The sequence below is a fragment of the Heterodontus francisci genome, chromosome 28 (assembly GCF_036365525.1).
Source record: "Heterodontus francisci isolate sHetFra1 chromosome 28, sHetFra1.hap1, whole genome shotgun sequence".
Classification (NCBI taxonomy): domain Eukaryota; kingdom Metazoa; phylum Chordata; class Chondrichthyes; order Heterodontiformes; family Heterodontidae; genus Heterodontus; species Heterodontus francisci.
Window position 1 is genome coordinate 19,539,841 of NC_090398.1, and position 144,179 is coordinate 19,684,019.

Sequence of the window (144,179 nt, forward strand, 5' to 3'; positions counted from 1 at the left end):
AGATTGGGAGGCAGATTTTGGAAAGGTGCAGAAGTAACAGGGTTGTTGTCATGGGTGACTTCAACTTCCCTAATATTGATTGGAACCTCCTTAGTGCAAATAGTTTGGATGGAGCAGTTTTTGTCAGGTGTGTCCAGGAAGGTTTCCTGACTCAATATGTAGATAGGCCGACTAGAGGGGAGACTATGTTGGACTTGGTGCTTAGCAACAAACCAGGCCAGGTGGCAGATCTCTCGGTGGGAGAGCATTTCGGTGATAGTGATCACAACTCCCTGACCTTTACTATAGTCATGGAGAGGGACAGGAGCAGACGGGATGGGAAAATATTTAATTGGGGGAGGGGGAATTACAATGTTATTAGGCAGGAACTGGGGAGCATAAATTGGGAACAGATGTTCTCAGGGAAATGCACGACAGAAATGTGGAGGTTGTTTAGGGAGCACTTGCTGCGACTGCTGGATAGGTTTGTCCCGATGAGGCAGGGAAGGGATGGTAAGGTGAAGGAACCTTGGATGACAAGAGATGTGGAACAGCCAGTCAAGAGGAAGAAGGAAGCTTACTTAAGGTTGAGGAAGCAAGGATCATACAGGGCTCTAGAGGGTTACAAGGTAGCCAGGAAGGAACTGAAGAATGGACTTAGGAGAGCTAGAAGGGGAAATGAAAAAGTCTTGGCGGGTAGGATTAAGGAAAATCCCAAGACGTTCTACACTTATGTGAGGAACAAGAGGATGGCCAGAGTGAGGGTAGGGCCGATCAGGGATAGTGGAGGGAACTTGTGCCTGGAGTCAGAGGAGGTAGGGGAGATCCTAAATGAATACTTTGCTTCAGTATTCACTAGTGAGAGGGACCTGGTCGTTTGTGAGGACAGCGTGGAACAGGCTGATATGCTCGAACAGGTTGAGGTTAAGAGGGAGGATGTGCTGGAAATTTTGAATGATATGAGGACAGATACGTCCCCGGGGCCAGACGGGATATACCCAAGGATATTACGGGAAGCGAGGGAAGAGATTGCTGTGCCTTTGGCGATGATCTTTGCATCTTCACTGTCCACTGGAGTAGTACCGGATGATTGGAGGGTGGCAAATGTTGTTCCCTTGTTCAAGAAAGGGAATAGGGATAACCCTGAGAATTATAGACCAGTTAGTCTTCCGTCAGTAGTGGGCAAATTATTGCAGAGGATTCTGAGAGACAGGATTTATGATTATTTGGAAAAGCATGGTTTGATTAGAGACAGTCAGCATGGCTTTGTGAGGGGCAGGTCATGCCTCACAAGCCTTATTTAATTCTTTGAAGATGCGACAAAACACATTGATGAAGGAAGAGCAGTGACTGTGGTGTATGTGGATTTTAGCAAGGCGTTTGATAAGGTTCCCCATGGTAGGCTCATTCAGAAAGTAAGGAGGCATGGGATTCAGGGAAAGTTGGCTGTCTGGACACAAAATTGGCTGGCCCATAGAAGTCAGAGGGTGGTAGTAGATGGAAAGTGTTCAGCATGGAGCTCGGTGACCAGTGGTGTTCCACAAGGATCTTTTCTGGGACCTCTGCTGTTTGTGATTTTTATAAATGACTTGGATGAGGAAGTGGAAGACTGGGTTAGCAAGTTTGCTGATGACACGAAGGTTGCTGGAGTTGTGGATAGTGTGGAAGGCTGTTGTAGGTTGCAACGGGACATTGACAGGATGCAGAGCTGGGCTGAGAAGTGGCAGATGGAGTTCATCCTGGAAAAGTGTGAAGTGATTGATTTTGGAGGGTCGAATTTGAATGTGCAATACAGGCTTAAAGACAGGATTCTTGGTAGTGTGGAGGAACAGAGGGATCTTGGGGTCCACGTCCATAGATTCCTCAAAGTTGCCACCCAAGTTGATAGGGTTGTTAAGAAGGCGTATGGTGTGCTGGTTTTCATTAACAGGAGGATTGAGTTTAAGAGCCGCGAGGTTTTGCTGCAGCTCTATAAGGCCCTGGTTCAACCACACTTGGAATATTGTGTTCAGTTCTGGTCGCCTCATCATAGGAAGGATGTGGAAGCTTTAGAGAGGGTGCAGAGGAGATTTACCAGGATGCTGCCTGGACTGGAGGGCATGTCCTACGAAGAAAGATTGAGGGAGCGAGGGCTTTTCACATTGGAGCGAAGAAGGATGTGAGGTGACTTGATAGAGGGGTACAAGATGATGAGAGGCATAGATAGAGTGGATAGCCAGAGACTTTTTCCCAGGGTGGAAAGGGCTATCACCAGGGGGCATAATTTTAAGGTGATTGGAGGAAGGTTTCGGGGAGATGTCAGAGGTCGGTTCTTTACACAGAGAGTGGTGGGTGCATGGAATGCGCTGCCAACGGTGGTAGTAGAAGCAGATACATTACGGACATTTAAGCGACTCTTCGATAGGTACATGGATGATAGTAGAATGAAGGGTAGGTAGTTAGTTTGATCTTAGAGTAGGTTAAAGGTTCGGCACAACATCGTGGGCCGAAGGGCCTGTACTGTGCTATGTTCTATGTTCTAAAATCGGAACTCAGTGATGCCATTGATTCTCTAGCCAGTGGAAAAGCCCCTGAGAAGGACAGCATTACCCCTGAAATTATCAAGGGTGCGAAGCCTGCTATACTTTCAGCACTCCATGAACTGCTTTGCCTGTGCTGGGACGAGGGAGCAGTACCACAGGACATGCGCGATGCCAATATCATCACCCTTTATAAGAACAAGGGTGACCGCGGTGACTACAACAACTACCGTGGAATCTCCCTGCTCAGCATAGTGGGGAAAGTCTTTGCTCGAGTCGCTTTAAACAGACTCCAGAAGCTGGCTGAGTGTGTCTACCCTGAGGCACAGTGTGGCTTCAAGCAGAGGGATCCACCATTGTCATGCTGTTCTCCCTTCGACAGCTACAGGAGAAATGCCGTGAGCAACAGATGCCCCTCTACATTGCTTTCATTGATCTCACCAAAACCTTTGACCTTGTCAGCAGACATGGTCTCTTCAGACTACTGGAAAAGTTTGGATGCCCACCAAAGCTACTAGGTATCATCACCTCATTCCAGGACAATATGAAAGGCACAATTCAGCATAGCGGCGCCTCATCAGACCCCTTTCCAATCCTGAGTGGTGAAACAGGGCTGTGTTCTCGCACCTACACTCTTTGGGATTTTCTTCTGCCTGCTGCTCTCTCATGCGTTCAAATCTTCAGAAGAAGGAATTTTCCTCCACACAAGATCAGGTGGCAGGTTGTTCAACCTTGCCCGTCTAAGAGCGAAGACCAAAGTACGGAAGGTCCTCATCAGGGAACTCCTCTTTGCTGACGATGCTGCTTTAACATCTCACACTGAAGAGTGTCTGCAGAGTCTCATCGACAGGTTTGCGGCTGCCTGCACCGAATTTGGCCTAACCATCAGCCTCAAGAAAATGAACATTATGGGACAGGATGTCAGAAATGCTCCATCCATCAATATTGGCGACCACACTCTGGAAGTGGTTCAAGAGTTCACCTACCTAGGCTCAACTATCACCAGTAACCTGTCTCTCGATGCAGAAATCAACAAGCGCATGGGAAAGGCTTCCACTGCTATGTCCAGACTGGCCAAGAGAGTGTGGGAAAATGGTGCACTGACACAGAACACAAAGGTCCGAGTGTATCAAGCCTGTGTCCTCATTTCCTTGCTCTATGGCAGCGAGGCCTGGACAACGTATATCAGCCAAGAGCGACGTCTCAATTCATTCCATCTTCGCTGCCTCCGGAGAATCCTTGGCATCAGGTGGCAGGACCGTATCTCCAATGCAGAGGTCCTCGAGGTGGCCAACATCCCCAGCATATACACCCTACTAGGCTCGCGGCGCCTGAGCTGGCTTGGCCATGTGAGCTGCATGGAAGATGGCAGGATCCCCAAGGACACATTGTACAGCGAGCTCGTCACTGGTACCAGACCGACCGGCCGTCCATGTCTCCACTTTAAAGACGTCTGCAAACGCGACATGAAGTCCTGTGACATTGATCACAAGTCGTGGGAGTCAGTTGCCAGCGATCGCCAGAGCTGGCGGGCAGCTGTAAAGGAGGGGCTAAAGTGTGGCGAGTCGAGGAGACTCAGCAGTTGGCAGGAAAAAAGACAGAAGCGCAAGGAGAGAGCCAACTGTGTAACACTCCCAACAACCAATTTTATCTGCAGCACCTGTGGAAGAGTCTGCCACTCTAGAATTGGCCTTTGTAGCCATTCCAGGCGCTGCTTCACAAACCACTGACCACCTCCAGGTGCTTACCCATTGTCTCTCGAGACAAGGAGGACAAAGAAGAAGAAGAGGAAGAAGATCAGTAAGTTCGCAGATGACACGAAAATTGGTGGTGTTGTAAATAGTGAGGAGGAAAGCATTAGATTACAGGACGATATAAGTGAGCTGGTAAGATGGGTGGAGCAGTGGCAAATGGAATTTAATCCTGAGAAGTGTGTGGTGATGCATTTTGGGGGGACTAACAAGGCAAGGGAATATACAATGGATGGTCGGACCCTTGGAAGTACAGAAGGTCAGAGGGATCTTGGCGTACTTGTCCATAGATCACTGAAGGCAGCAGCACTGATAGATAAGGTGGTTAGGAAGGCATAAGGGATACTTGCCTTTATTAGCTGTGGCATAGAATATAAGAGCAGGGAGGTTATGATGGAGCTGTATAAAACGCTAGTTCGGCCACAGCTGGAGTACTGTGTACAGTTCTGGTCACCACACTATAGGAAGGATGTGATTGCACTGGAGAGGGTGCAGAGGAGATTCACCAGGATGTTGCCTGGGCTGGAGCTTTTCAGCTATGAAGAGAGACTGAAAAGGCTAGGGTTATTTTCCTTAGAGCAGAGAAGGCTGAGGGGGGACATGATTGAGGTGCACAAAATTATGAGGAGCATTGATATGTTAGATAGGAAGAAACTTTTTCCCTTAGCATCGGATATGGGGCATAGAATTAGGGTAAGAGGCAGGAGGTTTAGAGGGGATTTGAGGAAAAACATTTTCACCCAGAGGGTGGTTGGAATCTGGAATGCACTGCCTGAAGAGCTGGTAGAGGTAGAAACCCTCACAACATTTAAGAAGTATTTAGATGAGCATTTGATATGCCGTCGCATAGAAGGCTATGAGCCAAGTGCTGGAAAATGGGATTAGAATAGTTCGGTGCTTGATGGCTGGTTCAGACACGATGGGCCGAAGGGCCTGTTTCTGTGCTGTATAACTCTTTGACTCTATGACAATGTTTCTGAATTTCTGTCTCTGCGTCTTCAGCTCCATATTACTGTGTGTCTTACTTTCTTTTTGACTGGCTCTGTGTCTCTGACTCTGAGACGCTGTGTGTATGACTCCATATCCCCACTTGTCTCTTTATATTCTTATATATCTGACCCTGCGTCCAATTTTTTCTCTCTCTCTGTACCCTTGTGTGAGCCTGACCCTGTTTCTCTATGCGTTATGACTCTGTATCCGAGCGTCTGATTCTGTGTTCCAGTGCATCTGCCTTTGCCCCTTCATGTCTGACTTTTTATATTTGTCTGTCTAACACTCCATACCTTTCTATGTGACTCTGTGTCCCAGTATAGCTGACTAAGAATAGTCGTGTGTCTGAATGTGTATCCATGAGTCAATGAAACTGTATCTCGGTGTGTCTGACTTATTTAGCGCTGTGTGTCTGAGTTTGTCACCTTATGGGTCTGGATGTGTACCTCTGTGTTTGACACTGTATCCCTGTTGATGAATCTTTATAATCTGTGTACGAATCGTTCTCTCTGTGTTTTTGACCTTATACCCTCAGTGTCTCATTGTATTCTTGTATTTCTATCTATTTTGACCTGAGCACCTGACTTTCTGAACTGTGCCTGACTGTATCTGTGTGCCTGACTCTCTCGACCTGTCAGTATGACTCTGTTTATCTGTATGTATGTTTCTGTATTCCTGTGTATGGCTCTGTATCTCTGTGCATCTGTATCTATACCTTGTGTATGTCTGTATTCTTGTGTGTCTATATTTATAACCTTGAGTGTCTGACTCCATACGCTGTGTGCCTGACTGTATCTCTGTGTGCCTGTCTCTGTAGACCTGTGGATGTGACTCTGTATTACATATTGACTGACTCAGTGACTTTGTGCATCTAACGGTGTGAAAATATGTCTGAAATATCTGCGTGTTTCTGACACGGTATGACATTGTAGCCCTGTGCATCTGACTGTATTGCAGTGTGTTTGTTATGTATCAGTGCCAGTCTCTGTATCTCTGCCCCTCTGATAATGTAAGTCTGCGTGTCTGACACTGCATGTCTCTTTACTGCGTGTCTCCTGACAACGCAGCCAAGCACCACATCATCACTGCGGTCCAAACTGTGCACATGCACGGAACACATTCATCCTTACCCACATGCAAAATGCACCTGAACTTTTCCAGCTTGCTGGTACAAATGTGCACATGCGTGCAAAACGCCATCACACAAAGGGACGCAGCCTCCAGTGTGAGTTTTGTAAAGTGGACTCAATTGGCGCTTATCTTCTCCGCTCCCTCCCACAATCGGCACCTCAATCACTGCTTCTCTTCCACAAGAAATAGGAGCAGAAGTAGACCATATGGCCCATCGAGGCTGCTCCACCTGCGAGACCAAAAATCTATCTATCCCAGCCTTAAATGTATTCAATGATGTCAGTCATATCAGACATCCACAACCCACTGGGGTAGAGAATTCCAAAGATTCACAACTCTTTGAGTGAAGTAATTTCTCCTCATGTCAGTCCTGAATGATTGACCCCTTATCCTGAGACTGTGTTCCCGTGTTCTAGATTCACTGATCAATGGGAACTATTTCTCAGTTTCTACCCTATCAAGCCCTTTTAGAATCTTGTATGTCTCACTAAATCACTTCTCATTCTTCTAAACTCCAGAGAATATCGGCCCAATTTACTCAGCTTCTCACCATAGGACAACATGCTCATCCCAGGGACAAATCTAGTAAATCTTCACTGCACTGTCTCCAGTGCAAGTATATCCTTTCTTAAATGTGGAGACCACAACTGCACACAGTATTCCAGGTGCAGCCTCACCAAAGCCCTGTACAATTTTAGTAAGACTTATTTATTCCTTTCCTCCAATCCCCTTGCAATAAAGGCCAACATGCCATTTGCTTTCCTGGTAGCTCACTGCACCTGCATGTTAACTTTGTGTGTTCCTTGTACAAGTACCCCCAAGTCTCTATGAACAACAACACTTAGCAGTGTCACACCTTTTAAAAGAATATTCTGTTTTTCTATTTTTACGACCAAAGTGAACAACTTCACGCTTCCTTACATTATACTCCATTTCCTATCTTGTTGTCCACTCACTTAACTTGTTTATATCTCTTTGCAGCCTCTCTACATCCTCTTCGCAGTTTACCTTTCCACCAAGCTTTCTATCATCAGCAAACTTAGATACATTACTCTCTGTCTCTTTATCCAAATCATTAATATAGAGTGTAAATAGCTGAGGTCCCAGCATTGATCCTTGCAGCATTCCACTGTTCACTGTCTGCCAACTTGAAAATGCCCCATCTATGCTCACTCACTGCTTCCTGTCAGTTAACCAATCCTCTATCATTGCTAATATATTATCCGCAACACCACGAGCCCTTATCTTGCCTATTAAACTTTTATGTGGCACCTTATTGAATGCCCTTTGAAAATCCAGGTATATTACATCTACTGGTTTTCCTTTATCTACCCTCCTAGTTAGATCCTCCAAAACTCTAATAAATTTGTCAAACTGGATTTCCCATGCTGACTTGTTCTAATTATACTATGATTTGCCAAGTGCAATGTTAAGACGTCCCGAATAATAGTTTTCAGCATCTTCCTTATGGCTGATGTAAGGCTAACTGGCCTGTAGTACCCTGTTATCTCTTTACCTGCTTTCATGAAAAGCGGCGTGACATTTGCCAATTTCCAATCTGATGGGACTATTCTTGAAACTAAGGAATTCTGGAAAATCATAGCCAGTGCATCTTCTATCTCTGCAGCTATCTCTTTTAGAACCTTCGGATGTAGGCCATCTGATCCAGGGGACATGTCAGATTTTAGTACCTCAAGTTTCTCCAATACGTTTTATTGGCTGATATAGATTTCCTTAATTTCCTCACTTGTTTTAGCCCCGAGGTTACTGTTTATTTCTGGTATGGAACCTGTGCCTTCCACTGTGAAGACAGACACAAAATATTTGTTCAGTGCCTCTTCCATTTCCTCATTCCCCATGATGATTTCTCCTGTTTCTGCCTCTAAGGGGCCAATGTCTACTTTAGCTATTCTCTTCCTTTTTATGTACTTATAAAAGCTCTTATAATCTGTTTTTATATTGCTGGCTAGTTTACTCTCATATTCTATTTTTTCCCTTTTTATCAACTTTTTGGTGGCCCTTTGCTGGTTTCTATAACACTCCCAATCCTCAGACTTGCTACTGTTTTTTGCAACATTGTAAGCCATTTCTTTTAGTTTAATACTCTCCTTCACTTCCTGAGTGAGCCACGGATGGGTCTTTCTGGACGAGTTTCTGTTTTTGGACGGAATGTACTTTTGTTGAACCCTTTGAAGTCTTCTTTAAAATGTTTCTCACTGCTCATTTACCACAAAACCTGCCAGTCTATTTACCCAATTAGCCTTTGCCAATTCTTCCTTCATACCTTCGTAATTGGCTTTATTTAAGTTTAAGATTCTTGTTTGTGATTGACATATGTCACTTTCAAACTTAACGTGCAATTCAATGGTATTATGATCACTATTTCCCAGTGGATCTTTTACTATGGCATTGCTTATTAACCCTGCTACATTACACAATACGAGATCTAAAATAGCTTTATCCCTGGTCAGTTCTACAATGTATTGCTCCAAGAAACTGTCACGAAAGCATTCCACAAATTCATCTTCTAGACCACTGTTGCCAAGCTGATTGTTCCAGTCTAAATGCAGATTAAAGTCCCCCACAATTAATACATTACTTTTTTACATGCTCCAATAATTTCCCATTTAATGTTCTGTCCAGTAGTATGACTACTGTTAGGGGGCCTGTAAATTACTCCCACAAATGTTTTCTGACTCCTGCTATTCCTAATTTCCACCCAAACTGATTCTGCTTCCTGATCTTCTGAGGCCACATTCCTTCTTACTAATGTTTTTATGCCAACCTTTACTATCAGGGCACCCCTCCTCCTTTGCCATTCTGTCTGTCTGTCCAAAATATTGTGTACCCTGGAATATTTATTTCCCAACCTTGATCTCCTTGTAACCATGGCAATTAGATCTGGATCACTTGCCTCTGTTCGTGCCACTAGTTCATCTATCTTATTACAGATGCTTCATGCTTTCAGATAAAAGCACTTTAATTTCACTTTATTTTCCTCTATTCCCTGCAATGACCTTATTTGCCAATGTACAATTTTTGTTAAACTCTCTGTTCCTGCCTGTCCCATTCTGTTGTGAGTTACCCACATCACTATCCTGCTCCGATACCCTGACCTCTCGCTTTGGATTTCTAAATTCCCCTTTACCCAAACCCTCACCCCTGTTAGTTTAAAGCCCTTTAGTTATTGTTTAGTTTAGTTTAGAGATACAGCACTGAAACAGGCCCTTCGACCCACCAAGTCTGTGCCGACCATCAACCACCCATTTATACTAATCCTACACTAATCCCATATTCCTATCACATCCCCACCTGTCCCTATATATTTCCCTACCACCTACCTATACTAGGGGCAATTTATAATGGCCAATTAACCTATCAACCTGCAAGTCTTTTGGCATGTGGGAGGAAACCGGAGCACCCGGAGGAAACCCACGCAGACACAGGGAGAACTTGCAAACTCCACACAGGCAGTACCCAGAATCGAACCCGGGTCCCTGGAGCTGTGAGGCTGCGGTGCAAACCACTGCGCCACTGTGCCGCCTGATTGGCCAGGACACTGGTTCCAGCCTGGTTCAAGTGAAGCCCATCCCAATGGAATAGCTCCCTCTTCCCTGAGTACTGATGCAAGTGCCCCAAGAATCAAAACCCCTTCTTCACACCATTCTTTGAGCCACGCACTTAGTTCTCTGATCTCTGATCTGATTGACCCTGTGCCAATTTGTGCGTGGCTCAGGTAGCAATCCGGAGATGATTACCTTTGATGATCTCCGTTGTAGTTTGGACCCGAACTCCTCACATTCTCTGAGCAGAACATAATTTCCCGTTCTACCTTTGTCATTGGTTCCCACATGGATCACGTCAACTGGATCCTCCCCCTCCCACTCCAGGTACCTCTCCAGCCATGAAACCGGGCAGGCAACACAGCCGTTGGAGCTCCCAGTTGCGACTACAGAGAACAGTATCTATCCCCCGGACTATACTGTCTCTGATCACTACCACATTTCTCTTCTCTCTCCCCAATGGAATGGCATCTTTCACCATGTTGCCATGGTCAGTCTGTCCATCCAGCTTACAGTCCTTCTCTTCATCCACACAGGTATCAAGGACCTCATACCTGCTGGACAACAGGTGTACAAAATTATGAGGGTGCCATATGGAGCAAACAGGAAGGACCTGTTGCCCCTAGTGGAGAGATCAATTACCAGGGGGCACAGATTTAAAGTGATTCGAAGGATTAGAGGGGCACTGAATGAAAACCCAGAGGGTTGAGGGTGTTGGAATTCACTGCCTGGATCAATGGTGGAGGCAAAAACTCTCAACTCATTTGCAAGGTACTTGGACATGCATCTGAAGTGCAGTAACCTGCAAGGCTATAGACCAGATGCTGGAAAGTGAGATTGGATTTGGAGGCTATTTTTTTTCAGCCAGTGCAGACACGATGGGCTGAATGGCCGCTTTCTGTGCCTTAATCTTTCTATGGTTGTATGGTTTTATGGGAGTATTCAGACTGTAGGAGGTGAGAAAGGAAGGAAAACATTAGAAGTTAGGACCATAATAGGTAGACAACCCTGGAAGAAGTAACACTGAGACAGAGGGAAGGGAATTAGACATGGGGGAGTCAGGAGAAATATAATTTTAAATAAGAAATAATTTTTCAAAATCCTTGAAACTCTGAATAGATTTATCTGTCAGATTTTAAAAAAAATTTAATTAAATTTATAAACTTACAGTCACACCAATAATAGGGAATTAGTCAATGTTACAGTTGTTTCACTTATTTATGATGCACATTTGCTGATTCAGTTCCAGTAAGTGAGACTTGGAGTATAATACACATGGGTGTGAACATCCTGATCAAGGCTGATCAATAAACTGAAGAAGGTCTGATGAATTTAATCATCATTGCTCCATTGCTAATAAATTACAACGATCGGTTAGCTGTGCATTTTATTCTGGTGTTTGATTCTAAGAATCACGATTTTTGTCCCTTGCTGTCTGTGCCCTGTGTCTGATAATAAGCAGGTTCTGTACTGAACCATGAAATTGAATTGAGGATACCGAACTACAGGCAGCTACAGGAAACCCTCTTTCCCTGGGGCTTTCTGAACCACAGATTACAAAATCGTTACAGCAGAAGGAGGTCATTCGGCCCTTCATGTCTACACCATCTCTCCGAATGTGCAATTCACCTAATACCATTCCTGTGCCTTCTCCCTGTAACCCTGTACATTCTTCCTGTTCAGATAACAGTCTAATTCCCTTGTGAATACCTTGATTGAATCATCTTCCACCACACTCTCGAATGGAAGAGTAGAGGTGGAATTTAGTAATTGTTACCATACACAGAATCCATGACATTGGGTAAAAGCTCAGTAATTCAGTTCGAATTTGACTGAGACCGTGTGGGATTCAGATTCTCCTTGTTTCAAAGAACAGGGCATGTATTGCAATGAAAAGTCTGAAGGTCATCTGTATGACTGGAATGTGGAATTAATCTTTAACTAGGGTGTGTGCAGAACACACAACTCTAACCCACCAGACACACTGGAACCGGAATCAGGAGACACAGCACAAGGTAAGGACCGTGAATTTACTGAACACAATTATAGTCTTTTTATGTACTCGAATGGACTCGTCACCTTTTCTCTGCATAGTTGTTCAATATTATTGGTTAGTTGTAATGTCCATAATGGATCGAGTTAGAAAGAATTGTTTTATTAGGAAATTAACTTACTGGAAGCAGCACCATGTAACAAAATAAAACTTCCAAATATAGTCTCGCTCGCTAACATTGTACCGTTGTAAATAATGTTTAAATATATTTCTACTGTATGAAATGGTAATGACGACAAAGTTAGAGTCCGGGACTCTTCAACATAACCCCTAACTATCACCGAAATCCAAAGTTTCCAGCCCTGAGTTTGGGGGAGAGGGTATGGGGTAATGGGAGTGGAGAGGTGGGTGGTTCGGGATTGCGGGTGGGGGCACTCTTTAATCGTATTGAGTTCAGGATGTTTGGGTTCTTCGGTACCAAAGTGAGTGAAATACTGCCTTGTTAAGGGGGAATCGCAATCACCATTTCTCTGGAATTTAACTCTTGCATTTGTGAGTAAGTCTGAAGATTTCAGGTACAATATGAACTGAACACCCATAAACAGGGTTATTGTTGGGTCAATGCTGACATTTAAAGGCACTATTGATGAGTTCATCTATCACTTTGCTGATCATTGTGAGGTGGCTGATAGGGTGATAAGTTTAGACTTTGTGGATAAGATACAGCTGGTCAATGTTTTATATTGTCCAATATGTCAGTGTCTGATGCTTTGGAGTTGCTTGGCTCAGACAGCTTGTTATGATGTTCAGCTCTTCAGCTGCTATTGGTGGAATGTAGTCACAACCCAGAGTATTCACTGTGTTCCACTATTTCAGCGTCATGTTAACACCAAGTACAGTGAACTGAATTGGCGGGACAGTGACTCTGTGAGGGTGACAATCTCTCAAGGAGTCCAAAGAAAATTACTCACTTGGCAGTTTGCACTTCTCTTTTAAACTCGTGCTAAATAATCCTCAGTGTGCTAAGAATTACACTGACAACCAATTTAAGATTGTAAGATTTAGGCTTGCAGTGTGGCGCATTTGTGCATACTGGAAGCTACATATATTAATACACAGGGCTCTGTTCTTTGCAGAAAGAAAGAACATGTACACACATTGTGCCTGTTTCAGCTAAACAAAATAAGCGACAGCCATTTGCTGGTTCATCCGTCGGAGCAACGCCTTGACCAATCAGAGTGAAGCTGCCTGGTTTAAATTTCAAACAAAGCTTGTCCGTTAACTGTCAGTCACCCTAAACATGTGCTTTCTCCATGGCAATGCCACTAAGAATCAGAGTTCACTTGCCAACCAATCAGCACTTTCTTCTCATACAATATAAAGTTGTTGCTTCCCCTTACATTGGTATTCTCTCAGATTGTCCTGATGAGTACAAGACGAAAAGCTTCTGCAATATGTCTCTATTTACAGCAATAAATATAAATTATAATTCTGAAATTCATTAACATTTCAGTTTTTCAGTCTCATAATTAATTGAATCTGCTGCCAAATCTTTATTTAAATGAAATGAAAGGTAAATTTGCAATACCACCAATAAAAGTTAGCCAGCCAATGGTACAAAGGATTTGTTCATTTACCACTCATATTTGCAGATTAATTTCCAGTAAATGAAACCTGGAACCTGATAATGGTGGGTGTGAACATCCTGATCAGGGCCGAGACTATTACTTATTAACTGGAGATTGTCTCTCTGATTTTATGATCATTGCTCTCTTGCTAATAACTGACCAGCTTTATAAACTAACTGTAATGATGGAGAAGGGGATTGAAGTACTCCATGGCAATCCAGATCAGGGGAACATTGTAAAAAGCCTGATACTGAGATTAATACAGCTGGGATTTGAAAGACTTGCATTTATGGTGAATTAGAATCGGCTCCAAGAAACAGCTCAAGATCTAAAGAGAAGATAATTCCGAATAAATAACGTGTTCAATCAGATGGTTCACTTTACCCTTCTCTATGAAGTGTTATCCCAATAAACTAACCACAATCTTTGTCCATTGCTATCTCTGCCCGTTTATAGTTTGATAATGGAGGATTTATGGTGAACAATGAAACCGAATTCAGGATAAAGATTTGATTCCAGCTACCAAACATGGTTTCAATGTGGGATCTTCCGAACAGTTTGGGGGCAGTTTAGTCATTGTTGCCACAATTACTTTTAATGACTTTGGTTAAAGGATCAGGACAATCCAATCTGAATGAGACAGTGTCCGATTCAGATTCAGCCCTGTGCCAGGAAATAAGATGGGGAAGGATTGAACTGATCAGGATGAAAGTTTTGTTTATGACTTCATTGTGCAACTGATCTTTACCCAGGGTGTGTTCATTACCTGCAGAACCCATAACACTGACTTACCCGGCGACTCTTGGGCTAGAATCAGGATCGTGACCAGACCAGCAATATGTTGAGAACAATCATTGTCCTTTACTGTAGAGAAATGAACACATCACGTTTTATGTAGTTTCCCCCAATATTTTCCATCTGGGATTCAGATCAGGCTACAAGCCTGCAGCTACTTCTGTAATTATTTAAATACTTCGCCCATTATTTTTAAATAACCACCCCGTTCCCTTCCTAGTCCCCATGTTAGTTGACATTGTTAATATCAAGGGTTCCGAAGAAGGGTCACTGACCCGAAACGTTAACTCTGCTTCTCTTTCCACAGATGCTGCCAGACCTGCTGAGTGAATCCAGCATTTCTTGTTTTTGTTAATGTCTTCCTCTCTTCAGGAACTGTCCTCCTCTGTTTCTGTTGTCATTACCCTCTCATCAACAGAAACACCCTTGAACCCTCTGTCGTTACAAACTACCATCCTATCTCCAAACTCTCTTTCCTGTCAATCTCATGAACGTGTTGTCACATCCACAATGCCTGCCCATCTTTCCAGGAATGCCATGTTTGAGTGACTGCCAATCAGGTTTCTGCCCAAACCACAGCACTGATGCAGGCACTTATCAAAGTTACAAATGATATCCTTTGTGACTGTGTTTGTTTGAAGTTCCTTCACGACCAGTCTGCAGATTTTGACATGGTTGATGACACCATCCTCCTACAACGCCTCTCCTCTGTTGTCTAACTGGGTGGGATGATCCTCTCCTGGTTCCAATGCTCTCGGAACAATAGTAGCCAGAGAATCATCTTCACTCATCGTCAAAGGTTTCTCTTCTCACTCCAGTCACAGATTTTTCACATGGCTTGTCCGACATCCAGTATTTAATGAGCATAAATTTACTTGAATGAAATAAATATTGGGGAGACCTAAACCATTGTCTTCAGCCACTGATGTAAATTCTGTTCTCTAACTACTGGCAACATCCCTCTCCCTGGGAGCTATCTGAGGCCGAGTCGAACTGTTTCCAACCTCGGGGTCCATTTTGACCCTGAATTGAGTTTCAGACCACACATACTCTGCATCACCATGACAGCTTATTTTCACCTCCTTAACATCGGCGACCTCTGCTCCTGCTTTAGCTCATCTGCTGCTGAGACATTCATCCTTATCATTGTTACCTCTCGACTCAAGTATTTCAGTGGTCTCCTGGTCAGAATCCCAGCTTCACAGTCCATAATCTTCAGCTCATCCAAAACTCTGCTCTCTGTATTTTAATGCACAGCTTGTCCCGTTCACCAATCAACCCTGCGCTCACTGACTGACAGTGGCTCCCTGTCCAGCAAAGCTGTGATTTAAAAATTATCATCTATTTCATTCAAATCCCTCAGTGGTCTCACCTCTCTCTATCACTGTAATCTCCTCCAGCTGAGATGCCTGCACTCCTCAAATTATGTTGCATGGCAGATTTTCACCATTGGGGCAGTGTCTTCAGTTGCCGAAGTCCTAAACTCTGGAATTACCTCTCTAAATCTTTCCTCCTCTCTACCCCTCTTCTCCCTGTGGACACTCCTTAACACCTACAACTTTTACCAAGTCTTTGCGGGATTTAGTTTATTGGATTCTGATGAAAGATCATTGACCTGAAACACTAACACTGCTGTTCTCTCCACAGATGTTGTCTGACCTGCTGAGAATTTTCAACATTTTCTGTTTTTGTTTATGTCACTGGAAATGCCTGGATTACCAGCAGGGAGGAGCAGTGTGTGTGCAGGAAATCCCGGGTGTTCGAGGAAACCAGACTGTGTTTGAGCCTGGCCACTCTGCTAGTGATTATTTAAACAAAATAATAATCAGAAAATGTTGGAAAGAATCAGCAGGTCCTACAGCATCTATAGAGAGTGAAACAGAGTTAACAGCTCAGTATTGTGACCCTCGAGTTGAACTATGGGCATAATGGTTGAACCTGTGCAGGTGTTCTGTCAGCAGCAGAAAGAGCTGGACATCATTCAGGCTTGGGCTGGTAAGTGGAAAGTAAAGGCCTGCTCGGGTATGCAAATGAAAGCTGATCCGGGCTCGACAGAACCACATCCGACCCAGGCCCGAGTCCTTTCATTCTTTCCCGTGCCCGACCCCACCTGACCTAACCACCAGAATGTTCAGTTAACCTAGCTTCCGTTTTTTCACTTTTTAAGCTTGTGCTAATAAGCAACAAAAACTATAACTGGACTTGAAAGGTTGTTTTAAAAAGTACATTAAGATTGGAGCCACATACCGGAGGTAGTGAGTCAAAGATTGTTACCAGAGAAGTTAGTGATTGTTTGGTCACTAGTTAAACAGAAACCCATGGAGTTGTGTCCAGACAGGTTGTCCCACATGGTGCCAGTATCTGTATGGCTGAAAATAAACACAGCATTGCCCGAAGGCTCAGAAAATATTATACATTACCTAGACTCCTGCTTTACAGGTTGAAATACTTGCTGCAAGTTTATCCAGTGAGCAGCTGAGATACAGAGACCAGGAAGGTCCTGAATGATTAATTATTATAAAATATACATTCCTATATTAAAGATGCTGTGCTCTACCTTCGATGGAATCACTCACTGCAGACTAGTGCAGAGTGTTTCCCACGTTGACGTCCTGGCTGTCACTGGATCATGAGTCCAGGCCTCTGGATTACTAGTCCAGTAATCTTTGAAATATCTCTCCTTGATTTAATATTGTCATCCTGTAGGTTAGATTTTGCAAACAAAAATATTAACTGATTTACGGCTGCTTCGTATTTCGTGGTGTCACATGAATTAAGTAATTACAATATATTCAAAATTAGATATCAATTGTTAAGTACCAATGCCCAGCTTTGTATATGAAAAATGCCTCTTAATTTCATTAATTATCCATAAACACTGAGGCCACATTAAACTAAAAGCAGCGATTTATCAGGTCTCACAATTAATTAAATATATTTCAAATTCAGAGCACAATTCTTTGTATTTCCCCAACAATCTCTTAATTTACCTCACAAGACTCCTTTACTTTTTTTATTCAATACAATATGTTTTGAGACAGGCACGAGAAGTCTTACCAACCCCTAACGAGATGCAGTCAATTCATTTGAAAACTGTGCAATTAAAGAAAAGGGCCAAGTTCCTATTAATGCAGATTGAAGCTGGTAAACTGCTTTTGTCACCAAGAATACAAAGTGCGTAGGAAAACCAAGAGATCAACCAAAACACAAAAAGGTTACATTTGTGTCAATGAAAATAGAACTCATTAAAAACATCTTATTACATAACAGTGCAGCAACTGATTACATTGTAAATATTTCATTCAGATTAAAATGGCAAAGACTTTCAACACCCCTAGAATCAGGAAAGGGTAAGAAAGGGCTAACCGGATAATTATGAGCCTGGGGCTGAGTTCTACTACAGTGTAGGTAAGAACCGTTTATTGATTAGTACACAGTAAGTTGAAATACCAAGCAGAGTAGGAAGCACACTTCAAAAGATCTGCGGTTTCTAGTGTTTCACAAACATTTGTTACGTAAGGCTGTGACAGTGTTAGAGTGTGTCCAACCCGGTGTGACCCGACCCAAGCCCAAATGCCAGACCTGGAAGAGCAACCCGACCCGACCCCGGCACGTCATCGGGTCCTGTCTGGTTTGGGTCGGGTAGCCATGCTCTAGTGGCAAGTAACATTCACGCCACATAAGTGCCGGGCAAAGAGCATCTCCAGGAAGAGAGAAACTAACCATCTCCCCTTGGCATTACCATTGCTGCATCCCCCACTGAGATAAACGTACAAACATATGAAATAAGAAGAGGAGTAGGTCACTCAGCCCCTCGAACCTGCTCTGCCATTCAACAAGATCATGGCTGATCTGATTGTAACCTCAACTCCACATTCCCATCTACCACCGATAACCTTTCACTCCTTCGCTTATCAAGAATCTATCTACCTCTGTCTTAAACATATTCAAAGACACAGCTTCCACTGCCTTTTGAGGAAGAGAGTTCCAAAGATTCGCAACCCTCTCCTTATCTCTGTCTTAAATGGGTGACCTCTTATTTCTAACAGTGACCCTTAGTTCTAGATTCTTCCAGAAGAGGAAACATCCTTCCTACATCCACCCTGTCAAGACCCCTCAAAATCTTATATGTTTCAATTAAGACATCTTTAATCTTTTAAACTCCAGCCTAGCCTGTTCACTCTTTTCTCAAAAGACAAGCCGCCCATTCCAGGTATTAGTCTCGTAAACTTTCTGTGAAATGCTTCCAATGCATTTCCATCCTTCCTTAAATAAGGAGATCAATGCTCGACACAGTACTCCAGATGTGGTCTCAACAATGCCCTATATAACTGAAGTGCAACCTCCCTACTTTTGTATTCAATTCCCTCTAAATAAATGATAACATTCTATTAGCTTTCCTAATTATGTGCTGTACCTGCATACTAACCTTTTGCGATTCATGCACTAGGACACCCAGAGCCCAATGCACCTCAGAGTTCTGCAATCTCTCACCATCGAGATAATATGCTTTTTTATTCTTCCTGCCAAAATGGACAATTTCACATTTTCCTGCATTATACTCCATTTGTCAGATCTTTGCCCACTCATGTAATCTATCTATATCCCTTCGTAGCCTCTTTATGTTCTCTTCACAACTTATTTTCCTACCTATCTTTGTCATCAGCAAATTTGATAACCATACCTTCAGTCCCTTCATCCAAGTCATTTATATAAATTGTAAAAAGTTGAGGCCCCAGCACTGATCCCTGTGGCACACTGCTCATCACATCTTGACAACCAGAAAATGACCCATTTCTGCCTACTCCCTGTTTCCTGTTAGCAAACCAATCTTCTATCAATGCCAAAACGTTACCCCCTGCACCATGACTTTTTATTTTCTGCAATAATCTTTGATGTAGCATCTTATCAAATGCCTTCTGGAAATCTAAGTACAGTACATCCACCAGTTCCCCTTTATCCACAACACATGTTACTTCTCCAAAGAACTCCAGTAAACTGGTTAAACATGATTTCCCTTTCACAAAATCATGTTGACTCTGCCTGATCACCTTGAATGTTTCTAAATGCTCTGCTATAACATTTTTAATAATAGCTTCTAACATTTTCCCTATGGCAGATGTTATTCTCAGCTGAGTGCAGCTCCAACAACACCCAATAAGCTCAACACTATACAGGACAAAGCAGTCTGATTCATCAGCACCCCATCCATCACCTGAAGCATTCACTCCCTCCACCACCGGCACGCAGTAGAAGCAGTGTATACCATCTACAAGATGCAGTGCAGCAACTTGCGAAGGCTCCTTTGACAGTACCTTCCTGACCCATTACCTCTGCCACCTACAAGGCCAAGGGCAGCAGATGCATGAGAACACCACCATCTGCAAGTGTCCCTCCAAGTCACACATCATTATGACTTGGACTTCGATCTCCATTCCTTCACTGTCTCTGGGTCAACATCCTGGAACTCCCTGCTTCACAGCACTGTGGGTGTACCTACATCACATGGTCTGCAGGGGTTTATGAAGGCGGCTCACCACCACCCTCTCAATGGCAAATAGGGATGTGAAATAAATGCTGGCCATGACCACGATGATCACATCCCATGAAAGAATAAAATTAGCTACATAACGCGGTGTTGGTCAAAAGTGTGAGCGGGGCTTTGGGCTTCATGTTTGTGGATTTATGGGGAGGAGCTGTCAATCTCCTGATCGTAGGCAATAGGAGGAGCGGACTAACTGAGGATCATTAATTGATGCAGAGTTCTGGCTCAGTAGTGGCAGTGAGCATGCTCCACCTCAGTCACCAATTGTATACAGCTCTTTATGTAAATGAAATGTCCAAGAATTTGATATCCAATAATTCATCATGGATCAGTAAAGAAGGTTTCTGTAGATAAAATCGGTCAGTAACTTATTGATCTATACTGAACCATTTATATAAACATCCAAAAATTGAAGAGATTCTATCCTTCTTAAATAATTTATTACACTATTGAATCATCAATCTCCAATTCCCCAATCACATCTATTGTATCTCGAGAGTGATCCCGATAAATCCTCAAACTCCAATTCCTCAATCACATCTATTGTATCCCGAGAGTGATCCTGATAAATCCTCAAACTCCAATTCCCCAATCACATCTATTGTATCTCGAGAGTGATCCCGATAAATCCACAAACTCCAATTCCCCAAATAATGTTCATATTTCTAGAGATAGTGGTTTGATTTCTCTTCAAACAAAGAGTAGGCTGTATTTAATTACACACTCGACTGGAAATCATTCAGTTACTGATTCTAATTTTCACTCAGATATTTTATTATAATCATGTAAATGTATATTGTCCACTTGTGCATGTAAATTATGATTCATAGTAAAAGAAAAGCAAGTTCATTGCTTGTGGCATCTAATTTTACTCATTCACTGCATGCAGTATCTCTAATTGGGAACTGAAGACAGAGACATGTGGAATGAACTGTATCTAACCAGGGACTGAAGATCAAGTCATGGGAAACGAACTGTTACTAACTGGGGACTGAACCTTGAGTCATGGGGAATGAACTGCTACCAACTGGGGAGTGAACCTTGAGTCATGGAGAATGAACTGTTACTAACTGGGGACTGAACCTCGAGAGATAGGAAGTGAACTGTTACTAACTGGGGACTGAACCTTGAGTCATGGGGAATGAACTGCTACCAACTGGGGAGTGAACCTTGAGTCATGGAGAATGAACTGTTACTAACTGGGGACTGAACCTCGAGAGATAGGAAGTGAACTGTTACTAACTGGGGACAGAACCTTGAGTCATGGGGAATGAACTGTTACTAACTGGGGACAGAACCTTGAGTCATGGGGAATGAACTGTTACTAACTGGGGACAGAACCTTGAGTCATGGGGAATGAACTGTTACTAACTGGGGACAGAACCTTGAGTCATGGGGAATGAACTGTTACTAACTGGGGACTGAACCTTGAGTCATGGGGAATGAACTGCTACCAACTGGGGAGTGAACCTTGAGTCATGGAGAATGAACTGTTACTAACTGGGGACTGAACCTCGAGAGATAGGAAGTGAACTGTTACTAACTGGGGACAGAACCTTGAGTCATGGGGAATGAACTGTTACTAACTGGGGACAGAACCTTGAGTCATGGGAATGAACTGTTACTAACTGGGGACAGGACCTTGAGTCATGGGAATGAACTGTTACTATCTGGGGACTGAACCTCGAGACATAGGAAATGAACTGTTACTAACTGGGGACAGAACCTTGAGTCATGAGGAATGAACTGTTACTAACTGGGGACTGAACCTTGAGTCATGAGGAATGAACTGTTACTAACTGGGGACTGAACCTTGAGTCATGAGGAATGAACTGTTACTAACTGGGGACTGAACCTTGAGTCATGAGGAATGAACTGTTACTAACTGGGATTGAACCTTGAGTCAAGGGAAATGAACTGTTACTAACTGGGGACTGAACCTTGAGTCATGAGGAATGAACTGTTAATAACTGGGATTGAACCTTGAGTCAAGGGAAATGAACTGTTCCTAACTGGGGACTGAAACTTGAGACATGGTGAATGAACTGTTAGTAACTGGGGACTGAACCTGGAGTCAAGAGGAATGAACTGTTACTATCTGGGGACTAAAGATTGAGACATGTGGAATGTACGATCTTCTCGAACCAGAGACTGAAGAATTAATTTCTCACATGTTGTGGCTGTGGCATTAAAGAGACATGGAATGTCGGAGCACAGCTAGATTTTTTTTTTAGATTTAGATTTAGAGATACAGCACTGAAACAGGCCCTTCGGCCCACCAAGTCTGTGCCAACCATTAACCACCCATTTATACTAATCCGACACTAATTCCATATTCCTACCACATCCCCACCTGTCCCTATATATTTCCCTACCACCTACCTATACTAGTGGCAATTTATAATGGCCAATTAACCTATCAACCTGCAAGTCTTTTGGCTGTGGGAGGAAACCGGAGCACCCGGAGGAAACCCACGCAGACACAGGGAGAACTTGCAAACTCCACACAGGCAGTACCCAGAATTGAACCCGGGTCGCTGGAGCTGTGAGGCTGCGGTGCTAACCACTGCGCCACTGTGCCGCCCACCACTGCGCCACTGTGCCTTGAGGCTGTTTATTCAATTCAATATTTATTGTAGTTAAGTTTGTTCCCGTTATTATTAAACGTTAGAGAACAAATGAACGTTACATTTATCTTGAGACTATCAGTAATATTCTCATTTTCTGCCCTGCCATAATTAGATCTCCTGGTGAATGACGGAGTGATGAGAAAGGTCCACAGCTGGAAGTAAACAGGGATTGTAGACTGAAGAACAACAGCAGGTGAACCAGCACAGGATTGTGAGAGCACCAACCAGAGAGAATAGTTTCTACAGATTGGAAAGTAGCTAATATAACCGCACTATCTAAAAAGGGACGTAGAGAGAAAACAGGGAATTGTCGATCAGTCAGCCCGACGTCGGTAGTGGGAAAAATTCTGGAGTCCATTATCAAACATTTTATAGCAGAACACTTAGAGAACAGTGGTAGAATCGGATAGAATCAGCATGGATTTACGAAAGGAAAATCATGCTTGACAAATCTACTGGAATTCTTTGTGGATATAACTAGTAGAGTTGATGTGGGGGAGCCAGTGGATGTGGTTTATTTGGACTTTCAGAAGGCTTTCGACAAAGTCCCACATAAGAGATTAGCATGTAAAATTAAAGCGCATGGGATTGGGGATAATGTATTGCGATGGATAGAAAATTGGTTGGCAGACAGGAAACAAAGAGTCGGAATAAACAGGTCTTTATCCGAATGGCAGGCAGTGACTAGTGGGGTACCACAGGGATCAGTGCTGGGACCCCAGCTATTCACAATATATATTAATGATTTAGATGAGGGAACTAAATGTAATATCTCCAAATTTGCAGATGACACAAAAGTGGGTGGGAGGGTGAGTTGTGAGGAGGATACAGAGAGTTTTCAGGGTGATTTGGACAAGTTGAGTGAGTGGGCTAATGCATGGCAGATGTAGTATAATGTGGATAAATGTGAGGTTATCCACTTTGGTAGCAAAAATAGGAAGGCAGATTATCTGAATGGCTATAAACTGAGAGAGGGCAATATGCAGCGAGACCTATGTATTCTCGTACACCAGTCGCTGAACGTAAGCATGCAGGTGCATCAGGTGGTATAAAAGTCAAATGGTATGTTCGCCTTCATAGCGAGAGAACTCGAGTCCATGTCTTTCTGCAATTATACAGGGTCTTGGTGAGGCCACACCTGGAATATTGTGTGCAGTTTTGGTCTCCTTATCTGAGGAAGGATGTTCTTGCTATAGAGGGAGTGCAGCGAAGGTTTACCAGACTGATTCCTGGGATGGTGGGACTGACGTATGGGGAGAGATTGAGTTGGTTAGGATTATATTTGCTGGAGTTCAGAAGAGTGAGTGGGGATCTCATAGAAACTTATAAAATTCTAATAGGACTTGACAGGGTAGATGCAGGAAGGATGTTCCCGATGGTGGGGGAGTCCAGAACCAGGGTCATAATCTAAGGGTACGGGGTAAACCTTTCAGAACTGAGATGAGGAGAAATTTCTTCACCCAGAGGGTGGTGAGCCTGTGGAATTCACTACCACAAAAAGCAGTTGAGGCCAAAAAATTGTATGTCTTGAAGAAGGAGTTAGATATCGCTATTGGAGTGAAAGGGATCAAAGGATATGGGGGGAAAGCGAGAACAGGTTACTGAGTTGGATGATCAGCCATGATCATAATGAATGGCAGAGCAGGCTTGAAGGGCTGAATGGCCTACTCCTGCTCCTATTTGCTATGTTTCTATATTTCCGATTCAAAGAGCTTTCATAGATCAACTGGGGAGAAAGGTGAAAGAAAGTCCCATTTACTTGGAAAAACACTGGTCCTGTAGACAGTACACAAAGGTTACAGGGTGAGGCAGGAAATGGTGGGAGAATGAGACTGACTGAGTCTGACCAAGGGGAACAATTCTCCAGCATGAGGCTGAGCAATGGATTGTGAGATCAATTTTTGTCTCAAAACACACAGGATTGAGTGAATTTTGTGTGTATTTTAGAGTTAAGATGTTTCCCATCTTATGGTATCTAGAACTAGGCGGCACAGTTTAAAAATAAGGGGTTTCCCATTTAAGACGGAGATGAGGAGCAATTTCTTCTCTCTGAGGGTTGTTCATCTTTAGCATTCTCTACCCCAGAGAGCAGTGGAAGCTGGGTCATTGAATATATTCATGGCTGAGTTAGTCTGATTTTTGATCTACAAGTGAGTCGAGAGTTATGGATGACCAGCAGGAAAGTGAAGTTAATGTCACAATCAGATCAGCTCTGATCTTACTGATTGGTGAAACAAGCACCAGGGGTCAAATGACCTACTCCTACTCCTACTCCTGTTTCTTATGTTCTTATGTTCAGGGATTGTTTAATTCAGCAGTTAAATGGTTAATGTGCTCATGTACAGAAACAGCCTTTCCCTCAGCTCACAGACAAGACACTGATTCCTGGCTCAATCTGCAATCCTTAGGAATTCAATAGGGATTTTAACAAACAATCTCCCAGATGGAAATGTAACAATTTATTTCTCATTACTTGTCTGGAAGAAGAGATAAAATAAATTATAACTGACGTTGTTCACAGCTGAATTGGCCACAAGTTGTCAAACTGGTTGGATTCGGTTTCACTAGGAAGGCCTTTCCCTGTTCTGAACCAAATGAGGAATAGTTGAGTTGAAATCCATCCTGAGGGCAGGAAGCATCTTTCACACAGAGGCTGGAGCTTGGAATCTCACAGAATAAGGATCAGATCAAATTCACAGTTTGTAATTTGTTAAAATCAAACAAGGAATTTCTGCCTGATTGGTTATTTCAGTATAACTAGGACAGAGCTTTCAACATCCACATGTAAATAAAGAGATATAAACTTCCTGCTTCATCAAGGTGAGGTTCATGTTGCAGCAAAGCCTCATTTGTGTGTTTACTCTTTCATTTCTCTCGTTTCTTCCTCTCTGAAGCCTGTTGCATTGCCCGGCTGCCGGGGGTGCAGTTACTCTGCAGCTGTGGGTCACACTGTGACTGAAGCAGTACATTTTAAACCAGGGATATCAGGGTTAAACCCTCCTGGGTTCCAGCAGTCTCCCCACAGGCACATTTGAAGAGAGGTTGTGAATCAGAAAGCAGGAAAAAGAACTCTGGGGATTTACCCCATTCTGGTCCAGAGGCGCCTCCTTCCGACTGTTGGTATTCACAGTTCAGACAGACAGCATTGGGAACCTTGTCCTTCCAACTTGGTACATTTTCTTTTATCTTTTTGACTCACTGAACTGTTCCTTACCCGGTACATTTTAATTTAACTGATCAAAGGCGGGATCAGAAGTTCAGACCAAACACAAAGTTCAGCTCAGTAAACTATTAACACATTTGCACTGACAAATTAGCCCTCTCTGCCAAGCACCTGGAAAATCAGCCTATAGTTACTTGAGGCCGGAATGAACACAATCCAGTCACAGAATAGGAGTAACTTCCGAGAGAGAACTTATTCCCGATTCATTATTACAATGAATCATTGTTTAACACAGCAATGTCAGTTTGTCAGTTTCAGACAGTTAGGAATGGATGTGAATGAGCTGAGAATGGAGCAGGGACTTGTGTTTTTACTGAAATAAGTTAATGTTAATGAGATCATTTGTCAAACTGGCTGAATAAAACCAGACGCCAGAAAGAAACAAACTTCGGGAATGTTTTAGATGCCAAGTGGTTCAGGGCTGAAAACCACTTTTCACACAGATAGGAGGATCCTGATGATTAAGCTTAAAATAATTAACTGCTCAAATTACTAACAGGTAGGAGGTCTCATCACTAATCATTATATACAAAAACAGAAATTTCTGGAAATACTCAGCAGGTCAGGCAGCATCTGTGGAGACAAAAACAAAGGTGTCACAGAGCTGAAAAGTTAACTCTGATTTTCTCTTCAGAAATGCTGCCTGACCTGCTGAGCATTTCCAGCATTTTATGCTTTTATTTCAGATTTCCAGCATCTGCACTATTTTGCTTTGATGCCAATTGTTACAGAACAAGTTTTCATCCTTCTGATTAGCTCCATTCATGGTCTCCTTCCTCCTCCAGCCCAACAAGATACCATATGCCTTTCTAACCACCTTATCTACCTGCCTTCAGTCATCTATGGACAAGTACACCAATGTCCCTCTGACCTTCTGTACTTCCCAGGGTCCTACCATCTATTGTATATTCCCTTGCCTATTTCGTCCTCCCAAAATGCATCACCTCACACTTCTCAGGATTAAATTCCATTTTCCACTGCTCCGCCCATCTTACCAGCCCATCAATGTCATCCTGTAATCTAAGGCTTTCCTCCTCACTATTTACGACACCACCAATTTTCATGTCATCTGCGAACTTACTGATCATACCTCCTATTTTCATATCTAAATCATTAATGAACACGACAAACAGCAAGGGTCCCAGCACCGATCCCTGTGGTACACCACTGATCACAGGCTTCCAATCGCAAAAACAACCCTTGACCACCACCCTCTGCCTCCTTCCACTAAGCCAATTTTGGATCCAATTTGCCCAAATTGCCCAAATCCCATGGGCTCTTACCTTCTTGACCAATCTCCCATGTGGGACCTTATCAAAAGCCTGTGTGGGATATCTTGTTTTCTACCCTGTTTTTTATTGTTGCAGGGTTTTTAGACAAGCGTCCTCATGGTGAAGTAATTGCTTTTATTACATCGAATCGACACCACCATCTAAATATCAACCCAATCCTGTGGCTAGAAAGAAAGACAGAATTGTGTCCATCCCTTTCATTTAAATAAAATAAGTGGATTATCAGCATCACTTGTGCTGCTCATTGGAAGGTCGCAGAATGATAGAAATTATCTTCACCATTGCTGATGCTAAATAATAAATAACCAGGACCTCTAAACCTGGAGGAGCATTTTGACTGTGAGCAACTGTAAGTGAAGTTTGTGGACTATGGCAGACACAGTGGACATCTCAAGGGTCGCCCAATGTCCGCAGGGTGCTTTCGAGGTTTTGCAGGAGAATTGCTGCAGGAATAGGAACATCATCGATCCACCAGACCGCAGGAGGATATCCAGGCAAACTGTGAATGGGTAGAGGTGGTGGAAATACAGCCCACTGCTGCAGTGTAGGAAGAAGTTCAGTGTCCTCATATGGACACCTAAGATAAGGATACTAACTCACTTATACCATTACTCTTTCCATAGCCTTATGTTACCATGTTTCCTTCTTTCACGAGATGTGGGCAGAGTTGGCTGAGATAAGGGTTTTTGTGAGGGTGCAGAGGAGATTTACTAGAATGGTTCCAGGGATGAGGGATTTTAGTTACAAGGTTATGTTGGAAAAGCTGGGTTTGTTCTTCCTAGAACTAAGGAGATTGATGGGAGATTTACTAGAAGTGTCCAAGGTTATGATAGGCTTAGATAAGTTAGACAAGGAATATTTGTTCCCATTAACTGATGGTACAAGGACTAGGGAACACAGATTGAAGATTTTGGGCAAGAGAAGTGGGGGAATATGAAGAAGAATGTTTTTACACAGTGGATGGTAATGACCTGGAACTCGTTGCCCACAAGGGAGGTGGAAGTGGAGACAATCAATGATTTCAAGAGGAAGTTGAATGGCCACTTGTGGGAAATAGACTTTGAGAGCTATGGGGATCGAGTGGGGGAGTGACTGGATAGTTCCATGGAGAGCTGGCATGAACTTGATGGGCTGAATGACCGCCTTCTGTGCCATAAATAATTCAGTGATTCACTGGGCAGCTGTCTGTGTCATACCTGATGTGGAGAGTGGACCAGAAAGCTTGTGAAATGCTTGATCCCAGAGCTAACAGCTATTGTACTAATGGGGGAGGAGGGACTGATATCATGTTTAACAAGGCAACTTTCCATCTCTCATTTTCATATTTCTGTGCAACCTTCCTATTAATATTGTATTTATTACAGAATATCAGAATCTGGGAACGCCTGTCACCACCATGGCTGAAGGTTCAAACAGGGGAGAAGATCCAACACCTTCAACAAGAATGAGAATGGACACAGGTAGGTTCATAAAATACTTCAAATATAATTTCTGTCCTGATAAAGGTGTCCAGGTCTTGAGCAGGAATCTGCAGCTCACACAGGAAGAGGGAACAGGACAGGGACTGAGTGAGTGATCATCAAGAGGGGCATCATATTGACAGGTGGACGGAGCCCCTGAGCACTGGAACTGTCCAGGAGATACCTGGTATTGGGACTGTAAGGGGGAGAGAGAAATAGGCAGGATTTTCCATCGGGGGAAGGAAACAGAGGTTGGGATTGTTTCCGTGTCCTGAACTTTTTAAAACTTTAATTAAAAACAAATGGATCTTGCAGCCAAACCACCACTGTTAGTGGGGGAACCCCTCTACTGGGTAGAGTGTGGCTGCTCCTTCACCCAGGCAGGATGGGCCTCTAGACTTTCCTGGAGTACTGGCTCTCCCGGTCTGCTGCTGGGAGGCTGCCTCCAGGCAGTTAAACTGGCTCCCGCTGCCTGCAATGATCTGAAGGCCGAATGGAAAATCCCAATTTATCTCCTTTAATTGGCTGCAATAGGCTCTTCGTGAACTTGTTGGTTAACCGTCACATGTGGTGGGGTTGCCCTGCTGCCCCCTCCCTCCCCCCATCCCGTCTCCACGCAAATGGCCTGAAGCCAGGATGGAACTGAGGAATCAGTGTGCCAGACGGAGGGGCTATTTTTAACACCCACCCATCCACCTCCAATCCCAGCCCCGAAAGGGGGCTAAATCAAGGAGGGTCTTCCTGAACAACAGTGTGGGACCAGGAGGCCACCCCGAGTGGGGCCGTGTGAGAGGTAGTTGGGACACAGGAATAGGGGAGTGATAGTGATGGGAGATTCTACAGTCAGGGCAATAGACAGACACTTCTACAACCCTGAGCAGGTCCAGAATGGTAAGTTACCTCCCTGGTGACAGAGGGAAGAACATCCTGTGATGGGTGGGACCTTCTCTGGGAAGCCAGGGAAAGCAGATAATGGTCATGGTTGGAACCAATATCAAGAACAGAAGAAACAGGAGGTGGAATCGGAAATTTGATCCTTTAAGCCTGCTCCACCATTCAATAACATCATGGCTGATCTTCGACTTCAACTCCATCTTCCCACACTAACCCATATTCCTTAATTCCCATGGTACCCTAAATGGATCAACTTCTATCTTGAATATTCTCAGTAACAAAGTGTCTACAGCTCTCTGAGGTAGAGAATTTCAAAGATTCATAACTCTTTAAATGAATAAATTTCTCACCTCAGTCCTAAATGGCTGACCCATTATTCTGAGACTGACCCCATGTTCTCAATTTCCCACTCAGGGGAAACATGTTCTCAGCTTCTAACCTGTCAAACCTGTTATGAATTTTATGAATGCAATCACCTCTCTGTCTTCTAAACTCCAGGGAATATAGGCCTACTCAATCTCCCCTCATCGGACAATCCCTTCATCCCAGGAACAAGTCTAATGACCCTGCGTTGCACTCTCTCCAGGGCAAATATGTTCTTCCTTAGATAAGGAGACCAAAACTGCCCGCAGTAGTCCAGGCATGGCTTCACCAATACCTTGTATAATTAGACTAAGACTCCTTTATTCTTATAGTTTTATGCCTTTGTCACAAAAGCTAACATATCTTTTCACTTCTTTGAGGTGTCTGGTGGCCATGAAAGGCGCTATATAAATGCAAGTTTTTAAAAATTTTCTTTAACATGAAGACAATTTAATTATTCCCCATTATAATTTCACCTGTCTTTGCTTCTAAAAGGTGTATAATTGCTTTCAGTAATATCTTCCTATTTACATCCCTATAGACAATTACAATCTGTTTTATGTCTCTTGCTAATCTACACTTACATTCTCTTTCAATGTCAATATCTTAGTCTTCCTTTGCTTAATTCTGCAATCCTCTGGCTTATTACTCTTTTAGGCAATTAATTTGATTTAATAATAACTTAACTCCTCTTGTTAGCATTGGTTGGACCACTTTTTGTGGGATTTTGTGCCTTAAAGGAATATTTGCTTATGACTCTCCAACAAAATTTGAAAGAGTCATAAAACAGCAAGTCGCAGTAAATGGTTGCATTTTGGACTGGAGGATGGTAGACAGCGGTATTCCCCAAGGGTCAGTACTAGGACAACTGCATTTCTTCGATATAAATAAAATGACCTGGATTTTAGAATCGCACAGAATTTCAAAATTTGCCAATGATAACACACTTGGAAGAGTGACAAACAGTGAGGATGATACAAACTGCCTGTAACAGAACATAGGCGAACAGAACGGGCAGACAAGTGGCTGATGGAATTGAATACTGACAAGTGTGAGGTGATGTATTTTGGCAGAAGGGATAGGGTGAGGCAATATTGACTTAATGGTGCAGTTCTAAAGAGTGTGCTGCAGTAGAGGCACCTGGGGGTGCATGTGCATTGATCTTTAAAGGTGGCACAACAATTGGGGAGAGTGGTTAGCAAAGCATATGGGATCTTGGGCTTCATAAATAGAGGTATTGAGTACAAAAGCAGGGAAGACATACCACATCTTTATAAAGCTCTGGTTAGACCTCCATTAGAGTACAGTGTCCAGTTCTGGTCACCACACTTTAGGAAGGATGTGAGGGTCCTTGTGAGGATGCAGAGGAGATTTAGTTTAGTTTGGAGATACAGCACTGAAACAGGCCCTTCGGCCCACCGAGTCTGTACCGACCATCAACCACCCGTTTATACTAATCCTACACTAATTCCATATTCCTATCACATCCCCACCTGTCCCTATCACCTACCTATACGAGGGGCAATTTATAATGGCCAATTAACCTATCAACTTGCAAGTCTTTGGCATGTGGGAGGAAACCGGAGCACCCGGAGAAAGCCCATGCAGACACAGGGAGAACTTGCAAACTCCACACAGGCAGTACCTAGAATTGAACCTGGGTCGCTGGAGCTGTGAGGCTGCGGTGCTAACCACTGCACCACCAGAATGGTTCCAGTGATGGGGGATTGTAGTTACAAGGAAAAGTTGGAAAATCTGGGTTTGTTTTTCCTGCAGCAAAGGAGATTGAGGGACAATTTGATAGAAGTGTATAAGATTATGACTGGCTTGGATAAGTTAGACAAGGAAAAGGTGTTCCATTAACTGATGGTAATTAGACGAGGGGACACAGATTGAAACTTTTGGGCAAGAGATGCAGGGGGAAGATGCAGAAGATCCTTTAGTACACATTGGGTGATGCTGACCTGGAACTCACTGCCCACGAGGGTGGTGGAAGCAGAGACAATGATTTCAAAAGGAAATTGGATGGCCAGCTGATGGAAATGAACTTGCAGAGCTATGGGGATCGAGCTGGGGGAGTGGGACTGACTGGATAGTTCCATGGTGAGCCAGCATGGACTTGATGGGCTGAATGGCCTCCTTCTGTGCCTCAAATGACTGTTAGTCAGACACAACCTCCCTTCACAAATCCATGCTGACCTTTGATTAATCTGTGTCTTCCCAAGTTAAGACTTATCCTGTTCCTCAGAATTTTTACCAATAATTTTCCCACCACTGAGGTTAGACTGACTGGCCTGTAATTCCTCGGTCTATCCCTTTTTAAACAATGGTACAATGTTAGATATGGTTTTCCAGGATCACAATGTTCTCCACAAATTCCCACATGCTGTTGTTAAAGCCCTACCATGACCATCTAGTCTGACTTATTTGATTAATTTTAGTTGATTATTTTAGACTAATTAATTAATTGATTTTCTAGTTAAAGTTATTAATTTAAGTAATAAAGTTTCCTCACATTAGAGACAAATGAAAAACATTCACCAGCAACTGGAGGTATATAAAAAAATAAAAAACAGCATCTCCTTTCCTCTCTGCTCTGAATTACAACTTGCACCAAATTCTTGACTTTAGCTCTCTGTTAACAAATCACTCTTTCCTGACCACAGTGTGTCGCAGTAAATACTGTTCACTTAGATAGAGTTTATAACTCACACCCAAGTTACAACTGTTAACTCAGCTTCCTGTTCCAGTTTTTAACATCTATTCAGATAATCACTTTCAGCTGATTGACAGTTAACTCTCACTGACAGGCAGTTTCTGTCAACTCGGTATCTTCACTAACTTGCAGGCTCTTTTACAATTTGTAAAAGTCAAAGTCAATTACTAAATGTAAAACTAAATTTCAGCTTGATAAATACTTACCAGAGAATTTCCTCCTGCACCAAACTCCTGACTTTTCTGTTAATAAAACACTCTTTCACCAGCATTCTTCACTGCACACTCACTGTCGTACAAATACTGCTTACTTACATCGAGCTAAATTTTTCCCACCAAGGGAAACATCATCTCAGCTTCGATACTGTCAACCCCCTCATAATCTTGTATGTTTCAATAAGATCACCTCTCATTCTTCCAAACTCCAATGTGTATTGGTCCAAAGTGCCCAACCTTTCTTCACAAGACAAATCCCTCCTTCATTACAGAATCCAAACAAGTGAACTTTCTCTGAATTACCAACAATGCAAGAATATCCCCTATAAAGAAGGAGACCAAAACTGTACACAGTACTCTAGGTGTGGGGGATGCAGTACATTGCCATTCATTTGCTTGGTCAGTGGAAGTCAGGACTGGGTGAGTGGGGTGCGGGCGCGGGGCTTACTGAGTGGGGTGAGGGCGCGGGGCTGGGTGAGTGGGGTGATGGCGCGGGGCTGGGTGAATGGGGTGAGGGCGCGGGGCTGGGTGAGTGGGGTGAGGGCGTGGGGTCAGATTTGGAGGAGTGCAGAGATGTTGAAAGCTGGTTGGGGTGGAGATGTTTCTGTTGATATCAGAAGATTTATTCTAATTCTGCAGCCCACATTAAACATTGTGAAGACTGAGGACATGTTCTTTACCCAGTGCTATGAATTCTGTTCCCCCGCCAGTGATTCTGTCCCCGTCCCAGCCAATGTCTCAGATTGAACCAGACTGTTCACAACCTCAGCGTTCTGTTTGAGGCCGGGCTGAGCTTCCGAGATGATATTCTCTGCATTATAATGACCACTTCCTTCCACCTATGTAACATCGCCCATCTTCCCCTGCTTCAGCCCATCTGCGGCTGATCCCTAATCCATACTTTTATCACCTGTACACTCGATTTCCCGAGGCTCTCTGGAGCAGCTTTGCTCCTTTCACCTTTTGTAAATGTAAATCAATCAAAATCCCTGCTCACTGATCACCCTGTCATTATAAACCTACATTGTATCCTGGTCCCCCAGCACCTGCAAATTAAACTTCTCATTTTATCATCATTCTGGTTTCGTCTGTCCCTGTCTCTGTAACTTCCTCCAGCCCTGCAATCACTCCACCATCTGTAACCTCCTCCAGTCCTGAAATACCTCCACCATCTGTAACCTCCTCCAGCCCTGCAATCCCCCCACCATCTGTAACCTCCTCCAGCCCTGCAATCCCCTCACCATCTGTAACCTCCTCCACTCCTGCAATCCTCCCACCATCTGTAACCTCCTCCAGCCCTGCAATCCCCTCATCATCTGTAACCTCCTCCACTCCTGCAATCCCCCCACTATCTGTAACCTCCTCCAGCCCTGCAATCCTCCCACCATCTGTAACCTCCTCCAGTCCGGAAATCCCTCCACCATCTGTAACCTCCTCCAGCCCTGCAATCCCCCCACCATCTGTAACCTCCTGCAGCCCTGCAATCCCCCACCATCTGTAACCTCCTCCAGCCCTGCAATCCTCCCGCCATCTGTAACCTCCTCCAGTCCTGAAATACCTCCACCATCTGTAACCTCCTACAGCCCTGCAATCCCCCCACTATCTGTAACCTCCTCCAGCCCTGCAATCCCCCCCCCCAACTGTAACCTCCTCCAGTCCTGCAATCCCCCCACTATCTGTAACCTCCTCCAGCCCTGCAATCCCCCCCCCCCCAACTGTAACCTCCTCCAGTCCTGCAATCCTCCCATCTGTAACCTCCTCCAGCCCTGCAACCCTCCCACCATCTGTAACCTCCTCCAACCCTGCAATGCCTCCAGTCCTGCAATCCCCCCACCATCTGTAACCTCCTCCAGTCCTGCAATCCTCCCACCATCTGTAACCTCCTCCAGCCCTGCAATCCTCCCACCATCTGTAACCTCCTCCAGCCCTGCAATCCTCCCACCATCTGTAACCTCCTCCAGTCCTGCAATCCCCCACCATCTGTAACCTCCTCCAATCCTGCAATCCTCCCACCATCTGTAACCTCCTCCAGTCCTGCAATCCCCCACCATCTGTAACCTCCTCCAGTCCTGCAATCCCCCACCATCTGTAACCTCCTCCAGTCCTGCAATCCTCCCACCATCTGTAACCTTCTCCAGCCCTGCAATCCCTCCACCATCTGTAACCTCCTCCAGCCCTGCAATCCCTCCGCCATCTGTAACCTCCTCCAGTCCTGCAATCCTCCCACCATCTGTAACCTTCTCCAGCCCTGCAATCCTCCCACCATCTGTAACCTCCTCCAGCCCTGCAATCACCCCACCATCTGTAACCTCCTCCAGTCCTGCAATCCTCCCACCATCTGTAACCTTCTCCAGCCCTGCAATCCCTCCACCATCTGTAACCTCCTCCAGCCCTGCAATCACTCCACCATCTGTAACCTCCTCCAGTCCTGAAATACCTCCACCATCTGTAACCTCCTCCAGCCCTGCAATCCTCCCACCATCTGTAACCTCCTCCAGCCCTGCAATCACTCCACCATCTGTAACCTCCTCCAGTCCTGAAATACCTCCACCATCTGTAACCTCCTCCAGCCCTGCAATCCTCCCACCATCTGTAACCTCCTCCAGCCCTGCAATCACTCCACCATCTGTAACCTCCTCCAGCCCTGCAATCCTCCCACCATCTGCAAACTCCTCCAGCCCTGCAATCCCTCCAGTCTTGCAATCCTCCCACCATCTGTAACCTCCTCCAGTCCTGCAATCCCCCACCATCTGTAACCTCCTCCAGTCCTGCAATCCTCCCACCATCTGTAACCTCCTCCAGTCCTGCAATCCTCCCACCATCTGTAACCTTCTCCAGCCCTGCAACCCCTCCACCATCTGTAACCTCCTCCAGCCCTGCAATCCCCCCACCATCTGTAACCTCCTCCAGTCCTGCAATCCCCCCACCATCTGTAACCTCCTCCAGCCCTGCAATCCTCCCACCATCTGTAACCTCCTCCAGCCCTGCAATCCCCCCACCATCTGTAACCTCCTCCAGTCCTGCAACCCCCCACCATCTGTATGCTCCTCCAGTCCTGTAATCCTCCCACCATCTGTAACCTCCTCCAGCCCTGCAATCCTCCCACCATCTGTAACCTCCTCCAGCCCTGCAATTCCTCCACCATCTGTAACCTCCTCCAGTCCTGCAATCCCTCCACCATCTGTAACCTCCTCCAGCCCTGCAATCCCCGCACCATCTGTAACCTCCTCCAGTCCTGCAATCCCCCCACCATCTGTAACCTCCTCCTGCCCTGCAATCCCCCCACCATCTGTAACCTCCTCCAGCCCTGCAATCCCTCCACCATCTGTAACCTCCTCCAGCCCTTCACTCCCCCACCATCTGCAAGCTCCTCCAGCACTGCAATCCCCCCGCTATCTGTAACCTCCTCCAGCCCTGCAATCCCTCCACCATCTGTAACCTCCTCCAGCCCTACAATCCCTCCACCATCTGTAACCACCTCCAGCCCTGCAATCTCCCCACCATCTGTAACCTCCTCCATCCTGCAATCCCCCCACGATCTGTTACCTCCTCCATCCTGCAATCCCCCCCACCATCTGTAACCTCCTCCAGTCCTGCAATCCTCCCATCTGTAACCTCCTCCAGCCCTGCAACCCTACCACCATCTGTAACCTCCTCCAACCCTGCAATGCCTCCAGCCCTGCAATCCCCCCGCCATCTATAACCTCCTCCAGCCCTGCAATCCCTCCACCATCTGTAACCTCCTCCAGCCCTTCAATCCCCCCACCATCTGTAATCTTCTCAAGCCCTGCAATCGCCCACCATCTGTAACCTCCTCCAGTCCTGTAATCCTCCCACCATCTGTAACCTCCTCCAGCCCTGCAATCCCCCCACCATCTGTAACCTCCTCCAGCCCTGCAATCCCTCCACCATCTGTAACCTCCTCCAGCCCTGCAATCCCCCCACCATCTGTAACCTCCTCCAGTCCTGCAATCCCTCCACCATCTGTAACCTCCTCCAGCCCTGCAATCCTCCCACCATCTGTAACCTTCTCCAGTCCTGCAATCCCCCACCATCTGTAACCCCCTCCAGTCCTGCAATCCTCCCACCATCTGTAACCTCCTCCAGCCCTGCAATCCCCCATCTGTAACCTCCTCCAGCCCTGCAATCCCCCACCATCTGTAACCTCCTCCATCCTGCAATCCCCCCACCATCTGTAATCTTCTCCAGCCCTGCAATCCCCCACCATCTGTAACCTCCTCCAGTCCTGTAATCCTCCCACCATCTGTAACCTCCTCCAGCCCAGCAATCCCCCACCATCTGTAACCTCCTCCAGCCCTGCAAGCCTCCACCATCTGTAACCTCCTCCAACCCTGCAATCCCCCCACCATCTGTAACCTCCTCCAGTCCTGCAATCTCTCCACCATCTGTAACCTCCTCCAGCCCTGCAATCCCCCACCATCTGCAACCTCCTCCAGCCCTGCAATCCCCCACCATCTGTAACCTCCTCCAGCACTGCAATCCCCCATCTGTAACCTCCTCCAGCCCTGCAATCCCCCACCATCTGTAACCTCCTCCAGCCCTGCAATCCCCCACCATCTGTAACCTCCTCCAGCCCTGCAATCCCTCCACCATCTGTAATCTCCTTCAGCCCTGCAATCCCTCCACCATCTGTAACCTCCTCCAGCCCTGCAATCCCTCCACCATCTGTAATCTCCTTCAGCCTTGCAATCCCTCCACCCCATCTGTAATCTCCTTCAGCCCTGCAGTCCCTCCCAACCACCAAATTCTCGCTCTTCCTCCAACTCTGTCCACCTGTACATTTTGCCCTCTCATCACCCCATCTGTGTCGGCCGTACTTTGAATTGCCCAACTTTCTGCTTTCTGCTTCGCCTTCCTGAAACCTCTCAACCTCCTTCTTCTCAATTTGGACCCTCCTATAATTCAGAGCTTTGACCAATATTTTGTCCGCTGCTGCTGCTTCCTCCTTTATTCAGCGTCTATCTTTTGTCTGGCTCAGCTTCTGTGAAGTGCCTTGGGATGTATTTTGATGTTTAAAATGCTATGGAAATGTCAGTTATTGTTGTGTTTTTATGATACCAGTGTCAGTACGAGTGAAACAGCCGAGAAGTGAATTTCACTTTGTCTCAAACTTGGTTATAAATGAATGCTGGAGAATAACTTGAACTGTACATCAATGATTTAGACGTGAATAAGGAGGTATAATAAGTAATTTGCAGATGACATGAAAATTGGTAGTGTTGTAAATAGTGAGGAGGAAAGCCTTAGATTACAGGACGTTATCGATGGGCTGGTAAGATGGGCAGAGCAGTGGCAAATGGACTAACAAGGCAAGGGAATATACAATGGATGGTCGGACCCTTGGAAGTAGAGAGGGTCAGAGGGACCTTGGTGTTCTGGTCCGGAGATCACTGAAGGCAGCAGCACAGGTAGATAAGGTGGTTAGGAAGGCATATGGATACTTGTCTGCATCAGCCAAGGCATAGAATATAAGAAGAGGGAGGTTATGATGGAGCTGTATAAAACGCTAGTTAGTTCACAGCTGGAGTACTGTGTACAGTTCTGGTCACCACACTATAGGAAGGATGTGACTGCACTGGAGAGGGTGCAGAGGAGATTCACCAGGATGTTGCCTGGGCTGGAGCATTTCAGCTATGAAGAGAGACTGAAAAGGCTAGGGTTGGTTTCCTCAGAGCCGAGAAGGCTGAGGAGGGACATGATTGAGGTGTTCAAGATTATGAGGGGCATTGATAGGTTAGATAGGAAACTTTTTCCCTCAGTGGAGGAGTCAATAACCAGGGGTCATAGATTTAAGGCAAGGGGCAGGAGGTTTAGAGGGGATTTGAGGAAAAAAATGTTCACCGAGGGTAGTTGGAATCTGGAACGCACTGCCTGAAGAGGTGGTAGAGACAGGAACCCTCACAACATTTAAGTAGTATTTAGATGAGCACTTGAAATGCCATAGCATACAAGGCTACGGGCCAAGTGCTGGAAAATGGGATTAGAATAGTTCGGTGTTTGATAGCCAGCACAGACACGATGGGCCGAAGGGCCTGTTTCTCTGCTGTATAACGCTATGACTCTATGTAGTTTGGTGAAATTACTGATCTGAGACTGAATCACTGAGCAAACGCAGCTGAACAAGAGCATTATCAATAAAAAAAAATGACAGAGACACAGAATAAAATATCACAGCACAGGACTTACCTGGGAACAGAGCGGTGCAGCGGCTGGCGGACCTGTGTGGAAGCTGATCCGGAGCGGTGGCTGTAAGTAAAGAGCAGGACTCGAGGCCCTCATTCACTTACCTGGGAACAGAGCGGGGCAGTGACTGGCAGACCTGTGTGGAAGCTGATCCGGAGCAGTGGCTGTAAGTAATGACCAGGACTCGAGGCTCTCATTCACTTACCTGGGAGCAGAGCGGTGCAGTGACTGGCGGACCTGTGTGGAAGCTGATCCGGAGCGGCGGCCGTAAGTAAAGAGCAGGACTCGAGGCCCTCATTCACTTACCTGAGAAAAGAGCGGGGCAGTGACTGGCGGAACTGTGTGGAAGCTGATCCGGAGCGGCGGCTGTAAGTAAAGAGCAGGACTCGAGGCCCTCATTCACTTACCTGGGAACAGAGCGGGGCAGTGACTGGTGGACCTGTGTGGAAGCTGATCCGGAGCGGCGGCTGTAAGTAATGACCAGGACTCGAGGCCCTCATTCACTTACCTGGGAACAGAGCGGGGCAGTGACTGGCGGACCTGTGTGGAAGCTGATCCGGAGCGGTGGCTGTAAGTAAAGAGCAGGACTCGAGGCCCTCATTCACTGACCTGGGAACAGAACGGTGCAGTGACTGGCGGACCTGTGTGGAAGCTGATCCGGAGCGGTGGCTGTAAGTAAAGAGCAGGACTCGAGGCCCTCATTCACTTACCTGGGAACAGAGCGGGGCAGTGACTGGCGGACTTGTGTCTCTCAGCGCGCATTGAAACTCGAAAAGTGGAAAAGAACCTTCGTGACATCATGGGAATTCTGCAAGGTGATTGGTTAGGTAAGTAACAGCTGTTAATGTATTTAAATTGCTGAAAAAAGGGGAAGGTTTTTTAAAAAAACACAAGTGATAAGGTGAGTGGTACTACTTAAATTAGAGTAATTTATTCAGGACTTTCGATTGTAGTGGGTAGTGTTTGGAGCAGAACAAGGCCCCTAGTGTAATTAGTATTTTTTAAAGGGAGTAACTAAATTAATTTAAAGGTAAGTCATGACAGGAGAGCTCAGCCCTGTGGTATATTCCTCCTGCACTATGTGGGAAATCAGGGATGCTTCCAGTGTCCCTGACGACCATGTGTGCAGGAAGTGTATCCATCTGCAGCTACTGACTTCCCGCATTACAGAACTGGAGCTGTGGGTGGATTCACTGTGGAGCATCTGTGATGCTGAGGACGTCGTGGATAGCACGTTTCGAGAGGTGATCACATCGCAGGTAATGGCTGCACAGGCAGAAAAGGGATGGGTGACCACAGGAAGTGTAGTAGGTGCAGGCAGGTAGTGCAGGAGTCCCCTGTGGCCATCCCCCTCTCAAACAGATATACAGCTTTGGGTACTGTTGGGGGGGGGATGACCTCCCAGGGGAAAGCAGCAACAGCCAGGTCCGTGTCACCAAGGATGGCTCTGCTGCACAGCAGGGGAGGAAAAGGCAGGGAAGAGCTATAGTGATAGGGGATTCTATCGTAAGGGGTACAGATAGGCATTTCTGTGGCTGCAAACTTGACTCCAGGATGGTATGTTGCCTCCATGGTGCGAGGGTCAATGATGTCACAGAGCAGCTGCAGGACATTCTGAAGGAGGAGGGTGAGCAGCCAGGGGTCATGGTACACATTGGTACCAATGACATAGGTAGAAAAAGGGATGAGGTCCTGCAACAAGAATTTATGGAACTAGGTAGCAGATTAAAAAGCAGGACCTCTAAGGTTGTAATCTCTGGATTACTCCCGGTGCCACGTGCTAGTGAGTTCAGAAATAGGAGGACAGAGCAGATGAATGCGTGGCTGAAGAGATGGTGCAGGAGGGAGGGCTTTAGTTTCCTGGATTACTGGGTCTGTTTCTGGCAAAGGTGGGACCTGTACAAGTTGGACTGGTTGCACCTGAACCGGAATGGGACAAGCATCCTTGCTGGGAGATTTTCTAGTTCTGTTGGTGAGGGGTGGGGTGGGGCGGGGGGGTGGTGGTTGCTGGTTTAAACTAATTTGGCAGGAGGATGGGATACAGAGTAGAGGTACAGTAGTGGGTAATATAGAACAGAAAGTGAGTCTGTCTGGAAGGCAGAGCAAATATAGACCTGGTAAGGCACAAGGGAAAAATGCAAGGTTGGATTGCATCTATTTCAATGTAATGAGTCTTACTAGTAAGGCAGATGAATTGAGGGCATTGATTAGCACATGGGATTATGATATTATTGCTATCACAGAGGCATGGTTGAGGGAGGGACAGGACTGGCAGCTCAATATTCCAGGGTATAGAATCTTCAGGCGCGACAGGGGAGGGGATAAAAGAGGAGGTGGCTTTGCACTATTGTTCAAGGCATCAATTACTGCAGTAAGGAGGGATGACATCTGGAAGGTTCCTCAAATGAGGCCATTTGGGTAGAACTTAAAAACAAAAAGGGGGCAATCACTTGGCTGGATGTTTACTGCAGGCCTCCAAACAGTCAGGAAGAGATAGGGGAGCAGATATGTAGGCAATTCTCTGAGAGGTGTGACTTTAATGGGGTAATAATAGTAGGAGATTTCAACTTCCCCAATATAAACTGGGATCGTCTTAGTGCAAAAGGCTTAAAAGGGGCTGAATTCTTAAAATGCATACAGGAGGGCTTTTTGAGCCAATATGTAGAAAGTCCTACAAGGGAAGGGGCAGTACTGGACTGAATCCAAGGGAATGAAGCCAGTCAAGTGCGAGAAGTGTCAGTGGGGGAGCATTTCGGGGATAGTGACCATAACTCTGTAAGATTTAAGGTAGTTATGGAAAAGGACAAAGATGGACCAGAAATAAAGGTACTGAATTGGGGGAAAGCCGATTTCAATATGATAAAACAGGATCTGGCCAAAGTGGACTGGGAGCAGCTACTTGTCGGAAAGTCTACGTCATATCAGTGGGAGTCATTCAAAGAGGAAATTTTGAGAGTCCAGAGCCAACATGTACCCGATAAGGTGAAGGGTCGGACCAACAGACCCAGGGAACCCTGGATGTCAAGGGATATAGAGGATTGGATCAGGAAAAAAAAGGAGGCAGATGGCAGATCCCAAGCGCTGAAAACAGCGGAGGCACTAGAGGAGTATAGTAAGTGTAGGGTGGCTCTTAGAAAAGTAATGAGGAGAGCGAAGAGGGATCATGAAAAAACACGGCGGGAAAGATAAAGGAAAATCCCAAGGCATTTTATAAATATATTAAGGGTAAGAGGATAACCAGGGAAAGAGTAGGGCCCATTAGGGACCAACGTGGCAATCTTTGTGTGGCGCCAGAGGACATAGGTGAGGTTCTAAATGATTACTTTCCATCTGTGTTCACTTTGGAGAAGGACGATGTAGGTGTAGAGATCAGGGAGGGGGATTGTGATACACTTGATCAAATTAGCATTGAAAGGGAGGAAATATTAGCTGTTTAAGCGGGCTTAAAAGTGAATAAATCCTCAGGCCCAGATGAGATGTATCCCAGTCTGATATGTGAGGCAAGGGAGGAAATAGTAGGGGCTTTGTCACAAATTTTCAAACCCACTCTGGCCACAGGAGTGGTACCAGAGGACTGGAAGACAGCGAATGTGGTACCATTATTCAAGAAGGGTTTTAGGGATAAACCAAGTAATTACAGGCCGGTGAGTCGAACATTCGTGGTTGGGAAAATATTGGAAAAAGTTCTGAGGGACAGGATTAATCGCCACTTGGAGAGGTAGCGATTAATCAGGGATAGTCAGCATGGCTTTGTCAGGGGGAGATCGTGTCTAACTAACTTGATTGAATTTTTCGAGGAGGTGACTAGATGTGTCAATGAGGGTAAAGCAGTAGATGTAGATTACATGGATTTCAGTAAGGCTTTTGATAAAGAGATCGCCGCATGGGAGATTGGTTAAGAAGGTAAGAGCCCATGGGATCCAGGGCAATTTGGCAAATTGGATCCAATATTGGCTTAGTGGCAGGAGGCAGAGGGCAATGGTTGAGGGCTGTTTTTGCGATTGGAAGCCTGTGACCAGTGGTGTACCACAGGGATCGGTGCTGGGACCCTTGCTGTTTGAAGTGTACATTAATGATTTAGACGTGAATATAGGAGGTATGAACAGTAAGTTTGCAGATGACATGAAAATTGGTGGTGTTGTAAATAGTGAGGAGGAAATCCTTAGATTACAGGGAGATATTGATGGGTTGGTAATATGGGCGGAGCAGTGCCAAATGAAATTTAATTCTGAAAAGTGTGAGGTAATACATTTTGGGAGGACTAACAAGACAAGGGAATACACAATGGATGGTAGGACCCTAGGAAGTACAGAAAGTCAGAGGGACTTTGGTGTACTTGTCCATAGATCACTGAAAGCAGCAGCACAGGTCGATAAGGTTGTTAGGAAGGCACATAGGATACTTGCCTTTATTAGCTGAGGGATAGAATATAGGAGCAGGGATGGAGCTGTATAAAATGCTGGTTAGGCCACAGCTGGAGTAATGTGTACAATTCTGGTCACAACACTATAGGAAGGATGTGATTGCACTGGAGAGGGTACAGAGGAGATTCACCAGGAAGTTGCCTCGGCTGGAGCATTTTAGCTATGAAGAGAGACTGAAAAGGCTAGGGTTGTCTTCCTTGGAGCAGAGAAGGCTGAGGGGGGACATGATTGAGGTGTACAAGATTATGAAGGGCATTGATAGGTTAGATAGGAGGAAACTTTTTCCTTTAGTGGAGGGGTCAAGAACCAGGGGGGCATAGATTTGCGGTCAGGGGCAGGAGGTTTAGAGGAGATTTAAGGAAACATTTTTTCACCCAGAGGGTGATTGGAATCTGGAACGCACTGCCTGAAGAGGTGGTGGAGGCAGGAACCCTCACAACATTTAAGAAGTATTTAGATGAGCATTTGAAACGCCATAGCATACAGGGCTGCGGGCCAAGTGCTGGAATATAGGTTTAGAATAGTTGGGTGCTTTATGGCTGGCACAGACACGATGGGCCGAAGGGCCTGTTTCTGTGCTGTATAACACTATGACTCTAGGACCAAAGTGTGGTCAAAGAGGTTGGTTTTAAGGAGAATCTAAAGGAGGAGAGAGTGCTAGCTCAGTGGAGAAGATTAGGAAGAGAATTCCAGAGTTTAGGGCCTTGGTAGCTGAAGGCACTGCTACCAATGGTGGAACATTTAAAATCAGGCTGCACAATGTGCCTGATTTGGAGGAGTGCAGAGGTATCGAAGGCTTGTAAACTAGAGGAGGTTACAGAGATAGGAAGGGGGAGATGTGGAGGGATTTGAAAAGCAAGGATGTGGATTTTAAAATTGAGGTGTTGTCGGACTGGAAGACAATGTACATCAGCGACCACAGGTGATGGGGAAATGAGACTTGGTGTGAGTTAGGATAGGAGCAACAGAGTTTAGGAATAGTGGTGAGGTAAATTTGGGTGTCATTGACAAGAACATAGGAGCAGGTGGAGGCTATTCAGCCCATCGAGCCTGCCCCACAATTCTGTATGATCATGGCTGCTCATCCACTTCAATGCCCTTTTCTCACACTATCCCCATATTCCATTATGTCATTTGTATTTAGAAATCTGTCAATCTTTGCTTTAAACATACTCAATGACTGAGCTTCCACAACCTTCTGGGGCAGAGAATTCCAAAGATTCACAACTCTCTGTGTAAAGACATTTCTCCTCATCTCTGTCCTAATTGACTTCCCCCTTATTTTGAAATTCTGTCCCCTGGTTCTAGACTTCCCAACCAGGGGAAACATCTTAGCTGCATCTACCCTGTCTATCCCGTTAAGTATTTTGTCGGTTTCAATGAGATCACCTCTCATTCTTCGAAACTCTAGAGACTACAGGCCCAGTTTCCCCAGTCTCTCTTCACAGGACAGTCCCACCATCCCGGCAGCAAGTCTGGTTAATCTTTGTTGCACTCCCTCTATGGCAGGAATATCCTTCCTAAGGTAAGGGGACCAAAACTGCACACAGTACTCCAGGTGCAGTCTAACCAAGGTTCTATACAATTGAAGCGAGACTTCACTACTCCTGTACTCAAATCCTCTTGCGATAAAGGTGAAAAGACCATTAGCCTTCCTAATTGCTTGCTGCACCTGCATGTTAGCTTTCAGTGACTTATTGACAAGGACACCCATGTCTCTTTGTACATTTACACTTTCTAATCTCTTACCATTTAAGAAATACTTTCTACATCCATTCCTCCTACCAAAGTGGATAACCTCACATGTTTCCACATTACATTCCATCTGCCACGTTCTTGCCCACACACTAAGTCTGCCCAAATTCCCTTGAAGCCACTTTGCATCTTCCTCAAAACATACATTTCCACCTAATTTTGTGTCATCCGCGAGCTTGGAAATATTACATTTGGTCCCCACATCCAAATCATTGATATATATTGTGAACAGCTGGGGCCCAAGCACTGATCCCTGCAGTACACCACTAGTCACAGCCTGCCAACACGAGAATGACCCGTTTATTCCTACTCTCTGCTTTCTGCCAGTTAACCAATCCTTAATCCATGCCAGTATATTACCTCTTATTTCATGTTCTTTAATTTTGCTAACGAATCTCTTGTGGAGAACTTTATCAAAAGCCTTCTAAACTCCACGTATACCACATCCACCAACTCCCTTTATCAATTCTGTTAGTAACATCCTCAAAAAACTCCAACAGGTTCGTCAAACATGATTTCCCATTCATCAATCCATGTTGACTATGCCCAATTAGATCTTTATTGTACACGTGTCCATTTTATCGTATCCTTTAGAATAGATACTAGCATTTTCCCAATGACTGATGTAAGGCTAACAGGACGGTTATTCCCTGTTTTCTCTCTCCCTCCCTTCTTAAATAGTGGGGTGACATTTGCGACCTTCCAATCTGCAGGAACTGCTCCAGAATCCATAGAATTTTGCACGATGATCACCAATGCATCCATTATCTCCATAGCTACCTCTTTCAACACTCTTGCATGTAGAATATTAGGTCCTGGGGACTTATCAACCTTCAGTCCCATTAAGTTCTCCAATGAAACCTTCTTATTAATACGAATACTAATTTCCTTCAATTCCTCATTCCCCCTAATCCCTTGGATCTCTAATTCTGGGAGATTTCTTGTATCTTCCTTAATGAAGACAGACACAAAGTAATCATTTAGCTTCTCTGCCATTTCTCTGTTCCCCATGATACATTCTCTAGGCTCTGCCTGTAATGGACCCACATTTCTCTTAGCCAAACATTTACTTTTCAATGTATCTGTGAAGCCTAATCCTATGTTTTTGGTTGACGTCACTGAGAGGCAGCAAGTTGATGAGAAATAGAAGGAGACCAATGATAGATCATTGGGTGACTCCAGAGGTAACAGTATGGGAGCAGGAAGAGAAGCCACTACCAGTGATTCTCTGACTATGATTTGATAAATAAGAATTAAACCAGGAACCACTGACACAGTTCCACCCAGCTGGCCGATGGAGGAGGATGTTGTGGCCAACTGTGTCAAAGGCTGCAGACAGGTTGAGAAGGATTACAGTAAATCATTTACCACTGTCAGAGTCACAGAGGATGTTATTTGTGACTGTGATAAAAGCTGTTTCAGTACTATGGCACTGGTGGAAATTTGATTGGAGGGATTCAGACATGGAGTTCCAGGAAAGATGGGCACGACAACATGTCCAAGGATTTTGGAGAGCAAAGGGAGGCTGGAGATGGATTTTTTTGAGGAGGGAGTGGTTACTGTCGTGCATCTTTTAGATGGTACACACTGCTGCCAGTGTACACTGGTGGTGGAGGGAGTGAATGTTTAAAGTGGTGGATGAGGTGTTGATCAATCTGACTGCTTTGTCTTGGATGGTATCGAGCTTCTTGAGTGTTGTTGGAGCTGCACTCATCCTGGCAAGTGGAGAGTATTCCATCAGATTCCTGATTGTAGACAGTGGACAGGCTTTGGGGCATCAGGAGGTGAGTTACTCGCTGCAGAATTCCCAGCCTCCGACCTGCTCTTGTAGCTACAGTATTTATGTCGCTGCTCCAGTTCAGTTTCTGGTCAGTGGTAACTCCCAGGATGTTGATGGTGGTGGGGTGGGTGTGGGGATGGGGTGCTCAGTGATGGTAATACTGTTAAACATCAATGCGTGGTGGTTAGATTGTCTCTTGTTGGAGATGGCCATTGCCTGGTGCTTGCCTGGTGTGAATGTTATTTGCTATTTGCAGCCGAAGCCTGAATGTTGTCCAGGTCTTGCCTGCGGGCACGGACTGCTTCAGTATCTGAGGAGTTGTGAATGGTACTGAAAACAGTGCAATCATCAGCGAACTTCCCCACTCCTGACCTTATAATGGAGGAAGGGTCATTGATGAGGAGTTGAAAATGGTTGGGCCTGGGACACTTCCCTGAGGAACTCCTGCAGCCTATGGTGCAACCTAACAGTGCGTGAACATTTATATAATAGTGATAATAATATGATTGAGTTGAATTAGTGTTTTGAAAGGGAGAAGTGCGAAGCACCTGCTAAAATTCCGGATTTAGGTAAGGCTGACTTCAATATGATGAGACAAAGACTGTCAACAGTAATCTGGCAAATCTGTTAATGTGTAAAATGATAGCAAATCAGTGGGAGGTGTTAAAAAAAAAAGAATTTGTGATACAGAACCAGTTTATACCCCTAAGGCCACACTCGATCAAATGCTGCCTTGATGTCAAGGTCAGTCACTGTCACCTCACCTCTGGAGTTCAGCTTGTTTGTCCATGTTTGGATCACAGCTGCAGTGAGATCAGGAGCTGAGAAGTTCTGGTGGAAACCAAACTGAACATCAGAACTGTCAATGATATCTTCCATAACTTTGATGATTGAGAGCAGACTGATGGGGCAGTAATTAACTGGATTGTATTTGTCCTTCTTTTGTCACTGGACATATCTGGGCAATTTTCCACATTGTTGGGTAGTTGCCAGTGTTGTAGCCATATTGGGACAGCGTGTCTAAGTGAGCAGCTAGTCCTGGATTACTACTGTCAGGATGTTGTCAGGGCCCATAGCCTTTGCTATTTATTTATTTGAGGAAGGATATACTAGCATTGGAGGCAGTTCAGAAAACGTTCACTGGGCTGATTCCTGGGATGAAGGGGCTGTCTTATCAAGAACGGCTAAATAGGTTAGGCCTTTATACATTGGACTTTAGAAGAATGAGAGGTGATCTTATGGAAACATCTAAGATTCTAAGGGGACTTGACAGGGTAGATATTGAAAATATGTTTCCACTGGTGGGGAAATCTCGAACTAGGGGACATAGTTACAGAATAAGGGGTCACACATTTAAAACTGAGATGCAAAGGAATTTCTTCTGTCAGAGGGTAGTTAATCTCTAGAATTCTCTGCCCCAGTTATGGAGGCTAGGTCACTAAATGTATTTAAGGAGGAGGTAGATAGATTTTTGAAATCTTGGGGAGTCGAGGGTTATGTGGAGCAAGCCCAAAAGAGTTGAGGCCTGGGACAGATCAGCCATGATCTTATTGAATGGCGGGGCAGGCTTGAGGGGCTGAATGGCCTACTCCTGCTCCTATTTCTTATGTTCTTATCCAGTGCCTTCGGACGTTTCTTGATGTCAGTTGGAGTGACTCGAATGGCAGATATCCTAACTATAATCTTCTAAAGTTCTCTCGAGTCGGGAACCATTCCTTTAGATTTGAATATTGTGCTTGTCACTCTGCTATTTAAGAAAGGTGAGAGAGAGAGAAAGCAGGGAATTAGAGACCAGTTAGCCGAACATCTGTTATCAGGAAATTACTGAAGTCTGTAATTAAAGATAGAGTGACTGAACACCTTGGAAAATTTTCAGCTGATCAGATAGAGCCTTCAGAGATCTGTAAAGGGTAAGGTGACATGCTTTCGAGAATTGTGACAATGACAAATTACAGACTGCAGCAGAAGAGTTATAAAAATTGACTTTGCCTTTCATGAAAATGGATAATCCTGCAAATGATGGCCACACATGCATTCGGATATTGGCACATTGTCTATTTAGAACAAAGAATATCTTCAAAGCTAAGAGCTGTCCATTGCGCCCATCCTACACCCATCCTGAAACATTCCTGAATCGAATTGAATAAAAACAAGAAATGCTGGAAATACTCAGCAGGTCTGGCAGCATCTGTGGAGAGAGAAGTAGAGTTAATGTTTCAGGTCAGTGACCCTTCATCAGAAATGGCAACGACTAGAAATGTAACAGATTTTCAGCAAATGAAGCGGGGGTGGGGCAAGAGACAACCAGTCCAAGGGCAATTAGGGATGGGCAACAAATGCTGGCCTAGCCAGTGATGCCCACATCCCACAACCGCATAAAAAAATCTATGACTTTTCTGAACGCGTGACATCATTTGGAAAACTTTCTCAACTTTGCTTCTAATTTCTATCCTTCTCTCACCTTTACATAGTCCATCTCTGACCCTTCCCTCCCCTTCCTCGACTTCTCTGTCTCCATCTCTGGGGATAGCTTGTCTACTAATATTCATTATAAGCCCACTGACTCCAACAGCCACCTCGACTACACTTCATCGCACCCTGCCTCCTGGAAGGACTCCATTCCATTTTCCCAGTTTCTTCATCTCCAAAGCATCTTCTCTGATGATGCTACCTTCCATGACTGTGCTTCTGATATGTCTTCCTTTTTCCTCAACTGAGGATTTGCCACCCCCCCCCCAACCCCGACTGTGGTTGACAGGGCCCTCAACCGTGTCCGGCCCATTTCCCGCACCTCTACCCTCACCCCTTCTCCTCCCTCCTGGAAGTGCGATAGGGTTCCCCTTGTCCTCACTTTCCACCCCACCAGCCTCCACATCCAAAGGATCATCCTCCGCCATTTCCTCCACGTCCAGCGTGATGCCACGACCAAACACATCTTCCCCTCCCTTCCCTGACAGCATTCCAAAGGGATCGTTCCCTCCGTGAAACCCGACTCCACTCCTCCATTACCTGCCCTTTTACCTCCTCTCCCCTCTCTATCCAAGGCCCCAAACACTCCTTTCAGGTGAAGCAGCGATTTACTTGTACTTCTTTCAATGTAGTATACTGTATTCACTGCTCACAATGTGGTCCCCTCTATCTCCGGGAGACCAAACGCAGATGTTTGACTGCTTTGAGGAACACCTCCACTGAGTCCGAAAGCATGACCCCGAGCTTCCAGTTGCTTACCATTTCAACACTCCCCCCTGCTCTCATGCCCACATCTCTGTCCTGGGATTTCTGCAGTGTTCCAGTGAACATCAACGCAGGCTCGAGGAACAGCATCTCATTTACTGATTAGGTACACTACAGCCTGCCAGACTGAACATTGAGGTCAATAATTTCAGAGCATGATGGGTCCCCCCTTTTTATTTTTAGTTATTTTCTTTTTTCTTTCTTTCTTTTATTTTATTTTGTTTCATCATTCATTTTTTTAACCATGTGCCTACCCACTGCTTTTTTTAATGTTTGTGTTTTGGGCCAGGCTGCTCTATTGTTCTATCAATTAACACCCTCTCTGCACTAACGCTTTGTTTTTTACTACACCATTAACATACCGTTTGTCTTTGCCCCATGATCTTCTAATCAGTTATTCTCTGTGACCTTGCCCTATCGACACCTTCTCTTTGGTTATCTCTTGCCCACCGCCACTTTATTTGCTTAAAACCTACTACATTTCTAGCCTTTGCCAGTTCTGATGAAGGGTCACTGATCTGAAACGCTGACTCTGCTTCTCTCTCCACAGATGCTGCCAGACCTGCTGAGTATTTCCAGCATTTCTTGTTTTTATTTCAGGTTTCCAGCATCTGCAGTATTTTCTTTTATTATTATCCTGAATTGAAAGGATTCTTCTGAAACAAAGAAGGTGTGAAGTAGCCACATCCTGGACCAAGATGGGTCAACGTAGGGAGAGAGATCTGTGTCTTCCAACAGAGGCAAGACGTAAGACTATTTTGACCTTAAAAGTAGCTCCCTGAAGGTAGAGAGAGAGAGAAAAACCTAGAAAGAAGCATCACCAGACAACTTGTCTGGCTAAGGGCTGAGAAAATCCAGCAAGCCATAAGGGAGGCACCCTGCTGTAAAATTCGACATTTTTAACTTATGCAGCAGTGAAATTGGAAGTGATCCTCTGTCTTCAAACTGAAATTTCAACCTAGAGAGAAATCTACAAATACCTCAGGCCTGCAACTAATGAGAACTTGATCTCTGAGAGAGTTCAACAGGTTTACCATGAATCCTGGAACCCGACCTCACCTGAAAACTACTGACCCCCTTTTCCGCTCTTTCTGTATCTTGTGTGCGAGTGAATGTGTGAGTGGATGTGGTTGTGACAATTTCAATGTAGGGTGTATTGCTGAATAAATAATTAATCTTCTGTTTTAAACCTAGAAGAAAATCTCTCGCCATCTGTTTATTTGACAAATAAAACTCCAAGGGGTTCAACCCGAATTACATAACCACTTTCTGCGGTCAGATGGGAGTTGAACAGTGGGAACCACCCAAACCCCTCACCATATGGTCGCAACAGGAGATCATGCCAGAAGACCCTGATTTTATTTTTGAAGATGTGCTGAAAATATTAGACAGGCAAATGTCTATTGATATTATTTATCTGAACTTCCAGAAAGCATTTGATCTAGTTCCTCAGAAGAGACTGTTACTAAGGTTGAAGCTCAGAATTGAAGACAGATTATTGACCAGTTTAGGAAATTGGTTGAGTGACAGCAGACAGCGAGTAGGGATAATGGGCAGGTAATCTGATTGATAGGATATGACGAGTGGTGTCCTGCAAGGTTTGTATTGGGACCTCAACTATTCACTGTATTTATTAACAACTTAGATAACAGATTAGAAAGCCACATATCCAGGTTTACTGATGACACAAAGATAGGCGGCATTATGTCGTCATTGCGGACAGGAATAGTGCCGGAAGACTGGAGGATAGCAAATGTTGTCCCCTTGTTCAAGAAGGGGAGTAGTGACAGCCCTGGTAATTATAGACCTGTGAGCCTTACTTCGGTTGTGGGTAAAATGTTGGAAAAGGTTATAAGAGACAGGATTTATAATCATCTTGAAAAGAATAAGTTCATTAGCGATAGTCAGCACGGTTTTGTGAAGGGTAGGTCGTGCCTCACAAACCTTATTGAGTTTTTCGAGAAGGTGACCAAACAGGTGGATGAGGGTAAAGCAGTGGATGTGGTGTATATGGATTTCAGTAAGGCGTTTGAGAAGGTTCCCCATGGTAGGCTATTGCAGAAAATACGGAAGTATGGGGTTGAAGGTGATTTAGTGCTTTGGATCAGAAATTGGCTAGCTGAAAGAAGACAGAGGGTGGTGGTTGATGGCAAATGTTCATCCTGGAGTTTAGTTACTAGTGGTGTACCGCAAGGATCTGTTTTGGGGCCACTGCTGTTTGTCATTTTTATAAATGACCTGGAAGAGGGTGTAGAAGGGTGGGTTAGTAAATTTGCAGATGACACTAAGGTCGGTGGAGTTGTGGATAGTGCCGAAGGATGTTGCAGGGTACAGAGGGACATAGATAGGCTACAGAGCTGGGCTGAGAGATGGCAAATGGAGTTTAATGCGGAAAAGTGTGAGGTGATTCACTTTGGAAGGAGTAACAGGAATGCAGAGTACTGGGCTAATGGGAAGATTCTTGGTAGTATAGATGAACTGTGAGATCTTGGTGTCCAGGTACATAAATCCCTGAAAGTTGCTACCCAGGTTAATAGGGCTGTTAAGAAGGCATATGGTGTGTTAGCTTTTATTAGTAGGGGGATCGAGTTTCGGAGCCACGAGGTCATGCTGCAGCTGCACAAAACTCTGGTGAGGCCGCACCTGGAGTATTGCGTGCAGTTCTGGTCACCGCATTATAGGAAGGATGTGGAAGCTTTGGAAAGGGTGCAGAGGAGATTTACTAGGATGTTGCCTGGTATGGAGGGAAGGTCTTACGAGGAAAGGCTGAGGGACTTGAGGTTGTTTTCGTTGGAGAGAAGGAGGAGGAGAGGTGACTTAATAGAGACATATAAGATAATCAGAGGGTTCGATAGGGTGGATATTGAGAGTCTTTTTCCTCGGATGGTGATGGCAAACACGAGGGGACATAGCTTTAAGTTGAGGGGTGATAGACATAGGACAGATGTTAGAGGTAGTTTCTTTACTCAGAGAGTAGTAGGGGCGTGGAACGCCCTGCCTGCAACAGTAGTAAACTCACCAACTTTAAGGGCATTTAAGTGGTCATTGGATAGACATATGGATGAACATGGAATAGTGTAGGTCAGATGGTTTCACAGGTCCACAAACAGCAAGTGATGCCATATCAATTGTTGATTTTAAATCTGAGATTGATAACTTCTTGTTAACCAGGGGTATTAAAGGATATGAGACAAAGTGGGGTATCTCGAATTAGATCACAAATCAGCCAGGATATCACTGAATGATAGAACAGGCTCGAGGGGCTAAATGACCTACTCCTGTTCCCTCGATGGAATCAATAGGTATACATTTAAAGAACAGAAAAGAAAACAGCACATTTTTCATGGGTTTTGCAGACCATCGAGAATGGAGATAAGATGCAGGGGGAGGCCGGAGTTGTGGGAAAACTCCTGGAGTCTGTGTTTCAGTTTTGATCTAGTGACCATTTAGAGATACAGGGGATTGTTTGGGGATCTGGAGCTGATAAGTTGAAGGTAAGTCATGTTTGACAAACTTGTCCCCAGTTTTTGAGCATTGACTTTACAGGTCAGTGGAATGTGATACATGTGGTGTTTCTCTGTTTTCAGAAGTTGTTTGGTAATGTGACTCACAGGAGGTTTCAGCTGTTTGATATCAGAGGAAATGTAACAGTCTGGATAGAATACCGACAATGTGTTTAGTTTTCTCCATTTGTGTTCACAGATCCGAACTCCACAATCACTGATTTCCTGACAAAGTGTGACGATTACCAGCTGTTCAAGTTGATGAAATTCTACCGGGACAGACTAGAACAGGCGATTGAAGAAGGAGTGGAGGGACTCAGTCTCATATTAACAGACGAAGACCATTTCACTGGACAAGAGTATCAAGTAAGTGGGAGGGATACAGAATGAGGTTAATTTGTTCTAATGTCACAGAACTGATAGAATATAGTCACATGGGAGCATAGGAAATGCTGGGTAAAAAATGACCAAGGTCTGACTCGCCTTCTAACATTTGGGCAATCACATACTGCACTGATAATGGAGTTGTTAATTGTTAACTGATCTCTATCAGCTAGTCTACAACAGACCCAGGTATGTGGAAAAGCCCAGAGGTGGAGAGCTTTGGGAACCAGAGGTCTAAAGTCACCTGTTCCTTCCAAGCGTGTTACACTCACCACGTTTGGGTACAGTGACATAGTGATCATGTTACTGGATTGTTAGACCAGAGATCTGGACCAATAATCCAGACACCTGAGATCAAATCTCACTGTGGCAGTTTGTGGGTTTGAATTCATTAAATAATATTGGATATTTGTCAAAACCCAGCTGGTTCAGTAACATCCTTTAGGGAAGGAAAGCTGCCGTCCTTATCCAGTCTGGCTTATCTGTGACTCCAGACAAAGTGGTGTGGTTGACTCTTAACTTCCCTCTGAAATGGCCTAGAAAGCCACTCAAACTGCTACAAAAAAGTATAATAGTAAAACCAGGTGGACCGACCAGAATCGTATTCAGTCACACAGCCCGCTGACCCTCCAAATTCCTCAGTAACATCTGCAGACTTGGAAAAAAATTGAAAGAACTTATCCCACAGCTTAGTTAAGCAACAGCCTGATCTAGGTATGATCGAGTCTAACCATCAATCAATATCCCAGACTCCTCCATCACTATTCCTAGGTATGTCTTTTCCCACCAGACAGAACGATGGGAGATGGTGGCCCAGTGATATACAGTAAACAGGGTTGGCCACGAGAGTCCTCAACATTGACTCTGAATCCCGTGAAATCTCATGACCTGAGGTCAGACATGGGCGAGGAAACCACTTTCTGATTATTGTCCTCCCTCAGTTGAGGAATCTGTATTCCTTCATGTCACGTGGAAGAAGCAAGGGCCCAGAATTTACTCTGGAGCGGGTGAGGGTGGGGAATCTTTAATGTCCATCAAGAGTGGCTCAGTAGAACCACTCCTGACCGAGCTGGCCAATCCTGAAGGACATATCTGGCAGACAGGGCATGCAGAGGATGGCGAGAGAAACAACACAAGGGAAAAAATCTACTTGTCCTCACCCATCTATCTGTCGCAGATGTATCTGTCCATGACCGTATTGGTAGGAGTGATCATCACACAGTCCTTGTGGAGACTAAGTCATGTTTGTGAACTGAAGACTCCTCCATCATGTTGTGTGGCACTACCACCGTTGTAAATTTGATGATATAGAATAGATCTATCATCCAAAACTGAGCATTCATGAGGTGCTGGGAGCCACGAGCAGCAGCAGAATTATATTTCACTATGTTCTGTGACCTCATGGCTTGTCGTATCCCTTACTCTACCATTACCATCAAGCCAGGGGGCCAACTCTGGATCAATGAGGAGAGTGGGAGAGCATGTCAGGAGCAGCACAAGGTGAACTGAAATTGAGGTGCCAACATAGTGAAGCTACATCACAGGACTACATGCTGAACAGCAGAAGTGGCATGCTGTAAACAGACAAGTGATCCCACAACCAACAAATCATAAAACTTTACAGTCCTGCCACACCCAGTCATATAGTGCTGGACAATTAAACAACTAACTGAAGAGGACGTTCCACAAACATCTGCATTGTCCATAATGGCGAAGCCCAGAGTGCAGAAAACAAAGCTGAAGCATTTGCAGCTATCTTCAGCCAGAAGTTTCAAGTAGATAATCCATCTCTGCCTCCTCCTGAGGTCCACACCTTCACAGATGCCAGTCTTCAGCCGGTTTGATTTACCCGACGTGATAAAAGGAATGGCAGAGCGCACTGGACACAGCAAAGTCTATGGGCCCCAATGATATTACATCTGCAGTGCTGAAGAAGTAACCACATCTCGAGGAAGCTGTTCCAACACTGGCAGCTGCCTGACAAATTGGAAGAATTGTCCAGGTATGTCCTGCTCCACAAAAAACAGGACAAATCCAATCCAGTCAATTACTGTCCCACAGGCTACTCACAATCATCAGCAAAGTGATAGAAGGTGTCGTCAACAATGTTCTCAAGAGGCACTTACCAATAATCTGCTCATCGATGCTCAGTTTGGGTTCCACCACAGACACCCGGCTCCAGACCTCATGACGGCCTTGGTCCAACCCTGGATAAAAGAACCAAATTCCAGAGGAAAGGTGAGAGTGTTGGCCCTTGACATCAAGACAACATTTGACCGAGTGTGGCATTAAGGAGCCCGAGTAAAACTGAAGTCAATGGGAATCGGGGGGAAACTCTCCACTGACTGGAGTCACATCTATCACAAAGGAAGATGATCATGATTCTTGGAGGCCAATTATCTCAGCCCCAGGACATCACTACAGGAGTTCCTCAGGGCAGTGTCCTCGGCACAAACATGTTCAGTTGCTTCAGCGATGACCTTCCCTCCATCATAAGGTCAGAAATGTGGATGATGATTGCACGGTGTTCAGTTCCATTTGCAACTCCTCAGATAATGAAGCAGTCTGTGCCCACATAGAGAAAGACCTGGACAACATTTGGGCTTGGGCTTATAAATGGCAAGTAACATTCGTGCCATAGAAGCATCAAGGTACAAATCAGGAGTGTGATGGAATATTCTCCACTTGCCTGGATGAGTGCGACTCCAGCAACACTCATGAAACTCGGCACCATCCAGAACGAAACAGCCTGCTTGATTGGCACCCCATCCACCACCTTAAACATTCACTCTCTCCACCATCGTACAGTGACAGCAGTGTGTACCATCTACAAGATGCACTGCAGTAACTCATCAAGGCTCCTTCGACAGCATCTTTCAAACCCATGACCTCTACCACCTAGAAGTATAAGGGAAGGAGGTGCATGGGAACACCACCACGTCCAAATTCCCCTCCAAGTCACACACCATCCTGACTTGGAAATATATTGTCATTCCTTCATTGTCACTGGGTCAGAATCCTGGAACTCTAACAGCAGTGTGGGTGTACCTTCAACACATGGACTGCAGCGGTTCAGGAAGGCAGCTCACCCCCACCTTCTCATGGGTAATAAATGCTGGCCAGGCCAGAGGCATCCACATCCCATGAATGAATAAATAAAAACTGTCATATCTTAAATTACACGGAAAGTGCATCTCAAAATGTTATTTTCTGAAATATATCTGTCTAATTCACATTTGAATGAATCAATACTAATAGCAACCTCCCTAGGGTGTGTGTCCCACAGACTGACTGTTCACTCACTGGAATATTATTACGAGAGATTAGTTGTGAATTTACTCCCCTTGAAGCTCAGGCTGTGTCCTCTGTTTCTACTGTACTGGACAAAGTGAAACAGCAATCATATCACCTCTCAACCTTCTCTTTTCCAGTGAGGACATTCCCAGATTACATAATAGTTCCTCAATTCCAATCACTCCCTTCTCTCAGTTATTCTAGTTCCTCTTTTCATTAGCAACATTAACGTTTTGTACTGAGTCAACCAGAATTATGCACAGTCATCTAAGTGCAGTCACATGAATGATTTTAGGAAGTGACAGGATTATCTCATTCTTTCAGCTCAATCTTGCACTGTTAATACACCCCAACATGTAATTTGCTTCCACGCTGCCAATGAGAATTGTTGCAATGTTAGATCTTCGAATTGCAGATTGTTAAAGGATAGAAACCGGGAAATAGGAAAGAAAGGATAAAATGGCAAATACCATGAATCTGAAACAATGTTCTGAAGAGGTGAAAATATTAGTGGATCCATCAGTATCTGTACAAAGAACAGGGTAGTGGTTCGAGTGTAACTGGAGTCTGGTCTGAAAACAAAGGGAAAGAGTTTTAGTCGGACTGGAAAAAAGGAGAGAACAGAGACAATAGACAGGATTTGGAGGGAAGACTTGGAGCAAGACATTTACAATTACCACGGACTTCAACATTTTTAACCATGGATCACTGGTGTCCGTGTGCAGACACATTGTCAACTCCTGCTGGCCACTGCCTGAGGCTAAGACAGACTGTCTGTGATTTCAGCATCCACCCTCAATCTGAACTCCATATCCAATATTCTCTCCATCACGATGATCCCCTCCTTCTATCTTTGTAACATTGCCAGTCTCTAACCCTACTTCAGCCCATCTCCTGCTGAGCCCTCGTCCATGCCTCCAGACACGACTATTCCAATGTTCTCCTGCCCAGCCTCCCACCTTACACACTCTGTAATCTTCAGCTACTCAGAGTCTGCTGCCTGTACCCTGTCCCCTCCAGGTCCCATTTCTGATATCACATGTGTGCTCACACACCTAGAATGGCTTCCAACCCTCAGGCCTTCAGTTTAAAATTCCTATCCTTCTGTTTATATAACTTGATGGCCCCCAGGCTTCCTATCACTGTAACCTCCTTCAGTTCTCGTACCATTGGAATTTTCCATTGCTCTGATACAGTCCTCTCGTGTAACCCTTCCTTCACACCACCACTGGTGGCCAAGCTTTCAGTTATCTTGGGCCCCACGCTCTGAAATTCACTCCTGAAACCGATCCCCATCTCATTCCTTCTTAAAACTTACCTTTTCCTATGTTTTGGTCACCTGTGCCAATTTATCCTGCTCTGTCTCGGGCCCGCTGTCTGATTCAGCCTCTGTGAAGCATCTTGGGTTGTTTCTTGACATTAAAAGTCCTATATTAAATGTAAGTTGGTGATGGAAGTCCTGACTATCCATTGCTGGATATGTTACTGAGGTTTCATACTGGCAGTGGGTGTACAAAGCATTGAATATCTGACATCTCAATTACTGAGGGGAATATGTACGGAGTGATTGGATTTTCAGTATTGTTATTATTGGTCAATTCTCCTGACTGGTAAATCAACAGGGGTTGTTTCTATTGGTTGGTGATAATTTCTCAGACAGTTTTCTCGCTGTTTCCCTCAGTTCAGAATCGTCCTTCCCTGTCACTTGAGTTCTGATTCACTGCTGTTTTATTTCTGAGTAAATCACAAAGTGTGACCGCAGGAAGTAAGTGTGAGAAACAAGTGGATCATATTGTCAATCAGTATCTGATGTCATGTTGGACACTGAAGGACAGAGAAAACTAATCCCATTAAAATACTGCAGATTCTCAGTGATTCCTCACTCTCCTAGAACAATACTTCTGATTTTGAATTTAGTTTTATCACATTTATTTGCCATTAATGTCTGAATCAAGATGTTTACAGAATATTCAGCCCATGTTCAGAATGGATCAGTACCTGGCCCAGTGACTGCTTTCTGTGCTCAAAACTGAGAATTCAGATATTCATTATTATTCTTTCCAGAAAATCACTGAGCTCGTGGAGAAGGGAAACCGGGCGGACAGTTCCAAACTTCTCCTAAATCTGGTGATGGAGAAAGACTCTCGGGTCCAAAGGCTAATGTGGAAATCCTTTGTGAAAATGTGCGACAGATTACCAAAGTTGGAGAAAATACTGAAAGAAATACAGGAACTCGGTACGGTAAAATCACACACTGAATTCAACTTCAGATTCAAACACTGCAGAATTTACTATAATATTACACAAATCTGATTTCATGAAAATTAATTGATTTTAACAGGTTGTGATTCATTTGATTATATGGACATCGCACGAAGTTTATCTGAAATACCCAGTCACCTGAAAGGTAAGTGATGACATGGAGATTTCAAATTGTTTATTTCACTTCCCAGAATCAGAATGATTGACTGTAGCCGTTTGTTTAAGAGATTGACAGAATCTGGGAATCAGAAAATCAAAGGCTGGAGAAACAAAATTGAACATTGTTTGGATTTGTTGTCAATTCTCAAATATTCTGCGTAGATTCAAGTTACGATTCATATGATTTCTGTCATATCCTGTAAATATGTGAACATTGTATTTCACTTAATCCAGCTGCTGATCATTATTATTTCTGAAATCTTACACACACCTGGCAGGATCCTGATAAACTGTGAATCTTAATACAAACCTCCTGTGTGCTGCACGGATGCTCTGGGTTCACAGTAAAGAGCAGTGCCTTGATCCAGATGTTAAGGGTTCCCTGCACCCCGAGCAATATGTCCCACCAAAATGATGAGCAGGAAGAGACCGGATGGTCCATCAAGCCTACTCCACTCCACGAAGGCTCGACCATTATGGCTAAACACTTCATCCCTCCCTTACGCCTTACCCCCACAGCCAAGAAAAAACATGGAAACACCCAGAGCCAATATGGGAAATTGAGCTCTGTAATATTCCTCTCTGACCCCTCTCAGCCCATCGAAACCAATCCAGGAGATCACATGGACCACATTCTACATGGTGAGATCTCTGCCGCAGTCAGGAACCAGTCCAGCTCCCTCTTGAAGGTATACAGAGAGTCAGCAGCCACCACAGCAGCTGTCAGCACATTCCAGAGGCTCACAATTCTCTGGAAGAGCCATCGAACATCCAGGAAAATACCTAAGGAAGGGGTCATGAAATAACTTACGTAATTTAAATGTGTGTTTGCTGAATCTCCCAATCTGATAAACTGAAAAAAATCTATTAATAGATACTCTATCTAGCCATTCAGTTATTTAATAGACCTCTATCAGGTTGCCTGTTAGTCTGTGCTGCTCTAAAATAAATAGTCCAAGGTCCTTGAGCTTGTCTGAGTAGCTCAGGTTCCTTAAGATAGGAATCATTCCTGTAGATCTCCTCTCGTCTTTTCCAATGACACTATATCATCCATCATGCAGGGGAACCAAAACTGGGCACAGTATCCAGATGTACACGGTATCCAGCGACCTGCACAGTGTCAAAGTGGTGCCTTGTCTTAGATACTGAGTAGTTCTATTAATATAACCCAGTACTTTGGTAGCTTTTGCAATGATTTCTTTATATTGGTCATGAGCCTTCAGTGATCTATGTACAATAACACAAGATCTTTTTTTTTCTCTCATGCTCCCTGCAAATGATACCTGTGTTCTCTGTTGGCATGATTAATATTTGTGGCACTACATTCAACTAAATGAAATGCCATTTGCCATGTGTAGTTAACTCTCTTGGCAAATCTATAATGTTTTTGATCTGATTGCCCTCCACAACCATCTTAACCCTTGCACAGATATTGGTGTCATCTGCAAACCTGTGTCCCATCCTCCCAACACCACTGTCCAGGTCATTAATACAGACTGTGAAAAGTAGCAGGTCTAGGACCACTCACTTGTAACTTGTCTTCACGCTGAACCACATCTGTTAATTACAACATTTTGGCTGTAGGATTGAAGACAAATCCTAATCCAGAGTTTCAAATTTCTACTGATACATCAAGATTCCATCTTCTGAAGTAACCTAGTGTGAGGAATCTTATCAAAGACTTTCTGAAAGTCCAAGTAGACAATGTGTCCAGGATTTCCCTTATCCACCATCCCAATGACTTCCTCAAATAAAAACTCTGCAAAATTAGTTGGGCACAAGCTGTTTTTCTCAGAAGCTCTGTTATGAATTTCTATTGGTCCTTCCCTTTCCAAAAAAAATATAAAGGACATCTATTCTTATTCCATTAGCATCTTCCCAATAAGGGATGTCAGGCTGATAGGCCTGTAGCTCCTGGCTCTGATTTTTCTCCTTTTAAACTGTAGGGAAAGAGGAGAAATGTGAAACATTAAAACGTTATCATTTCACAGCACAGAATGAGACATCAGAATACGTTTGATTGAATCTGAGAATATATGTTAATATTCACACAATAGAATATTAATCCAGGGAGAAATGTGAGGAAAAGACAATGTTCAGGGTGACTGGGAAGTTAGTCATTGGCTAATTTCCAAAAGGCAGTGAAAGAGAGAATCTCATTCTGCTGAAAGAATAATCCTTTAACTTCAGAGTTGTTTGTGAACCCTATGTAATGATGAACAAAAACATATTTTTCATTTTCCAAACCTGCATTATAGGAAACTAGGACCAAAATTAAACAATGCAGTATAATTATTGGGAGAACAGTTCAAATGAACTGTGAATGTTTTCTGCTGTAACATTACACTGAAGTGGGCAGTCGTTCCATTTCTAATTCTAATCCACAGCGTGGTCACCGATATTGATGGATGGAGCATTTCTGACGTCCTGACCCATGGTGTTCATTTTCTTGAGGCTGATGGTTAGGCTAAATTCGTTGCAGGCAGCCTCAATCCTGTCGATGAGTCTCTGCAGACGCTCTTCAGTGTGGGATGTTAATGCAGCATCGTCAGGAAAGAGGAGTTCCCTGATGAGGGCCTTCCATACTTTGGTCTTCGCTCTAAGACGGGCAAGGTTGAACAACCTGCCATCAGAACTTGTGTGGAGGAAAATTCTTTCTTCTGAAGACTTGAACGCATATGAGAGCAGCAGGGAGAAGAAGATCCCAAACAGTGTAGATGCGAGAACACAGCCCTGTTTCACACCACTCAGTATAGGAAAGGGGTCTGATGAGGCACCGCTATACTGAATTGTGCCTTTCATATTGTCATGGAATGAGGTGGTGATACTTAGTAGCTTTGGTGGACATCCAATCTTTGCTAGTAGTTTGAAGATGGTCTTTCGTGAACTAATGTTGTGAATTCCATTGAAACATTTCAATACCAAAGTCTCTTGCCTAAATAAAATATATTAAACTCCCTCTCATCATCTCAACCTAAACTCTGAATAGCTTAAACCATTTTTCAGCATTCTGAAGGGACTGTTCCCTTCGCGACATCCTAATCCGCTCCTTAATCACAGCCAACAACCTTTTCCCTTCCCACAACACCATCTCATCCATGCACTAGAGATGTAACACCTTCCCTTTTACCTATTCCAGTCCCACCATCCAGCGTCCCAAACACTCCTTCCAGGTGAAACAGTGATTTACTTGTACTTTTTTCCAATTTAGTAACTGTATTTGCTGTTCACAATGCAGCCACTTCTACACTGGGGAGTCCAAATGAAGTTTATGTGACCGCATTGTGGGACACCTTTGATCAGACTGCAAGAGTAACCTTGAGCTTCCAGTTGCCTATCATTTTAATGCTCTGCCTCACTCCAATGCTTAACTTTCTGTCCTGCTCCTGCACTGTTCCAATGAAACACAATTTAAGCTCAAGGCACAGAAGCTCAATTTTCAATTAGACACATTATAACCTTCCAGTCTCAGCACTAAGTTTAACAATTTCAGCTTATAATCTCTGCCACCATTTTTCTGGATGGCAGCAATTGATAATTATGCTGCTGTTCCCATTCACACATCATCTAGATCAGGGTTGTCCATCAAACAGCCGGCGGGCCAGTATCCGGCCCACCAAAGGTTTGTATCGGCCTGCGGCTGTAAACTGTACCCAAGCCGTTCCTCATCCTCACCAGGGCTCCATGACTAGAGTTGCGAAATGTCCATTGTCAGATCATCGTTTAAACTATTGTACTGTCAAATATGACAGCTGACAGCTGCTCACATCAGGAACAGTCGTTTCCCAACAGACTTGAGGTTTTCCGGCGGGTTCTGACATTTTGTTAAAAAAAAGCCCGCCGGAAACCCCCGAGTCTGTTGGGAAATGTTTCTTCCCGATGTCAGCAGCTGTCAGCTGTGAAACTGTCAGTTGTGAAACTGACCGTGATCTTTATTAAAAGAACTAACCAGCCATCTGCGGAGTGTTCCACTCTCTGCAACTGTGTGAGAAAGAGAGGGAGAGAGGTGGGGTGGGGGACAGAGAGAGGTGGGGTGGGGGGGCACAGAGAGGTGGGGTGGGGGGACAGAGAGAGGTGGGGTGGGGGGACAGAGGGAGGTGGGGTGGGGGGGCAGAGGGAGGTGGGGTGAGGGGACAGAGAGAGTTGGGGTGGGGGGTGCAGAGGGAGGTGGGGTGGGGGGGCAGAGGGAGGTGGGGTGGGGGGACAGAGAGAGGTGGGGTGGGGGGGCACAGAGAGACGTGGGGGGAACAGAGAGAGAGAGGTGAGATCTGAGAGAGAGGGCCAGAGGAAAGGGAGAAAGGGGGAAGAGACCGAGAGAGGGGACAAGGAGAGAGAGAGGGACAGGGGGCGCGGGGAAACAGAGAGCAGGGAACACTAGTCGGGGAAACGGGAAGACTGAGCGGAGAACACTGAGTGGGCAGTGGGGAACATTGGAGACATGGGGGAGGTGGAGAGAGTGGAGTAGAGTTAGAGAGGGGGATAAGAAGACAGAGACGGGGAAAAGGAGATAACGAGGGAGACAGACAGACCAAGAGGGGGAGGGAAAGAGAGACAGAGAGGGGAGAAAAGGGGGAGAGACAGTGAAAGAGTTATTTACTAACGGCACAGAAGGAGATCATTTGGCCCATCGAGTCCTTGCGGTTTCTCCACGGAACTATTCAGCCAGTCCCACTGCCTGGCTCAATCTCCGTATCCCTACAAGGCCATTTCTTTCAGGTGACCATCCAACATCCTCTTGAAGTCATTGTCTCTGCTTCCACCACCCTTGTGGGCAGCGAGTTCCAAGTCATTACCACCCGCTGTGTAAAAAAAGTGCTTCCTCATATTCCCCCTGCATCTTCTGCACAAAACTTTCAATCTGTGTCCCCGAGTGCTAGAGGGGAGGGGTGGGGGGGGGAAGAGAGAACAAGACAAACACTCACACACATACATACATACAGAGCACAGGGATTCTGGGGAGAGAGATCAAGGTTTCTCCTGACAGATGGATATCTATCTAGAATACTCTGCATCGCTGCATCACGTGTGCGGGCAGATATTGACCAGTTATGCAAGCAGATACAGTGCCAGATATGTTGTGAAATCAGTGTTCAATACAGTGATGTGAAAGTAAATCAAGAAATTAGTCTTCTCATTTACAGCTTCTTCACAAAAATGCACATTTGTTTATCAGTAAGATCAATTTTTAATGTCTTTATCTTTCAAAATTTTCTCACTGAACCCAGCCCAAGGCCGAGCAAAAATCGTAATACGGCCCTTTGCCTGGAAAGGTTGGACATCCCTTATCTAGACCCACTCAAAAGCAAAATACTGCAGTTGCTGGAAATCTGAAGTAAAATCTGAAAATGCTTTAAATACTCAACAGGTCTGGCAGCATCTGTAGAGAGAGAAACAGAGTTAGCGGGCTGGATTTTACCATCGGGAGACGGGACTTCGCCACTAACATAAAAGTCGGTGGCAAACCCGCTTCTTCCTAGCCTGGGGATCCGACCCACTGGGGTGGCATAAAATTCAGCACAGCGTTTCAGGTTGTGACCTTTCATCTTTTTTTCTTGCCTCATTATCATCTAATTTTGCCTACACCATCGTGCCTTATGTTATTTATTCTCCCTTGCCTCATAACCTATCACAGACTTTCCCTTTTGTTCTTATTCCCCTCTCCTTATTTCCCTGCCTCTGTACTTCTTAATATCTGTTACACCTGTAACTTTTTCCAGTTGAGAAACAGCAATCGACCTTAAACATTGGGTGGAATTTTATGTTCTCCCTGTGGCGGGTTTGGAGGCAGGGAGAACATAAAATCGAGTGGGATGGGGTTGGGCGGGGGGTGGGGGGGATATGGGCGGCAGTGTGGTTCCCGCCACTATCCCGGCTCTGCCAAAATTTAGTCTGAAGCAGGAAGGATTGTGAACGGCCATCCCTACCCGTCACTAACTGAGGCCCTAAACTGTGTAATTAACCCCCAATTAAGGGTCTCTTCCTGCCGCAGACACAATTGCCCGTTTAGCGGGCGGCCCTCTTGTAGCACAAGAAGTACGGTAGGAAAAAGAAGAAAGAGAAATTTTTCCAAAGAGAATTGTAAAAATCCGAACTGATTAATTGTTCCAAAGCAGTTTTTCCCAGTGAAAATCCATTTTTGGGTGCTCAGGTACAGATGATGCAAGGTGGGAGGCCGACCAGGAGATCATTGGAATCGTCGAGTCTGGAGTTAACAAAACCATTGATGAAGGTTTCAGCAGCAAATGAGGTGAAGTGGGGACAGGCAGTCATTGTGATGGTGAGGATATCGGGTCAGAATCTCAGTTAGAGTTCAGATAGGATGCCCAGTGGAACTTATCTCCATTATCTGTTCATCACCCAGTGTTAATAATCTAGATAACCTGCCCAATACCTGCTGCAATAACAGTGGAAATGCTGACCACTCACAGTCTGTTCCTAACCCACTGATATCCAATGTCCTATTTCCCATTGCTGCAGAAGATCAGCACCACTGACCATTGTGAAGATTGATCTAATGGAACATCTACTGTTGTAAACTAGGATCATGTGTGGATTTGTAATGAGATGTTTATAGTACAGGGCAGGCCGGATAGTATTAACCATCGGAGGGAAAATATCACCTTCAGAGGAATCTTCAGACTCAGGGAATATGAATTTGACACTTTTTTCAGGAATATTCGCTTTCAAGCGAGGTTTCCATTTACTGAGTTTTAATTCTAATACACACCTCCATTGAATCTGTGAACTAAATATATCTACTCAGTAAAATGGTATTAAATCACAGAGTCACAGAATTGTTACAGTGCAGAAGGAGGCCATTCGGCCCATCGTGTCCACACTGGCTCTCTGAAAGAGCAACTCTGTCAGTTCCAACCCCCCACCTTCTCCCCATAACCCTGCACATTCTACTTTTTCATATAACTGTCTAATTCCCTTTTGAATGCTTCGATAGAACCTGCCTCCACCACATTCTCAGGCATCGCATTCCAGACCAGAACCATTCACTGCGTGAAAAAGTTTTTCCTCATGTCACTTTTGCTTCTCTTACCGAATACTTTAAATCTGTGCCCTCTCGTTCTCGATCCTTTATCAAGTGGGAACAGTTTCTCTCTATCTACTCTGTCCAGACCCCATGATTTTGAATACCTCTGTCAAATCACCTCGCCGCCTTCTCTTCTCCAAGGAAAACAATCCTGACTTCTCCAATCTATCTTCATAACTGAAATTCTTCATGCCTGGAAACATTCTCGTGAATCCTTTCTGTACTCTCTCCAATGCCCTCATATATTGCCTCAAGTGCGGTGCCCAGAATTGGATGTAATATTCCAGTTGATGCTGAACTAGTGTCTCCTACAAGTTTAGCATTATTTCCTTGCTGTTGTGCTCTATGCCTCTATTAATAAAGCCCAGGATACTGTATGCTTTATTAACCGCTCTCTCAACCTGTCCTGCCACCTTCAATGGCTTAGGCACATATACACTTAGGTCCTTCTGCTCCTGTACCCTCTTTCGAATTGTACCCTTTATTCTATATTGTCTATCTATGTTCTTCCGAACAAAATGAATCAGTTCACATTTCTCTGCATTGAACTTCAGCTGCCATCTGTCTGCCCATTCCACCAACTTGTCTGTCTTTTTGAATTTCTACACTATCCTCCTCACAGCATACAATGCTTCCAAGTTTCGAATCATCTGCAAACTTTGAAATTGTGCCCTGTACACCAAGGTTTAGGTCATTAATATATATCTGGGAAAGCAAGAGTCCCAACACTGATCCCTGGCGAACTCCACTGTAAACCTTCCTCCAGCCCAACAGACATCCATTAACCACCACTCTTTGTTTCCTGTCACTGGGCCAATATCATATCCATGTTGCTACTGTCCCTTTTATTTCATGAGCTACAGGTTGCTCACAAGTCTGTTGTGTGGCACTGTATCAAACACCTTTTGAAAGTCCATGTAGACCACATCAACAGCATTGCCCTCATCAATGCTCTCTGTTATCTTCTCAAAACTTCCCAGCTAGTTAGTTAAACATGATTTCCTTAATTATCTCACATTTGTCCATGTGACTGTTGATTTGTCCGGAATTATTGTTTCTAGAAGTTTTCTCACGACTGAAGTTATACTGACTGTCCTGTAATTGCTGGGCTGATCTTTACACCCTTTTCTGAACAAGAATGTAATGTTTGCAATTTTCCAGTCCTCTGGTACCACCCCCCAGTCTAAGGAAAACGAAAAAATTATGGTCAGTGCCTGTGCGATTTCCACCCTCACTTCCCTCAGTATGCTTGGATGCATCTCATCTGGCCCTGATGCTTTATCCACTTTAGGTACAGACAGCCTATCTACTACTTCCTCTTTATCAATTTTAAACCCCTCTAGTGTCTGACCTATCTCCACTTTCAATATTGCCAGGTTTGCATCTTCTTCTTTGGTAAACACAGATGCAAAATATATATTTAATACCTCAGCTATGCCCTTTGCCTCCATGTGTAAATCCTCTTTCTGGTCCATAATCAGCCCACTCCTCCTTTTACCAACCACCCTTTTACTATTTATTAGGCTATAGAAAATTTGGGGATTTCTTTGAATGCTAGCTTTCAGTCTCTTTTTCATTCTCTCTCTTTGCTTCTCTTATTTGCTTTTTCACTTCCCCTCTGGACCTTCTATATTCAGCCTGTTCTCAATAGTATTTTCTACCTGGCATCTGTCATAAGCACACTTTTTTCTTTTTTATCTTAATCTCTACCTCTTTTGTCATCCAGGGAGATCTGGATTTGTTTGCTGTACTTCTCCCCTTTGAGGGAACATACAACTGTACCTGAACTATCTCTTCTTTGAAGGTAGCCCATTGTTCAACAACCAGTTTTCCTGCCAGTTTTTGACTCCAGTTTATTTGCCCCAGCTCCATTCTTACCCCATTGAAGTTAGCCTTCCCCCAGTTAATAATTCTCTCAGGTTCCCATCCCCCTGACAATTTAGTTTACACCCTCCCCAACAGCACTAGCAAATCTCCCTGTGAGGATATTCGTCCCAGTCCTGCTAAGATGCAACCCGTCCATCTTGTACAGGTCCAACCTGCCCCAGAACTGGTCCCAATGTCTTAGAAATCTGATGCCATTCCTCCTACACCAGTTCTCCAGCTACATGTTAAATCACTCAATTCTCCTATTCCTATGCTCAATTGCACGTGGGACTGGGAGTAATCCTGAGACTACTGCTTTTGAGGTTCTGCTTTTTAATCTCCTTCCTAGCTCCCTAAAATCTGCTTTCAGGACCTCATCCCATTTCTTCTCTATGTCATTGGTACCATTGTGGACCACGACCTCTGGCTGTTCACCATCCCGCAGATGAATCTCCTGAAGCCTCTCCGTGACGTCCTTGACCCTGTCACCAGGGAGACAACACACGATCCCGGAGTCACATTTAGTGCCGCAGAAACACCTGTATGTTCCCCTAACTAACAAATCCCCTATCACTACTGCTCTTCCACTCTCCTTCCTCCCCTCATGTGCAGTTGAGCCACCTTTGATGCCACAAACTTGGCTCTGACTGTGCTCCCCCGAGAAACCATTACCATCACAAGTATCCAAAATGGAAAACCGATTAGCGAGTGAGATCATATCAGGGGACTCCTGCACTAACTGCCTTGTTATCTTAGACTGTCTGGCGGTCACCCATTCCCTATTTGCCTGCATAGTTCTAACCTGCAATGTGACCACCTCCCTAAACGTGCTATCCACGTAGTCATCTGCCTCGGGAATGCTCAAAAGTGACTCCAGCTACTGCTGGAGTTCCGAAACCTGGAGCTCAAGCTTCTGGAGCCGGTGACACTTCCTGCAGATGTGTTTGTCTTGGACACGTGCTGGGTCCATGGCTTCTCACATGCCACAAGCTGTACATTCCACTCGGCAGAGCTGCCCTGCCATACCTTAACTTTACAGACTATTTATTTTTTGAGTAATTTTTGTATTAGTACAACTAACATTGAAAACCACTTTCTGTCTGTTCTAATTGAAGATGTTCAACAGAAACACAAGGAAACACTCCGGGTACAAACTGAAACACTGAGAGTGAACACTATCCTAATAAAGGAGAAGGTTAAGATTTTCCAGCTGGTTGATCGATACGCTGAGCTAACGGTCATTTCTACTGTTCGAGATCGGACACTTGTAGAACATGAACTGCTGGTAAGAGGCCGAGATCATGAAGAGTGGAGAGAGAAACATCTCCAGAAAGAACTGGAAAAAATCCGAACTGATCAATTATTCCAGAGCAGTTTTTCCCAGAGAAAATCCAAATCTGGGAGTTCAGCAGCAGTGAGTGGAATCCCGGGGATTGGAAAAACAACAATGGTACAAAAGATTGTTTATGACTGGGCCACTGGGAAAATATACCCAAACTTTCAATTTGTTTTCAGTTTTAAATTACGGGATTTGAATACTATTAACTGTAGAATAAACCTGAGGAATCTGATACTGGATCAGTATCCCTACTTTGGGAATATTCTGGGAGAGCTCTGGAAGAATCCAGAGGGATTACTGTTTATATTTGATGGTTTGGATGAATTCAAGGACACGATCGATTTTACTGACAATCGGAGAAATACAGAACCTCAGTACATGTGCACAGATCCCGAATGCTGGTGTGAAGTGTCTGACATTGTGTACAGTTTAATACAACACAAGCTGCTCCCAGGATGTTCAGTGTTAGTGACCAGCCGTCCCACTGCATTACATTTATTGGAAAAGGCTGAGATCAGTGTCTGGACTGAAATCCTGGGATTTGTTGGTGATGAACAGAAGGAATATTTCAACAAGTTTTTTGAAGATCAGACGGTAGCAGCAGCTGTTTTCAAACACGTGGAGGAGAACGAGATCCTGTACACCATGTGTTACAACCCTTCCTACTGCTGGATCCTCTGTCTGTCACTGGGTCCCTTCTTTGCAAAAGAGACAGGAAACAGCAGCAAGTTCCCAAGACCATCACCCAGCTATATTCCTACTATATTTACAACATTCTGAAAAACCATAGCCGAGAGATTGAAAACCTCCGTGATGTGTTACTGAAGGTCGGTGAGATGGCCTTCACAGGAGTCTCCAGGAAGAAGATTGTGTTTCGAAATGGAGATTTGATCGAGTACAATCTGCAACCTTCCCAGTTCCTGTCTGGATTCCTGATGGAACTTTTGGAGAGAGATGATTCTGTCCAGAGTGTGGTTTACACATTCCCGCACCTCACCATCCAAGAGTTTGTAGCTGCACTCGCACAATTCCTGACTGCAGGTCGCAGGGACATCCGGAATCGCCTCAGTGACATTCACAGGATGAAGGATGGAAGATTTGAGATATTTCTGCGTTTTGTTGTTGGTCTCTCCTCCCCACAGTCAGCTCGACCCCTGGAGGAGTTTCTGGGTCCATTTATTCATCAAACAACCTGTCGAGTGATTGACTGGGTGAAGGAGAAGGTTAAAGGAGCGATTGGAAACACAAGGAGTGAAGCTGGTAAAAGGAAGCTCCTGAACACATTGCACTACCTGTTTGAGTCTCAGAATAAAGCTCTGGTTCAGGCCACAGTGGGATCTGTGGACACATTTACATTTAATGGATTGCAACTGACCCCAATTGACTATGCCGTCCTGTCTCACGTTATTGGTCTCTGTGATACCATTAAAAAAAATGATCTAGAGTACTGCAACATTCCATTTGAAGGACTCCAGCAGCTGGGACCCGTACTGCACAAATGCCAGGTGTTGAGGTAACTGTTTATTTGGCTCTAACTGTTTGGGTGAATTGTAGAACAGTCACAGATTGTGTTGTTGCTCCGTAATGAAGGGAAAGAAACAGTTCAGTTAAACCAGAGAGAAACAGATTCAACACAACGATGACAAATAATAAGAGGATTGTTTAGTTTTACCATCAGGACTGGAAAATCTAAAATGTATCCTTGTGAACCATCAGGGATTTTACAATCTGTATGGAATCAGTAAATACAGGTCACTGAAAGGGTCTGATAATTTAATTACAATAAATCATCATTAATAAGGCTGGACAGCAGAATGTAAATATAAAATATAAACCAGCAGTACAGAAAATTAATGTCAAATATTTTCCACATCCACCATTTTAACTAGAAACAGGACAGAAACCCGAGTTTAAATAATTAACATTAGATATTTAATCCAATCCCATGCAGGATGTGTATGTCGAGGGAGACGTTTCCTGGATTGGGAGTATTGGGGAAAACAGGAATTATTTTAGCTGTAAATGTTGAGAATTATTCATAGTTCTGAACAGTAAGTAAAGAGTGACATTTGGGAGGTTAAACCCGCTGATAAAAAGACTCCAATCTAACGTGTTGTGGGATATTAACCCCAGAGTGCAGACACACACCGGTCAGCGGTGGGGTCTCACAGCTCCTGGGAAAAACCCGGGGCCTGAACCCGGGAATTTCCCAAAATCCGTCCCCTGTGTGTGAGGTCCCAATCTGGGAGGGAACTTGCGAAAATTCCCCAAAAACTACACTTGAAATTAATGTAGCACTGGTTTAATGGGGAATAAAGTGAGAGACTCCCCTCCCCTGTAAAATAGGAGCACAGGCACATTTAAAACTTACAATGGGACAGAATCAATTCTCCTTGTTATATAAAATCCTGGGGGAATGGATTTTACAGCAGCAGTTCGCACCATTTCACAATATAACTTATCCCAGGTATTATACAGATTGATCTACTGTGCAGAGTAAAAAGTACAGGAAATCACCGTTTTATCATTTAATTCAGGGGAAATCACCCCATTCCCATAAAATCCAGGATTTAAGAAGTGACAGAAATGAGACCATTTTCCCCAAATATGTCAAGGCTGGTCACTAAGCTCCAGCAGGGGTCCAACATCTTCCTGGTGCCACGGCATTTTACCAGCAGCAGTGGCGCTGCCACCCACCGGGCAGCCAGTTGAGGCAATTAAGTGCCCAATGAAGAGGCACCTCCCACCCTCACTGATATGGGGAGAGCGCCAGGTAAATCCTCCTTTATGGCTGCTCCATGGTCCATGAAGAGGCTTCCTGTCCACAATAGCCGCCCTCATGGCTACAGCACCAATGATAGTAGAGGAATTTCCCCCTCCTCCCGATCACCGAGGCCTGCCTGCCTGGCTCCGGTGGAGTTGAAGTCTGAATTGGCTGCTGCTGATAAAATGCTGCCCCAGGGTCCCACCACCCACTGGCACGGGGTCAGGTCTCACTTTCGATCCTGGCGGCAGGATTTCTTTGCTTCTGATAAAATTCAGTCCTAATTCTCCATAGACATCCCGTGTGGTTTTCTGTTGGATTGTTTTTGTGATCTCCTCATGGACTGTCTACTCGAACTTGCTGAAATCCTGGTTTTATAATCTTGCTGGAAAAATACAGTTTATACTTTTCCACACACTCTCCCTCTTTCTCACAGTTTCAAATAGATTGTTACTATAACATCTGATGCTTACAGCAGCTTCTCACAGATTTTCAAGTCCTTGAAACTGTCTTATCTTTAAATTTCTAGACAGTCTGCTGAATAAGACATTTCAAATGCAGTCACCCTTACCATCATGCTGTTGATCAGTCATAAAACTGGCATTGAAAAATCCAAAATCCTTCAGGTGTATGGTTCCCAGCTTAGGTTTGTGCAGTGATTGGTGGACCAGACCAGGAATGCATGTAATTATGAAAAGGACATTTACTTTCACCTTCTCTTGACACCAACATACCTCGTCCACATTTACAGCCATGTTCCAGACACCTGGGGAACTCCTTCGGCTCAATTGACAACCTCCCTTCCTGCAGCTGCCGACTGTGCTTTTACTGAAGGGTGACACTCAATCTCAGGTACAACCACCCTCCTTTAGTGCACTTCCTGCATGAACTCCAACTCTTTAACATCAAAGGACATAGTGCTGCCCACATGTCTCCACTGTGTCATTATGTACAATGAAAACTTCCCCTTTTGTAAAAAGCTACAGACCTTTAAGAACTGCTGTAGGACTGGATTTTGCCAGCACTCACCCAGTGAGCTACAGGTCAAGCTTTCTTGATAAAGTTTTCCTATTTTTACTCTTACAACATGAAGAGTTTTGATCGAGTAGATCGGGAGTAACTGCTTCCACTGGCTGGAGGAGCAATAACCAGAAGACACTGGTTTAAGATAATTGGCAACAGAATCAGCGGGAAGATGAGGAGAATTTTTTTTTACCGAGTCACAGAATAGTTAGTGCAGAAGCAGGCCGTTCAGCCCAACATGTCCGCACTGGCTCTCTGAAAAAGCAACTCCCTCAGTTCCATTCCCCTGCCTTCTCCCCATAGCCCTGAACATTCTTCCTTTTCACATACCTGTCTAATTCCCTTTTGAATGCTTCAATTGAACCTGCCTCCACCACATTCTCAGGCAGCGCATTCCTGACCTTAACCACTGGCTGGCTGAAAAAGTTATTACTCATGTCACTTTTGTTTCCCTTACCAAATACTTTAAATCTGTGCCCTCTCGTTTTCGATCCTTTCACGAGTCAGAACAGTTTCTATCTACTCTGTCCAGACTCCTCATGATTTTGAATACCTCTATCAAATCACCTCTCCGCCTTCTCTTCTCCAAGGAAAACAGTCCTGACTTTCCCAATCTATCTTCATAACTAAAATTCCTCATCCCTGGAAGCATCCTTGTGAATCTTTACTGTATTCTCTGCAATGCCCTCATGTCTTTCTAATTTCATTTTAAAACAGTAAGGTTTACTACTGAGGTTAATACTATTGGTAATATTTTATTATTGGTAGAGGATATTAATAGTGGTAATGTAGATTAGTATTGGTAAGTGGACATCACAGGGAAGCAGGTAGGTAATTGGCTGGGTGAGACTTCGGAGCTGCAAACAGCACAAGAGGGGAGAGAACGCGGCGAGGCACAGGGAGCTGGTGAGTATCTGGTGGATTTTTTCTCACTTTATTATTTTCTTGTTTCTGCTGATTTTTCTTTTTCTCTATGTACTGAGAAGGGCAGCGGCGGCGGGAGATTAAAAAAACAGCAGCAGAGAGCCCCTTCTACTTGTCTCGACCTATCAGTGTGACATCACAGGAAAACAGGTAAGTGATAGGTGGGTATCTCGTCCGTGTCTCATTTTGGCCAAGTGGTTTAACTCGAGAGACGTTATTCTGGCTGAAGATTACAGTTAAGAAATTCACTTTTGAAATATATTTTAACATCTAAATTAATTAATTAACAAGAATAGAGATGGCTGGGCAGGCAATGTGTTGCAGCTGTACTATGGGGGAGCTGGTGGATGCTGGTGTGATCCACATTGGCCACATCTGCAGCAAGTGTTTGCTGCTAGAGGACCTTTGGGAACAGGCTATTTTAGATTTAGTAATGTGTAATGAAGTAGGATTAATAAGAGATATCGTAGTTAAGGATCCTCTAGTGGATAGCAATCACAATATGGTAGAATTTCAAATTTAGTTTGAGGGTGAGCAGGTCACCCAGAGGTCTCAAACCAGTGACCTCAACTTAAACAAGGACAATTACAGAGGTATGAAGAAAGAGCTGTCTAAAGTGGGCTGGGAAAATAGACGAAGGGGAAGGTCAGTGGATGAGTAGTGGCAGACATTTAAGCAGATATTTCATTACGTTCAGCAAAAATTTAACCCGGTAAAAATAAAAGAACTCGACGAGAAGGATGAACCACCTGTGGTTAACAAATGCGGTCAAGGAGAGTATCCAATCCAAAACTAAGGCATACAAATCGGCGAAAACGAGTGGTAGGCCAGAGGATTGGGATTTTTTTAGGAACAAGCAGCAGATGGCTAAAAAGCTAACAAAGAGGGAGAAAATTGATTATGAAAGTAAATTGGCAAGAAATATAAAAACAAACAGCAAGAGCTTCTACGGGTATATAAAAAGAGAGTAGCTAAAATGAGCGTGGGACCCTTGGAGGATGCAACTGGAGAATTGATAACGGGGAACAGGGAAATGGCAGATAATTTAAACCAATAATTTGCATCGATCTTCACGGTGGAGGATACTATAAACATCCCACAGATATCAGATAAGTAAGGAGCTAATGGGAGGGAAGATCTTTTAACAGTGTCTATCATGACAGACAAAGTATTTGACAAACTAATGCGACTAAAGGCAGACAAGTTGCCGAGACCTGATGGCCTGCATCCAAGGGTTTTAAAGGAAGTGGTTGCAGAGATAGTGGAGGCATTGGTCGAAATATTCCAGAACTCACTGGATTCCAGGAGGGTCCAAGTGGATTGGAAAACCGCTAATGTGACACACCTGTTCAAGAAGGGAGGGAGACAAAAAGCAGGAAACTATAGGCCAGTCAGCCTAACATTGGTCGTTGGGAAAATGCTAGTGTCCATTATTAAGGGAGAAATAGCAGGACATTTAGAAAAGCTTAACGTAATCAAACAGAGTCAACCTGGTTTTGTGAAAGGGAAATCATGTTTGGCAAATTTGCTAGTGTTCTTTTGATGACATAATAAACGGAGTTAATAAAGCAGAACTGGTAGATGTATTTGGATTTTCTGAAGGCATTCAATAAGGTGGCACATAAAAGATTATTGCACAAGATAGGAACTGGTGGTATTGAGGGAAGAGAATTCCAAACACTAACAACCCTCGGAGAAGAAGTTCCTCCTCATCTCCGTCGTAAATGGGAGGCCGCTTAGTTTGAAACTGTGCCCCCCCCACCCAGTTCAAGATTCCCCACGTGGGGAAGCATCCTCTCAGCATCTACCCTGTCAAGTCTCCTCAGATTCTTATACTTTTCAATAAGATCACATCTCAATATTTTAAACTCCAACTTGGTCACCTTTTCTCATCAGACAAACCCCTCATTCCAGGAATCGGTCTTTCTAGTCCATCCGGCCGAGCTATTTTCACCCGTCCATTACCTCCAGCATCTCCACTTCTGCTAATTTGTCAGCACCATCTTCCTTAGCAGACACCAATACAAAGTACTGATTAGGGATTTTAACCTTGTCCTGTGTCTCTAAACATATATCACATTCTTAGTTACTAATAGACCCCACCCTGCCTCTGACTACCTGCTTACCATTTACATGCTTGTAGAGATTTTTGGATTACCTTTTATATTAACTGCCATTCTATTGTCACATTCTTGTATTTGTGCTGGTTCTCTCATGAAGAATCCAGCTGACATGAATCATACACCCTTTTCTTGTTTCAGTACATTCTCTATCTCGTTCATCATCCCAGGAGTCCTGGCTTTGGTTCCACTAACTTTTACCCTTGTTGGAATGGACTGAACCTGTACCTGAAACATCTCCTCCCATTGGAGACTGCTGAGAATGACAACACATTGGAGAGCAGTCCAGACCATGGCACCAATGAGCAAGAGACTGCACAGGAGGAACAGCAAAGTGTAGGAATGCAGTGGTTATAGGAGATTCCATAGTCAGGTATTTCTGTAACCCTCATTGTGAGTCCCACATGGTGTGTTGCCTCCCTAATGCCGGGGTAAAGGAGAGAGTGTAGAATAGTTTACAGAGGGAAGGAAGCGAGCTAGAAGTTGTGGTACACATCAGTACCAACGACAGAGAGAGGGCAAGTATTGAGGTCCTATAGTCTGATTTTCAGGAGCTCGGGAGAAAGTTAAAAAGTTAGACCTCGAAGGTAATAATCTCTGGATTAGTCCCACACCAGTAAGGGTAGAAATCAGAAGTTAGGGAGCATCAATACGTGGCTTGAAGCATGGTGCAGGAGGGAGGGCTTCAGATTCTTGGAGCATGGGGACCAGTTCTGGGGCAGGAGGCACCTATTCAAAAAGGGACAGGTTCCACCCCAACAGGACTGGGACCAATGGCCGTGTGGGGATGTTCACTAGTGCGGTTGTGGAGGGTTTAAATTAAAGTGGCAGGAGGATGGTCACCAGCTTATAGAAGTAGAATAGAGGAATAAGGTACATAAAGGAGTGAGTGTATTGGATTGTACTAGAGAAGGAAGTAGTACCATATTAGATACAAACATACGCCTGAGCAGGTGGAGTCGACCATTCGGCCCCTCGAGCCTGTTCCACCATTTGATAAGATCATGATTAATTTGATTGCGGCCTCAACTCTACTTTCCTGTCTAGCTGCTATAACCTTTGACACCCCTGTCAATCAATAATCTGTCGAACTCAGCCTTAAAAATATTCAATGACCCTCCCTCCACTGCTCTCTGGAGAAGAGAATTCCACAGACGAACAACCTGATGGGAGACCCCTTATTTTTAAACTGTGTTCCCTAATTTTAGTCTCTCCCACAAGGGGAAATATCTTTTCACCATCCACCTGTCAAGTCCCCTCAGGATCTTCTATGTTTCAATAAGATCACCTCTCATTCTTCTAAACTCCAATGAATACAGACCCAACCTGTCCAACCTTTCCTCATATGATAACCCCTTCATCCCAGGAATCAGTCGAGTGAACCTTCTCTGAACTGTTTCTAATGCAATTATATCCTTAAGGGGACAAAAACTGAATGCAATACTTCAGATGTGGTCTCGCTAACACTCTGTACAACTGTAGCTAAGCTTCCCTACTTTTATATTCTATTCCCCTTGCAATAAACAACAACATTCCATTTCCTTCCTAATCACTTGCTGTTCCTGCAGACTAACTTTGTGAATCATGTACCAGGACACCCGGATCCCTCTGTACTGCAGAGTTCTGCAATCTCTCTCCATTTAAATAATATACTGCTTTTCAATTCTTCCTGCCAAAGTGGACAAGTCCACATTTTCCCACATTATACTCCATCTGCCAGTTTTTTGCCCACTCACTTAACCTGTCTATATCTCTTTGTAGACTCTTTATGTCCTCTTCACAACTTACTCCCCTGCATATCTTTGTGTCATCAGCAAATTTATCAACCATAGATTTAGTTAAGAGCAGACAATAACAACAGCTGATATTTACCTTGCACCTTTAATGTAATAAAATGACCCAACGCACTTCGCAGGAGTATTATAAAACAAGGTAGGACAGTGAACCATATACATGTGTCAGCTGTGGCTCAGTTGGTCGCACTCTCGCTTCTGAGTTACAAGTTTCAGATTCAAATCCCTCTCCAGGGCTTGAACAAAAATCAAGACTAACACTGCAATGCAGTACTGAGGGAACACTGCACTGTCAGAGGTACTGTCATTCACATGAGATGTTAAACCGAGGTCCCATCTACCAGCTTGGGTGGATGTAAAAGATTCTATGGCACTATTTTGAAGAAGAGCAGGGGGATTTTCCCTGGTGTCCTGGCCAATCCTGGCCCTCAATCAACATCGCAGAAACAGATTGTCTGTTCATTATCACATTGCTGTTTGTGGGAGTTTACTGTGTGTAAATTAGCTGTCACACTTCCTACATTACAACAGTGATTACACTTCAAAAATACTTCAATGCCTGTAAAGTGCTTTGAGACGTCCGGTGGTTGTGAAAAGCGCCATAGAAATGTAAGTCTTTTTCTTTATATGGAGATAATAGATCAGGTGACCAAAAGCTTGGTTAAAAAGTAGGTTTTAAGGAGTGTCTTATTGGAGGAAAGTGGTCTGGAGAGGGTTTTCCAGAGCTTGGGGCCTGGAAAACTGAAGGTCACCAATGGTGGAGCGATTAAAATCAGGGATGTACAAGAGGCCAGAATTAGAGGAGCACAGATATCTCGGAGAGTTGTGGGGCTGGAGGAGATTACAGAGATAGAGAGATTAAGAAGGATTACAAGGAATACAAAGACATGTTTAGACATGTGTGTATAAACACAAAGTGTGGTGAATAAGTTTGTTGAACTACAAGCACAAACAGCATGTGGGAATATGAAATAAAAACAAAGTGCAGTAAATACTCAGCAGGTCTGGCAGCATCTGTGGAGAGAGAAGCAGAGTTAACGTTTCAGGTCTGTGACCTTTCATCAGAACTGATGTAAAGATAGGGAAGGATAAAAGGGAAGTGTGGTGACAGTACTGATTAGGGAAGACATTGTCCCTCTGCCCCTCCACACTCTTTAGAACTATGACATTAAGTCTATATTGCCTCTCCCTCCCCATTCTGCCAAAATGCATCACCTCACACTTCACTGTGTTAAATTCCATCTGTCACTTGTCTGCCTATATTACTAGTCTATCTCTGCCCTGTTGCAGTCGATTGGTGACATCCTCACGGTCTGCTACATCTCCGAGTTTAGTATCAACAGTAAATTCTGAAATTTTACTCCGTTCCAACATCCAAGTCATTTATATATGTCACAAATAAAATCAGTGCACCAGCACTGACCCTTGGGGAACATCAATGTCTCCCATCCAGCAGTCTGATAAACAGCCATTTTAACACCACTCGCCGTTTTCCATCCTTAAGCTAGATTTTTTTGTCCAAGCTGACGAGGCTGTTTCTGTTCCAGGAGCCCTGATTTTTTTTAACCAGCCTTTTATGTGGAACTTTGTCAAAATCTATTTGAAAATCTAATCTCGTGAATGTTCACCAAATTCCCCTCATCAACCTTCTCTCTTACATCATTAAAAACATTCAGTTAGATTAGTCAAACATGATCTGCCTTTTACAAATCCGTACTGACTCTCCTTAATTAACTCAAACCTCTCCAAATACCTGTTAATTTTTTCCCTGATTATTGGTTCCAAAATCTTACCCAACACAGTTAAACTGACTGGTCTGTTGTTACTACACATGTTCTTACACCCTTTTTAAAACAAGGGTGTCACATTTTCCACTCCCAATCCTCTAGCACCTTCCCCATATCTAGGGAAGATTGGAGGTTTATGACAAGCCCTTCCATATCTCCCACCCCCACTTCCTTAAGCAACCTGGATGCAAGACATCCAGACCAGGTGACATATGCACTCTAAGCAGAGCCGGCCTTTCCAGTAAATCCTGCCGATCAATTTTCACCCCATCCATTACCCCTACCATCTCCGCTTCAACCGGTATTTTGTCACATTTCACTTCCTTAGTAAACACTGATACGAAATATTCATTTCATGTTCTAGCCTTGCCCTGCACCTCCAAGCACATATCACCCTCTTTGACCTTGAGGCCTCACCCCACATCTTACTACCCCCTGAAGCCCTTAAGGTGATTGGTAGAAGGATTAGAGGGGACATGAGGGGAAACGTTTTCACCCAGAGGGTGGTGGGTGTCTGGAATTCACTGTCAGGAATGGTGGTGGAGGCAGAAACTCTCAATTCTTTTAAAAGGTACCTGGACATTTTCAAAGGGCAGCCAGTTCTGCCGGTGGATTTGAATTTTAAAGAAGTATCTCCGCCCCCAAAATTTACCAAATAAAATTGTAACGCCCCATCCCCACCCCCAATAAGAATTACATTAAGTATTTTCCCTTTCCCCGCACACAACACTTGCCTTTGAAATGTGACCTTCCACCCCCAGACTGTACAAAGTTTAAAGTTCACCCCTTCCCACAATTCCCTATACTGATGATGATTATTTGACCTGTCCTCCCAAAACCGCCTCCCCCCAGCCCCCCCACACTAAAAATCTTAATTTCACCCCCCTCACCCCGCACCAGTGTCCTGCCTGTTTTACCCAGACGGGGAAGTGAAGGTGTGGGAGTGCCGGTTGCCGCACTGGAGATCGTGGCAGGCCCGGAAGATTCGAGGTAAGTTTATTTAAATCTATTCATTAAAATATTTAAATACAGGTCCTGTTGCCCAGCGGCGGGGTGCAGTCACAGGGCCTTGCAGCCACCAGGAGGATCAGGCCGGGCCCTCCGGGAGTCGGCCTCCACGATGAGCCTCTGCCAGAAGTATCGTCTGCATCCCCTGCCACGGAGCCTGAAATCAGGGGCTCGGTAAAATCCAGCCCATTGTGTTTGGCCTGGTTCGCGCTTGAAGAATTCACCTGACATGCTTCATACACCCTTTTTTTTGTTTCCTCATATTCTCTATCTCCCTCATTATTCAAGGGGCCCTGGCTTTGGTTCCCCAACCTTTCCAGCTTGTTGGAATGTACTTAGCCCACACCTGAAACATCTCCTTCTTAAAGATCACCCATTGTTCCATTACCGTTTTTCCTATTAGTCTTTGGTTCCATTTTGCCCTGGCTAGATCCCCTCTCAACACATTGAACCTATCCATCTTTCACTACTTTAGATTGTTCCTTGCTCTTCTCCATGACTAATCTAAAGCCTATGATACAATGATCACTCTTCCCCAAGTGTTCCCCCACAGATACTAGGTCCACCTCATTCCTCAGCACCAGATCCACCAATGCCTCCTTTCTAGTTGGACCGAGAACATACTGGGTAAGGAAATTAACCTGAAAACATTTCAGAAATTCCTAACCACTCCTTTCCCTTTACTCTAACATTATCCCAATCGATGTTTGGGAAATTAAAGTTCCCCCAATATCACCACTGTATAGTTCTCACACATCTCTGTGATTTCCCTGCAGATTTGCTCCTTTATTTCTCTCTGTCACTATTCCGAGGCCCGTAGATTACCCCGAGTCATGTGATCTAATTTTTTCTCAACTCTAACCAAACGTATTCTATCCTTATTCCCTGAAGATCATCCTCTCTTTTCAACACGACAATGTCTTCCCTAATCAGTACTGCCATACACCTCCCTTTTCCCATTCACTATCTTTTCTGAACACGTATCCGTAAATATTAAGTGCCGCGTCCTCACCATTTTTAAGCCATGTTTCTGTTATTGCCAGTACATTATATTCCCACACAGGTGTTAGTGCTTGTAGCTCATCAACCTTATTCACAGCACTGTACATTTCTAAACATGCATTCTGAACCTGTATTCCCTGTCGTCCTTAGTCAGGTCCTATTTAATATGGTACTACATCCTTCTGTGGTACTATCCAACACTCTCACTACTTTAAGCACCTTATTCTACACTTTTCTACTTTATATGATGTTGCCTGCCCCCACCAATTTAGTTTAAAGCCTCTCCAACTACACTAGTGAACCTCCCCGCAAGGACATTGGTCCCAATCCTGCTGAGGTGAAACCTGTCGCTTTTTAATAGGTGTCTCCTGTCCCAGATCCCAATATCCCAATAATCTGAAGCCCTCTTGCATCATGTCTCGAGCCACACATTGATCCTCTCTTTCTTTCTATTTCTACTTTCACTGCTGCGTGGCACTGGGAGTAATCCAGAGATTCCTAACTTTGAGGTCCTACTTTTTAACTTCCTCCCTAGCTCCTGAAAATCAGACTGTAGGACCTCAATACCTGCCCTCTCGATGTCGTTAGTACCGATGTGCACCACAATGTCTGGCTCATCCCCTTCCCCCGACAGAATGTTCTCTGTGATGTCCTTTACTCTAGCACCAGGGAGGTAACACATCATACAGGACTCACCAATCTGAATTCGCTGTTTGATTTGTGGGTGATTTGATGGTCTCTAGTTTTGCTCTTCCCCACAAGTGGAGACATTCTCCCTGTGTCTCCTCTATCGAAACCTTCAGTACTTTTAAACACCTCTATTCGGTCACCCCTCAGCCTGCTGTTTTTTCAGAGAAAAGAAATCAGCCTGTTCATTCCCTCCTGATCGGTATTCCCTACATTTCTGGTATCATCCTTGTAAATATTTTTGCACCCTCTCCAGTGCCTCCATATCTTTTTTATAATATGGTGAACAGAATTGTCTGCAGTATTCCAGGTGTGGTCCAACCAGGGTTTGACACAAGTTTAGCATAACTTCTATACAAAGAACAGTACAGCACAGGAATAGGCCATTCGGCCCTCCAAGCCTGCGCTGATCTTGATGCCTGCCTAAACTTCTCAATTCTAATCCCCAGGAATAAACCTTAGTGCTTGGTTTACTGTTAACCTGTGTAACTACTTTTAGTGATTTGTGTATTTGTACTCCCAGATCCCTTACCTCCTCTGCCCCATTTAGATTCTTATTTTGTAAGTAATATGTAACCTCTTTACTTTTCTTTCCAAAATGTAATACCTCACATTTATCTATGTTGATATTAATTTGTCAATTACATGTCTATTCTGCAAGTTTGTGAATATCTTCATGTAATTTGTTGCTATCCTCCTCAGATTAACTATCCCCCAACCCCAAGTTTGGTGCCATCTGAAGATTTAGAAATTGGGTTTTTGATTCCAAAGTCTAAATCATTAATATAAATTGTAAAACAGTGATCCCAGCACTGATCCATGTGGAACATCACTTTCCACCTTCTGCCATTCTGAGTAACTACTCTTTATCCCTATTCTCTGCTTTCTGTTTTGAAGCCAGCTGGCTGTCCATTCTGCTTGTTCCCTGATCCTGCAATCTCTGACCTTATTCATTAGTCTGTTATGTGATACCTTATCAAAGACTTTTTGAAAATCTGGATAAATTGCATCTACTGCATTAGCATTGTCTACTTTCTCTGTCACCTCTTCAAAAAATTCAACAAGGTTGGTTAAGCAAGACTTTCTCTTCAAATCCATGCTGACTTTTCATTATTATATCTTTGGTTTCTGGATATTCTTCTATTCCCACCTTTAGTAGGGATTCCATTATTTTTCCTACCACTGATGTTAAGCCAACTGGTCTATAGTTCCCTGTACATGTTCTATCTCCTTTCTTAAATATCGGTATAATGTTAGCTATCGGCCAGTCTTCTGACACTACACCTTTCTCTAAAGAATGATTAAAAATGTGTAGTAATGTCTCTGCTATCACTTCCCGAGATTCTTTTAAAATGTTTGGATGTAATCCATTTGGACCAGGGGTTTTTATCCTCTGAGTTTGATTAGTTTATTTAAAACTTCACCTTTTTTATTTTCAATGCTGTTATCTGATTTCTAATCTGTCAACCTATCCTGTTTTCCTGGTAAATATTGAAGCAAGGTCATTATTTAATATTTCTGCCATTTCTCTATCGTTTCCTGTTGTGATATAATCCTGACCATCAATAATTGACCCTATTTCCATCATGATTTTCCTTTTTTTATTTATGTGCCTATAAAATATTTTACTATTTGTTCCTTGATAATTTAATTGTTCCTTTTTGTCCTTTTTTTTTCTTCTAATCTCTTTGTCATGCTCTCCCCTGCTGCTCATGTACTTAGTGTCTGTCTTTTTCCAAGACCTCATTTTTCTTTATCTGATGTCTTTATTCATCCATGGTAACTCATTAGTGTTTCACTTGTCCTTGTCTTTTTTGCAGAATATATTTTTCCTGGACTATGTCGAACATGGTTTTAAATGTTTCCCATTTCTGTTCTACATCACTGTTTGACAATATTGTTGTCAGTTTTATTTTCCTCGGCTCTATTCTCAGCCCCTCAAAATCCACTTTTCTCCAATCTATTCCCTGGTCTTCGTCATACTTACGTCCTTCTCAATTATTATCTTAAAGTATATAATATTAATGTTCACTATTGTCTAGATGTTCCCCTACTTTTACTTCTTTTATCTGCTCTGGCTCATTCCCCATTACTAGATCCAGTAGGGAATCCTCCCTTGTTGAGCTTCTTACATATTGGGTTAGAAAGGAGTCTTGTACACATTGTAGGAACTCCATTCCCTTATTTCCTTTACATATCTCTTCTGGCCAATTAATCTCATGTTAGTTGAAATTCCCCCATCATTATTATTCCATGTTTTTTATTCATTTCCCTAATTTCTTTGTATACTTCTCCCTCACCTTCCTTCCACTATTAGGTGGTCCAAAGACTATCCCTGTTAATGTGGTTGATCCTTTATTATCTTTTATCTTTATCCGTGTGGATTCTATTTCTGTCTTGCTGATGGCCGTGTCACTTTTTGCTCCTGCCATTGTTTTCAGTATTAAGTACAGCTACTCCACCTCCCCAATTTCCTCTCTATCTTTTCTAAGTAGTTTATATCCTGCAATGTTTAATGCTCAGTCCAGATTTTTCCATAGCTATGTCTCAGTAATCCCTAATATGGTTCCTCACAATGTAGTATTGCCTCCAGTTCCCCTGTTTTATTACAGACACTGTGTGTATTGCTGTATAAAAAGTTTAATTCATTTGTAATAGCAGTTCCTCTTACTTTATTTTTTACCATCTTTTTACAATCATGTTCCATAATTCTATTTACCTCCTTTCCATCGAAGTCCTCACTTTTTTCTTTCTTTCCAATGCTCTGCTTTCCTCTGTTGTTTATATTCAGGCTGATTTCATTTTCTGTTCAACCCTCCCCACCCTGCCCCGTCTTATTAGTTTAAAGTCTTTCCCACCTCCCTATTTACTCTTTCCACTTGGACACAGGTCCCATCCCGGTTCAGGTGGAGTCTGTAAACTCAGTATAACTCCTTCCTGTGCCAGTACCGGTGCCAGTGTTTCATTTAAAGGAACCCCTCTTTCCCACACCAGCTCTTTAGCCACACTTGAATTCTCCTGATCTGACTGTTTCTTTGCCAATTTACATGTGGCTTGGGAAATAATCCAGTGATTATTGCCCTTGAGGTCCTGCTTTTTAATTTAGCTCCTAACACCTGATATTCCCTCAGCAGGATCTCCTCCCGGTTCCTACATATGTCGTTTGTTCCGACATCGACCACAACAACTGGATTATTCCCTCCCCTTCCAAATTGCTCTCCTGCCACCATAAGATATCCCTTACCCTGGCACCTTGTAGACAACGCACCCGACAGGATTCTCATTCATGGCTGCAGAGGACACTATCCATCCCTCTAATTATAGAAACCCTTATCACTACCACATTCTATTCTGCTCTTTCCCCCTTGGACAGTCTTCTGAGCCACAGTGCCTTGGTCTACATTGTGACTGTCCTCCCCACAGTCTTTCTCCTTGTCCTCATAGGTAACAAGTACATTGTACCTTTTGGACAGGACCTGTGTTCAACCTGAATGCAGAATACAGGCTTAAAGACAGGATTCTTGGTAGTGTGGAGGAACAGAAGGATCTTGGGGTCCATGTCCATAGATCGCTCAAAGTTGCCACCCAAGTAGACAGGGTTGTTAAGAAGGCGTATGATGTGTTGGCTTTCATTAACAGGGGGATTGAGTTTAAGAGCCGCGAGGTTATGCTGCAGCTCTATAAGGCCCTGGTTCGACCACACTTGGAATATTGTGTTCAGTTCTGGTTGCCTCATTATAGGAAGGATGTGGAAGCTTTAGAGAGGGTGCAGAGGAAATTTACCAGGATGCTGCCTGGACTGGAGGGCATGTCTTACGAAGAAAGATTGAGGGAGCTGGGGCTTTTCCCATTGGGGCGAAGAAGGATGAGAGGTGACTTGATAGAGGGGTACAAGATGATGAGAGGCATAGATAGAGTGGATAGCCAGAGACTTTTTCCCAGGGTGGAAAGGGCTATCACCAGGGGGCATAATTTTAAGGTGATTGGAGGAAGGTTTCGGGGAGATGTCAGAGGTAGGTTCTTTACACAGAGAGTGGTGGGTGCGTGGAATGCGCTGCCAGCGGCGGTAGTAGAAGCAGATACATTAGGGACATTTAAGCGACTATTCGATAGGTACCTGGATGATAGTATAGTGAAGGGTAGGTAGTTAGTTTGATCTTAGAGTAGGTTAAAGTTTCGGCACAACATCGTGGGCCGAAGGGCCTGTACTGTGCTGTACTGTTCTATGTTCTATGTTCAACTACCACATTCTCTTCTGCTCTTTCCCCCTTGGACAGTCTTCTGAGCCACAGTACCTTGGTCTACATTGTGACTGTCCTTCCCACAGTCTTTCTCCTTGTCCTCACAGGTAACAAGTACATTGTACCTTTTGGACAGGACCTGTGTTTGAGGAACCTCCTTCTCAATCTCTCCTCAGTCCTCACCACGCTGCTCCCTAATGGTTACACCTTCTTCTTGAACCTGTGATTTTCTCTGAGCTGTGACTGTGTTCTGGATAAAGCTGTGAAGAAATTCCTCCCCTCCCTTATGTTTGGGAATGTCTCGAACTCACATTCCAGCCCATTGACTCTGAGCTGGAATGACTGAAGACGGAGACATTTCCTGCTGGTGTGGGAATGTGGGACAGTCTCGCTATCCACAAACTCCCACATCCTACAGTCCCAACACGTAGCCTGCCCTGTCATCGCTAGTCTTTTATAATTAATTTGTTTATTGATAACATGAATAAATGTAATTAGGTCTTTTAAAACAATTCATAATAAATGTATTAATTGATTGAATTATCTAATCAATTTAATAAGGTAATAGATATATTTCCCCAAGCAATACTTTATTCAAATGCTGTCACTTAGAGAGACAAAAACACACTGTAATACTCACCAACCAATCACCTACCTTCTGTCCTGTTACTTCCCTCTTTGATGTTTATTGACAGCTCCTGAATATATGAGGAGTTCTACAGTGTGAGATTCATTGTCAGTGATGGGAAAATCTGGTTGTTAATTTCCTCAAGTCTTTTTCAGTGTTTCCTGTAACATTCAACAGAAAGTGAATTATATCAGGTCCAGGGTTTGATTCAGTTTGTTTCTCTCTCTCTGTCTGTTTGTGTTTAGACTGGGTTTCAATAATCTGGGAGATTCAGGAGTGAAACTACTGTCTGCGGCTTTGAGGAACCCGGACTGTAAAATACAGGAGCTGGGGTAAGTACCAGATTGTGTAAGATTGTGTTTATAATAACTGGGTTGCTGACACTGTATATTATTAAAATCAGTGGTAGCATTTTTACTAAACACTGTGCATTATTATTAGTATCAGCAATAATGTTATTACTAAGCACTACACGTTATTAATATCATTAATTTTGTTATTAATAAACACTGGGGATTTACTCTGATTCCTGTTACTTCTCCATCTTTGATCCCAGGCTGGAAGTAAACAATCTCACAGCTTCTTGTATCGAGGATCTCGCCTCCGCTCTCAGTACAAACCGATCACTGACGGTTCTGGACATGGGTGGTAATAATCTGGGAGATTCAGGAGTGAAACTACTATCTAAGGCTCTGAGGAACCCAGACTGTAAAATACAGACACTGGAGTAAGTACCAGACTGTGAGAGATTGTGTCTTTAATAACTGGATGTCTAACACTGCACATTATTATTATCAATAATAGTGTTATCAATAAACAACCTATTAAGTATCATCACCTCATTCCATGACAATATGAAAGGTACAATTCAGCATAGCGGTGCCTCATCAGACCCCTTTGCAATCCTGAGTGGTGTGAAACAGGGCTGTGTTCTCGCACCTACACTGTTTGTGATCTTCTTCTCCCTGCTGCTCTCACGTGCATTTAAGGCTTCAGAAGAAGGTATTTTCCTCCACACAAGATCAGGGGGCAGGTTGTTTAACCTTGCCCGTATTAGAGTGAAGACCGAAGTACGGAAAGTCCTCATCAGGGAACTCCTCTTTGCTGACGATGCTGCTTTAACATCTCACACTGAAGAGTGTCTGCAGAGTCTCATCGACAGGCTGCCTGCAATGAATTTGGCTTAACCATCAGTTTCAAGAAAATGAACATCATGGGACAGGACGTCAGAAATGCTCCATCCATCAATATCGGCGACCACGCTCTGGAAGTGGTTCAAGAATTCACCTACCTAGGCTCAACTGTCACCAGTAACCTGTCTCTCGATGCAGAAATCAACAAGCGCATGGGAAAGGCTTCCACTGCTATGTCCAGACTGGCCAAGAGGGTGTGGGAAAATGGCGCACTGAAACGCAACGCAAATGTCTGTGTGTTTCAAGCCTGTGTCCTCAGTACCTTGCTCTACGGCAGCGAGGCCTGGACAACGTATGTCAGCCAAGAGCGACGTCTCAACTCATTCCATCTTCGCTGCCTTCGGAGAATACTTGGCATCAGGTGGCAGGACCGTATTTCCAACACAGAAGTCCTCGAGGCGGCCAACATCCCCAGCACGTACACCCTACTGAGCCAGCGGCGCTTGAGATGGCTTGGCCATGTGAGCCGCATGGAAGATGGCAGGATCCCCAAGGACACATTGTACAGCGAGGTCGTCACTGGTATCAGACCCACCGGCCGTCCATGTCTCCGCTTCAAAGACGTCTGCAAACGCGACATGAAGTCCTGTGACATTGACCAGAAGTCGTGGGAGTCAGTTGCCAGCGATCGCCAGAGCTGGCGGACAGCCATAAAGGCGAGGCTAAAGAGTGGCGAGTCGAAGAGACTAAGCAGTTGGCAGGACAAAAGACAGAAGCTCAAGGAGAGAGCCAACTGTGTTATAGCCCCGATAACCAATTTTATCTGCAGTGCCTGTGGAAGAGTCTGTCACTCTAGAATTGGCCTTTATAGCCACTCCAGGCGCTGCTTCACAAACCACTGACCACCTCTAGGGGCTTACCCATTGTCTCTCGGCCAAAAGGAAAGGAATAAACATTATTTTTAGTATCAGTTATGGTGTTCTTAATAAACACATTTACTGTGATTCCTGTTCTTCCTCTCTCTCTGATCCCAGGCTTTATAGGAACAAACTCACAGCTTCTTGCATCAAAGATCTCACCTTTGCTCTCAGTACAAACCGATCACTGACGGATCTGAACCTGAGTGATAATAAACTGGGAGATTCAGGAGTGAAACTACTGTCTGCAGCTTTGAGGAACACAGACTGTAAAATACAGAAACTGAGGTAAGTATTAATTGTATATTAATTGTGTGCAGAAGGTGGGCATTAACTGGGGTTTCACTTGAGCACATGTGAAGAGGCACTTATCAATACTGTGGTGTGGTTGAGTGAGGAGGTGTATGTTTGTAATGCTTAACTCTGTAAATTAGTGTAAGACTGAGTAAAGATTGTCTCCAGTAATATTCTTAACCAACTGGCTTTCCAGAGTAGAATATGGTAACAGATAATGGTTACCGCAAGGTGAAGATCCAAGGCTATGAAAAAAAGGCTGCGTTTGCTGACAATGCAACCACTAGGTGGCGCAATATGGGCACATGTGTAAATTCAGCTTCATGGACAGAAACATCACTGTCTGCGACGTCTCTGGCAGCTGCCAGTAATAAAAATGGCACTGCTCAATTGAACATAAAAATACCAGTTAAACCCAAACCCCCTCACCCCTCAATAGCCGCGATCACCGCCTCCACCCACCCCCCGACAATACCCCACTCCCGCCCGCAATCGCCACTTCTCTTACCCGCTCCCTACCACACCCACCTTCTTGCTGCTCCCGACTGCTCACCACTCCATTTCACCATTCTCTGCCGCACCCATCTGCTCGCTCTTCCCTCCCGCTGCTCGCTTCTCACCTCGTCACCCAGCAAAGCGATGGGGGTGGGGGGGGCTGGTGGGTGGTGAGCCAGCGAGGTGCTAGTGGCGAGGCGGGATGGAGCAACAAAGAGTTGGGTGCGGTGAGCAGGCGGGCGCAGGAGTGAACAGCGGGAGAGAACGGGGAAGCAAAGAGGTGACTGAGGCGCCGATCGGGGGAGGGAGCGGGGTACTGTTGGAGGGATGGAGATTGCAAACACGGCCACTGAGGGGTGAAACAACATTCTGATGTTATGACGACGGATGTCATTATGTAGTGACGTTGATGCACGCCTGCATGGACCTATACTGGCAAGCTGGCAAATGTTCAGACACAGTGATGACGTCGGTGATTGATCTGCACATGCTCTGCATTGTCAGGAGATATTCCACAAAAAAACAACAAACAGAAAACTCCAATCCCAGCAGCAATTATCAGAAATGGCCGAAAACAAGTGTAAATTGTTGGGCTTTGATTACCCTCCGATGTTCTCGGAATCTGAACCATATGACCAGGTGAGGTGAAAGTGATTGCTCTTGATATCGAGGCAGCATTTGACCGAGTGGGACATCAAGGAGCCCGAGGCAAATTGAAGTTAGTGGGGATCAGGTGGAAAACTCTCCACTGGTTGGTGTTATGAGCGAGGATGGAGGAGTGCACTGTCTTTCTCTAGTTCCACTTCTCCACAGGTCACAACATATATTTAAATGTTTTACCCAGTTACTGATACAGCCAATTATATACTTCATCTACTTTAGTTTCTGAATAAAAATCTGCCAACAAAGTTTCTTTAATAGTCAACAAATTATTAATTAATTATAAAACAAGATTCATTTTATAAAGATGCAAAGCTTATTAACACACAGGTTGAACTGTGAAAGTATCAATATATTCCCTTCAAAATAACCCAACACACACACACACACACACACACCAATTAAAGGAAAAATAAAGATGCTTTCTCTGCAGAGCTCAACTTTACAAAAAAAACAAAAAAAAAAGTACTTTGGCCAAGTACTTGTTAATTCTTGGGGATAAAGGATAAGATATAGATTATTCCAGTTGGTCTGGATACATGTAGACGGGAGTCACTCATCACATGCAGTTGTCACTAGGATCTTTTCAGAAGCAGTTCATTCAGGAGATGTGAAGAGAAAGTCTTGCAGAAACTTCTCAGGAGAAATGCTGCATCAGTTTCTCCAGTTCTCACACTGGATTCTCAGAGTTCTCAAAGAGGTGGAACAGGATGAACTGGTGACCTCTCTCTCTTAGCAGGCTGACACCCCAACTGTCCATTCAAACAGTTCAAAATGAAACCAACCCCCTGACCACCATAAATCTAGACATGTGACTACTCTGTAAACAACTCCAATAGTCAGCAAGGGCTCTGCTGTTTACTTAGCTGAAGACATGTGACTTATTCACAAGGTCTCAAGTGTCCTTCCAGTGACTCTTTTTAAAAAAAGTCCAGCATCTCCTCAGGTTTTTCCACTTTTTTTTGAACACGAGTCCTCAAAAAATATTTTAAAAATGGAAGCACCTTCATAACATTGGAGTCACACCTAGCACGAAAGAAGATGGTTGTGGTTAAAGCCTGGTGACCCGGCCCAATCCCGACTGGATGCGACTACATGTCGGGGTCGGGTCGGGCCGAAATTCTGAGTCCAGCATTTGGGCTCGGGTCGGGACAGGCTGAACATTGCTTCCTGGAAGTCAGGGGATCAGGCTTACCAATGATTCCCCATAACTCCAGCTGCAGGAACAGCCTGCTGCTGGAACAGATGAAGGAGATACAGGTCGGGTCGGGTGCAAAATAAATAGTTAAAGGGTTCAGGTCGGGTTCGGGTTGGCTGTGGTCGGGTTGGGCCTGGGTGGGTTTTTATTTTTATACCCGAGCCAGGCTTTAGTTGTGTTTGTTGGAGGTCAGTGATCTCAGTTCCAGGACATCGCTGCAGGAGTTCCTCAGAGTAGTGTCCTCGGCTCAACCATCTTCAGCTGCTTCATGAATGACCTTCCTTCCATCATAAAATCAGAAGTGAGGATGTTCGGTGATGATGGTACAATGTACAGTGTCACAAGAACACAAGAAATTGGAGCAGGAGTAGACCATATGGCCCATCGAGCCTGCTCCACCATTCAGTACGATCATGGCTAATTTTCGGCTTCAACTTCACTTTCCCACCCGCTCGTCATATCCCTTGATGCCCTGAGAGACCAAAACTCTGTCTATCTCAGCCTTAAATGTATTCAACGATGGAGCATCCACAACCTTCTGGGGTAGAGCATTCCAAAGATTCTTAACCCTTTAAGTGAAGTAATTTTTCCTTATCTCATTCCTAAATGATTTGCCGCTAATCCTGAGACTGTGCCCCGTGTTTTCGATTCCCCAACCAGTGGAAATAATCTCTGTAATAAAAACAAGAAATGCTGGACATACTCAGCAGGTCTGGCAGCATCTATGGAGAGAGAAGCAGAGTTAACATTTTGGGTCAGTGACCCTTCTTCGAAACGTTAACTCTCCTCCTCTCTCCATAGATGCTGCCAGACCTGCTGAGTATTTCCAGCATTTCTTGTTTTTATTTCAGATTTCCAGCATCCGCAGTATTTTGCTTTTATTGAAATAATCTCTGTGTCTACTCTATCCAGAATCTTGGATGTTTCCATGAGATCGCCTCTCATTTTTCTAAGCACCGGAGAGTATGTGCCTAATTTACTCAGCCTCTCATCATAGGACAACCCCCTCATCCCAGGGACCAATCTAGTGAACTTTCGTTGTACCGCCTCCAATGCAAGTATATCCTTTCTTAAATGTGGAGACCAAAACTGTACGCAGTACTCCACATGTGGTCTCACCAGAACCCTGTAAAATTGTAGCAAGACTTCTTTATTCCTGTACTCCAGTCCCCTTACAGTAAAGGTCAACATGCCATTTGCTTTCCTAATTGCTTGTTGTACCGGCGTGCTAACTTTCTACATTCAAGCACACTCAAGTCTCTTTGAACATCAACACTTACAAGTTTCACACCTTTTAAAAAAACATGCTGCTTTTCTATTCTTACTACCAAAGTGAATAACTTCACACTTCCCTACATTATACTCCATCTACCATTCTCAACTCCTCAGATACTGAAGTAGTCCATGTCCCTATGAGGCAAGACCAGGACAACATCCAAGCTTGGGCTGATAGGTGCTAAGTAACATCCATGCCAAACAAGTGCCAGGCAATGCCCATCTCCAACAAGAAAGGAACTAACTATCTCCCCTTGACATTCAATGGCATTAACATTGCTGGATCCCCCACTATCAACATCCTGGGAGTTACCATTGACCAGAAACTGAACTGGAGCAGCTGGAAAAATACTGTGTCTACAAGAGCAGGTTCCTCCAGCCCGCAAAACATCTTTGTTTCCTGTCACTCAGCCAATTTTTTATCCATGTTGCTACCATCCCTTTTATGCCATGAGCTACAAGTCTGTTGTGTGGCACTGTATCAAATGCCTTTTGAAAGTCCATGTACACCCCATCAACAGCATTTCCCTCATCAACCCTCTCTGTTACTTCCTCAAAAAAAATTCATCAAGTTAGTTCAACATGATTTTCCCTTCAGAAATGTATGCTGGCTTTCCTTAATTAACTCGCATTTGTCCATGTTATTGTTGATTTTGTCCTGAATTATTTTTTCGAGGAGTTTTCCCACCACTGAAGTTAAACGGACTGGCCTGGAGTTGCTGGGATGTTTTGAACAAGAGTGTAACGTTTGCAATACTCCAGTCCTCTGGCACCATCTTAGAGTCTAAGGAAGACTGAAATATGATGGCCAGTGCCTCCATGATTTAGAAAATCATAATGTAATCAGGCAGAGTCAACATGGTTTTATAAAAGTGAAATAATGCTTGCCAAATGTATTCGCATTCTTTTGAGGGTGAGTAAATGGGAATCCGTAGATGTAATGTATTTGGATTTTCAAAAGGCATTCAGTAAGATGCCACATCAAAGGTTACTACACAAGGTAAGAGCTCATGGTGTTGAGGGTAATATATTAGCATGGATAGAGGATTGGCTAATGGAACATTCAGGAGAAACAGGGCATTCTGGGGTTGTCAGACTAATTAGTGGAGTGCTGCAGGGATCAGTGCTGGGGCCTCAACTATTTATGATGTACCTTAATGACTTGCAGTGAGTAATCCACCTCCTGACTCCCCAAAGCCAGTCCACCATCTACAAGGCACAAGTCAAGAGTGTGATGGAATAATCTCTACTTGCCTGAATGAGTGCAGCTCCAATCGCAATCAGGAAGCTCGACACCATCCAGGATAAAGCAATCCACTTGATCAACACCCCATTCATCACCTTAAACATTCACTCCCTCCACCAGGGATGGACAGTGGCAGCAGAGTGTACCAGATACAAAATGCACTGCAGCAACTCACCATGCCTCCTTCAACAGCACCTTCCAAACCCGCGACCTCTTTCACCAAGAAGGACAAGAGCAGCAGACACGTGGGAACACCACCATCTGCAAGTTCCCCTCCAAGCCGCACACTATCCTGACTTGGGAATATATCGCCGTTCCTTCACTGTTTTTAGATCGACATCCTGGAATTCCCTCTCTAACAGCATTGTGGATGTACCTACACCAGATAGACTGCAGAGGTTCAAGAAGGCAGCTCACCACCACCTTCCCAAGGGCAGTTAGGGATGGGCAACAAATACTGGTCTTTCCAGTGATGCCCACATCCCACAAAACAAATAAGTATAAAAAATGTCCAGTGGAAGAATGAAGTGGAGATGTGGACATGGGTTGTAACCCGATGAGAAAGGAAACAAGGTATGGCCTTGGCGTTGCTTCGGACCAGATGTAAAATAAGAAGTAAAATGCTTTGTGAGCTGCCTCCCCGTCAGTTAAAAACTGATGATAGTTTGGATCTTCTATTAGAGTTCTTGGATGAAATGTACAAGTAAGGTGATCTATTAAATGCCTTTGAGGCATGGTCAGAGTTTGATACGTTTTGGAAGACAGATGTTTATTCAAAGGAAGAATATATCATGTACTTTAACAGATTGTATAAAAGATTGACAAAATTCACTTTGGAGATTCCTGGTTCAATGTTAGCATTTAAATTGCTGGATTGTGCCAAGGTGTAGCACAGGGACATGTTCCTGGTTCTAACTGGTCTTCAGTTCTCAGAGAGAGAGAGACTCCCTGTTGGATCAGATGTCTGCTCTGTTGAAAAGATTCCTGGGGCCTTGGTGGAGCAAATGGGACATTCAGCAGTAACACAAAGAATAGAAGACTCAATAATTGTCAGTTTTAGAAATGGACCAGATACTGGATACAGGTGTAAATACAATGGAATTGTTTTGGACAGTCAGAATGAGGGTGAAAGCACCTTTAGCAGATCTGGCTGTTAAAGCGAAGACAAAATTGGATCAGCAATAATAGTTGACTGAATTCCAGCAATGGTCAAGGAACAGTTAATAGGTGCATCAGGTGTGGCTCCATTATGACCATTATGTCATAAACTGCACAAAGCAGAGAGAGGCAGAGTCCCCAAAATGACACATTGGACAGAGGATTCTGAGGCAGAAGATGAAGACTTGGATGAATCCAAACAAATTGTACAGATCACAAGTTTTAGTCCTGTCCTGAATATGTTTTTCGCAGACTTGCTTAACTGTGTCATGCTAGTAGTGCTTGCACTTCAACAGTTTGTAGAACAGATTGGTTAAAATGTTATCTAGATTCACTAAGTAGTGAGGATTGATGCAATGTTAAAGAGTATAAAAGTACTACTTGTTTCAGGTTGGGTGATGACGAGCATTGAAGTCATTAAAGAGAGTCATAATTCCATATAAAATAGCTGGAGTAAACCATGTTATCAGTACTGATGTCTCTAGTGAGATATCTATGTGGTTGAGTAAACCTTCTATCAAAGAGCCACAAATGAAACTTGACATGGAGTGCGATAAGTCAATTACTTTTGGAAAGTCAGTGGATCTGCAGGTTACCCAATCAGGACATTATTGTGTCCCCTCAACAAAACCTGTTGTTTTCTTATCAGAGTATTAGACAAGTATTAATGGCATCAGTTGATAAGAATCAGAGAGTAGAAAAGCAAATGGGCTTTCAGTAATATAGACAATTTGCTCCCCCTGCTTGTCAGATGTTAAAAACTTTGCTAAAAGATACAGGTACAGTTGAAGAGTGTATAAGGCTAATAGAAGAGATTAGTCAAGTGTGAAATATGTAAAAAGTATTGGGGGATGCTGCCACGTCCTATTGTAAACCTTCCATTGGTACGTGGCTTTAACAAGGTCGTTGCGTGGATCAAAGACAGAAATATTTTCATTCTACATTTTATAGACCTGACCACCAGACTTAGTGGCCGGAATTTTACAGTGGGCGGACGGGAGCCAGACTCCGACGTAAATGTTGATGTCGAACCCGCTTCCGCCCAGCCTGGGGATCCGTACCGTATTTTATGGATCCCCAGGCTTTAATTGGCCCAAGGCGGGACTTCAACCCACTTGAGGGAGGAAGTCCTACCTCAGTGAGCTGCCGGTCAATCAGCGGGCCGGCAGCTCTTAGTCTCAGCAGCTCAACTGGGAGCGGTGACCACTGCTGGGACTGCAGGAGGATACCAAGGAACTGGTACTGAAGGTAAGTTTGGGTTGCCCCACCAGGAGAATTGGTCGTGCTGGTGAGGCTAGGGTATTCGTTTGGGGGGAGGGGGCGACTTGGATCCCGGGGTTGGGTTGGGCCCGATTGCCAGCCCCACCCCACCCCCAACCCCCGGGTTGCGGAAAGGCCAGCAGCCATAGCACACCAACTATAGCCCCAGCACACCCGCTTGCCACTGGTAAAATACCCGTGGAGGCGGGCGAGGGCCCTTAAGTGGCCACTTGAGGGTCTTGATTGGCCTCATGCGGGTGGGCCGCTTCTCACCACCCGCTCCCCCGCCAGGCCTCCGTAAACTTGGTCGGAGGTGGAATCGGGGCGGTTAGACCTCCCGCAGCCTGCCATTCAATTTTATGTCGCCCCCACGCCACCATCCGACCTGCTGGGGCGGCGTAAAATTCCGGCCGGTGTTTCTACAACAAAACAGAGTAAGGACAAAAGGGTGATTATAGATAAAATCATGGAGAAATGGATAGGGATCAGACTTGGGGCACTGGCGAAGTTTCTAACTGATAGTGGAGGGAATTTGCCAATAATGAGTTCAGAGACATGTTTGAAAACATGAACATTCTGGTCATGAATACAGCAGCTGAAAGTCTTTTCAGTAATGGACTCTGTGACAGGAATGATGTGGTGATTGATGAAATGCTGCATAAAATCTTAGCTGATCAACCAGACTGCAAGTTGACAACTGGCCGAGCATTGATGGTTCATACAAAGAATTCACTCCAGATGGTTGGAGGGTTTAGTCCCTGTCAATTGGCCGATAGGGAATATTCACAATTACTTCCTGAACTGTGTGATAGTCCTCCTGCTCCAGAAGGCACTACAATTAGTTCAATTTTTACAACACATTTGAATATTTTACATGTGTGACAATGGGCTTTCATCAAGTCTGAGATCATAATGAAAATTCAGAGAGCTCTGAGGCATCATATAAGACCATCTGAGATAGAATTTAATTCAGCAGATTTGGTCTATTATAAAAGAGAGGGTCATAGGGAATGGAAAGGCCTGGGTAAAGTAATAGGCCATGATGGTAAAACAGTCCTTATCAAACATATCAAACTGTTCAGGTTCATTCCTCATGATTAATCAGGATTAATTATATCGTGGATTCTGAGCAGCCGATAGAAGTAAACGAGGCACCTTGTACCTCAAATGTTTGTGTGTTTTGTGATGAGGGTCCTGAGGACCAGTATAACAGTAGATCAAGGGCTGGTTAGTGATACTGTGAGTGATCATGACACACAGGACAGAGCTATCACATCCAAAGACCAATTGCTCAGAAACTTGAGTGACACATATTCCAGAGGGGTCAAGTTAATGCAGGAATATGACAATTGTGGGTTGTGCAGGAAAAGCTACTGGTAAATTTAAATATTGTTTAATGTACAGGATGATGGTCAAGAAGTGAGGTCTGTGGACTGGTAGAATGGGATGAAAGAGTGGAGGGTATGAAAGCACAGTGCACGTTCTGATAGTGGATCTGGAGGTGACTCTTGTATCAGAATAAAATCAGGTACTGGAGAAAGATCCTCGATAGTGTAAGAGGGAGATCTCACAGTAATCATCCCAACAGATATAAAAGTTCAAGTAGAGGCTGTAACTTGAATAGATTACACGATGAAATTAAAGACACAGAACAGTCTCTGAACAGAACGAGAAGCAGAAGTCCTCATGATTGTGAAGTTTTAGTGACTGCCAATAAACTTGAGGACAAACTATTAAGAGAAGCGAAACAAAGCGAATTAGATAGTTGGAGACAGTTGGAGTTTACTCTGTGATACCAGATCAGGGGCAAGGAGCCTTGTCACATAGGTGGATTTGCACTGAAAAGATCCTTTCAGATGGGACTGATAAGGCTAAAGCCAGGCTGGTTGCTGGGGGTTTGAAGAGTGACCGGGTGATACAGATGTAGGAGTGGGCTCTCCCACAGCTGGAAAAGTAATCTTGAAAATCGTTTCAGCTATTTTGGTCACATATTCATGGGAGTGTAGATCAATTGACCTGAAAGCTGCATTTCTGCAGGGCGATACCTTTCAGAGATGTGAGTTTCTGAAACTTCCCAAAGAGACAGCAGATGCAGAAAGGAAACGATGGAAACTAAACAAATGCACGTACAGCCTGAATGATGCTTCCAGCGTGTGGTATTTTACAGTGAGATCTGTTTTGCTGAAAATAGGTTGTGTTCAAATAAAAACAGATCCCACAGTGTTTTATTAGTATCATAAAGGGAAACTTTCAGATATCTTTATACATGTTGATTTCTGATGTGGTGATACTGCGGAATTTGGGAAAGGTGTTATTAATAAGATTAGAGGAGAATTTAAATCAGGATTCAGGCTTGTGGAACTTTTAAATATATTGGTTTAGATATTAAGCAGAGTAGGTCTGAAATAACTTTGAATCAACAATCCTATTTAGTGGGTGTTACTCCCCTCCCAGTTAATCGTACTCGGACATCACAGAAAGATGATGTTATATCTGAAGAAGAGACAGAACAATTGTGAAGCTTGATTGGTCAGTTGAACTGTTTAGACACTCAGATGAGACCAGAGACTAGTTTTTATGTGTTGGAGTGAAGTGCTACAATGAAACATCCTAAAGTCGAGAATGTTTTATTTACCCTTAAAACACTCTATAATTAAATTGATTAAATCTGGAGAAATGTGTGTTTAAGTTCCCATCCCTAGGTGACCCAAAGAACATGAAACTAGTCATTTTTAGCGATGGTTCACATGCTAATCTTCCTGATGGGTATTCTAGTGCAGCTGGTTTCATAATATTACTGATGGGTGAAAATGGGAGATACTGTCCTTCAGCTTGGGAAGCTCAGAAAATAAAAAGGGTTGTTAAGAATACTTCAGCTGATTGACACACTGGCCCTTGTGGAGACAGTGGATATGGGATTCTATTTGTCAAATATTGTAAGTGAGATTCTATACAAGGGGTTTACTGAAGATCACATACTCATTGAATGTTATGTAGATAATTGTTCATTGTTAGATAATGCACATTCCACTAAAAGTGTCAGAAAAGGTTCCAGATCGACCTTGCTGGCTTGTAAGAAATGCCGGAGAGGAAGGAAATCTCTAAAATTAAATGGGTAGATACAAGTTATCAACTGTCTGATTGTTTTACAAAAGGAAATTCTTGTACATAGAAATTGTTAGTGGCCCTCGAGGAGGGGCCTCTCGCAATGTAATGCTTTGTACAGAATATGGAGGTTTTTGATTTGATTTTTTGTTGAAATTTTGTTTTTGCATATTAACTCTAAATTTTATTTAAAGAGAAAAAAAAGAATCTGTTAATTGGATATTAATGGTATTTAATGTGTGGACGGTGGGGATTAACAGGGGATTCAATTGAGCACATATGTAAAGACACTTATTGAAACTGTGTGGGGTTGAGTGAGGAGGTGTGTGCTTGTAATGTTTAACTCTAAATATATGTAAGACTGGGTAAAGATTAATTCCAGTATTATACTTCACCAGCTGCCTTTACAGAGTAGAACAGTAAGTACCAGACAATGTGAGATTATGTTTATAATAACAGGACTGTGAATATTATTATCAGTATCAGTAATAGTGTTATTAATTAACGCTGTACATTATTATCAGTATCAGTAATCGTGTTATTAATGAACCCTGGAGATTTACACTGATTCCTGTTATTTCTCTCTCTGATCCCCAGTCTATCGGATGTCTGTCTCACAGATTCTTGTGCTGAGGATCTCGCCTCTGCTCTCAGTGCTCTTCAGTCACTGACGTTTCTGAACTTGACATATAACTCCTTCACAGACCAATCTGTCCCTGCTCTCCACCGCCTCATAGTGACTTGTAGGAGTCTAGAGAGGATCTGGTGAGTGTTTGTCTTATTAGTTAATGTAATAAATAAAATATAAATGGGATTCAGTCACTCTTATCAGTAATATCTCTGTAATTATTATTAAATATTAATCCCAGTCTCCCTGTTATTTACACTATTGTTCAATCTGTTTATTTCCTGTTTAATCTTTAATCTGTTTCAGGTTGAGGCAGAATCAGTTCACTTTAACTGGAATGAATCAGCTGACGTTGCTGCAGGATACAAGACCCAGACTGGAAGTGGCTGTGGATGTGCCATTTGAATTTGTCACCATCACTGGTCTCTCAATATGAACATTTTTGGCCAATTTTCTGTCCTTCCCCTTTAATTGGCCGCGCTCCAGGTTTAAATCCTGTTGGCTGTTTCACTGTTTCTAGCTCGAGCTGAGTGAGTGTCATCTCCCTTTGTGACATCAGAGGCCCAGCAACAGGGTCACGTGACTCAGCCATCCGGCCCCACAGCGCTGTTTCTGCAGGATATCTGGGACTGAATGTTCCCCAATGGGGCACTGGGGAAATGTACAGACAGGAAGGGTCCAGGGTGGGGCTCAGTCTGGGCTGCAGTGGGACACTGGTAATTACACTCAATATCCCTGGGTTTGGGAATTACATTATCCAGGGTTCACACTCAGTATCAGGACCCAGTGACCCTGCTGGGAAGTGAACCTGTGTGTGTTCAGGATGGAGACAGGCTCTGTTCAGCTTGGATAGATCCCACCATCCAATAGATACCAATACCCAGTGTCTGGGGTCACCCAGAGAGAGTATCCTATTGTGGAGGTTCCTGAAACTGGTGTACCCAGGATGGGTCAGCACTGCGAGAGGAGAAATGGGGAAAGTGCCAGTCGGGAATCCCACTGTTCTGTCTGGGTGATCGTGAGCATTTATAGTGTTTAAGGATCCTGAACTTAACGTGTTTCTGGCACCAGCATGGGAGCAGGTACTGGTGTTACCATGGAAATTAAACATTGTGTACTTACTGTGGACTGAATTTTCAAACGGAATCACCTGAGACTGTAAACCATGAGATTGTGAAAAGGTGCAATGACCCTGTGAAACATCCTGAGGAAACTGAGGGGTCGATGAACGGACTTGTTACCTGTACTCACCTGGATTTGTATAATGACTTCCACTTGGAAATGTTTTATTAAACTTCACCTCTGTATCACTGCCTCCTGGATGATGTAACAGTACTGATGAGAATTGTTATTGTGTGATGTTGAATTAAATGATGTATTATCTTAACAAGTACATCTCAGGACTTCTTACCAACTTCAAATTTGAGAATAGTTTCAGAGAGTTTTGACCATGGAATCCCTTCTTATATTTTCTGGACATAGAAAAGCCTCTGGAGACTGAGTTCATTCAATCGTGACCTCACTATTGTTTGAATTGTCCAATTAGGAAACGATCTGTCCACCCAAACCAGGTCAGACTCTCAAAATCTCTGACTTCCCACACTCGGACTCCTATCAGCTCGAATGTGAACGCCTGGTAAAAGCAAGTACAAATGATGTGGCCTTAACATCCAGCTAATTTGCCTCGGCACTACCTATATCTGAGCCTCTGAGATTCTGCTCAGGTGTTTATCTTTTACTTCTCACACAGCAGGTCACCTGTTTTCACACTCTACTGCATCTCTGTTGAAGTTTACTTTTAACCAGGGTTATAAAGTTACAATCAGATCTAGGCTGATCAGGGTGATCTCAGGAAGCACTTCTCCCAATAAGAAAAGTGGAAATCTGGATCCTCACCGAAACGACTGTGGATGCTGAGGGTGTATTTGAAAAGTGAAAACATATTGATGGACCTGACTGATGAGTTAGACAATGTGTAAAGGCTGGTCAATGGGTTTAAGACACAGAGGGATTGAATTACCTCCTTGTAGTCATGTTTGAGTTGTTATAATCACAGAGATGAGATTAATATACTGTTCATTTATGCCCCAGGAGGATTTATACAATGGAAGGTCTCGGGCCTTTTAGAATTGTTGATTTCAGACACATTTATTCTCTATTAGCGAGAGGGAGAATATGTGTGAGTAAAAAGGCAGAAAGGGTTAGGAAACAAATGTGAGTAAATTGAATTAAGAGACGGCAGGTTGATTGGCCTCTTATTATTGTTAAAGCTGGTCTATTTGTACAGAGACCTTTAGTCAGCTCTGAAAACGGTTTACTAGACAAACTAAGGCAAAGTGTGAAATCCCAGATATTACCTAAACCGGGGAATGTTACCTGTATTTTCTGTTTTTATTACTTGTTAAACTGGCTGCTTTATTTAAATTACTCTGAAAACATTCAGCCAAGGGTGAGTAATCTTTCTGATCTCTTGGGCACCGGACCTTACACTTACTGAGTTCAGTATTTACATTTCAGGGTTTTGTGTTACTTTAAATAATTCAACTGAAATATGATCTGGAGTGAACCACTGAATTTCACACATGTAAAAAGGTTTGTCTAGCAGTTATGGTGATACATTACAAGGCTATAACAGTAAACACTGTTTGTTAATACAATACATCTGGTGTCTGTAAGTCACTGCTTAAAATATCAGACTGTGGTTCTCCGTCCACTCCATTCATTACCACGGAGTCTTACAGTGATTTAGTCATTTCCAACACAGAAGGAGGACATTCAGCCCATCAAGTCCATGCCAGCTCTCCACAGAGCTATGCTGTCAGTCCCACTCCCTGGCTCGATCCCTGTAGCCCTGCAAGTCTATTTCTCTCAGGTGACCATCCAACTTCCTCTTGAAGTCATTGATCGTCTCCACTTCCACCACCCTTGTGGGCAGTGAGTTCCAGGTCATTACCACCCACTGTGTAAAAAAGTGTGTTTCCTCATATTCCTCCTGCATCTTTTACACAAAATTTTCAATCTGTGTCCCCACGTCCTTGTAACATTTGTTGATGGGAACAGCTTTTCCTTGTTTAACTTATCTAAATCTGTCATAATCTTATACACTTCTATTAAATCTCCCCTCTTATCTCCTTTGTTCTAAGGAAAACTAACACAGCTTTGCCAACTTAACCTTGTGACTAAATTCTCCATCCCTGGAACCATTCTGGTAAATCTCCTCTGCACCCTCTCAAAGACCTTCACATCCTTCCTGAAGTGTGGTGACCAGAACTGGACACAGTTTTCTCCAGTTGGGGCCTAAACAGAGCTTTATAAAGTTTCACCATAACTTCCCTGCTTTAGTGCTTTGCTAACCACTCTCTCAATATGCCCTGCCACATTCAAAGATCTATGCACATGCACCCCCAAGTCCCTCTGTTCCTGCACATGCTTTAGAACTGTGTTAAGTAAATATTACCTCTCCCTATTCCTTCTCCCAAAATTCATCACCTCACACTTGCCAGTATTAAATTCCATCTGCCACCTCTCTGTCCATTCTGCTAGACTATCAATGTCCTATTGCAGGCAGTTCATATCATCCTCACTGTTTGCCAAACCTCCAAGTTTGATGTCATTGGCAAATCTAATGAATTTTGGAAGATCATATCCACTGCATCCACTATCTCTAGAGCTACCTGTTTTAGAATGCTAGGATGTAAACAGTCAGGTCCTGGGGATTTGTCAGATTTTAGACCCTTCATTTTCTCCAATACTACTTGGTTATCCTCTTTGACTGGTATTTAATATGTGTCTTCTACTCTGAAGACAAACACAAAATATTTGTTCAATGTCACTGCCATTTCCTCATTCCCCATGACAATTTCTCCTATTTCTGCCTCCAAGGAAGCAATGTTTACTTCAGCTAATTACCTCCTTTTTATATGGCTGCGTTTGCTGACAACGCAATCACTAGGTGGTGCAGTACTGGCGCATGTGTAAATGCAGCCTCGTCACTGCCATTGTCTCAGACAGCTGCCAGTAATCAAGATGGCGCTGCTCAATTTGTCACAAAACCAATTAAAGCTGAACGTCCTCAATGGCTGCAATTGCCACTTCCATCTCCCCCTCAACATTACCCCACTCCCTCCTGCCATCATGCTTCTCTTCGCCATTCCCTCCCACACCCATCTGCTCGCCCCCCTCCCCCCGCTTTGCTGCTGCCTTCCCCCAGCTATTCACTCCAGGCCTTGCCCCTTCCCCACCCCCTGCCCTCCGGCTGCTCACTCCTGCATTGCCGCTTTGGTGGCTCGTTTCCTGCCACTCTGTGCATGCTCTGTGTTTTCAGGCATCACTCCGTTAATATCATGTTATTCTTAACTTCCATAGTAAAGCAAGGATGGAGCTTTCTAGCTGAGTTTTTGTTCTTCAATGGAACGTATTTTTGTTGAACATTTTGAATTCTTTCTTTAAACGTTGCCACTGTTTGTTTACTGCCATAGTGTTTACTCCATTTATCCAAACAACTTTAGTCAGCTCTCCCATCATACCTGTGTAATTGGCTTTGTTTAAGTTTAAGATTTTTGTTTGGGACTGGAGAATGTCACTCAAATTTAATATGGAATTCAATTGTGTTGTGATCACTCTTTCCCCAGCAGATCTTTTACTATGAGGTTACTCATTAACACTGCCTCATTGCGCTTCTACACAGGGCATAATGGTAATGCTGTTGTTCTTTGATACTGCTGCTCAGAAATTAGCATGTGGTAAGTCTTACTTATGCTGAATAAAATATAACCACTGACGGGTTGCATCTAAACTGGGGCACAAATATCCTGGCTGCGAGGTTTGCTATTGTCACTCGGGAGGGTTTAAACCAGTGTGGCTGGGGGGTGGGAACCAGAGCAGAGGGACAGCAAGTGAAATAAATGAAGGGGAACTAGTAAATAAGGCCAGTAAGAGGAAGAGCAGGCAGGGAGATGTTGCGGAGAACAGCGGGACTGGTGGTCTGAAGTGCATTTGTTTCAATGCAAGAAGTATAACAGGTAAGGCAGATGAACTTAGAGCTTGGATTAGTACTTGGAACTATGATGTTGTTGCTAGTACAGAGAATTGGTTGAGGGAAGGGCAGGATTGGCAGCTAAATGTTTCAGGATTTAGAAGCTTCAGGCGGGATAGAGAGGGATGTAAAAGGGGTGGGGGAGTTGCATTACTGGTTAAGGAGAATATCACAGCTGCACAGCGGGAGGACACATCGGAGGGGTCATGCAACGAGGCAATATGGGTGGAGCTCAGGAATAGGAAGGGTGCAGTCACGATGTTGGGGGTTTACTACAGGCCTCCCAACAGCCAGCAGGAGGTAGAGGACCAGATATGTAGACAGATTTTGGAAAGATGGAAAGGTAACAAGATTGTAGTGATGGGTGATTTTAACTTCCCCTATATTGACTGGGACACAAGGGGCTTGGATGGGGCAGAATTTGTAAGGAGCATCCAGGAGGGCTTCTTGAAACAATACGGAGATAGTCCAACTAGGGATGGGGCCGTACTGGACTTGGTATTGGGGCATGAGCCCGGCCAGGTGGTCGAAGTTTCAGTAGGGGAGCATTTCGGGAACAGTGACCATAATTCCAGATGTTTTAAGGTACTTGTGGATAAAGATAAGAGTAGTCCTCGGGTGAAGGTGCTAAATTGGGGGAAGGCTAATTATAACAATATTAGGCAGGAACTGAGGAATTTGGATTGGGGGCGGCTGTTTGAGGGTAAATCAACATGTGACATGTGGGAGTCTTTCAAACGTCAGTTGATTAGAATCCAGGACCAGCATGTTCCTGTGAGGAAGAAGGATAAGTTTGGCAAGGTTCGGGAACCTTGGATAACGCAGGATATTGTGAGCCTCATCAAAAAGAAAAAGAAAGCATTCGTAAGGGCTGGAAGGCTAGGAACAGACGAATCCCTTGAGGAATATAAAGACAGTAGGAAGGAACTTAAGCAAGGAGTCAGGAGGGCTAAAAGGAGTTATGAGAAGTCATTGGCAAACAGGATTAAGGAAAATCCCAAGGCTTTTTATACATATATAAAGAGCAAGAGGATAACTAGGGAAAAGGTTTGCCCACTCAAGGACAGAGAAGGGAATCTATGTGTGGAGCCAGAGGAAATGGGCGAGGTACTAAATGAGTAGTTTGCATCAGTATTCACCAAGGAGAAGGACTTGGTGGATGATGAGCCGAGGGAAGGGAGTGTAGATAGTCTCAGTCATCTCATTCTCAAAAAGGAGGAGGTGTTGGGTGTCTTGCAAAGCATTAAGGTAGATAAGTCCCCAGGGCCTGATGGGATCTGCCCCAGAATACTGAGGGAGGCAAGGGAAGAAATTGCTCGGGCCGTGACAGAAATCTTTGCATCCTCATTGGCTACAGGTGAGGTCCCAGAGGACCGAGCCTTTGTTTAAAAAGGGTAGCAAGGATAATTCAGGAAATTATAGTCCGGTGAGCCTTATGTCAGTGGTAGCAAAATTATTAGAGAGGATTCTTCGGGACAGGATTTACTCCCATTTGGAAACAAATTGACTTATTAGCGAGAGGCAGCATGGTTTTGTGAAGGGGAGGTCATGTCTCACTAATTTGATTGAGTTTTTTGAGGAAGTGACAAAGATGATTGATGAAGGAAGGGCAGTGGATGTTATCTATGTGGACTTCAGTAAAGCCTTTGACAAGGTCCCTCATGGCAGATTGATACAAAAGGTGAAGTCACATGGGATCAGAGGTGAGCTGGCAAGATGGATACAGAACTGGCTCGGTCATAGAAGACAGAGGGTATCAGTGGATGGGTGCTTTTCTGAATGGAGGGATGTGACTAGTGGTGTTCCGCGGGGATCAGTGCTGGGACCTTTGCTCTTTGTAGTATATATAAATGATTTGGAGGAAAATGTAGCTGGTCTGATTAGTAAGTTTGCAGAGGACACAAAGGTTGGTGGAGTTGTGGAAAATGATGAGGATTGTCAGAGGATACAGCAGGATATAGATCGGTTGGAGACTTGGGTGGAGAAATGGCAGATGGAGTTTAATCCAGACAAATGTGAGGTCATGCATTTTGGAAGGTCTAATGCAGGTGGGAGGTATACAGTAAATGGCAGAACCCTTAGGAGTATTGACAGGCAGAGAGATCTGGGCGGATAGGCCCACAGGTCACTGAAAGTGGCAACGCAGGTGGATAAGGTAGTCAAGAAGGCATACGGCATTCTTGCCTTCATCGGTCGGGGCATAGAGTATAAAAATTGGCAAGTCATGTTGCAGCTGTACAGAACCTTAGTTAGGCCACACTTAGAATATTGCGTGCAATTCTGGTCGCCACACTACCAGAAGGACGTGGAGGCTTTGGAGAGGGTACAGAGGAGGTTTATCAGGATGTTGCCCGGTCTGGAGGGCATTAGTTATGAGGCGAGGTTGGAAAAACTCGGATTGTTTTCACTGGAAAGCCGGAATGGAGGGGCGACATGATAGAGGTTTACAAAGTTATGAGCGGCATGGACAGAGTGGATAGTCAGAAGCTTTTTCCCAGGGTGGAAGAGTCAGTTACTAGGGGACATAGGTTTAAGGTGCGAGGGGCAAAGTTTAGAGGGGATGTGCGAGGCAAGCTTTTTTACACAGAGGGTGGTGAGTGCCTGGAACTTGCTGCCAGGGGAGTTGGTGTAAGCAGATACGATAGCGACGTTTAAGAGGCATCTTGACAAATACATGAATAGGAAGGGAATAGAGGGATATGGGCCCTGGAAGTGCAGAAGGTGTTAGTTTAGGCAGGCATCAAGATTGGCGCAGACTAGGAGAACCGAATGGCCTGTTCCTGTGCTGTACTATTCTTTGTTCTGGAGAGGTTTTTGTTATCCAAATGTATTAAGGAATATGGGGCAAAGGTGGGCACATGGAGCTCGGTTGCAAATCAGCCATTTACCAGAATGGTTCCAGGAATTTTAGTTGCAAGGTTAGGTTGGGAAAGTTATGGCTGGTCTCCTTGGAGCTTGAGGGGAGATTTGATGGAGATATACAAGATTATGACAGGCTTTGATAAGTTAGACAAGGAAAAGCTGTTCCCATTAACTGATGGCACAAGGACTCGGGGATACAAATTAAAGGTTTGGTGCTAGAGATTCTGAGGGAATGTGAGGAAGAACATTTTTACACAATGACCTGAAACCTGCTGCCCACAAAGGTGGTGGAAGCAGATGATTTCACAATGAAATTGGATGACCACTTGCAGGAAATCGACTTGCAGGAATCAAGCCAGGGAGTTGGACTGACTGGATTGCTCTGCGGAGAGCCAGCATGGACTTGATGGGCCGAATACCTTCCTTCTGTGTGATATATGACTCTATGACCTCATTGAATTTCGGAACAGGCTCAAGGGACTAGATGACCTCCTGCTGTTTCTTTTGTTCCCTCGATACCTGGTCATCTCACTGGCCTGTCTACTATTGTCTCAACAACAAACAAAGTCATCTTCAATCACTTCCGCGTATCCCTCACAACCCACTTCCAACACCACTTCTTCTTGTGTCTGTCACTGCTCCAAACTCTCCCCTCAGTAATTTACTATTATAATTTTAAGTTATCATCTATTGGCTTGGCAGTTGTCATAATATTTCTATTGCTGTCGATCTGCCCCTCCCCCAGTGATGACATGGATCCCGGTAAATTCCTTCTGGTCCGACCTCCATCTTCGGTATTCAAATGTATCTGGTGCACAACTGGTTCAACCGTCCATCAGTAGATCTGACTGAACCACATCAGACACTAACTTTATGTAATGGAGACATTCAGATAAAAATGCTTCAAAATCGCACAGGTTTTAGTTTCAACAAGTTCTGATTCAACATATAATTGTTTTAATAAATTGCCAGGAGTTCCTAAGACTGAGGGAATGGGAAAATAAACAGCAATCATGGAGAATTCTAAATTTCATACAGAATGGGCAAACCATATTTGCAGTAATAATGTGAAGCATGAAACATAGAAACATTAGGGCGGCGCAGTGGTTAGCACCGCAGCCTCACAGCTGCAGTGTCCTGGGTTCAATTCTGGGTACTGCCTGTGCGGAGTTTGTAAGTTCTCCCTGTGTCTGCGTGGGTTTCCTCCGGGTGCTCTGGTTTCCTCCCGCAGCCAAAAGACTTGCAGGTTGATAAGTAAATTGGCCATTATAAATTGCCCCTAGTATAGGTAGATGGTAGGGGAATATAGGGACAGGTGAGGATGTGGTAGGAATATGGGATTAGTCTAGGATTAGTATAAATGGGTGGTTAATGGTCGGCACAGACTCGGTGGGCCGAAGGGCCTGTTTCAGTGCTGTATCTCTAAATCTAAATCTAAATCATAGAAAATAGGAGCAGGAGTAGGCCATTCAGACTTTCAATCCTGCTCCGCCATTCATGATGATCATGGCTGATCATCCAACTCAGTAACCTGTTCCTGCATTCGCCCCATACCCTTTGATCCCTTTAGACCCAAGAGCTGTATCTCACTCTTTCTTGAAAACATACAATGTTTTGGCTTCAACTGCTTTCTGTGGTAGCGAATTCCACAGGTTCACCACTCTGTGGGTGAAGACATTTCTCCTCAGCTCAGTCTTGAAAGGTTTACCCTGTATCCTTAGACTATGACCCCTGGTTCTGGACTCCCCCACCATCAGGAACATCTTTCCTGCATCTACCCTGTCAAGTCCTGTTCTAATTTTATAGGTTTCTATGAGGATTCCCCCCTCACTCATCTGAACTCCAATGAATATAATCCTAAATGACTCAATCTGTCCTGATATGTCAGTCCCGCCATCCCAGGAACCAATCTGGTAAATCTTCGCCGCACTCTCTGTATGGAAGAACATCCTTCCTCAGATAAGGAGACCAAAACTGCACACAATATTCCAGTTGTGGCCTCACCAAGGCCCTGTATAATTGCAGCAAGACATCCCTGCTCCTGTATTCGAATCCTCTCGCAATGAAGGCCAACATACCATTTGCCTTTTTTAGTGCCTGTTACACCTGCATGCTTACCTTCAGTGACTGGTGTACGAGAACACCCAGGTCTTGCTGCATATTCCCCTCTCTCAGTTTATAGCCATTCAGATAATAATCTGCCTTCCTGTTTTTGCTGCCAAAGTGGATAACCTCACATTTATCCACATTATACTGCATCTGCCATGCATTAGCCCACTCACTCAACTTGTCCAAATCACCCTGAAGCCTCTCTGCCTCCTCCTCACAACTTACCCTCCCACCCAGTTTTGTGTCATCTGCAAATTTGGAGATATTACATTTAGTTCCCTCATCTAAATCATTAATATATATTGTGAATAGCTGGGATCCTGACACTGATCCCTGCAGTACCCCACTAGTCACTGCTTGCCATTTGGAAAAAGACCCATTTATCCCTACTGTTTGTTTCCTGTCTGCCAACCAATTTTCTATCCATTGCAAATCACTATCCCCAATCCCATGTGCTTTAATTTTACATGCTAATCTCTTATGTGGGACTTTTTTCGAAAGGCTTCTGAAAGTCCAAATAAACCGCATCCACTGGCTCCCTCTCATCAACTCTACTAGTTACATCCTCGAAGAATTCTAGTAGATTTGTCAAGCATGATTTCCCTTTGGTAAATCCATGCTGACTCTGCCCGATTCTACCACTGTTCTCCAAGTGCTCTGCTATAAAATCTTTTATAATGGACTCTAGAATTTTCCCCACTACCGATGTCAGGCTGACTGGTCTATAATTCCCCGCTTTCTCTCTACCTCCCTTTTTAAATAGTGGGGTTACATTATCGACTCTCCAATCTGTAGGAACTGTTCCAGAGTCTGTAGAATCTTGGAAGATGACCACTATTTCTAGAGCCACTTCCTTAAGTACTCTGGGATGGATACCATCAGGCCCTGGGGATTTATCGGCCTTCACTCCCATCAATTTCCCCAACACCATTTCTCTACTCGTACTGATTTCCTTCAGTTCCTCGCTCTCACTGAGCCCTGTGTTCCCCAACATTTCTGGTATGATATTTGTGTCCTTTGTGAAGACAGAAACAAAGTATGCATTTAGTTGGTCAGCCATTCCTTCGTTCCCTATAATAAATTCCCCTGTTTCTGACTGTAAGGGACCTACAATTGTCTTCACCAATCTTTTTCTCTTCACATACTTATATGAGTTCATGGTATGTCTCCAAGATGGTTTTCTTGATCAGTAGGTTGATGAACCAACTGGGAAATGCTATTTTGGATCGTGTATTGTGAAATGACGAAGAATTCATAAATAACCTGTAGTCAAGAGGCCTCAAGGGAAGGATTTTATATTTAGTTTGGAAGTGATTTAATTAATTCCAAAACTGAGTTCTTAAATCTAAGCAAAGCAAACGACACAGGTATGTTGGGCCAGTTGGTAATGGTGGATTGAAAACTACATTAAAAGATATGATGATGGGCAAGCAATGGGTAGCATGTAATAAAATTAATGGATAATTTGCAAGAAATATACATTCCTTCAAAGCATAAAAACTGTGGTTAAGAGGAGTTAAATATACTATTAGATCAAAGGAAGAGGCTTATAATATTGCCAAAATGTTACGACAGAAAACCAAGAGGAGTATAGAAGGTGGAGGGGTGAAATAAAAAAGATTAGGAAAGCAAAGAGAGAGCATGAAAGAATATTGGCAAGCAAAATCAAGGTGAACCCAAAGATGTTTTATCAATACATTAAGTGTAAGAGGATAACTAAGGAAGAGTAGGGCCCATAAAAGACCAAAAAGGTAACCTATGTGCAGGGGCAAAAGATGTTGGTATTGTTCTGAATGAATACTTTGTGTCTTCACAAAAGAGGAGGACGATGCAGATATTGTATTTAAGGAAAAGGGGTGTGAAGTATTGGATGTGATAAACATAGGGAGAGAGGAAGTATTAATGGGATGAACATCCTTGAAAGTTGATAAATCACCAGGACCAGATGAATCATACCCCAGGCTATTAAAAGAAGCAAGAGATGAAATAGTGGAAGATCTGACCATCATTTTCCAGGCCTCACGGGATACAGGTGTGGTGCCAGAGATTTGGAGGACTGCTAACATTGTGCCTCTGTTTAAAAAGGGAGTGAGGGATAGACTGAACAATTACAGGTCAGTCAGTCTAACCTCAGTTGTGGGCAAATTATTGGAATCAATTCTGAGAAACAGGATAAACTGTCACTTAGAAAGGCATGGATTAATCAAGGACAGTCAGCATGGATTTGTTAAGGGAAGATCTTGTCTGAGCAACTTAGTCAAATTTTTTGAAGAAGTAACAAGGAAGATAGATCAGGGTAGTGCAGTTGATGTGGTCTACATGGATTTTTAGCAAGACTTTTGACAAGGTCCCACATGGCAGACTGGTTAAAAAAATAAAATCCCATTGGATCCACAGAAATGCAGCAACAAAATTGGCTCAGTGGCAGGAAACAAAGGGTAATTGTTGACATCTGTTTAGCAACTGGAGAGCTGGTTCCAGTGGAGTTCCGCAGGGCCCAGTACTGGGTCCCCTGCTTTTTGTGATATTAACAATTTGGATATAAATGTAGGGGTACGATCAAGAGGTTTACAGATGACACAAAGGTTGGCCGTCTGGTAGATAGCAAGGAGGATAGGTGTAGGCTGCAGGAAGATATTGATGGTCGGATCAGATAGGCAGAAAAGTGACAATTGGAATTCAACCTGGAGAAGTGTGAGGTGATGCATTTGGGGAGGTCAAACTAGGCAAAGGCATACACGATTAATGGGAAAATACTGAGAAGTGTAGAGGAAGTGAGGGACTTTGGAGTGAATGTCCACAGATCCCTGAAGGTAACAGGACAGGTCAATAAGTTGGCTAAGAAGGCATATGGGATTTTGTCCTTTATTAGTTCAGGTATAGAATATAAGAGCAGGGAGGTTATGCTGGATTTTAAATGTCGTGAAACATCGAAATGTTGATGTTCTGAGACCTTGGGTGAGCTCGCATAAGGAACACAGAAAGGTAGGACTTAGCTGCAGCAAGCAATTAGGAAGGTAAATGGCATGTTGACCTTTATTTCAAGGGGACTTGAGTATAGGACCAAAGAAGTCTTTCTACAATTAGAGAGGACTTTGTTATCACCTGCCCTCCCCGCCACCGCCACCCCCCCCCCCCCCACCCAACCCAGAATAATGTGTGCAATTTTATTCTGCACGTCTAAAGAAGGATACATTTGCCTTGGAGGCAGTACATTGAAGTTTCACCAGATTGATTATTGCGATGAGGTTTATTCTATGATGAGAGGCTGCATAAATTGGGCCTATTTTCTGGAAAAGGAGCGGTGTTCTCATTGAAACATACAAGGTTGTGAAGGGGCTTGACAGGGTACAGGCTGAGATATTGCTTCCCAGAGTGGGGGATTCAATTACTAGGGATCACGAGTTCAAAGTGAAAGGGGAAAAGTTTAGGGGGGATATGCGTGGAAAGTTCTTTATGCAGAGGGTGGTGGGTGCCTGGAATGCGTTGCCAGCGGAGGTGGTAGACGCGGGCACGATAGCGTCTTTTAAGATGTATCTAGACAAATACATGAATGGGCAGGAAGTAAAGAGATACAGACCCTTAGAAAATAGGCGACATGTTTAGATAGAGGACCTGGATCAGCGCAGGCTTGGAGGGCTGAAGGGCCTGTTCCTGTGCTGAAATTTTCTTTGTTCTTTGTTCTTTGTTCCCCAGGCAGGGGAATTTGGAATACAGGGGCATAATCTCAGTATCTATCATTTAGGACTGAGATGAAGAGCAATTTCTTCACGCAGATTGTTGTGTATCTTTGATATTTTCTACCCTAGGAGGTGTGTGAATGCTCCATTGTTGAGTATATTCAAGGCTGAGATACATCAAAATGTGATCTCTCATGAATGAAGGAATTTAGAGATCGAGCGGGAAGTGGAGTTGAGACTGAAGATCAGCCATCATCATATTGAATGGCAAAGAAGGATCGAGGATATGGTGTACTCCTATTTCTTATGTTCTTATAGTCTTAGAAGCATTCAATTCAGAAGACATTTTATAGATAAAGTGAATGAACAAAACTGTGGCAAATTGATTTCAATGTAAGCAAATGTGAAGGCATCCACTTTTATTTATTTATTTAGAGATACAGCACTGAAACAGGCCCTTTGGCCCACCGAGTCTATGCCGACCATCAACCACCAATTTATACTAATCCTACATTAATCCCATATTCCCACCACCTACTAGGGGCAATTTACAACGGCCAATTTACCAATCAACCTGCAAGTCTTTGGCTGTGGGAGGAAACCAGAGCACCCGACGGAAACCCACGCGGTCACAGGGGGAACTTGCAAACTCCACACAGGCAATACCCAGAACTGAAGACAGCTGGAGCTGTGAGGCTGCAGTGCTAACCACTGCACCACTGTGCCGCCTTTTGATCTAAAGCGGATTGAAGACACTTCCCAAATTGTGAAAAGCTGTAAACAGCGGAGGTGCAAAGGAACGTAGGAATCCAGGTAGATGGATCATTCAAATTTCATGAATAGGTACAGAAAACAGTTTTAAAAAGCTAATGAAATGCTAGTTGTTATATTTAGAGGCCGAAAATACAACACAGCAGGGGGTGGGTGGATGTCATGTAGTCACGCTACAGCTACAGAGCACTGGTCAGACCATTCATTACAGAAAGTACTCTAGGTGGGGGACTTCAATGCCCATCATGAAGAGTGGCTCGGAAGCACCACTACTGAACGAGCTGGCTGAATCCTAAAGGTCATAACTGCTAGACTGGGTCCTTGGCAGATGATAAGGTCGACAAAAAGCAGAAGAAAACCTACTTGACCTCCTCCTTGTTGTAAATTCATCAGTCAATGGCAGTATTGGAGGAGTAACCACAACATAGTCCTTGTGGAGAGGATGTTGCATCTTCACATTGAGGATACCCCGAATCCTGTTGTGTGGCGCTACTAATGTGTTAAATAGAATAGATTTCGAACAGATCTAGCAATTCAAAACTGGGCATTCATGAGGCACTGAGGGCCGTCAGCAGCAGCAGAATTGTACTCAACAACAATCTGTAACCTCATGGCCCGGCGTATCTCACAGTTGATCATTGCTAGCAAGCCAAAGGATCAACCCTGGTTTAATGAAGAGTGCAGCAGAGTATTCCAAGAGCAGCACCAGCCATACCTAAAAATGAGGTGGCCACCTGGTGAAGCTACAACACAGAACTACATGTATACCAAACAGCGGAAGCAGCATACAATAGGCAGAGCTAAGCTAAGCAGGCTCTGCAGTCCTGTCTGTCATGAATGGTGGTGAACAATTAAACAACAAACAGGAGGGGGCTCCACAAATATACCATCCTCAATGCCAGGGGAGCCCAGCACATCAGTGCAAAAGACAAGGCTGAAACATTTGCAACCATCTTCAGGCAGAACTGCCATTGGCTGATCCATCTCAGCCTTCTCCTGAAGTCCCCAGCATCACAGCTGCCAGTCTTCAGCCAATTTGATTCACTCCACCTGATGTCAGGAAACACCTGAAGGCATTCGATACTGCAAACACTATTGGCTCTGACAATATTCCAGTAACAGTACTGAAGACTTGTGCTCTGGAACTAGCCAAGCCTCTAGCCAATTTGCTCCAGTACAACTACAAGACTGGCATCTACCCGGCAGTGTGGAAAATTGCCCAGGTATGTCGTGAATACAAAAGAACAGGACAAGTCCAATCCGTAAAAACTGCCTCATCAGTTTACTCTCAATTATCAATGAAGTGATGGAAAGTGTTTTCGACAGTGCTAACAAGCAGCACTTTCTCAGCAATAACCAGCTCAATGACGCTCAGTTTGGGTTCCACGAGGGCCACTCAGCTCCTGAGCATATTACAGCTGTAGTGCAAACATGGAAAAAAGAGTTGAACTCCAGAGATTACGTGAGAGTGATTGCGCTTGACATCAAGGCAGCATTTAACCATTTGTGGCATCAAGGTGCCCTAGTAAAACTGGAGCCAATGGGAATTGGGGAAGAATTTGCACTTGGAGTCATGCCTAACACAAAGCAAGATGGCTGTAGCTGTCTGAAGTCAATCATAAAGGGTGGCGCAGTGGTTAGCAGTGCAGCCTCACAGCGCCAGTGACCCGGGTTTAGTTCTGGGTACTGCCTGTGTGGAGTTTGCAAGGTCTCTCTGTGACTGCGTGGGTGTCCACCTGGTACTCCGGTTTCCTCCCACAGCCAAAGACTTGCAGGTTGGTAGGTAAATTGGCCATTGTAAATTGCCCCTAGTGTAGGTAGATTGTGGGGACGTGGTAGCGAATGTGGGGTTAATGTAAGGTTAGTATAAATGGGTGGTTGTTGGTCGGCACAGACTCGGTGGGCCAAAGGACCTGTTTCAGTGCTGGATCTCGAAATAATAAATAAATAAATCTCAGTCCCAGGACATCACTTCAGGAGTTCCTCAGGATAGTGTCCTCAGCCCAACCATCTTCAGCCGCTTGCACATCCCTCCACCCTAAAGTCATAGCTCAGATGTTCTCTGAAGGATGCACAATATTCAGAACCATTCAGTACACCTCAGATACTGAGGCAGTCTGTGTTTATTTGCGTTCATATCTGGGCAACACACAGACTTGGGCTGATACATGGCTAGTTACATTTGCACCACACAAGTCTAGTTAGATTCGCACCACAAATTCACCCAGACCATTTCAAACGAGAGAAACTAGCCAGCTGCACTTGATGTTCAATGGCATTGCGTCGCTGAATCCCCCACTATCAACATCCTGGAAGGCGCAATAAAAGTACTGTGGCTAAAAGAGCAGGTCAGAGACTCAGAATTCTGTGATGAGTAACTGACCCCCTGACTCCCAAAAGCCTGTCCACCATCTACAAGGCACAAGTCAGGAATGTGATGGAATACTCTCCACTTGCCTGGATGGGTGCAGCTCCAACAACACTCTGGAAATTCGGCACCATCCAGGACAAAACAGCATGCTTGATTGGCACCCCATCCACCAGCTTCAACATTCACTCCCTCCACCACTGACACACAGTGGCAGCAGTGTGTACCAGCTCCAAGATAACCTGAAGCAACTCACCAAGGCTCCTTAGACAGCACCTTCGAAACCCGCGATCTCTACCACCTAGAAGCACAAGGGCAGCAGATGCATGGGAACACCAGTACCTGCATGTTCCCTCCAAGCCACACACCATCCTGACTTGGAACTATATTGCCATTCTTTCACTGTTGCTGGGTCAAAATCCTGGAACTCCCTTCCTGGCAGCACTTTATGTGGATCTACACACATGGACTGCAGCAATCCAAGAAGATTCACATCACCTTCTCATGGGTAATTAGGGATGAACAAGTAATGCTGGCCTGGCCAGTGATGCCCAAATCCCATGAAATTATAAAAAGAAAATTTCATAAGCATGGAATGATCCCGATCGTTACTACCCCAAGGAGCAACTTACTCTGCAGGTAAACTTTACTAAGCTAACCTTTAAGCATTTGTACGTAAGCCCTTTTACCAATAGTATTTGTTTTGCTTTTGGGTGGCATTTCTGTAAATCTGGCTGGCTGTAAGGTTTGAAAACAACCAATATTTCTGAAGATGGTTATCTCTTTACCTGCTGCCTGGGATACAAAAGGAATCATCTTTCCTTTCTGTAAAAGGTTCTAGTATGTGTTCAGTTTTTGGGTTATATTAGAATACAGACTTACCACTTTCATAGCCACAGACACTGGCTTGACTGAAGTGCCTCATGTTGTTTTTTGGAATAACAACAATTTGCTGGGGCATGCCCAGATTTTCCACACTGGAAACCCGTCGGGCCGTCCCCTACTCGTATTTTATCTCGGTTCCTTCTTTTAAAAGACTGATCTGGTTTTCCTTTCCTACTCTTTATTTTTCTCGAACCCATTGCTGCTTCCTCTGTATCCCTGCTATCTCTTCCTAGCCTGTAAGTATTACTAAACCCAAATTTACACTGAATTCAAGATTTTTGGGCGAAATTAAAATCATCGGCCATCATTGCTGCTTCCCTTACTCTTGTAACTCTTTGTTCTTCAATGTGGATCCTTACAAAATCTGGGATGCCATGTTAAAGTACTTTATCCTTATCTAAGGAAGGATGTTTTTGCTATGGAGGGAGTGCAGCAAAGGTTCACCAGACTGATTCCTGGGATGGCAGGACTGATGTATGCAGAGAGATTGGGTCAATTAGGCTTGTATTTGCTAGAGTTGATAAGAATGAGAGGGGATCTCATAGAAACCTGCAAACTTCTACCAGGACTGGACAGACTAGATGCAGGAAGGATGTTCCCGATGGCGGGGGAGTCCAGGATCAGGGGTCACAGTCTAAGGATAAGGGGTAAGCCATTTAGGACTGAGATGAGGAGGGATTTCTTCACCCAGAGAGTGGAATTCTCTACCACAGAAAGCAGCTGAGGCCAAATCATTAAATATGTTGAAGAAAGAGTTAGATATAGTTCCTAGAGCTAACGGGATCAAGGGATACAGGGAGAAAGCGGAAACAGGGTACTGAGTTTGGATGATCAGCCATAATCGTACTAAATGGTGGAGCAGGCTTGAAGGGCCGAATGTCCTACTCCTGCTCCTATTTTTCTCTATTTCTATGTGTCTAAAATTCTTCAGAAACATCACTTCTCTCAATTTTTCAAATGGGGTTTTCAAGGTTGAGAGACCATATGCAGCGATCGAAAGACATATGTCTAATTCTTTTGAATTCAAAGTATGTCTGTGCAGGTCTTTTCCTGGTAGTTCAGATTTCTGTCTGTATGCTTCAGTACTAGTTCATATGTATTTTGAATTGCAGGTTTAGTTTGTTCATAGTCAGAGGAAATCTTTTCTGATAACAGGGAAAAACCTTCACCCACCCTACCCATGAACTTGCCTTGTAAGAGTCCAACATTTTTTAGGCCATTTTATACTGGTAGCTATTTTCTCAAAAGAGATCAAATATGACTCAAGCTCCTCCTCATTAAATTTTGGCCCTAACTGTGGGTGTCTCAGTACATCAAAGTTTTGCTCTGAATTGGGGATTATGTTTGAGTGGCTGGTTGCATTTCCATCTTGCTCTCACAGCCTCTTCAACTAAACTGCTTTGCCTCTCTTTCCTCTTTTTCCTTCTGAAAGTTCAACTCCTCTCTTTTCAACTAAATTTTAGCTCGGAATATCCTTTCAATTTCAGATTCCATGATTTCTTCTTCTGTCTCGGGGGTAAGTTAAAAATGGTTGACTAGACTTTTCATCAATTCAGGTTTCTTTGCTTTTTGAAAATTTGAAAGTGATTCCCATCTCTGTAAAGAATTTTAAATTTTGAATACTTAATTTATTTAACTTACAATGGAAATATACTTCCCTGTTCTACAAACTCCTTAGCATTAAATGTGACCATCTCTTTTGTGTCTAGCACTGTAGAGAAGAAACATAAGAATACAAGAAAACCTGTTTGTTAACTTTACCACAATCTTAGAGGTCAAATTTCCTCTTGGTTTCCAAATTTCTCGCTTGTTTGAAGTTTCAGATCCTGACATCAAGCCCCCAACTTGTTATGGCCACGTGGTGAGAGGTGTGGGTGTTTCCCACTGTTCAACTCCCAATTGATCGCAAGTGTTCTTTGTTGTCAGGATTTCACTTATTTGTGTTTTATTTGTCATAAACAGACAATGACAGGTTTTCTTGCAAGTTTAAAATAGAAAAGTAAATATTTATTGAGCTGTGTGCCATAACCCAAAATTGTCGCAACAGCAATTCACACATTAGTTCATGCACGTGCACAAACACACACACACACAAAGAGACAGCAAGAGAGGAAAAGGGGTAAGTGGTTTTCCAGTGAGATATGGTTTTGGGGTGCACAGTAAATCTGTTAAATTCTCTCAGAAGTCAAGATCTTGTTGGAAGCAGGCCTGAGATGTTTGGTTTCTCTCTTGGTGGAAAGCTCAGTTTGAAGACAGAGAATCACTTTCAACTCACTGCTGCATAAGTTGGAAATGTAGAATTCACGGCAGGACGCCTCCCTTCTGGCTTGCTGGATTTCCTCCCAGCCCTTAGTTGGACAAGCTTCTTGGTGGTACTTCTTTATGGGTCTCTCTCGGGCTCCCTTTTTAAGGTAAAACTTTGTCACATCATATTTTGGTAAGTGATGGTTTGGTCTCCTGTGCCATGGTGAGCACACAATGGCCCAGGGTGAGAATAAGCAGTTATGATGTTTCCATTTCATACCTTACTTGTTTCAGTAGAACCCATTCAATTCAGGAATTTTTTTCAGTATGTGAGTCATTGACACCTCGCTACTTACTTAGCCATCCTTTGTTCTAAACAGACTGTGTGTTAATGTTTGAATACACATGTGGCCATCGTTAGTAGCACTGTGTTAAAAAAAAAAGAGAATAGTCTGTTTTTGTAACTCTTCAGTTTGAGTTTGTATTTTTCATGGTCAAACTTCTCCTCAGCGTGACACTGGCAAAACTAAATCACTTCAGACTTGCCCTCTTTAAATTTCATCTATCATTTGTCCACCCATTCCAGCAGCTTGTCTCTTTCCTCTTGAAGTCTATCACTGTCCTCTTCATAGTTCCTAATGCTTCCAAGTTATGTGGCATACGCAAATTTTGAACTTGTGCCCTGTAGACCGAAGTCTAGGTCATTAATATCTGTCAAGAAAAGTTGGGTACTCACACAAATCTCTGGTCAACCAGGCTATATACATTCCTCAAGTCAGAAAACAATCATCCACCACTTCGCTCTGTGCAGTGTCACTCAGCCCATTTTATATCCATGCTGTTAGAGCCATACAGCACTGAAACAGTCCCTTTGGCCCACCGAGTATGTTCTGACCAACAACCACCCATTCGATACCCATCCTACATTAATCTCATATTCCCCACCACCTACCTACACGAGGGGGAATGTACAATGGCCAATTTACATATCAACCTGCAGGTTTTTGGCTGTAGGAGGATACTTGAGTACACAGTGAAAACCCACACGGTCACAGGGAGAACTTGCAAAGTCTGCACAGGCAGAACCCAGAACCGAACCCATGCCGCTGGAGTTGTGAGCTTGCGGTGCTAACCATTGCGTCACTGTCCCACCATTTTATCATATGGGGACTAACTTTGCTGAAAAGCGTACGATATGGTACTTCATCAAATACCTTTTGGAATTCGATGTACACCACATCAACCGCATTACCCTCATCAACCCTTTCCGTTACCACACCAAAATCTCAAGCAACTTTGTTAAATGTGATTTTCCCTTACAAAATCAATGTTGACATGCCTTAATTAATCCACATGTGTACAAGTGACTGTTAATTTTGTGCATAATTATCCTTTCTAAAAGCTGTCCCAGCACTGAAGTTAATCTGACTGACTGTCCTTCATTTGCTGGGTTTATCCCATAATTTTCAATTCTCCAGAGCTCTGGCACCATCACTGTATCCAACGGACTGTAAAAGCTTCTACAGGTACGTAAAAAGGAAACGTTTGGCTCAGACAAATGTGGGTCTATTACAGGAAGTGTCAGGAGAATTTATATGAACATATGTACATACGAACATACGAATTTGGAGCAGGAGTAGGCCACTCCACCCCTCCAACCTGCTCCGCCATTCAATAAGTTCATGGCTGAACTGATTACTCCACATTTCCACCTACCCCCGATAACCTTCCACCTCCTTGCTTATCAAGAATTTATCTGCCTCTGCCTTAAAAAAAATTCAAAGACTCTGCTTCCACTACCTTTTGAGGAAGAGAATTCCAAAGACTCAAGACCCTCTGAGAGAAAACAAATTCTCCTCATCGCTGTATTAAATGGGCGACCTCTTATTTTTAAACAATAACCCCTAGTTCGCAATTTTCCCACAAAGGGAAACATAATTTCCGCATCCACCCTGTCAAGACCCCTCAGGATCCTTTATGTCTCAGTTAAGTCACCTCTTACTCTTCTAAATTCCAGCGGATACACGCCTAGCCTGTACAATCTTTCCACATAAGGCAACCCACCCATTCCAGGTATTAGTCTAGTAAACCTTCTCTGAACTGCCTCCAACGCATTTACATCTTTCCTTAAATAAGGAGACCAGTACTGTACACAGTACTCCAGATATAATCTCACCAATTCCCTGTATAGCTGAAGCATAGCCCCCCTACTTTTGTATTCAATTCCCCTCGCTATAAACAATAACATCCTATTAGCTTTCTTGCTAACCTTTTGCGATTCATGCATTAGGACACCCAGAGCCCTCTGCATCTCAGAGCTCTGCAATCTCTCACCATTCAGATAATATGCTTGTTTTTTTATTCTTACTGCCAAAGTTGATAATTTCACACTTTCCCACATTCTATTCCATTTTACAGGTCTTTGCCCACTCACTTAGCTTATCTATATCCCTTTGTAGCCTCCTTGTGTCCTCTTCACAAGTTACTTTCCTACCTATCTTTGTGTCATCAGCAAATTTAGCAAGCATACTTTCGGTCCCTTCTTCTAAGTCATTTATATAAATTGTAAAATGTTGAGACCCCAACACAGATCCCTGTGGCACACCACTCGTTACATCTTGCCAATCAGAAAATGACCCATTCATGCCCCCCACTCTGTATCCTGTTAGCTAATCAATCTTGTATCCATGCCAATATGTTACCCCCTACCCCATCAGCTTTCATTTTCTGCAACAACTTTTGATGTGGCACCTTATCAAATGCCTTCTCAAAATCTAAGTACAATACATCTACCGGTTTCCCATTATCCACAGCACATGTAACTCCCTAAAAGAACAGCAGTAAATTGGTTAAACATTATTTCCCTTTCACAGAACCATGTTTACTCTGCTTGATTACCTTGAATTTTTCTAAATGCCCTGCTATAACATCTTTAAGAATAGTTTCTAACATTCTCGCTAAGACTGGCCTGACTACCACACCAGTCTTTGAGCCACGCATTCATTTCTCTAATCTTATTTTCCCTATGCCAATTTGCACATGGCTCAGGTAATAATCCAGAGATTATTACCTTTGAGGTTCTGCTTCTTAATCTGGCACCTAGTTCCTCATGCAGAACCTCTTTCCTTGACCTGCCTATGCAGTTGGTACCTACCTACATGGACCACGATGACTGGATCCTCTCCCTCCCATTGTAAGTTCCACTCCAACTCTGGACAGATGTCCCGAACCTTGGCACCAGGCAGGCAACACAACCGCCTGGACTCTCGCTTTTTTCTGCAGAAAGCAGCGTCAATCCCCCTAACCACACTATCCCCTACTACCACTACATTCCTTTTTCCTCCCTCCACTTGAATCGCTTCCTGTCCCATGATGCCATGGTCAGGTTGTTCATCCACCCTGCAGCCCCCACTCTCAACCAAGCAAGCTGAAAGAACCTCAAACCTGTTGGACAATCGTAAAGACTGAGGCTCCTGCACTCCTGCCCTCTGGGTCCCCTTACCTGCCTCAGCTGCAGCCACCTCTCCTGTCCTGGACCACTAACCCTAACCCTAACGTGACCAAATCAGAAGACCCTATCCTAAGGGATATGACCACCTCCTTGTACAAAATGTCCAGGTAACTTACCCCCTCCCTGATGTTTTGCAGTGTCTGCAGCACAGCCTCCAGTTCAATGAATCTGAGCCGAAGCTCCTTGTGCTGCAAACACTTACTGCAGACGTGTTTGTCCTGGATCACACTGGCATCCAGGAGCACCTAAATGCTGCAGCTGTGACACATCACCTGTCCTGCCATCCTTAATGTGTTTTAAATAACTACTTAATTATTGTATTCAATTATGTCTTTTATTTTCCATTTTTAAATGTATTTTATTAAGTTTACCACTAATTCCATTACTATTTTAAACTTAATATTAGAATGGACCTTAATCACTTACCAGATACTCACCAGACAGGGAGCTTCTTCCCTGCTCTCTTATAATGGGGAATTGAGAAATGTCAGAGAAGCTAAATGATTAATTTGTGTCTGTCTTCATGGGGAAAATTCAAGAAATCTCCCAGAATTAGATATCCAAGGGATTGAGGGAATGAGGAATTGAAGGAAATTAGTATTAGTAAGAAGGTTGCGTTGGAGAAACTGATGGGGCTGAAGGTTGATAAGACCCCAGGACCTAATATTCTACATCCCAGATTGTTGAAAGAGGTAGCTATAAAGATAGTGGATGTATTGGTGCTCATCTTCCAAAATTCTACATATTAGAGAGCAGTTCCTGCATATTGGAAGGTCGCAAATGTCACCCCACTATTTAAGAAGGGAGGGAGAGCGAAAGCAGCGAATTACAGACCTGTTAGCCTTACATCAGTTGTTGGGAAATGCTAGAATCTATTCTCAAGGATGTGATAAATGGACACTTGGATAATAATGATCTGAAAGGGCATAGTCAACAAGGATTTATGAATGGGAAAGCATGCTTAACGAACCTGTTGGAGCTTTTTGAGGATATTACTAACAGAGTTGATAAAGCGGGGGGGGGGGGGGCGGGGGGTGTCGGTGGACGTGGTATACTTGGATTTTCAGAAGGCCTATGATAAAGTCGCCCGCAGGAGATTGGTTAACAAAATGAAAGCACATGGGATAGGAGGTAACATATGGCATGGATTAAGGATAGATTAACAGGCAGAAAGCAGAGAGTATGAATAAATGGGTTATTCTCGCATTGTCAGGCTGTGACTAATGGGGTACCACAGGGATCAGTGCTTGGGCCCCAGCTGTTCACAATATACATCAATGATTTGGATGTGGGGACCAAATGTAATATTTCCAAGCTTGCGGATGACACAAAATTAGGTGGGAATGTGTGTTGTGAGAAAAATGCAAAGCGACTTCAAGGGGATTTGGACAGACTGAGTGAGTGGGCAAAAACTTGTCAGATGGAATATAATGTGGAAAAATGTGAAGTTATCCACTTTGGTTGGAGGAATGGATGTGCAGAGTATTTCTTCAATGGCAAAAGATTAGAAAGTGTAGTACAAAGGGACCCGGGTGTCCTTGTCAATAATTCACTGAAATCTAACATGCAGGTGCAGCAAGCAATTTGGAAGGAAAATTGTTTGTTAGTCTTTATCCCAGGAGGATTTGAGTACAAGAGTAGTGAAGTCTTGCTTCAATTGTTTAGAACCTTGGTTAGACCGCACTTGGAGTACTGTGTGCAGTTTTGATTCCCTTACCTTAGGAACGATATTATTGCCATAGATGGAGTGCAAGGGCAGATTCACCAGATTTGTTCCCGGGAAGGCGGGACTGTCCTTTGAAGAGAGATTGAGGAAACTGGGCTTTTGTTCTCTCGAGTTTCGAAGAATGAGAGGTGATTTCATTGAAATGTACATAATACTTAAAGGGATAGAGATGGTAGATGCAGCTAAGATGTTTTCCCTGGTTGGGGAGTCTACAAACAGGAGACACAATTTCAAAATAAGGGGGAAACCACTTAGGACAGAGATGTGAAGAAATTGCTTTACTCAGAAAGTTGTGAATCTTTGGAATTCTCTACCCCAGAGGGCTGTGGAAGCTCAGTCATTGAGTATGACAAAAGGGGATATGAGGACAGTTGAGAAAAGGGCTTTGAGGTGGATGATCTGTCATGATCATATTGAATGACGAGGCAGGCTCGATGGACCGAATGGCCTATCTCTGTTCCTATGTTCCCATGTTCCGAAGGTGGATTGGAAGATTATGGCCAGTGCCTCCGCAATTTCCACCTTACGTCCCTCAATATGCTTGGATGCATCTGATCCTGTCCAGGTGACTCATCAACTTTAGGCACAGCTAAGCTATCTCACACCTCGTATGTATCAATTTTTAGCCCATCCAATGTCTCAAGTCTCTCCCTTTCACTTAGGAACTAGACAGCTGAAGACAAAGCCACCAATGTTGTAGTGAAGTAAATCTGTGGTTTAGAAGATGGCAGAATCTGATGAAAGCAGAGTTTCTGCAGGGTTTTGGGATGCAGGTGGATGGATGGATCTAAATACAGGAAATGTAAATTGAGTTTTTGCTGGACCAGGAGCGAATATAGATGAATGAGGACAGGGGTGATGTGAGAATGGGCCTTGGTGCACGTTACAATGTGGGTAGCAGAGTTTGAGTTGGAGTTTACAGAGAGTGGTTGATGGGGAAAACGGTCAGGAGAGTATTGGAATAGTCCTGGCCAGTGGTTACAGAAACCTCAATGTACACAAAACAAATCCCTCTATGTTGGACCCTCTCACTCTACAGTCTGAGTCAAACCTCACAATGCAGGAGCATGGATTGAAACTCCGTCAGGGAAATACCTTTAAGAGAGGGATTGGAAAACATCTGTCAACGGAACTATTAAGAAAACTCACAGATACCGAGTGAAGTGTCAGGAGGAGTGGTGCTGAGATTCTTCTTATTTTTGTGGATCGTAATGAGCTGGACGACGGGGAAAAGGATATTTTTAGGAGTAAGGACATAGAAGTTGACAAATATGGTCTGACGTTGAATCCAGAGTGAGAAAGGCTGGGAACATCTATTGAATAAGGGTGACAATGTTGGGCAGTTCATCGGGATTTAAGTTTTATGATTTAAGTTTCTCACAATATTGTCAAAGGCATTGTGAGTGAGTGTGACATGAATACAGGATCTGTCTCCACTGCTCTGTGTGTTATTGTAGTTGAATGTTTATGTCTGTGGGTTCTTTGCATCTGTGTTGAATTTTTCACAATTTCACTTTTGCCACAGGCTGAGCAGAAATACTGGGCCTGCCTGGGAAGGAAAAGGAACCTTTTAAAACTGTGTGTTTTTCAGCTTAATCGACTTCCATTTGTGTTCTTGTTAATCATTCGAGAACCCTGTCCTGCTGAGGAGAATGCAAGGGGACGAATGGCTTATGACCACCACCCCCTGCAGTGCCCTGGTCGGACTGTGCCCTAATGTTCAGCAGGTTTCCATGTGTGAGCTTTAACATTCTTACCCTCGTTTTCAATGACAAGGTCCAGAGTTCCAGTGCTGTCTATTTACATGGTTCAGACCAACATCACCCGCCCACCCCAGTATCCTCCCCCATATTTCTCCATTAAGCAAATGGAATTGATGCAAATATAATTTCACATATTGACCTGCTGAGATGTTCACCATTATTGAGAACTGGAATGGAAATAATATTTCCGGTGATAATATATGCGCCAAAAAACAGAACTTGTGGTGCATCTCAATAGTCTCCAGAGGAGCGTACGATCCTGGTCCCACCGGTCTAACTGTGATGGAGACCAGTACTGTGTGAATTTCCCACAGCGTGCACAGATTTTTATGAGGCTTGTGTTAGAGCTGTTATTAGCTGGTGTAAAGCCTTGTGGGGAGCGGATCGGGCAATTAACTTTACAATGAGCAGAAGGATCTCAGCGAAGATTCAGAGGTATTAGAATTAGAACATTACAGCGCAGTACAGGCCCTTCGGCCCTCGATGATGCGCCGACCTGTGAAACCATCTGACCTGCACTATTCCATTTTCATCCATATGTCTATCCAATGACCACTTAAATGCCCTTAAAGTTGGCGAGTCTACTACTGCTGCAGGCAGGGCGTTCCACGCCCCTACTACTCTCTGAGTAAAGAAACTACCTCTGACATCTGTCCTATATCTATCACCCCTCAACTTACAGCTATGTCCCCTCGTGTTTGCCATCAACATCCGAGGAAAAAGACGCTCACTATCCACCCTATCTAACCCTCTGATTATTTTATATGTCTCTATTAAGTCACCTCTCCTCCTCCTTCTCTCCAACGAAAACAACCTCAAGTCCCTCAGCCTTTCCTCGTAAGACCTTCCCTCCATACCAGGCAACATCCTAGTAAATCTCCTCTGCACCCTTTCCATAGCTTCCACATCCTTCCTATAATGCGGTGACCAGAACTGCATGCAATACTCCAGATGCGGTCTCACCAGAGTTTTGTACAGCTGCAGCATGACCTCGTGGCTCCGAAACTCGATCCCCCTACTAATAAAAGCTAACACACCATATGCCTTCTTAACAGCCCTATTAACCTAGGTAGCAACCTTCAGGGATTTATGCACCTGGACACCAAGATCTCTCTGTTCATCTACACTACCAAGAATCTTCCCATTAGCCCAGTACTCTGCATTCCTGTTACTCCTTCCAAAGTGAATCACCTCACACTTTTCCGCATTAAACTCCATTTGCCATCTCTCAGCCCAGCTCTGCAGCCTATCTATGTCCCTCTGTACCCTACAACATCCTTCGGCACTATCCACAACTCCACCGACCTTAATGTCATCCGCAAATTTACTAACCCACCCTTCTACATCCTCTTCCAGGTCATTTATAAAAATGACAAACAGCAGTGGCCCCAAAACAGATCCTTGCGGTACACCACTAGTAACTAAACTGCAGGATGAACATTTGCCATCAACCACCACCCTCTGTCTTCTTTCAGCTAGCCAATTTCTGATCCAAAGCTCTAAATCACCTTCAACCCCATACTTCCGTATTTTCTGCAATAGCCTACCATGGGGAACCTTATCAAACGCCTTACTGAAATCCATATACACCACATCCACTGCTTTACCCTCATCCACCTGTTTGGTCACCTTCTCGAAAAACTCAATAAGGTTTGTGAGGCACGACCTACCCGTCACAAAACCGTGAAGTTAATAAAGTGTCCATGTCAGATCTCAACCACAGCTTAGTGATTTACACGCCTTCAGTGAAAGTACTCGATGCTTCAGAATATTTCACAGAATGAAAACTAATTGAGCACTTAAAATTACAAAATAAAACCCAAATCATTTGTCTCCAGCAACTTAAACATCTTGTAAAACATGCACGATGTTTTTAATAACCATTCAATTTCGGAGTGTTTTTCTGTTGCGCGATACCAATTTAGCACATGGGAACATATGTAACTATTTCCTTCCTGTCAGTGGTGAATATACTGTGCAGGACTTTTTTTTCCTGTTTTTTCATGGTATGTGGGCGTCGCTGGCAAAGCCAGCATTTGTTGCCCATCCATAATTGCCCTTGAGAATTTGGTAGCGAGTTGCCTTTTTGAACCACTGTAGTCCATCAGTGCCACTAGTGGAGGGAGGTGGTTCCAGATTTTTAACGAAGTGGCACTGAAGGAACGGAGATATAGTTCCAAGACAGGATGGTGTGGGACTTGGAGGGGAACTAGCATGTGTCTGGTGTCCTTGCCCTTTTAGGTGGTAGATGTCATGAGTTTGGAAGATGCTGTCAAAGGAGGCTTGTTGGGTTGCCACAGGTTACCTTGTCGATGGTACACATTGCTGCCCCTGTACACCGGTGGTGGAGTGAGTGAAAGTTTAAGGTGGTGGATAGGGATCTGATCAAGCAGTCTGCTTTGTCCTGTTTTTTGTCGAGTTTTTGAGTGTTGGCGCTGCACTCATCCAGACAAGTGGTGAATATTCCATCGCACTCCTGACTTGTGCCTTGTGGATGGTGGATAGGTTTTGGAGAGTCACAAGGTGAGTTACTCACCGCAGAATTCCCAGTCTCTGACCTGCTCAAGTAGCAACAGTATTTATATGGCTTGCCCAGTTAAGTTTCTGGTCCATGGTAACTCAAAGGATGTTGATGGTGATGCCGTTTAATGCCAAGAGGAGATGGCTAAATTCTCCTTTCTTGTTGATGGCTATTGCTTGGCAATTGTGTGGTATGGATGTTACTTCTCATTTGTCAGCCCAAGCCTGAATGTTGTCCAAGTCTTGCAGCATCTGGACACGGACTGCTTCAATTTCGGAGGGGTTGTGAATGGTACTGTGCAATCAGGAGCGAACATCCCTACTTCAGATCTTAAGGTAGAGCGAAGGTTATTGATAAAGCTGCTGAAGTAGGTTGGGCCTAGGACAATACCCTGAGGAAATCCTGCCGTGATGTCCTGGGACTTAGATATTTGGTCTTCACCAACCATAGTCATCTCTTTTTGTGCAAGGCATGACACCAATAAATGGAAAGTTTCACCTCTGATTCCCGTTGACTCGAAGTTTGCTCAGGCTCCTTGACTGTGTATGTATGGGCGGTGGGGGGAATTAGCTAACATATATTGGGAAACTACATTAAATGTTATCATGGTAAGCAGCAATGTCTAGTATGTGAAGAAAAAATGCACAACCTGCAGCAAATATGCATTCTTTTTAAGGCATAAAGCCCACAAAGAAAAACATGGTCATCTGTGGGTAAGAAGAAAAGTTAAAGACAATATTAGATCAGAGATGACTATGTCAAAAGAGTAGCAGGTCTGTGTATGAAGCGGAGACAATGGATTTAGGAAAGGGAAATCGTGTTTGGCAACTTGTAGATTTTTTTTCGTTCATGCAGCTCGTAAGCTGGATACTGTAGGTGTCGTATATTTTCTTTAAAAAATAATTTGATATGGTGCCACAGGAAAGGTTATGACGCAAAATTAGGATTTGTGGAATTGTGGAGTGATATATTAGAATGCATTGAGAATTATGTGATGCACAGAAAAGAGAGTGTGGAATAAATTGGGCTTTACGGGACAGATTGCAACAAGCTGGGTACCACAAGATCCGTACTTGTGCCAAACTATTTACAGTCTATACTAATAACCTCGATTATAGGACTGAGTGTAACATATCCAAATTTACTAAAGATATAAAGTTAGTTGGCACAGTAAGTGGTGAGGAGGACAACAAGAGGCTGCAGATGTAGTTGCATGCTCCTCTTGCAGGATGTGGGAGGTGAGGGTCACCACTGGTGTCCCGGCTGACTTCACCTGTGCACCCAACTCCAGCTCCTCGCAGACCACATTAGGGAACTGGAGCTGGATGAACTTTGGATCATTCAGGAGGCTGAGGGGATGATAGAGAGCAGTTATTGGGAAGTAGTGACACCCAATTTACAGGATAAAGGTAGCTGGGTGACCGTCAGGGGAGGGAAAGGGAATAGGCGCACAGTGCAGGGATCCCTTGTGGCCGTCCCCCTCAATAATAAGTATACCATTTTGGATACGGTTGAGGGGGACGACCTACCAGGGGAAAGCCACAGTGGCCAGGTCTCTGGCACTGAGCCTGGCCCAGTGGCTCAGAAGGGAAGGGGGGAGAATAGGAGAGCGATAGTGATAGGAGATTCAGTGGTTAGAGGAACAGACAGGAGATTCTGTGGTCGCGAATGAGACTCCCGGATGGTATGTTGCCTCCCGGGTGCCAGGGTCAGGGATGTCTCGGATCAAGTCTATAGGATTCTTAAGGGGGAGGGGTGCAGCCAGAGGTCGTGGTACATAACAGTACCAATGACATAGCTAGGAAAAGGGATGAGGACCTGAAAAGCGAATATAGGGAGTTAGGTTGGAAGCTGAAAGGCAGAACGAGCAGAGTAGTAATCTCAGGATTGTTTCCGGTGCCATGTGCCAGTGAGGCGAGAAACAGGGAGCGAGTGCACGTGGCTACAGAGCTGGTGCAGAAGCGAGGGACTCAGATATGTAGATCATTGGGATACCTTCTGGGGAAAGTGGGACCTGTACAAGAAGGACGGGTTGCATCTGAACTGGAGGGGCACCAATATCCTGGGCGGGAGGTTTGCTAGAGCTCTTCGGGAGGGTTTAAACTAGTTTGGCAGGGGGATGGGAACCGGAGCTACGGATCAGTGGATGGGGTAGCTGTTGAACAGGCAGATACCGAGTGCAGAGAGTCTGTGAGGAAGGTTAGTCAGTTGACAGGGCAAAGTTGTAGCCAGTATGATGGGTTGAAGTGTGTCTATTTTAACACAAGAAGTGTCAGGAATAAGGGTGATGAACTTAGAGCATGGATCAGTACTTGGAGCTACGATGTTGTGGCCATTACGGAGACGTGGATATCACAGGGGCAGGAATGGATGTTGGATGTTCCGGGGTTTAGATGTTTCAAAAGGAATAGGGAGGGAGGTAAAAGAGGTGGGGGAGTGGCATTGCTAATCGGGGATAGTATCACAGCTGCAGAAAGGGAGGTCGTCGAGGAGGGTTTGTCTACTGAGTCATTATGGGTGGAAGTCAGAAACAGGAAAGGAGCAGTCACTTTGTTGGGAGTTTTCTATAGACCCCCCAATAGCAACAGAGACACGGAGGAACAGATTGGGAGGCAGATTTTGGAAAGGTGCAGAAGTAACAGGGTTGTTGTCATGGGTGACTTCAACTTCCCTAATATTGATTGGAACCTACTTAGTGCAAATAGTTTGGATGGAGCAGTTTTTGTCAGGTGTGTCCAGGAAGGTTTCCTGACTCAATATGTAGAGAGGCCGACTAGAGGGGAGACTCTGTTGGACTTGGTGCTTGGCAATGAACCAGGCCAGGTGGCAGATCTCTCGGTGGGAGAGCATTTCGGTGATAGTGATCACAACTCCCTGACCTTTACTGTAGTTATGGAGAGGGACAGGAACAGACGGGATGGGAAAATATTTAATTGGGGGAGGGGGAATTACAATGCTATTAGGCAGGAACTGGGGAGCATAAATTGGGAACAGATGTTCTCAGGGAAATGTACGACAGAAATGTGGAGGTTGTTTAGGGAGCACTTGCTGCGACTGCTGGATAGGTTTGTCCCGATGAGGCAAGGAAGGGATGGTAGGGTGAAGGAACCTTGGATGACAAGAGATGTGGAACAGCTAGTCAAGAGGAAGAAGGAAGCTTACTTAAGGTTGAGGAAGCAAGGATCAGACAGGGCTCTAGAGGGTTACAAGGTAGCCAGGAAGGAACTGAAGAATGGACTTAGGAGAGCTCGAAGGGGACATGAAAAAGTCTTGGCGGGTAGGATTAAGGAAAATCCCAAGGCGTTCTACACTTATGTGAGGAACAAGAGGATGGCCAGAGTGAGGGTAGGGCCGATCAGGGATAGTGGAGGGAACTTGTGCCTGGAGTCGGAGGAGGTAGGGGAGGTCCTAAATGAATACTTTGCTTCAGTATTCATTAGTGAGAGGGACCTGGTCGTTTGTGGGGACAGCGTGGAACAGGCTGATATGCTCGAACAGGTAGAGGTTAAGTGGGAGGATGTGCTGGAAATTTTGAATATGAGAACAGATAAGTCCCCGGGGCCAGACGGGATATACCCAAGGATATTACGGGAAGCGAGGGAAGAGATTGCTGCGCATTTGGCGATGATCTTTGCATCTTCACTGTCCATTAGAGTAGTACCGGATGACTGGAGGGTGGCAAATGTTGTTCCCTTGTTCAAGAATGGGAATAGGGATAACCCTGGGAATGAGAGACCAGTCAGTCTTACGTCGGTAGTGGGCAAATTATTGGAGAGGATTCTGAGAGACAGGATTTATGAGTATTTGGAAAAGCATGGTTTGATTAGAGACAGTCAGCATGGCTTTGTGAGGGGCAGGTCATGCCTCACAAGCCTTATTGAATTCTTTGAAGATGTGACAAAACACATTGATGAAGGAAGAGCAGTGACTGTGGTGTATATGGATTTTAGCAAAGCGTTTGATAAGGTTCCCCATGGTAGACTCATTCAGAAAGTAAGGAGGCATGGGATTCATGGGAAAGTTGGCTGTCTGGATACAAAATTGGCTGTCCCATAGAAGTCAGAGGGTGGTAGTAGATGGAAAGTATTCAGCATGGAGCTCGGTGACCAGTGGTATTCCACAAGGATCTGTTCTGGGACCTCTGCTCTTTGTGATTTTTATAAATGACTTGGATGAGGCAGTGGAAGGCTGGGTTAGCAAGTTTGCCGATGACATGAAGGTTGCTGGAGTTGTGGATAGTGTGGAAGGCTGTTGTAGGTTGCAACGGGACATTGACAGGATGCAGAGCTGGGCTGAGAAGTGGCAGATGGAGTTCAACCTGGAAAAATGTGAAGTGATTCATTTTGGAAGGTCGAATTTGAATGCAGAATACAGGCTTAAAGACAGGATTCTTGGTAGTGTGGAGGAACAGAGGGATCTTGGGGTCCATGTCCATAGATCGCTCAAAGTTGCCACCCAAGTTGATAGGGTTGTTAAGAAGGCGTATGGCGTGTTGGCTTTCATTAACCGGGGGATTGAGTTTAAGAGCCATGAGGTTATGCTGCAGCTCTATAGGGCCCTGGTTCAAACACACTTGGAATATTGTGTTCAGTTCTGGTCGCCTCATTATAGGAAGGATGTGGATGCTTTAGAGAGAGTGCAGAGGAGATTTACCAGGATGCTGCCTGGACTGGAGGGCATGTCTTACGAAGAAAGGTTGAGGGAGCTAGGGCTTTTCTCATTGGAGCAAAGAAGGATGAGAGGTGACTTGATAGAGGGGTACAAGATGATGAGAGGCATGGGTAGGGTGGATAGCCAGAGACTTTTTCTCAGGGTGCAAAGGGCTATCACCAGGGGGCATAATTTTAAGGTGATTGGAGGAAGGTTTCGGGGAGATGTCAGAGGTAGGTTCTTTACACAGAGAGTGGTGGGTGCGTGGAATGCGCTGCCAGCGGTGGTAGCAGAAGCAGATGCATTAAGGGCATTTAAGCGACTCTTGGATAGGTACATGGATGATAGTAGAATGAAGTGTATGTAGGTAGTTTGATCTTAGAGTAGGTTTATGTAGGTGCTGTACTGTTCTATGTTCTATGTTCTAGATGTATGTAGACAGATTGTGTGAGTGGGCAAGAACATGGAGCTGGAATTCCATGTGGGGATCTGTGAAGTTCTCACTTTCTTTGGAAAAATGAAAAGAAGGAAAATATTTTTTGATGGGTGAGTGACTGGGAAGACTTTACAGACAGAGTGACCCGAGTGTCCTTGTACATGAATCGCAGAAACGTAACATGGAGGTACAGCAAGCAAAGAAGAAGGTAAATGGCATTTTAGCTTTTGTTCCAATGAATTGGAGTATAAGAGTAAATATGTTTTACTACAATTATACAGGGCATTGGTGAAGCCACATCTGGAGTACAATGTGCATTTAGGTCTCCTTACCTATAGAAGAAATTACTTCCCCTATTGTGAATGCAACTAAGTTACAAGAGATTGGAGCCTGCGATTACAAGATGGTCCTATGTGTTCTATTCCAGAAAGTCAGTTGATGAAGGATAGAACCTGAGAAAATCTTTGCAGAATTCTATATTTATTTACACAATTACACATTAGAAGCATACACCTCCTAACCCCGAAATCCAGTCTGGGTCTATTGATAGGGAGTTCAAGTGAATCCTCAGTTCATGCCCACCATCAACATAAAATTAAACATAATATTCACACAATTAACATTATGACGGGAGGCTGAGTAGGCTAAGCCTATACACCCTGTGGATTATAAGAACGAGAGGTTACCAAATTGAAACATATGAAATGGTTGAAGAACATGTCAGGGTAGATGCTGAGAAAATGTTTGCCCTGGCTGGAGATTCTGGAATACAGGGAATAGTCGCAGAATAAGGCGTCGGCCATTTAAGGACTGAGATGAAGGAAGGACTAACTGCGAGCTCTTGTTAGTTCGAGCACCCGAACAGCGTATCCAAGTTGTTTTCAAAAAGTGTCTGATGGTTTCTGCCTCAGAAACCTACTCAACAATAACCTGCTCAACGATGCTCTGTTTGGTTCAGCCAAAACCAGTCATTTCCAAAGCTCATTACAGCCTTGGTCCAAACATAGCACAAGAGCTGAATTCCAGATGTGTGGTCAGTGTGACTCCCCTTTGACCTCAAGGCAACAGTTAATTAGTGCAGTATCAAGAATCTTCTGTAAAATTGAAGTCAGTGGGAATTGGGGAACACCCTCCACTGCTTAGCACAAAGCAAGATAGTTGGGGCTGTTGGAGGCCAATTATTTTACCCCTTGTGCACCACTGCAGGAATGTGTCAGAAGTGGAGGTGTTCGCTGATGATTGCAGTCCGTGTTTGCATCAAGAAAAAACCTGGACAACATTTAGGATTACGCTGAAAAGCGGCAAGTAAAAGTGTCACACAAGTGCAAGACAATGACCATTTTCTGAGTGACGGTCTAACCCTCTGCTTTTGAAATTCAATGAAATTACAAAGTTACTTAGCAGAATGATTCTGCAGATGATGAACCTCAGCTATGCGGATATGTTGGAGAAGCTGGTCTTGTTCTCCTTGGAGAGCAGCAGATGAGGAGGGGATATGATAAAGGTGTTCCAGCCATAAGGGCTCTGGACAGAGTAGATAGGGAGAAACTGTTCCTATTGGCCGAGGCATCAAGAAACAGAGGATACCAATTAAAGGTGATTGGCAAAAGAAGCAGAGGCGATGTGTAAAAAACGTTTTTTGCACAGTAAGTGGTTAGGATCAACAATGCTCTGACTGAGTGTGTGGTGGCGGTCTTCAAAAAAACTGTACAAATATCAAGGCTACAGGGAACAGGTTGGAGAGTTGGACCAAGAGCCAGCACAGACATGAATGGACGAATGGCCTCTTCTGTGTTGTAACCATTCTATGATACCATTGTGGAATTCACAAGCATCAACATCCTGCGGGGTTACCATTGACCAGAAACTTAACTGGAGCTGACAAAGTATGGAATACTGTCCACTTCCCTGGATGATTGCTGTATCAATCACACTCAAGAAGCTCGACACCATTCAGGAAAAGGCAGTCCATATGATTGCCACCCCATTCACTATCTTAAACACACAATTTTCACCACCTGTGACTTCAGTACGTACCATTAACAAGAACACAGCAGCATATCAACAAGGATCCTTCAACAACAAGATTTAACCACAACACATGTCTCGAATACAAATTCGGCAGGCACATGGGAACAACACCACTTCCAAGTTTCCTTCCAACACCTTTCATTCACTGTCATTGGGACAAAATTCTGGAGCAGGATGATGAACGTACCTTCACAAATGGACTGCAACCATTCAAGAAGGTGGCTCAGACCCACCTTCTCACGGACAATTCGGAATGGAAAAAAAAGCTGGAGTTTCCAGCCACCTCCACAGCCCGTGAATGAATAAAAAATCTCGCCAGTTTACAACCGCTGGGTTTCGTTGCTGTTGTGATTAAAGCTCAGTATCCTTGGATGCTGATTTATAATGATATGTTAATTGTCTGGACAACTGCCGTTACTTTTTTTTTAAGTAACTCTGCCCATTTGTGTTTTACTACTCAGTTGCTAGATAAATCTTTTTATATGTGTTAATGCCTATTAAGATCCTATGTGCCCAACCTTAACTTTCAGTTCTGATTTATGACCGTTTAATTTGTTTAGTGCATGACGTAGGGTTTGGATTCATCTTTCTCATTTGTGAAAAATTCTCTCACACAGGAGCTGGAGAATAACTTAATCAATGATTAATAAATTACATTCTTTCTGATCAGAACTGGGTTAAATACAACAGAGATCGTGAACGGAGTCAAACATCATTCATCCCTCCACCTACACTGGGAGGTAACCATCCCAACCCAACCTCCTCCCACCAATCCCAGACAATTCCTTCATCAGGAGTTAAGGGAGGGAATGTAGGATGCATCTGATTTTTCAGCTGTTATCTTTCAGGATACCAAAACTCAGTTTCCTTACAACAGGATCTCTACAATATCGGATAATACTTGGATTCACAGGACAAGATATTCCATTCGCCTGATGCTGTTTATGGGCCTGGTAAATATAACGAGAATGGTTTTATTTGAGGTGAAACGTCACATTGATCAGTGTCGAGTTCCAACAATTTCCACCATTTGAAAACTTATCATGTGACAAGATCCCGGTTCCATTTGTCAATGAGGAATGGCGTCTGATAGTGAGACCCAGACTTGCAATACTCACACTAAGCTTCCCGGAATGTTACCAATGTGAACGGTCGCAGGACCGCGGTTTATTTCCACACCATATGAAGTCTTATTGATGAAATAAACTGGCGCACCCAATCCCAGTATCTCGGTTCCCTCTCTGAACCACATACATGACGCCGCTGCCGAAACCCATGATTGTTATCTTTGAAACGTGAACTTGAAATGTGCTGAATTTACAGGAATAAGTTATGTTTACTCAATGAACGAATGTAATGCTGACATCGAACGTGTGATACAAAATGAAAGAACTGTGCTCACAAGAGCTGATCTACTTTTCACATTATCGAAAAGAAGGACGCTGGACGATGAGAAATATGTTGAACTTGACCTTCCGATGTGAATAAACTTTCTTTAATTGTATCTGCATTTTCAAACTAATCTCAGGATCACTGCCCAGGGAGATTTCAACACATTCTTCAGCTCTTCTCTGAATTTCCTCTGAGTCGCTGCATAAATGCATGGGTTTTGAATACAAGTCAAATACTTAAGGCAAGTTCCGGTTTCATAGGCGATATACCCAGGGGCTGTGCGGTCACCACGGTAATTATTGGTGTCGGTCAGCCTGGTCGCCAGGAAACTCACGGCAGCTGTCAACCACAACAGTATAAAACAGCCCGATACAGTGAACAACAAAATAATGGATTTTCTTCGGTTCTCCATTTCTGAATCACTGCGATTCTCATTCCTGTTACCCCGGAGTTTCCTGCGGGTTCTATTGGCCACTAAAATACGTCCGATGGTTAAACAATTAAATGAGACAATTAAAGTAAAAGGAAGCCAAACGAGCCAGGCGCTGTGAAACCAGATCCACGCTGTACCGAGTGGTGAGGAAAAAAAATCCACACTTGACCGACAGCCCTACTGCACCTTGTTAATTATTTGCTCAGGTTCGTATGCAAATAAAAAGCGAATGTTCTTCAAAAAACTACAGAAGCAAAACTTTGTTATAACCACACCTGCAGTTCTTTCTGTGCAATATCTTGTTTTCAACTTCTGGAAGCAGACAGATACAAAACGGTCAAATGTGAAGGAGACTGTAAACCAAACAGACAAATCAAAGTTGACATTACCTATGTATATAATAATCCTACACACGGTAGTGTAAGACAGGAATGAAAGTGGAAATTGATAGTTGAAAATACGTCCCACTATTACGTTGATGAACAAAACTAGGAGATCTGCTGTTGCCATGGCCACCATATAAACAGAAATACATTTGGACAGATCGCACTTTCTTCGGGAGAGAATCATAATTGTCACCAAGTTCACTGTAAGAAAGAGAGACGAGATAAATAATGTTTTAGTGGCTATTTGAAAAATATATGGCGACATCTCTTCACAGCATTTGCCTCTATTCAGTGTGATTATATCGGATTAGCCGTGGAGCCATGACCTGGGAAACATGCCCATATATTTTAATGAGCTGCTGTGGCGCTCACTGTGCATGGGTGACACTTGATTCTTTGTATAGGACCTTCAAAGAACATTGTAACATCAGTAAGGCTATCAGAGTAAGGGAAACAGCAAGTGTGGGCACCCAGTTCAAAGGTTATTCCAGTAAGCAGCGACTGTGTAATGCTGACACCGGGGAAACACGTTTTCTTTTTCAACATGTGGTATAAACAGGGAGAATGTCAACACAGATTACAAATAAATAGTTTATAATGGCTCACCAAGGACACCCACGGCTGCGATAATCAGATAGTAAATGTCTTTCATCACCAGAATAGCTGGTTTCCCCATTTTATGTAAGAATAGATGAATCCTGTAGGAGTTGAAAGACTGGTGCACGTCTGAGTTTATGCGGGGGAACCTATATTTATACAGACATTTATCCTCCAAGGAGACAATCAGCTTTAATCCTAATTAGCATTGGTTGGCGTCATTTAACAAATAGACCTAGTAAGTAATTTTTTTTCTTGACAATTCAGAATTAGCGAAACGGTTAACGCTAAGACAGTTTTAAAAACACAAAATTAAAATACAAAATTAATACAAGAATGTGGATCCTATTCCCACAGGATCAGCCAACGTAATTCTCTTAACATGAGTCATCCTGACACTGCCCTTCAATCTAACATATTGATTCAAAGCCTGACGATCAGGCAGCAGAAGAAATCCTGCAATATTTGTGATGAAAATAGTTCTTCAGTAATACTGGTGATTTTAGCCTTTTGAGACCACTGGGACCAGTACGTGTACACAGAGATCTGTATGCCTTTCCTTGCTGGAGTTGCACCATATTCACACTGGAGATGGCCATATTCCTCCAGTACTCGTGGTACCCTTCAATTATGCTAGAGGTGAGCAGGATAGCACTGTAATAAGGATATCAAGTCACTTACTCTAGAGGTAACCAGGTTCCTCTGAGACTAATAGCACTTATGATTACAGTAAATGTGTCCATCTTCTTCTGTACTAGTGGCACCTACACTTAGAGGAGATGTGATCATCCTGCTCCAATACTAGTGGTTCCCTATACTTACACTAACGATAATAGCCCTTTTCTGATACTCCTGATTCCCTTTATTTACTCTAGCCATAGCCACTGGTGCTAACGCTACACTTCCGTGAGATAAAACAATACTCCTCTGGTACTTGTGCTCACCTATAATTGCAATGGCGGTAACAGTGCTACTTGGCAACTAATGGCTCCTTGCACTTTGATAAGAACAAAAGCAGATAGGAAATAAGAGCTTTCAGTGACGGCACTCCACAATCCCGTGGGGGACAGAATTCCAACTATTCACAACCCTGTGAGTGAAGAAATGTTCTGCTTCAATGAGATCAATTTACACAGTCTGTCATCATAGGACAACACACTCATCCCAGGAACCAATCTAGTGAACCATCACTGTAGTGCTCGCAAGGCGAGTATTCTCTCCCTTAGATATGGAGACCAAAGCTGCACAAAGTACGCCAGGTGTTGTCTCACCAAAGCCCTGTACAATTGTAGCAAGACATCCTCATTATAGTGCTCCAATGTCCTTGCAGTAAAGGGCAAACATGCCATTTGTCTTCCTAATTGTTTGCTGGTCCTGCATGTTTTTTTTGTTTTGCATTCCTTGTACGAGTGTAGCCACGTCCGTCGGAACATCAACATTTAGAAGTTTCACACCTTTTAAAAATCATCTTTTTTCTTGCTACCAAAGAGAACAACCTTACACTTCCCTACATTATACTCCATCTGTCACCACGTTGCCCATTCGCTTAACCTCTTTGTGTCCTCCTTACAAAAGAAAGGTGAATATGTTACAGCGACCACAATTACACAGTAGGTGATCGTGCTTCTCTGGCACTAGTGACGGTCTATACTGACACTGAAAAACATTTGCTTGCAGTATCACTGGTAGACCCACAGATGAAGTCCAGGAGACCGTACTCCTCCAGAACACGTGGTGATCTAAACTCACAATAGAAATTGACTTGCAACCCGGTGTGAGTGAAACTCTGCACTTACAATAGAGGCGCCATTCTTCCTTCAGTACCAGTGGTAATCCAGCATTTACACTCGAGAAAAAAAAGTTCCTCTCCTACTGGTGGAATACAGTAGCGATATCTATGCTGCTTCATTACTCGTGCTACCCTGCAATTGCACTAATGATGAGAGTTGTCCTCTGGTACGAGTGGTAAACTGAACTTTTACTGGCGATGATAGTGCCCAACCAGTGCCACTAGTAACCCACAGTTACAAAGAACAAAGAACAGTACAGCACTGGAACAGGCCATTCGGCCCTCCAAGCCTGCGCCGATCTTGATGCCTGCCTGAACTAAAACCTTATTGATTAGCATCCAGGACCAGAAAGTTCCTGTGAGGAAGAAGGATAAGTCTGGCAAATTTCGGGAACCTTGGATAACGTGGGATATTGTGAGCCTCGTCAAAAAGAAAAAGGAAGCATTCGTAAGGGCTGGAAGGCTAGGAACAGACGAATCCCTTGAGGAATATAAAGACAATAGGAAGGAACTTAAGCAAGGAGTCAGGAGGGCGAAAAGGGGTTATGAGAAGTCATTGGCAAACAGGATTAAGGAAAATCCCAAGGCTTTTTAGACGTATATAAAGAGCAAGTGGGTAACCAGGGAAAGGGTTGGCTCACTCAAGGACAGATAAGGGAATCTATGTATGGAGCCAGAGGAAATGTGTGAGGTACTAAATGAGTACTTTGCATCAGTATTCACCAAGGAGAAGGATTTGGTGGATGATGAGCCGAGGGAAGGGAGTGTAGATAGTCTCAGTCATCTCATTATCAAAAAGGAGGAGGTGTTGGGTGTCTTGCAAAGCATTAAGGTAGATAAGTCCCCAGGGCCTGATGGGATCTACCCCAGAATACTGAGGGAGGCAACGGAAGAAATTGCTGGGGCCTTGACAGAAATCTTTGCATCCTTATTGGCTACAGGTGAGGTCCCAGAAGACTGGAGAAGAGCCAATGTTGTTCCTTTGTTTAAGAAGGGTGGCAAGGATAATCCAGGAAATTATAGGCCGGTGAGCCTTACATCAGTGGTAGGGAAATTATTAGAGAGGATTCTTCGGGACAGGATTTACTCCCATTTGGAAACAAATGGACTTATTAGCCAGAGGCAGCATGGTTTTGTGAAGGGGAGGTCGGGCCTCACGAATTTGATTGAATTTTTTGAGCAAGTGACAAAGATGATTGATGAAGGAAGGGCAGTAGATGTCATCTATATGGAATTCAGTAAAGCCTTTGACAAGGTCCCTCATGGCAGACTGATACAAAAGGTGAAGTCACATGGGATCAGAGGGGAGCTGGCAAGATGGATACAGAACTGATTCGGTCATAGAAGACAGAGGGTTAGAACAAAGAACAAAGAAAATTACAGCACAGGAACAGGCCCTTCGGCCCTCCAAGCCTGCACCGATGAGATCCTCTATCTAAACATGTCGCCTATTTTCTAAGGCTCTGGATCTCTTTGCTTCCTGCCCATTATTGTATCTGTCTAGATACATCTTAAAAGACGCTATCGTGCCCGCGTCTACCACCTCCGCTGGCAACGCATTCCAGGCACCCACCACCCTCTGCGTAAAGAACTTTCCACGCATATCCCCCCTAAACTTTTCCCCTCTCACTTTGAACTCGTGACCCCTAGTAATTGAATCCCCCACTCTGGGAAAAAGCTTCTTGCTATCCACCCTGTCTGCCTCTCATGA

General features: G+C 44.0%; 1 protein-coding gene across 1 annotated transcript; it reads left to right on the forward strand.

Moving 5' to 3' along the window:
* The first annotated feature begins 11,898 nt into the window (after positions 1-11,898).
* LOC137385115 (NACHT, LRR and PYD domains-containing protein 3-like) lies at positions 11,899-102,595 on the forward strand. Its single transcript, XM_068059906.1, is given in 12 exon segments — positions 11,899-11,948; positions 28,404-28,499; positions 53,787-53,953; positions 59,330-59,501; positions 59,607-59,672; positions 69,710-70,639; positions 70,642-71,446; positions 88,156-88,242; positions 88,467-88,637; positions 90,078-90,248; positions 101,249-101,416; positions 101,586-102,595. Coding segments are annotated over 11 exon segments (2,931 nt in total). The 5' UTR covers positions 11,899-11,948; positions 28,404-28,435; the 3' UTR covers positions 101,716-102,595.
* Positions 102,596-144,179: the final 41,584 nt, after the last annotated feature.